We start from the raw sequence: 115,441 nt of genomic DNA on the forward strand, positions 1-115,441 counted from the left end.
AACAAACTCCCTCACGACGCCAGGTCAGCGGAGTCAATCACCACCTTCCGGAGATACCTGAAACCCCACCTCTTTAAGGAATACCTAGGATAGGATAAAGTAATCCTTCTAACCCCCCCCCCCTTAAAAGAGTTAGATGCACTATTGTAAAGTGGTTGTTCCACTGGATATCATAAGGTGAATGCACCAATTTGTAAGTCGCTCTGGATAAGAGCGTCTGCTAAATGACTTAAATGTAAATGTAAATGTAATCTAACAATTCCACAACAACTACCTAATACACACAAATCTAAATAAAGGGATGGAATAAGTACGTATGTACATATAAATATATGGAAGAGCAATGACTGAGCGGCATAGGCAAGATGCAACAGATGGTATAAAAGCAGTATTTACATATGGGATGAGTAATGCAAGATATGTAAACATCATAATTAAAATGGCATTAATAAAGTGACTAGTGATCCATTTGTTAGAGTGGCCAATGATTTCAGGTCTGTATGTATTCAGCAGCCTCTCTGTGTTAGTGATGGCAAACAGTCTGATGGCCTTGAAATAGGAGCTGTTTTTCAGTCTCTCGGTCCCAGCTTCGATCCACCTGTACTGACCTCGCCTTCTGGATTGCAGCGGGGTGAACAGGCAGCAGCTCCTGGTTGTTGTCCTTGATGATCTTTTTGGCCTTCTGTGACATCTGGTTCTGTAGGTGTCCTGGAGGGCAGGTAGTTTGCCACCGGTAGACTACCCTGCAGTTGTGGGCGGTGCAGTTGCCATACCAGGTGGTGATACAGCCTGACAAGATGCTCTCAATTGTGCATCTGTAAAAGTTTGTGAGGGTTTTAGGTGACAAGCCACATTTATTCAGCCTCCTAAGGTTGTATTAAAGTAGTCAAAAGTGTATTATTTGGTTCCATATGCCTAGCACACAATGATTAAATCAAGCTTGTGACTCTACAAAAACTTTCTGGATGCATTTGCAGTTTGTTTTGGTTGTGTTTCGGTTTGTTTTGACCAATTGGAACTGAATGGTGAATAATGTATTGTGTCATTTGAGTTACTTTTATTGTAAATAGGAATAGAAGATGTTTCTGAACACCTCTACATTAAATGTGGATGCTACCATGATTAGGGATAATCATGAATGAATCGTGAATAATGATGAGTGAGAAGCTTACAGAGGCGCAAAGATCATACCCCCAAAAACTGCACTTGAGCTAGACTCATTTCTTGCTAAATGGGGGTCCTCCCATAGGCATTGGGAATACTTTCTATAGGCTACTATTGCCTGGTGTTAATGTATCTGGTCTTTTTACTACACTGGCAAAATACATCTGGAAGGCACTCTATCTGTGCAGATACATGAATAAGATAGAAAATTATTATTCCTTTTTCCATTGTCGTTCCCACAGAGATGTGGTTGTTACAGATTGTGTTGGATTTCATTTTCCACTTAACATTCATTTAATCAAAAAGACTCATCCATCATGCTTCTTTTGAACTGTAAAGTGGCCTATTTTATATAGTTTAGTCCCACCCTACCTATCTAGCTGCAGCAGGCATGCTCACGTCATGTTGATATACACTAAATCTAAATATTATCTTTTGTGATCATCAATTTCTCATGACATAGGCTACACAGATTACCCAGGCCATAATGCAGGGTTAGGGTTGGGGTTTAAGACTGTGAAACATCACTGTGTCTGTTTGCATCATAGTCACTGGGACATGAGAGTGCCACCTGCAGCTGGATCATGCTTCTCTCAATTGCTATTACTCACAACCATGCTCAATGAGGGTATGTATAAAACCATGCAACTCCATACCAGGATGTCACTTTCCCCAAAATGTTTTATTGATACCAGTCTGTCTTTCCTAACTAGACATTTTTAATTAGCAGATTCCTAACCATTTTACATTGAATTCACACTTCTATATCCATTTCACACTGCATTTCCACTTCTTCATGGCTCATAAGAAATAATTTCAATACATCAGATTAGATCATAATGTGGGGACATACTGTTTGCTGTAAGTTTGAAAATGAGTGGTGAAGATGAAGATAGGCTACTTCGTCAATTCAAGGTTATGCATGACATGTAATGACACGTATTCACCAAACAGATGGCGTGGTCGAGTATCTAAAAGCCGCCTATGGTCTGCCCTATACTGAAGCTACTAAAACCAATAGCTTACATTTGACTTTGCATGAACTCACAAGCTGTTTCATAATTTGAGGTAAATTTTTATGTTAAAGTTAGTGTTTTTGCAATGCATATGTCACAGCCATTCAAATGCCTATAGTTGCCTGACCATTGTAATGTGGTGTAAATATACGTTTTTATTCTATCCTTAAAATAGATTTTACACTTGATAGACTTAGCCTAATCCTGATGAGACATCACGACCCAAACGAGAAACAGTTATAATGCGTAAAACAGATATGTCTGTCAGAATTTAGCAGTGGGGAGTGTTGGTAGCAGCACGTTGCACCAGACGCGCAATTATATAACATGCACTGGCGACCCACAACCCAACATACATCCTCTACACCGGACTGTTCTGAATGTACTGTATGCAGTGGGGACACTCGATAGGGGGGCGATAGCGCGGCTCCCAAACAAATCGCTCACATGGCACACAACAAATATGGAAAAGTTAGAGCACTTGTACTGACGTCACATTTAATCTCACCTTGAAGTCGTCATCAGCCAATGGGGATATTTGTTGACGCAGTCAGCGACCAACGAGGGCAGTCGTGAAGGGAGTTCCACTACCGTTCGCCACCAGCAAGGATATATAAACTGCCGATGGAGTTCGAAAAGGGGTTTGAAGCAAGTCAAGAATAGCGGTACTGAACAGACTCAGGCAGGGTCCTTGCTACTGAACACAGACTCAGAGAGCAGCGAGACCGAAGAGCTCTAAACGTTTTCGATTGCTTTCGGCTTTTATTTCTTATTTTGAAACACATTTTCCAGTGTGTCATGCAACTTTTCTAAATTCAGCTATTGATTATTTTTGTCTTCTAAAAAAATCACTTCTGTTGACATCCAGGCTTGATGTAAACAGACCTGGCACAGAGGTGCTTATACCTAGCAAAAAAAAGGTATATTCCGAAATTAAACGTATCTGCAGAACAAAGTGACCATGCCTTACGATCTAGCGGGTGTGTTTGACAACCGGGCGGATTATAAATCCGAGAAACAGTGCCAAAGAACCTCCTTTGCCTTCTACCAAGCAGTGCGGGACCTGCTACCAGTATGGGTACTCGAGGACATGCGGACAATGGAGGTGTTTCACTGGGAAGATGACGGGCGGGCGTGCGCTTTTACTCCATCCGAGGCTTTTCTGTATGCACTTGTGCACGATCATCAACAATACGCCAGATACCTGCTCAACAGATACTCTGTCGGCGCACTGGAGATGCCCAGTCGAAGCTTCTGCTGCTGCCAAGCATCTGCAACACCGCATCTCACAGTAGCTGTCCGCTATAACCGTATTACTATCCTGAAAATGATTCTGGACTCTCTGAAAGACTTCTCCGATAGCGAGCGCATGAGCTACTTTAACAGTCGTGGATGTTTTCACATGGAGGGAGGCAAAGGCGCATTGCATCTGGCGTGCGAACTGGTTCGCCCTGAGTGTTTGATTCTGTTACTAGGACACGGTGCATGTCCTTATGTCACAGATCGAGATGGGAACACCCCCTTGGACTGCCTCTTAAATCAGATACGCCGGGGTGAGCCTGACATGCGCCGGAAGCACGTCTGCCTTGGTTATCTCATTCTCTTCATGCCAAAATTCAATTTTCAAATGAAGGGAAAGTTGGAGAAGAATCCAGGGCTGTGGCATGGTCTTATTGGAGAGCAGGCGTTCCAGTGGCTATCAGGACTATCTCCCCCCTCTCTCTTTGTTCAGGCTATGCAGAAGATGACCCAGTCCATACCTGTTGAACAGCTGGACCCTCTGCCAGACTTTCTGAAACCACTGGACTTCAGGCTACACCAGTATGCCAGTTAAACATTCTCTCAGACCTCTCAGATAAAACTACTGTACTGACTTCTGGAATCAAATATTTATTTTTGGCTATGGTGTGAACACTTTGACAACAGTGTCAATAAAAGTGAATTAAATGCAGCATGTGGCTTTGTAAATAGCAACTCATAATGTTCTTTACATTTTGATGTTTAAAAACAATGCACTTTAGAATAAATGTTGACTTGTCATATTTGACACGAAAGAGTGAATTTAATGGTGTTAATGTTGCAATGTGTAAATAAAATACTATTATTGTCTATAAAATATATGAACCTGTTGTTTTCTTTTATCTATAATGTGCTTCACCTATAGGGCCATTATCTGGAGGTTGTGGGCTGAAGGGGTACAGAGAACATGTTAATACAATGTTACTACTACAGTAATTACACAGTTACTACACAGGCAATGGAACAACAATGCAGTTACAGAACTACAGAATAAACTATAGAATAGGTCCAAAACTATATGTCAGCATGAACATATGTTTTACATCATGGTATCACCCACCCATAAAATGGCACAATGGTTTGAATGAGCTCTTTACACACATTCATGGTTTTGTTTTCTCTGATCAAATGCTTAGCTCGTGGTCAGAAGGAGAACATTCTCAACTCCAGTCCCGGGCTCCCACATTTTTGTTCCAGCTCAGCACTGTGTTAGTGCTGGGCTAGAGCAAAAAATGTGCAGTCCTATAGAGTTGAGAAACGCTGCTTTATGGTGGTCATACAGTATCATCACGTAGAGTCAATAACTGTAAACATCTTTATTAAGGAAGTCATACTGAGGAGAGGCATGGATTCATACAGTGGACTTACAGTACTGTGCATCCCATGAAAGACGCACAGAGGGGCTACAGTACTTCAACTTGTTCAGTATATTCCAAAACATTGGTCATTTGACGACCCATCTGATTTTCTTTACATCTCAAATGGGACCCTATTCCCCTACAAAGTGCACTACTTCTGACCAGGGTGCAGGCTCTGGTCAAAGGTATTTACTACTTTTTATTAAGGATCCCCCACTGTTGAAACAATAAAGTAGTGCACTACATAGGGAATAATAGGTTGCCATTTGGGATGCACTCTTTGTCAAAGTGAATTGAACTGGCAAGCCCCTAATGACTAAGTAGCACTGATGTAGAGTACAGTATTCAGAAGCAGCATTATGATACCATGTAGTATGCCTAATGTCAGTGTGTAACCCTCGTTTCATTATGTTAATATTATAGCTAGATAATTCAGCATTGTACTACAGTACTAGTTAAGCCACAATAATAGCTTTTCACAAACACAACCAACTTATTCACAAAGCTATGAGATGTACTAGTCAGTGATTGAGTTATATTTCCAAAGCTGTTTAGCTGTTGTTAATACGTTTGATTAAAGTATCTGTCAACCATTAAATGCATGATTACCATATTTATACAGTAGCTGTACTAAGACTGGATAAATTAATTGGTTAGTTTCCCTTTCTGGTAGTTATACAAAATACACGTTAGAAATCTCCCAGCTCAAAATCCTGCAAAGTAATATCCCTTCCTTAGTGAGCACACAGCATTCCACAGTAAAAAAGGAAGCATCAATCAATCTGTGCAGAGTAAGCACATACAGAGATGAACTTAAGGTACCCTTGCAAGGTGACTAACGTAATCAATTTCTCCATTCAAGTACTTACATTCACATGTTACACCTGTGTTATTATATACAGTAAAAATAAATAATGGATCTCCTTCCTACTACCGTCGTAGTTCCCTTTAAAACAATATACAAATATAATTTCACAGACCATGGCCCTATCTACCTCCTGTGGCATTGAGTTGGGTGACAATGGATAAACTGGACTAAAGGTCTAACAGTTTGAAGTCTTTAATCGAAGGTACCCTATTGGAAGGCTCTTGAGTGTGCTGTGGTAAATACAGTATTCAACGGAATTGATCAATGTGTAAAAAACAACACCAGAGCTACAGTAAGTTCCTTTGGGTGAGGGTGTTTCCTAAGAAAACAAAAATAAACGGTCTCAGGGCAGCAAGTCTAGACTAGTGCTGTGTACTTGAGTGGGGTTACCTTCTCACTTACAACTAAAGTGCAGACTAACTAAAATGAATAAATATAACAAAATCGCCTTCCTACAATGTCATCAGATAAAAATAAATAATAAAATAACTAATATATCAATAAATTACTTCATTCAAATTCAATAGGTATTGGTTGGGTTAGGTTAAACGTAAACACTGGTCGGACACTTAATAATGCTTGAAAACAGCATAAGGAGGGCTGGGCTACACACCCCATTCCCTTGGTAACACAAAATCATCCCGTCCTGTCTGTCTACAGAGCCATTGTGCACTCAGTTCTGATTCATAACCATATAGCAGTTGCCATAAAATCTTAGATATTATGTACATAGGAGGTTAACATAAAAAATACACAGTAAGTAAAGTACAGGCTAATAAATGAAATGCAGCCCATTTCAGTAGTGAAAGAGAATAATAATAGTGGTTGTTTCGGTTGGGAAGAGACATGGCAAATGGCACCCTATTCCCTACATTGTGCACTTCTTTTGACCAGAGCCCTATGCGCCCTGTGGTTCCTAGTCAAAAGTAGTACACTATATAGGGAATACAATGCAAATTCTGTCTTCTTTAGATGACCTCCCACTCCTCCTCCAGGTCCTCTCCGCTCAGGGAGCCTGTGTTGACGTGGCACTTGACAACGGTGTGCACCATGGTCTTGGTGAGCCGGTGACTCAGACCTCCAGACAAACTCACAGCCCACAGTTCGTCCATGGGTGTCACTGTGGGACAATCAGCGGGTTGGAGGGGTCAGATTGAGCAAAGCAAGGCGCAGAATCGCTAATCTTGATCACTTAATGAGGACTTATTTGGGACGCAAGGTGATTTGTAGATCAGTGATTCTGGCTGTGGAGTCGATCTCAAAAATGCACAAAGGAACAGCAAGCCAAACATTAACAATGCCTGAGAGTGTATTAACTCTAAGCTACAGTAAGCCCCTGACCTGTGTACAAAACATGCTTGAATTGTGGGCCAAGATATGTGGGAATGAGGGGAAGCCATCACTTTGTTGTTGCTACTGTACTAGAACACAGTTGTGTTCTTACTGTATCATGTTCTTCTTATTTTTTATTTGTATATCTTGTTCTACCTTGTTATTGATTATTGTATTGTTGGGGTTAGAGCTAGCAAGAAAGGCATTTCACTGTACTTGTGCATTTGACATTAAAACTTGAAATGTGTTGTTCCACAACTGGAACACTCTCTCTCTCTCTCTCTCTCTCTCTCTTAGTCTCCATCTCATCACTCACCTGTTAGCCAGTTGAGCAAGCCTGGTATCTTCTTCCAGTAGTCCCCTGCTGGGTTCTTGTCAGTGATACCGTAGCGCCTCGCCACCTCCCCGTTGGGGCAACGCACCCAAACTGTCTTCACACTCAGCACCAGCTGACTGGCCTGAAGGCCTGGGAACACATTGGATATAGAACACTGAAGTTGATTGTCTCGTCTTTGGACGAAGGTTTTATGAATGGGTGTCTGATCTTCCGCTTATGGAAACGTGGTTGTCTAACTTAAACAAAGACACAATGGGTAAAAATCGAAAATGGATGACAGGTGTAGGGAACAAAAGGTGCTATATCATTGGGTGTCTGACTGACGGTCAATTGTCAGGTCATTTACCTGGAATGTGTTCCCAGTCTGTGCCGACAGGCATCTCGTCTGTGATTCCTGTGCGGACATGTACGTTCCCTCTGTTGTCCATGGCCCACAGCATGCGGTCGTTGGGACTGGTGTGGATCCTTATCAAGTGCACTCCTACTGGCTGATGGAGCAGGAAACCATGAATATAATGGGCTGAACAAGGGCCCCAGGACCAGCGGAGGCAAAATAGCCCCATAACTGAGATCCACCACCATATTTTACAGTAGGTATGGGTTTTTTCCCCTCATACATTCTCATTTTGACTCCAAATGCACCACTGGTGTGCGTGGCCAAAGAGCTTTATTTCATGTCATCCAACAAATGTGAACGTCTGGAGTTTGCTAAATGGCTTTGGCACTTGGATTCGAACCAGTGCTATGGTCAGATGACATGTTAATAGAGCTGTTTGGTCACACACACCAGTGGTGTGTTTGGCGTCGAAATGAGAATACATAAGTAGAAAAGAGACCCATGCCTACTGTAAAATATGGGGGTGGATCTTTGATGTTATGGGGCTATTTTGCTTCCACTGGTCCTGGGGCCCTAGTTATGGTCAACGGCATCATGAACTTTACCCAGTACCAGGACATTTTAGCCAAAAACTTGGTTGCCTCTGCCAGGAGGCTAAAACTTGGCTGCAAGTGGATCTTCCAGCAAGACAATAACCCAAGCACACATCAAAATCCACAATGAAATGGTTAAATGGCCACAAAACCAACATTTTGCAATGTCCATCTCAGTCTCCAGAAATGAAACCCATTGAAAACCTGTGGTTTGAATTGAAGAGGGTAGTCCATAAGTGCAGACGAAGGACATCAAGGATCTGGAAAGATTCTGTATGGAGGAATGGTCTAAGATCCCTCCCAAAGTGTTCTCCAACTCATAAAACCTTTTAGAAAAGGCTCAGTGCCGTTATCCTCGCAAGGTGAGGTATTGAAAACAGGGGTGTCCAATAATTATAACCCCTACCGTTGAGAAAAAAAAGTATTACTTGTCAAAAATATATATATCTTTCTCTTAGCAATTGTATTAGTATGAAATAATATAATTTCCCAATTTTTGGAGCATACAATATAGCTCAGTATTTTAATTCCTTATTTTACAGTCATTTTGCTCATCTTTATCAAGGGTGTCAATAGTTTCGGACTCCCAACATATAAGCAACTATCACTGTATCAATCAAATGGTATTCATAATCTAAGCAGATGCACTGTGTGGATTTACCTGCTCTGGTGGTTCAATGCAGATCCAGGCAGGAAGCATCATGCTGGGGTTGAGGGGTTGCGTGCCCACGCGGAAATAGACCATCCCATAGCCATCACACGCCCACACATTCTGACTGCCACATGATATGCTGATCAGCCTTACCTGACCTGCAAGACAAAGCAAACCAAACCAATGTCAGTTTTTCAGCTTCTGTGAAGTCTTTCTTCATGACACTGAAGAAACGATTGTGCAGGAACATTGGTTCAGACATATAGTCCTAATAATAGCAGAGATCTTTTACATAATATTGTAAGAGACTTTGATAATAGGCAAATTTTAACTGGGAGTATATGTATGTACGACTTTCTCTTACTATTGTTTAGTAAGAAAAACAGAAACCACAGCCATGGATATTGCTTTGTGCGGCACAATATAACACAGCACACTAGAGGCCCATGTGACAAAACACTATTATGTCACAGTAATCTCACACGTTATATAATCTGACTATTGGGCTGGCTGATCTCTAAACAAACAATGACCTCCAAATAAAGCAATCACATTCGCCCGCAATATTCTTGACTTTATGTTAATGACTTTGTAATTATTTGTATATCTGTCATCTGTTTCTTGTGGTGTTGTGTTTATTATCTAATCCAAATGACACAAAGGCAAGTTCGCTCAGGGAAAAACTAAGTCAATCTATTCTATTCTAATAAAGACTGCATACATATACGTCCACTTCAAATGTTCAGTGAGTGACGTATGCTTGGTCTCGTGCGTGCGTAAAAAACTGACACTGTAGAAGCTTGGTGTGTTATACCTTTCCCAAACTAAACCACAGGGCATGTGATATCAGGACAGAGAATACGGATGGACAACGACCATCGGGAGAGGATAAGTTTAAATGCCTGGATGTCCTCACAGACACATCAGGGAAAGGTGTTGATAAAGTGAACTGGTTTGTCCTGCTAACCTTGACGCTCCTCTATCCCATGATTGCATTTATGTGATGACAGTCCCTTTAATCTAAGCCAGATAAGGAAAAGCACATCGCCCAGAACAGGAGATGGCATGTTTAAATAAAAGGTTAAATGAAAATAAAATAAAAATGTTGATGATGCAAAGAGTTCTCTGAGCTTCTGTTTAACAAATGAATGAAGGCCAAGGGGTTGTAAGCCAATAAGGCAAAAAAGACAAGTTATTATTTCATGTGAAACATTACAACACTTACTGTGTTTTCAAAGGCTTCATCACTTAAAAACAAATACTTATTTCAGTCTTTAGAAGAGGTTTCCGCCTGAATGACGTGAATACTTTTATGAAATATGAGGACCGACACACTAAAACATAGCGTATTACTTAGTATTTTCTTGTCAAACGGTTAAAGATACAGTCTGGGATCTTAAGTACTTACAATTTCGTAACAGATTGTACAAATTGGATGTTTTTTTGTTGCAGGGTGTAACATATTATACGAAATGGATGGCGTAGTACACAATTGTGCAACATTTTCCAGGAACTGTTTTTTGCTCGTGAGCACTACTTTTAAAACTACTGGCTGAAATTATACAGGGACGCTTGGGAGCGTCCCTTTAATGGTCAACCCTTCCAAAATCATTGCTCTCTGCATTCATCACATCATCACTATTAGATTAAGCTATTGACATTCTGTAACAAACTTTGTGTGGGGAGAGACAGGGTCAGGGACAGTAAAACCTCCCTACTGTTGATAAGGTGGCTGTCATTGTAGCCTGGCGGGTAGGAGCACTGGGCCAGTCACCGAAAGGTTGCTGGATCGAATTCCCAAGCTGACAAGGTAAAAATCTGGAACATATCGACTTGATGAATTCCACCTATCCCTAGAAAATGAAAACCCGGACCTCTATATAAATAACCTATAATCTATAGGGATCGCTAAAGGGATCGGTTGCAATTCAAGATTATTCCTGGAGTTTCTGGTCAAGATACATTCTAAGAAAAGATTAGCCTAGTCCTAAATGTTGTCTGAGACTTGGGTGTGGAGCCCATAGACGCCATAGGGGTCTACAGCCATGTCTAGCCTAAACAAGTATTTGTATTTCTTTTTCTGAATAGTGTATATGGTACTACAGCCAACATGCCTTGGTGTTCAGAGACATTGGATATACTGTTTTAACCCTTTGACATCACCCTTTCACCTCTGACCTCACTGGGGAATCCTCTGGTGGTAAAAGTAGCCACCCTTTCCCTTGATGACAGCTTTCCACACTCTTGGCATTCGCTCAACCAGCTTCATGAGGAATGCTTTCCCAACAGTCTTGAAGGAGTTCCCACATATGCTGAGCTCTTGTTGGCTGCTTTTCCTTCACTCTGCGGTCCAACTCATCCCAAACCATCTCAATTGGGTTGAGGTCGGGTGATTGTCGAGGCCAGGTCATCTGATGCAGCACTCCATCACTCTCCTTCTTGGTCAAAAAGCCCTTACACAGCCTGGAGGTGTGTTGGATCATTGTCCTGTTGAAAAACAAATAATAGTTCCACTAAGCGCAAACAGAATGCTGTGGTAGCCATGCTGGTTAATTGTGCCTTGAATTCTAAATAGATCACAGACAGTGTCACCAGCAAAGAACCCCACACACCATCACACCTCCTCCTTCATGGTGGTAATCACACATGCAGAGATCATCCGTTCGCCTACTCTGCATCTCACAAAGACACGGCGGTTGGAACAAAAAAAATCTAATTTGGACTCATCAGACCAAAGGACAGATTTCCACCGGTCTAATGTCCATTGCTCGTGTTTCAAGCAAGTCACTTCTTCTTATTGGTGTCCTTTAGTAGTGGTTTCTTTGCAGCAATTTGACCATGAAGGCCTGATTCATGCAGTCTCCTCTGAACAGTTGATGTTGATATGTGTCTGCATTTATTTGAGCTGCAATTTCTGAGGCTGGTAACTCTAATGAACTTATTCTCTGCAGCAGAGGTAACTCTGGGTCTTCCTTTCTTGTGGTGGTCCTCATGAGAGCCAGTTTCAACATAACGCTTGATGGTTTTTGCGACTGCCCTTGAAGAAACGTTCAAAGTTTTTGACATTTTCTGGATTGTCTGAACTTCATGTTTTAAAGTAATGATGGACTGTCGTTTCTATTTGCTTATTTGAGCTGTTCTTGCTATAATATAGACTTGGTCTTTTACCAAATAGGACTATCTTCTGTATACCACCCCTACCTTGTCACAACACAACTGATTGGCTCAAACGCATTAAGAACGAAAGAAATTCCACAACTTTCAACAAGGCACACCTGTTAATTGAAATATATTCCAGGTGATTAGCTCATGAATATGGCTGAGAGAATGCCAAGAGTGTGCAAAGCTGTCATCAAGGCAAAGGGTGGCTACTTTGAAGAATCTCAAATCTAAAATATATTTTGATTTATTTAACACTTTTTTGGTTACTACGTGATTCCATATGTGTTATTTCATAGTTTTGATGTCTTCACTATTATTTTACGATGTAGAAAATAGTAAAAATAAAGAAAAACCCTTGAATGAGTAGGTGTGTCCAAACTTTTGACTGGTACTCTATATCAGGTGATCTATGAGCCAAACGATTTTCCTGGCAAGGTCAGGACGAATACACTAAAAGCCCTATTTAGGCCTACTCTAGGACCAACTCTAGGACCAAAGATGGTCACAGGGCAAGCAGTAAGACACGAGCACACATTACTAGTGTACTATGCCTTCAAGCAGCAACTGATGCTCACATGAAAGTGGAGAAGATACGTCTTCATACAGACAATTGACATTGGCTTACATAATCACATCAAATACTTATCATCAAACAGAAGGCCTACCTTACTTTTAAAACTCACCTCACTGTGATGATCAATTTGAAGAAAGAACTTCAACAGCAGGTTGAAACAGTGTAGTTAGTCTTTGTTTAAAAGACTAACACAACGAAATGGACATGCTTTCTAAGGTGATGATTCATTCAAAACTCCCATAAGCATATTAAAGCTTATGCACATTTTTTTTTAATTAATTCAATACATAGCCTACGGCATATTACGCATGGTAAAAAAACATAAAATAAAATATCTTTGGTACATAATTGGTCTAGCCTATACTCCAAAATTAAACAAATGTGAGTAATGGCCTTTGAGTGTGGACAGTATTATAATGCATACAGAATGTACTGGTTACCTTAAGCTACGCTCCAAAATGTCTATCCATGAGTCTGGGAGAGAACGCATAGCCCTAGCTGATGCTGTTGGTTCATTGATTGTGCAGGGTGGCTTACAGTTAGCTTACAATCAGTGCATTTGTATTTGAATAGCCTAGTAATAGTGATTGTTTTATATTTTCACAATTAATTGGGTTACTCATTACATTTAGCTATACAGAATATCTCACCACTATGCGTTTCCATCTCCTCTCTCTCCTTTATTCCTTTTTCGAGCGCGCAGACGGGCTGTCAACAGTTTAGTGAAATATGATTTGTTTTGCGAAAACATGTCACTATTGATGTTCCGGAACAGATTTCACTTGGTTTCCCAAATTAAACACTGGGTAGCTGGGACAGCCCATGGCATACAGTTTGGGCGGAATATCACCTGTTGGGTCAACGAGAGTATGCTCATCAAGCAGTGGTTGATGCTTGGAGTGAAATAAGTGTTGTTATATTTATTTCTCAGCTGCTCATATTAAGCGCGTGCTCCGATATAAACCCGAAGTAGCCTACAAAACGGACACGTGGAAAAGCGCGAGGCCTCCAATTCGCTATTTGAGTGCATACAGATGACATGTCTTTTTCTCCCCTCTTCCTGCCTATTTTCATATTAGTTAAGACAAGATTAAATTGAATATAGTGTGATGGGTGAAAATATTATCACTTGATGAGAGAACAGCTGTGCAGCCTGAGGCAAGCTTTTTTTTGCTACTTTCTCAAATCATCAATAGATAGCCTATAGTCGCACCATGCAGCCCATATACTGTATGTCTTGATTTCTAAGACATTCTAAGGTTGTATCATTCACAACTAAAGTTCCCAAATAACTCAAAAATCTAGTGTATAGGACCTGTTTCAAAATGTTCACTTTTACACTCAACATAGCTGAGTAAAATAGAAAGGATATGCAGTGGCTAAGTCCAATTATATTATTTTTACTATAAGATCATATAAAATAATACCACAGGACTATATGGTATTATTTTGTCAGCTAAATAAACAAGCCTACAGCCTATGGCACGGCGCATAGCCAGATAACATTGGCCTACAGTAGGCCAATTCATATTCTGTTCTTCTGAAATACATTTTCTTCATATAATAATGTTTCTTTAGACCTGACTAAAAAAAAATAATGGGTTTATTGTGATGGTGTACATTAAATTGATTTATTATACTTTTTTTAAAATTTCGATGTTCCAAAGTGGCACATCAGCGACTTGTATGTGTGGAGGCCTGGAGATGCTGACAACATTTCAGGCTGACAACATTTCATGACCGCCACAGCCCTAAGTTTACTAGTAGTTTTATCAGGGACAAGATGCCAATTGAGAAACAAATGATAAAACATTGTTAAATGTTTCTTTATGTCAAACATGGAGAACCCAACAAGGCAGACCAATGCTTTGTGATTTATTTCCCCAGTCTTGATTATTTCCCTTACAAAAATATCATTTTATTATATAGTAAATCAATCTTTTATAACAAATAATCTAAATGTTCGACACCCAATGAACGTCTTACATGAAATAAGTTTCACTTACAAATGTATTTTCATTATGCAATAACTTTTAAAACTTCCTTCATGAACTATAATGAACTGTGAAAGGTGTCAAACACTCTTGTCCCTGTCCTGATTCCTGTGCAGTGTTCTAGCACTTAGTGTCAATGACCACATGATCTAACAGAACATGGCTAAAAATGTGTGTACTCTCAGCTCCCTCCCCTCTCATGTTACATTGTGATGCACACATAGCCCAATATGGCCTGGCTACAGCTGTCTGCTGTCGTCACATGGCTGTCTATTTGTATCCAGCCACTTTCCAGCAGCAGAACATATACAACCTGAACCTCTTCAATAAACAAACACTAAAGCTTCTACCAAGACCCTGGTGCATCTATCGAAGGGTTGAAATCTATCTGCTGTTAGATAACTTACTTCCCATGAATTTTAAATGGCACTAACCTCTTGGAATGGAGGGTAGGGACTCATTGCCAAATGACGGTAATACATAGGCCTAATATCTCTTTAGAATCATGTGTTTTCTGCAGACATGTCAGCTTACTGCTTGAGACGTGGTACATCCCAAAAAAGTCTAAAAGGCAATGTAAACATTTCACCCAAAAAAATACAAGGATTTCTTTGGAGAACTTATCAGACACTCCTTCAGCATGGAGTATTGAAAGGTCTTGACTTGTAGTAGGAGGAACTGCTCTTATAATTTCCCTGCCTGGCATGAACTTTGACACCTTGCTCAAGGAGGACCTTATTACAAAAAAGTCTTATGTAAGTACCACCTGCCTATTCATAAGTTAAAAAAAACTCCCTAGTAAAACTGGGGAAGCGAGTGACGTCTGAGACTCCCAGCAGCCCCTGCCTGCTGAATCTGTGTCAGCAGCCAACTCAAGACAATGCCTCTAGATCCAGATCCTCTGTTTCAGGAGTGCTAGTTTATTGCTCTCTCTGTATTCCTGAGGGGCGTAACTAGGACTAGAAAGACAACCTCATATAGAGACATGAACTAGGTCAAAGTCAGACTGCAGTATGGAGGTGCGAGTACCATTGCCGACCACTGGGACACGAAACGTAAGCTGGTGGGGACACTACGATGGGCGTGTGAAAGTATGCAGCTATATGGTTCTGACACCAAAAGACAGGCTGACATTTGACAGACTAGACATACAACATGTGCTAGATACGTATGTCACACTGGGAATAAATGTTCAGCTCTGATCAGTTATGAAATGGCCATATCATTTTTAAGAATGCTTATATATATATAAAATGTTTCTTTAACATCTGCAAACAAAATGGCTTAGTTACTACAGTATAATGAAATGTGGAAAACATTTACACTGAACAAAAATATATATGCATAATGCAACAATTTCATACAGTTACAGTTCATATAAGGAAATCAGTCAAATTAAATAACTTAATTAGGCCCTAATCTATGGGTTTCACATGAATGGAATACAGATTTGCATCTGTTGGTCACAGAAAACTTTTTTTTTTTTAACTGTCGGAAAAACAATTCAGTATCTGGTGTGACCACCATTTGCATCATGCAGCGTGACACATCTCCTTTGCATAGAGTTGATCAGGCTGTTGATTGTGGCCTCTGGAATGTTGTCCCACTCCTCTTCAATGGCTGTGTGAAGTTGATGGATATTGGTGGGAAGTGAAAAACGCTGTCATAAACGTTGATCCAGAGCATCCCAAACATGCTCAATGGGTGTGTCTGGTGTGTATACAGACCATGCAAGAGCTGGGACATTTTTTGGCTTCCAGGAATTGTGTACAGATCCTTTGCATTATCATGCTGAGACATGAGGTGATGGCGGCGGATGAATGGCATGACAATTTTTTATTTTTTTTATTTTTTATTTTTTTCCCACCTTTATTTAACCAGGTAGGCTAGTTGAGAACAAGTTCTCATTTGCAACTGCGACCTGGCCAAGATAAAGCATAGCAGTGTGAACAGACAACACAGAGTTACACATGGAGTAAACAATAAACAAGTCAATAACATGGTAGAAAAAAAGAGAATCTATATACAATGTGTGCAAAAGGCATGAGGTAGGCAATAAATCGAATAATTACAATTTAGCAGATTAACACTGGAGTGATAAATCATCAGATGAACATGTGCAAGAAGAGATACTGGTGTGCAAAAGAGCAGAAAAGTAAATAAATAAAAGCAGTATGGGGGGTGAGGTAGGTAAATTGGGTGGGTAGTTTACAGATGGACTATGTACAGCTGCAGCGATCGGTTAGCTGCTCGGATAACAGATTTTTAAAGTTGTTGAGGGAGATAAAAGTCTCCAACTTCAGAGATTTTTGCAATTCGTTCCAGTCGCAGGCAGCAGAGAACTGGAAGGAAAGGCGTCCAAATGAGGTTTTAGCTTTAGGGATGATCAGTGAGATACACCTGCTGGAGCGCGTGCTGCGGGTGGGTGTAGCCATCGTGACCAGTGAACTGAGATAAGGCGGCACTTTACCTAGCATAGCCTTGTAGATGACCTGGAGCCAGTGGGTCTGACGACGAACATGTAGCGAGGGCCAGCCGACTAGGGCATACAGGTCGCAGTGGTGGGTCGTATAAGGTGCTTTAGTAACAAAACGAATGGCCTCTTGATCTCTGTGCATTAACATTGCCATCGATAAAATGCAATTGTGTTTGTTGTCTGTAGCTTATGTCTGCCCATACCATAACCCCACCATGGGGCACTCTGTTCACAACGCTGACATCAGCAAACCGCTAGCCCACAAGACACCATACACGGTCTGCCATCTGCCCAGTACAGTTGAAACCGGGATTCATCTGTGAATACCAAACTTTTCCAGCATGCTAGTGGCCATTGAAGGTGAACATTAACCCACTGATGTTGGTTACGATAACAAACTGCAATCAGGTCAAGAACCTAGTGAGGACGACGAGCATGCAGATGAGCTTCTCTGCGACGGTTTCTGACAGTTTGTACAGAAATTCTTTGTTTGTGCAAACCCACAGTTTCATCACCTGTACGGGTGGTTGGTCTCAGATGATCTCGCAGGTGAAGAAGCCGGATGTGGAGGTCCTGGCTGGCGTGGTTACACGTGATCTGCGGTTGTGAGGCCGGTTGGACGTACTGCCAAATTCTCAAAAACTACGTTTGAGGTGGCTTATAATAGACTAATTAAATCAAATCAAATTGTATTTGTCACATGCGCAGAATACAACATGTGTAAACCTTACAGTGAAATGCTTACTTACAAGCCCTTAACTTCTTATGGCTGGGTGCAGTATTGAGTAGCTTGATGAATAAGGTGCCCAGAGTAAACTGCCTGCTACTCAGTCCCAGAAGCTAAGATATGCATATAATTAGATTTGGATAGAAAACACTCTGAAGTTTCTAAAAGTTTTTGAATGATGTATGTGAGTATAACAGAACTCATATGGCAGGCAAAATCCTGAGGAAAAATCCAAACAGGAAGTTGGAAATCTGAGGTTTGTAGTTTTTCAACTCATCGCCTATCGAATATACAGTGGGATATTGGTCATATTGCACTCCCTAAGGCTTCCACTAGATGTCAACAGTCTTTAGAATCTTGTTTGATGCTTCTACTGTGAAGGAGGGGTGAATGAGTGCTCTTTGAGTCAGGGGTCTGGCAGAGTGCCATGAGCTGACCACGCGCGTTCACGTGAGAGTTAGCTTGCGTTAAATTGCATTTCTGGAGACAAAGGAATTCTCCGGTTGAAACATTATTGAAGATTTATGATAAAAACATCCTAAAGATTGATTCTATACATCGTTTGAAATGTTTCTACGGACTGTAACGGAACTTTAGGACTTTTAGTCTGCTCGCACCTCATGAATTTGGATTACTGGGCAAACAAAAAGGAGGTATTTGGACATAAATGATGTACTTCATCAAACATGTATTGTGGAACTGGGATTCCTGGGAGTGCATTCTGATGAAGATCATCAAAGGTAAGTGAATATTTATAATGCTATTTCTGACTTCTATTGACTCCAACATGGTTTTGTTGTCTGAGCGCTGTACTCAGATTAATGCATGGTTTGCTTTTTCCGTAAAGTTTTTTTGAAAACTGACACAGCGGTTGCATTAAGGAGAAGTATATCTCTAATTCGTTGCATAACACTTGTATCTTATATTAAAGTTTATGATGACTATTTCTGTAAATTGATTTGGCTCTCTGCAAAATCACCGGATGTTTTGGAAGCAAAACATTACTGAACGTAACGCGCCAATGTAAACTGAGATTTTTGGATATAAATATGCACTTTATCGAACAAAACATACATGTATTGTGAAACATGAAGTCCTATGAGTGTCATCTGATGAAGATCATCAAAGGTTAGTGATGAATTTTAGCTCTATTTCTGCTTTTTGTGACTCTTCTCTTTGGCTGGAAAAATGGCTGTGTTTTTCTGTGACTAGGTACTGACCTAACATAATCGTTTGGTGTGCTTTCGTCGTAAAGCCATTTTGAAATCGGACACTGTGGTGCGATTAACAACAAGTTTATCTTTAAAATGGTGTGAAATACTTGTATGTTTGAGGAATTTTAATTATGAGATTTCTGTTGTTTGAATTTGGCGCCCTGCACTTTCACTGGCTGTTGTCAAATCGATCCCGTTAACGGGATCTTAGCCGATCTCAGCCATAAGAGGTTTTAACAAACAATGCAGTTAAGAAAATACCCCCCAAAAAAGTAAGAGATAAGAATAACAAATGATTAAAGAGCAGCAGTGAATAACAATAGTGGGGCTATATACAGGGGGTACCGGTACAGAGTCAATGTGCAGGGGGGACAATGCAAATAGTCTGGGTAGCCATTTGATTAGCAGTTCAGGAGTCTTATGGCTTGGGGGTAGAAGCTATTTAGGAGCCTCTTGGACCGAGACTTAGCGCTCCGGTATTGCTTGCCATGCAGTAGCAGAGAGAACAGTCTATGACTAGGGTGGCTGGAGTCTTTGACAATTTTTAGGGCCTTCCTCTAACACTGCCTGGTATAGAGGTCCTGGATGGCAGGAAGCTTGGCTCCGGAGATGTACTGGGCCGTACACACTACCCTCTGTAGTGCCTTGCGGTCAGAGGCCAAGCAGTTGCCATACCAGGCAGTGATGCAACCCGTCAGGACACTCTCGAAGGTGCAGCTGTAAAACCTTTTGAGGATCTGCCATGCCAAATCTTTTCAATCTCCTGAGGGGGAATAGGTTTTGTCGTGCCCTCTTCACGACTGTCTTGGTGTGCTTGGACCATGTTAGTTTGTTGGTGATGTGGACGCCAAGGAACTTGAAGCTCTCAAACTGCTCCACTATAGTCCCATCAATGAGAATGGGGGCGTGCCCGGTCCTCCTTTTCCTGTAGTCCACAATCATCTCCTTAGTCTTGATCACATTGAGGGAGAGGTTGTTGTCCTCGCACCACACGGTCAGGTCTCTGACCTCCTCCCTATAGGCTGTCTCATCGTTGTCAGTGTCGTGCCTGGCCGTGCAGTCATAAGTGAACAGGGAGTACAGGAGGGAACTGAGCACGCACGCCTGAGGGGCCCCCGTGTTGAAAATTGGCGTGGCGGATGTTTTGTTACCTACCTTACTACCTGGGGGCGGCCCTTCTTGAAGTCCAGGATCCAGTTGCAGAGGGAGGTGTTTAGTCCCAGGGTCCTTAGCTTAGTGATGAGCTTTGAGAGCACTATGGTGTTGAACGCTGAGCTGTAGTCAATGAATAGCATTCTCACATAGGTGTACCTTTTGTCCAGGTGTGAAAGGGCAATGTGGAGTGCAATAGAGATTGCATCATCTGTGGATCTGTTGGTGCGGTATGCAAATTGGAGTGGGTCTAGAGTTTCTGGGATAATGGTGTTGATGTGAGCCATGACCAGCCTTTCAAAGCATTTCATGGCTACAGACGTGAGTGCTACGAGTCGGTAGTCATTTAGGCAGGTTACCTTAGTGTTCTTGGGCACAGGGACTATGGTGGTCTGCTTGAAACATGTTGGTATTACAGACTCAGACAGGGAGAGGTTGAAAATGTCAGTGAAGATACTTGCCAGTTGGTCAGCCCATGCTCGGAGTACACGTCCTGGTAATCCATCTGGCCCTGCGGCCTTGTGAATATTGACCTGTTTAAAGGTTAAAGGTCTTACTCACATCGGCTGCGGAGAGTGTGATCACACAGTCGTCCGGAACAGCTGATGCTCTCATGCATGTTTCAGTGTTACTTGCCTCGAAGCGAGCATAGAAGTTCTTTAGCACATCTGGTAGGCTTGTGTCACTGGGCAGCTCTCGGCTGTGCTTCCCTTTGTAGTCTGTAATAGTTTGCAGGACATGCCACATCCGACGAGCGTCGGAGCCGGTGTAGTACGATTCGATCTTAGTCCTGTATTGAAGCTTTGCCTGTTTGATGGTTTGTCGGAGGGCATAGTGGGATTTCTTATAAGCTTCTGGGTTAGAGTCCCGCTCCTTGAAAGTGGCAGCTCTAGCCTATAGCTCAGTGCAAATATTGCCTGTAATCCATGGCTTCTGGTTAGGGTATGTATGTACAGTCACTGTGGGGACGACGTCCTCGATGCACTTATTGATAGTGACTGATGTGGTGTACTCCTCAATGCCGTCGGAAGAATCCCTGAACATAGTCCAGTCTGTGCTAGCAAAACAGTCCTGTAGTTTAGCATCTGCTTCATCTGACCACTTTTTTTATAGACCCGAGTCACTGGTGCTTCCTGCTTAAATGTTTGCTTGTAAGCAGGAATCAGGAGGATAGAATTATGGTCAGATTTGCCAAATGGAGGGCGAGGGAGAGCTTTGTACGCGACTCGGTGTGTGGAGTAAAGGTGGTCTAGAATTTTTTCCCCTCTGGTTGCACATTTAACATGCTGATAGAAATGAGTTAAAACTGATTTAAGTTTCCCTGCATTAAAGTCCCCGGTCACTAAGAGCGCCGCCTCTGTATGAACATTCAAATCTCTGGCAAGAGCTCTGGTGGCCAGTCCTGCAGTCAGCATGCCAATTGCATGCTCCCTCAAAACTTGAGACATCTGTGGCATTGTGTTGTGTGACAAAATTGCACATTTTAGAGTGGCCTTTTATTGTCCACAGCACAAGGTGCACCTGTGTAATGATCATGCCGTTTAATCAGCTTCTTGATATGCCACACCTGTCAGGTGGATGGATTATCTTGGCAAAGGAGAAATGCTCACGGACAGGGATGTAAACAAATTTGTGCACAACATTTGAGAGAAATAAGCTTTTTGTGCATATGGAAAATTTCAGGGATCTATTAGTCCAGCTCATGAAACATGGGACCAACACTATACATGTTGCGTTTATATTTTTGTTCAGTATAGTTTTCATACAAAACAGAGAGGAAATACCACAAAACTACTGCAATCAATCTCCCCGTGAGGCCACTAAATCACCAATTTAGCAAACAAAATCACAAAGTTATTTTTGCATTTAGCATCTAGCCTAAACTTAGCTACCCTAGCTTGTGATCTGCCTGATGAGGCAACCAATGTTATTTCTATGTGTGAACAGTATGGTCTTACCGAGCTGGCTGAGGTCAAGCAGATTCCAGTGCATGCCAGTGGGGCAGCTGGTGGAGAGGGTGCGGATGTGGACACGGCCGTGATGGTCCAGTCCCCACAGGGCATCGCGGCAGGCAGTGAGCTGCACCATCTCTATGTCCTGGGGCAGCTGGACCGTGGTGGGGTGCATCTGACCATCCTGGTCCCAAACACAGAACAGGTCTTTCCTGCTCTGGCCCAGCCACAGGAAGCTCCCTGCAGAGACAGATAGATACAAACACAGCCACATGTTGGTGATGTAATACACAGAGAGACACAGATAACATGTAATGTAAATGTAATGTCAAAGGAGTAGTCTTCTCTATTTCTGTACATTTATTTGAGATGGGTTGTTGCCATAAGGTGGAGGGGTGGTAGTAATAATGTTATGTGTTCACAAAGAGTGGTCACCAATCTACCTTCTTTACTGAGTAAAGCCGAGGAGTAGACGAAGGCCCACTTCGTGGCAGAGACGGTTCCTCTGGGTACAACACCCTGCCAGAACGTGCCTGTGGGGTCACAAAACATCACTGTCACACTAAACACCCTGCAGTATTATCAAAAAAGTCACTGTCCATCACACTGCCTTAACACACTTTGACCTTTGAGAAGGTGTCAGTAAAGAAATGCAAATAGTTTTTGCCTTAAAGCCCGTTCAGATAGAACAGCCGACATAAGGAGAGAAAAAACGACATTTGTGTTGTATAACAGCTGACCAAAGACGGTGGAATTCAGATCAAAAATATAGGACGCACGGTTGAGACCGTTTCCACGGTAAAGGTGCCTCTTTACAAGGATGTGACGAAACTGAGAAAAAGTTGCCGCTTGTTGTAGCAAATTAATTTGTTCTTAATTAACTGACTTGCCTAGTTAAATAAAGGTTAAATAGAAAATGTATTTAAAAAACAGTGTTGAAGAAAATGGTGCTGTAGAAATGGTGCTGTAGGAACGGTGCTGTAGAAAACGAGTATTATGAAATATATGCACCAGAAACCAGGCACACTTTGCAACTTGTCAGAGAAATATCAGCAAGCTGGGGTATCTAACTGCAGCAAAATAGCTAGCTAGCCTGCTTGGCTAAACACAGAACATCAGCTCACTGTACATATATTTATGTTCATATTCTTATTCATTCCTTTACACTTGTGTGTGTAAGGTAGTTGTTGTGAAATTGTTAGATTACTTGTTAGATATTACTCCACGGTCAGAACTAGAAGCACAAGCATTTCGCTACACTCGCATTAACATCTGCTAACCATGTGTATGTGACCAATAACATTTTATTTTATTTCTCATTTAAACGGACCCGTCTCGTTTCAAGTATTTTGCTAAGATTTGACATGTTGAAAATTGAACATGAGACATTCTAAAATGAGACATGAGACATTCTAAAACGACACTTCTCAGATTTTTTAAAATTATTTTTTATATTTTTATTTTTATTTTTTATAAACGTTGTTCTAAAACTGCTTAAAACCATCTAGTCTCGTCTTGACTGGGTGTTGTATCTGAACTGGGCTGAAGGCATAGCTGATGAAGTTCTGTGTTTCTATGGAATGTGGTTATGTCACTCCATAAATTGCATTCCAATGCAGAAAACAACAATTAAAATGGCTCCTGACTGAACATCTGTGTTAACCCACCAAGCTTAAGCCTAGCCATTAGCTTGGTGAGCTAACAAAAAAGTATTGAGGTCTAATAACATACCGCTGAGGCTGCCCTTGGCGACATGGAAGTCGTTCCTGCCAGATGCAATCCAGACGCCAGTGGTGTTGGAAGAGACCAGGCTGGGCTGGCACTGGGACTGCTGGGAGAGGAAGGCCACACGGAGGCACTCTGCCACCCGCTCCACCGGGGCCTTGGTGGCCGTGGCCACGTTTTGAGTGGCCTGGATCAGAGTCTGGAACAGACTGCCCTGGTCAAAGACCACATAGTCTGTGATGCTCACCTGAGGGAGGGAACAAAAGGCCAGAAATATATAAGCATTAGAAGGTGTGCCAGTCATCTCAGGGTGAAGTCTGTAATGCAACCCCTTTGACTTAAAAATAGACATTCTTAAAAAACGATCGAAGTGCAAAATAGAGGACTGATGGAAATTATGGGTGTGAGTAGGGCTGTTGCGGTGACTGTATTACCGCCACACCGGCGGTCACGAGTCATGAAGGCAGTCAAATTCCACATGACCATTTAGTCGCGGTAATTAGGCTTCTCCAAGCTCTGATGCTGCTGCTGGTCATTAGTAGCCTACCAAACTTGCTAACTGCCTGGTATTCAGCACTTTATTGTCCCTCTAATCACTCTGACATCAATGCAAATGCATTTGATAATCTAACCAAACACACTTCATGAGAGCCCATGAGCTCATTTCAATAGGTTACGCAACTGTGCAAGAAAACAGGGTGATGGCCTCTACTAAAAATAGCAGGATCAGCTTTCTATAGGCTAGGCCTCCTATATTTATTTCTCAACTCTCCTAATATAAAGCACATTGCTTATATTTACAACAGGTGTGAAAATAAACCATGGGGAAAAGCATCCTCCATTCGCTATTTAAGTACATACATTTTTTACCGCTGCCCCTGTTTTGAGACAGGTACATGATAATGGTCCATTCTAAATCAAAATGTCAAACATACAGTTGAAGTCGGATGTTTATATACACCTTAGCCAAATACATTTAAACTCAGTTTTTCACAATTCCTGACATTTAATCCTAGTAAACATTCCCTGTCTTAGGTCAGTTAGGATAACCACTTTATTTTCAGAATGTGAAATGTCAGAATAATAGTAGAGAATAAATTATTTTAATATTTTATTTCTTTCATCACATTCCCAGTGGGTCAGAAGTTTACATACACTCAATTCGTATTTGGTAGCATTGCCTTTAAATTGTTTAACTTGGGTCAAACGTTTTGGGTAGCCTTCCACAAGCTTCCCACAATAAGTTGGGTGAATTTTGACCCATTCCTCCTGACAGAGCTGGTGTAACTGAGTCAGGTTTCTAGGCCTCCTTGCTCGCACACGCTTTTTCAGTTCTGCCCACAAATTTTCTATAGGCTGGAGGTCAGGGCTTTGTGATGGCCACTCCAATACCTTGACTTCGTTGTCCTTAAGCCATTTGCCACAACTTTGATATTATGCTTGGGGTCATTGTCTATTTGGAAGACCCATTTGCAACCAAGCTTTAACTTCCTGACTGATGTCTTGAGATGTTGCTTCAATATATCCACATAATTTTCTTTCCTCATGATGCCATCTATTTTGTGAAGTGCACCAGTCCCTCCTGCAGCAAAGCACCCCCACAACATGATGCTGCCACCCCCGTGCTTCACGGTTGGGATGGTGTTCAGCTTGGAAGCCTCCCCCTTTATCCTCCAAACATAACGATGGTCATTAAGGCCAAACGGTTCTATTTTTGTTTCATCAGACCAGAGGACATTTCTCCAAAAAGTACGATTTTTGTCCCCATGTGCAGTTGCAAACTGTAGTCTGGCTGTTTTATGGCGGTTTTGGAGCAGTGGCTTCTTCCTTGCTGAGTGGCCTTTCAGGTTATGTCGATATAGGACTCGTTTTACTGTGGATATAGATACTTTTGTACCCGTTTCCTCCAGCAACTTCACAAGGTCCTTTGCGGTTGTTCTGGGATTGATTTACACTTTTCGCACCAAAGTACGTTCATCTCTAGGAGACAGAACGCATCTCCTTCCTGAGCAGTATGATGGCTGCGTGGTCCCATGGTGTTTATACTTGCGTACTATTGTTTGTACAGATGAATGTGGTACCTTCAGGCGTTTGGAAATTGCTCCCAAGGATGAACCAGACTTGTGGAGGTCTACAATTCTTTTTCTGAGGTCTTGGCTGATTTCTTTTGATTTTTCCATGATGTCAAGCAAAGAGACACTGAGTTCGATGGTAGGTCTTGAAATACATACACAGGTACACCTCCAATTGACTCGAATTATGTCAATTAGCCTATCAGAAGCTTCTCAAGCCATGACATAATTTTCTGGAATTTTCCAAGCTGTTTAAAGGCACAGTAGATTGACATAGGCTAGTGCTTTTGCTGTTCGTTAGGCCTACTCATCTTGTTGGCTGATGAAAAGTAAATGTGGACAGTTCTTCCATTATCTTCAATATGCACCTCGGAATTGGATAAGGACGCGAGCAGTTGCATCCCCGATGTGTGTCTTCACTTGTAGCCTGTGAGAAAGACCCGATCACGCGACGGCGAGCCATGTGAGTGAGAGGCGCTTCTGATTGCGCAGCACACTCAGGGAGAACGGCACAACACAGCACTCCTGGCCGCAAAAGGCATGGATTTTTTTAGGGTGCATTACGGTCACAGGGGATGCCGCTGTGAAATTCGAGGCATTATCGAGTGCTTGTCAAATGGTGAATGAGAGACTTTTGGAGTGTGTACAGCCTGTGCAAAAAACAAAGCAGAGCTCATGCCTTTCAAGCAACTCAAATCATCCTTAGAGTCTCGTCACGCAGCCATACAATGTATTAAAAATCTAAACATATAGCCCAACATTTGTACATCAACTAAAGTTACATTAATAACTCTAAAGTAAGAATATTTCTTTGTTAACCGCTCAACACAGAATATCCGCATGTGAGAGTACTCCCTCAAATCGTTTGGGGAAAATATTTATATTTTATTCAGCTTTGTTCAATTGGATTCTTCATACTATAAAATAATGCCACGGAACTATAAGCAAATCTTGTCTGCTAAATAAACTAGTGAAGTCCACAGCCCTTTGGAATAGCCACATCATAAGGACAACTCAGAGTATGCTATTATTTTCTTCTGAAATAGACTACATGTTCTTCATATCATGCTTTTTTAGACCTGTCTACAATAAATCATGGATCTATTGTGAAGGTGTAGGCTATTTTACATGGATTTATTAGACTTTTAAAAAAATGCCTTGTAGGCTATGTGTGGAAGCCAGGAGATGCTAAATGTGTTTATGTTAATTAACGGTCAATTACCGTGAGACCGACAGTTATTTGTTTGACAATCACCGGCTGACAAAATTTTGTGACCGCCACAGCCCTAGCACCGTGTGAGTAACATTGAACACAATTCCAATAGTATACCAACCTGCCACCAGTGGTCATCGTCCCCCTGGGGCTTTTTGGCAGTGACTCCAGTCCTGAACCACAGACTTCCACCGGTGTCCAGAGCCCAGGCCGTGTTGTTCTCTCCCAGGGCTATACAGATGGGCTCCAGACCTTGACTCTCACTTTGGAAGGAGGAAAAACACACACACAAATACGTGATGATTAGCAAAGAAAGCATAGCCAACATTGCCTGAGTGAGTCCTGAAGACATGCATTAGCTCCCTTTAGCTAACACAGTCTTCTGGTGTGCAGGAGAGGTGGATTTTAACCCAGGTTGGTCATACTAACTTAACTTTCACTGTTACTAGACCTGTATGACACACATCTTCCTTCCTCTTTTCAAAAGAGGTGAAAGAGTCATTGTTGGATTACAATTCATTAGAACAAACACATGACAACCCGTATGAGTTTCACAAGAAGCAAGCATAGCTAACTCAACTATCACTGTTACTGGGGTCTATGACACACAGAAAAGGTTCTACCTGATTTTGTCATACTTCCACATTTCCCCCTCAGAGCAGTAGCTGCTGAGGCCTTCTCTGTAGAAGACGGCCCTGTGTTCACTGAGGGCCCACACCACCCCGCCCCGTGCTGCGATCTGGGTCATTGGGCACGGGCAGTCCACCTTCACAGCCCGCGCACATGGACGGTCCACACTCAACCCTGCAGGATGGGACCACGACCACAGTCAGGGATTAGTCTGTGAGTTAGTGCATTTGTTGTGTTTTTGTGAGTGAGTGAGTGAGTGAGTGCATGTCTGTATGTAAACAGAATGGTAATCATGCCATGTCTAGGCTATTATTTTTATTTTTTATTTTATTTAACCTATATTTAACTAGGCAAGTCAGTTAAGAACAAATTGTTATTTACAATGACAGCCTACCAAAAGGCAAAAGGCCTCATGCGGGGACGGGTGCTGGGATTAAAAATAAATATATATAAATATAGGACAAAACACACATAACGACAAGACAACACAACACTACATAAAGAGAGACCTAAGACAACAACATAGCAAGGCAGCAACACATGACAACACAGGATGGTAGCAACACAAAATGGTAGCAGCACAAAACATGGTACAAACAATATTTGGCACAGACAACAGCACAAAGGGCAAGAAGGTAGAGACAACAATACATCACGCAAAGCAGCCCACAACTGTCAGTAAGAGTGTCCATGATTGAGTCTTTGAATGAAGAGATTGAGATAAAACTGTCCAGTTTGAGTGTTTGTTGCAGCTCATTCCAGTCACTAGCTGCAGCGAACTGAAAAGACGAGCGACCCGGGGATGTGTGTTCTTGGGGGACCTTTAACAGAATGTGACTGGCAAAACGGGTGTTGTATGTAGAGGATGAGGTCTGCAGTAGATCTCAGATAGGGGGGAGTGAGGCCTAAGAGGGTTTTATAAATAAGCATCAACGAGTTGGTTTTGCTACAGGTATACAGAGATGACCAGTTTACAGAGAGTATAGAGTGCAGTGATGTGTCCTATAGGGAGCATTGGTGGCAAATCTGATGGCCGAATAGTAAAGAACATCTAGCCATATTATCAGTATAGCAGTCTCCCATTAGTTTCTTAGTTTATCATATCTAATTGAAATTAAATGTGCCACTGGAAATTACAAGCCTGCAGCTACACAATACCCACCAATCCCTAATCTTCAATTTTTTTGATGTCGGTCACCAAAGTGTATATTTATCTCATTGCCACCACCCAATTTCTGTGACAAATCCTGCCCATTTCAGAGGGTTTCTCTGAGGCTAGACAGAGGCAGACATACACAGCATGTAATTTCATGAACAGGCCTCTGTGTCTGTTGGCTCTGGATGTGTCAGAACAGCTGCTAGAGTCATGCTTCATGTACAACTGACATCCTTACACAACCAGGGAATTAATATTACTTGTCTTGACCAGCAAGGTTAGCGGTGTTGTTCACAAGCCATCATAATACAAGGGACAGATATTATTTTGTAATGTTTGGGATTTATTCGTCTTCATTATTCTCATCCCAAATATGGCATCTATAGAGCACTATGATTACTTCTAAACTAATTTAGCCAGTGACTGATGATACTATTTATTATGGAGCCTAAACAGCTCCATCTAATGGCCGATTGGTTAATTTCAGGAATTTATTTGCCGGCTTGAGACTGCCAATAAACAGGGTCATGATGTAATATTCTTAATGCCCTGAGGCCACCTGCTGCTGAAACCCTGAAGTCTTGTTTCAAATGGAGGAGTGAACTGAATAGTCCAAATAGCTTACATGAACAAATCTTACATTTAAAATAAAGTAAAATGGTTTGTCACAAAAAAACATATTATAGAAACTTCCTGTGAGCACCTTTTCTATGCAGCAATGAATTTGCTAAATGTAGTGGCAGATCTCTTCATCTCTACTCCATAGCGGAATGAGCAAGGGGGTGTCAGGTAGCACAGCGGTTAGAGAGGCAAGACAGCAAGCGGAGGGTTGCAAGTTCGAATCTCGGTTTCGATTGAAAAAGTCTGTTGGGAGTTGAGCTGGCAACTGAAGGGTTTCTGGTATCAAACCCTAGATGCCATTGCCTGCCGTTGTAACCCCCTGGGCGCCCAGCATGGTAGCTCCCCGCACCTCTCCAAAAACATGTATGTTTCTCTTTCGAAGGGCTTGGGTTAAAAGAGGAAGTCAAATTTCAGATGAACCCTGTAATGTGGTTTGACCAATAAAGTGATCTTATTCTTAAAGCAGATAGTAAAGAAGAACAAGACTCATGAGTATAGTCACAAACTCCTTCCCTGTGGTTAACTATCTCACCTGTCTGCAGGTAGAGGTCTCCGCTGGTATGGATGATCCAGGCTGTGTCTTCACTAAGCGCCACAAAGGCAGAATCCTCCAGGGCTTTGTACCAGTGCCTCTTGCCTTTGATGGTGACTTTACCACATGCATACGCTGTCATGGTCTTCTGTTCCACCTTCCATAGCAGGGACCCTGGAATGAAATCAGACTTCAATGTAACAGCCATGACAAACCACTAGTATTTACATCCAAAGGAGAAATCTTGGGTAATGAACTTACCAACTCCCAAAAGTACCAACACATTGAATGCTCATCTCAAATAGAGGCAACAACGATGTAGACCAGGTACCACAGTACCTTCTATCTATAACGCATAATAGACAGAGTTACTGTGAATAAAAGCGTCTGGTGCTAAATTATCATATTTTAAACATCCTCACCTGAAGGTGACAGTGCCACCTGCTGCACGTTCTCCTCAAACTTCTGCCAGCTCAGCCCCCCATCTGGGAGAGCACTGCAGTACAGGCCTCCTTTAAAGTCCAGGCACCAGATGTATCGGTCAGTCACCACCAAGTTCAGGATGCCACAGCCTGGCCCTGTGTAGCCCATCCAGCTCTCTGCTAACTACAGAGGAGACGAGAGGAGAGAGGGTTCAACCAGGGACAGAACTGTTGGTATTGGTGATGAATAACATTCTATGGTGAAAACTATCCAACCGTGTAACAACAATCAAATGAGTCAATGCTTCTATTTTGATGTGACACTACTAGTCATATAGTGTCAGAATGAAACTGCATGCAATGTACTGTAGCAGCACACACACTGAGGAAGGAAGCCGAAACATCACACATGTTGTGTGTTTTATTACTGTCTTGTCTTGGTCCTGCTGGCCGATGTTGGAGCCCTGGAGGTTGAGAGCGTTGAGGCCGTCTCCAAGGCTGACACTGGAGGCTGAGTACGGGACTCCCTGGGCAGCATAGATGTCCTCTTCGTCACTGGAGGGGCACTGCTCAGGCTCCCGGGAATAACACATCTGATCAGCACAGCTAGGAGGCTCCAGATGCTGCGGGTCGTCCTTGTCCTCAGAGTCATCCGGTCCAATGAGGGGGCTCAGGAAGTCATCCTCCTGCTCCTCAATGGGGCCCTGGTCCTCTGAGGTCTGCATGTAGGCAAAGGTGCACTCCAGTAGAAGGTCTACATCTGGGGTAGGGGCCTCTCCCTGTTTGTTCGTGGCCGAGGGGCCGTTGCCGTTCTCTGGGTAGGACTGACACTCCATGTCCTGGAAAGGCAGGGACGCGGGGCAGGAAGGAGGCTGAGTCCCAGGGGGTTGAGTCTGAGGGTCCTGTCCCTGGCCACCACCCTGGCTCTGAGCTCCAGAGGTATTTAGTTCTGGGGAACCTCCACTGATGGATCCCTCCTGGTCTGGGGATCCACTGCTCCTGCTCTGTAGGTCCAGACTGCTGTACATGAGACTGGTGTGGTCGGAGGCGGATGGGGGCTCACTCATAGGGGTGCTGGCCCCCCCGTCGCTGCCCCCTCCTCCATCCTGACTGCAAATGCTCTCGGACCAGCTGTTGTGCTGCTCACAGATGCGGTTTCCACTTTCTGTAGAGAGAAAAAGAGAGAGAGAACATAGCAGAATTTAAGTTTCAACATTAATGTATTGAATCCAGACTCATATGGAAAAGGTAAGTTATAAGACAAGCAATGAACTTTTTTAAAGATATTAAAACGCTACTTGGAGCCATTTTGGAACATTTTGTGATCAACCAGAGCAAAGAACACTAGACCTCAAAGTTTTCTTGGCCCTTTGTTGAAAATCAGAGCATTACCAAATTGGTCACTACTGCCACTCACCTTGTCTCCTCCTCTTTGCCTTCTTCTTGACTTTGATGGCCTTGACCACCAGCTCCTGCTGGAAATCCTCCTGGTTGATGGCACTGTAGCGGCTGGAGGAGAGGTCCGACTGCTCCGTGGTGGTGGGGGTGGAGAGCATCGTGCCCAGAACGCTATCCCAGGACGTGATGGAGCTGCTGCGGCTACGAGACTCACTGGTGCCCCCTACACTGGCCCCTCTCTGGTGGCTCAGTCGCTCCCCCACCTCAGGCCTCTCCACCAGGGCTACGGCCTCCCCCGCCTCGGGGTTGTCACTCAGCTGGTCCTGCTCTAGCACTTCCTCTACCTCTTCCACCTCCTCATCCACCAGCCTCTCCCCGTGCTCTGTGATGATGGCCATGGTCCTGATAGGCTGGGCTGTCTCCACGGAGCCGGTGGGCGGGAGCAGGATGGTGGGAGTGGTCAGGGGAGAGGTCAGACGGAGGGACAACTCAGAAACTGGACGGGAAGAAGGTTAAGAGAAGACTTTTCAGGGAATGACTATAGAGATAAAAGAAATTAAAGGACTAAAGAAAGTTATCTGTAGATCGTGATTGTCTCTCTTTCCACCATCTGGTTGGTTTGAACTGTAGTCCAAAGTGGTTTCAATGTATTCAAGCAAACAAAATACAATATGACATCTTACTGTTGGAAGCCAGGCCCTCGGGAGTATTGGAGATGCGAACGATGTCTCGATCTCCTTTCAAGATGAAGATCTCATTTTCAGTACATGATACAGAGACAATGTCCCCGCAGCTTTCCAGTGCACCGATGATCACCTTGAAAGTCAAAGACAAAATAACATTGACAGATCGACTTCCCGCAAGGACTCGAACACACCAATAGCGTTTGCCTGCCGAGAGTACTTGCGAACCGAGTGAAAAACTATTTTAAATGTAGAATCGCACGAAAATGTCAGCAGTCAGACGTCAACGGGAGATCCACATTCGATGTGTGCGACCTTTAGAAAGAAGAAACACTCTGACAGGACACAAAGATGGCTTCAATTACCGGTACCTGTATTCTCTAAGCTGATTCACTTATCTGACTATCTTTCATTATTCTCCATCAATATATAATTTGTAACACATGCAATTCACACTTGATTACCTTGTGGTTGAGGCAATCCAATTTAAGATGGCTTAAATTACTACATTCTTTGCAGTCTCAACTGATCCACTTCTAACCACCTCTCGCTATTACTCTCTCACAAAACATTGTAACAAGCGCTAAATAAAATACATGTATTATTAGTTTAGTATCCATTCCTGCCTGAGGACATCTTTACCTGGTTGAGGCAGTCCAACACGTAGACACTGTATTCGTTCCAGCTGAGGACCCAGCCCTCTCTGAGGAAGCAGCTCACCAGGCCCAGCTGCCTCTCCTGGGGCCGATAACCCCCTGTGGGGGCTGGCCTGGGGAACAGCTCAAACTGGGGCACCTGCTGGTTGAACAGAGGCTTCAGGACCCGCGTGTCCTCCACCAGTCCTCGCACGTCCGTCCGCCACAACCTAAGGCCAGGCCTCGCTGCATAGACCAGCAGGCCACTCTGCTTACACAGGCCTGGCTGGAAGCACGCACCAAACTTCCCATTGCTTTGAGGAAAAGAATAATGCAAGAGACATATATAAGATATACACATAGCTTCATAGCTTAGATTGTTGCACCATCTATTACTCTCTGGTTTAATACATCAGAAAAATATGAAGATGCTCAGCTGAGAAAATGTAAATGTCTCAATAAATTGTCTGAAGGGGACATACTTGATTTGTTGCTGACAAGTCACTGATGTAGAAGTTGTGGTACTTTTAATGAATAAGTACAACATGTAGGTTACCTCTTCCTAGGCTTGGTGCCCAGCTGCTGCAGGGCCTGCTCCTGGGTGTAGAAGAGCAAGGATCTCTGATGAGAGGAGATGAGCAAGACTTTCTGACTGTACTCCAGCTGGACTATGGCTGAGGGCTCCTCAAACAGCAGCACTGGGTTACACACACCCTAAGGATATGACCATACAACACAGGTCAAAGCTCCAACCACAATACTGGGTTACATACACCCTGAGTGTATAAGGGTACAACAAATATGTGAGAGAAGATGGTTAGAAAACAAACAGCACATAACTGAAAGAATTAAAGTTGCTATACCTGATCCAAATCAACAGCAGAGTACACAACCTTTCCTTTGTCATCACCAGAGAAAAGCTTCATTCCATTGGCACTCCAGGCCAAAGCAGTGACTGTGCTTTTATGCAAACCGACCACATCGAATCGCCTTAGCTACAGAAAAGAGAGAGACCTCAGTGTTTCGCTACACAAAGGGATACATTTACTAAGCACATAATATGATAAGATATACTTTAATCCATATGAGATGGAAATTTGTCTTGTGCTTTTTTCCCTCTCGAACCCCTCCGATATACACACAGACACACACACACACACTAAAGGCTGGAGCAGTGCATGTGCTAAGCTTGCACCTTTCCATTTTAAAAGGGAATAAAATACAACAACAAGAAAAAAGCTCAAAACATGACACTATTTTTACTCGTATCAACAGATCAGTTGATTGGTTGGTTGGCATACCTGTTTATTCCTGCCTGGAAGTTGAGACACCAGTTGAAAGAGTGCAACCCGACCAGACGCTGTGCCCACTGCCACCAAGTCATCAAAACAACTGAGCAGCTTCACTGTTGTGATAGCTTCGGATTTCCCCTGAGAAGATACAGTAACATGTTAACAGTTAAACATAATGACAAACTTACTTATTGGGGAGAAAAGAATGTGGTTCATAGAATCAATAATAAATGGATGTTTGTTATCAAATTTGGTTTTGGGTAAAAGTGCAAAATAATTTAATAAAATAAGCAATGCATGAGACAGTGGCATACTCACTTCTATGTTATACTTGTTCATCTGGCAGACCCGCCTGCAGTACAGGTAGAGCATCCCAATACTGCTCCCCACAGCAATGTAATCGCTGTTGGTGTCCAGGGCAGTCAGGTAGACCACTACAGAGCGGAAGCCTTTCTGAACCTTGGCAGGTATTGCATTGAGCAGGTAGTACAGGGGACAGAACTCCCTTAAGGCGCTCTGTGGAGGGGTTTGGGCTGCCATGGTGGACAGGCAATGTTCTGCTCTCTGTGGAATAGGAAAAGAAGGCATGGCAATCATAAACATGGGAACACATGAATGATAGACACCTTTTTCACCTTTATTTAACTAAGCAAGTCAGTTAAGAACAAATTCTTATTTTCAATGATGGCCTAGGAACAGTGGGTTAACTGCCTTGTTCAGGGGCAGAACGACAGATTTTTACCTTGTCAGCTCAGGTATTCGATCTTGCAACCTTTCGGTTACTAGTCCAACGCTCTAACCACTAGCTATCTGAGCATCTTACCAATCCCTGCAGCTGTAAATAGCCTATCCAACTACCTACCTCATCCACATATTGTTTTGATTTACTTTTTTGCACACCTGTATTTCTACTTGCACATCATCATCTGCACATCTATCACTTCAGTGTTAATTTGCTAAATTATAATTACTTCGCTACTATGGCCTATTTATTGCCTTACCTCCTTACTCCATTTGCACACACTGTATATAGATTTTTCTATTGTGTTATTGACTGTACTTTTGTTTATCTCATGTGTAACTCTGTGTTGTTGTTTTTTGTCGCACTGCTTTGATTCATCTTGGCCAGGTCGCAGTTGTAAATGAGAACCTGTTCTCAACTGGCCTACCTGGTTAAATAAATAAAATAATTAAAGAAATAGGCTACCTGCCGACATGTATGGCATACAATGATTATAGAATATTTGGCTACGGTAAATACAGTGTGGGACCAGGCAAGGTAGGTACCTAGCTAGTTGCTACTGTGAGGTTATCCTCAATGGTTATCCTCCAATTTTCACACCTTGCTTCTACTTCTAACTAGCACATACACAGTTAGCGCTAACTCCACATCAACTGAAACTAACCTTACCAAATATCTCTCCAAAGTGGCCCTAACTAGCTAGCTAACTATAGTAACTAGATACAGTGACATTACTTGGAGGTCCAAGATGAAATCGTATGAAATCGAACATATTGGGTAGCTAACGATCTTGGACTAAGGCACAACCAGGCCAACAGCAGTTTCAGAAATGTTGACGTTTCAGACATGACAAGCTAGCTAGCTAACGTTAGCTAGGCTAGCTAACGTTAGCTAGCTACAAAAAACAAAATACAAGACTTGTTTACACAGACTTACATTCGATTATGTCCCTATATCCTATTATCATATAGATGACAAATACGTTACGCTAAAATCATGTATAAAAGAGAGAGCTGACGACATTGCTGTCGCACACTTCTATGAATTATTATTCGAGAACATCTCTTATCATGCAGATGTTTCCGTCTCGAGCTATGGAGTATGAACGTCAACAAACCCCACCACACCACTTCCTTGTCTCGCGGGAAAACACAATTATGCATGACTGCTGCCTGCTGTGCCAGATGAGAAGTTTATTGACAGGTTTATCAATATTGTTTATTTTCTCTGTTGTTGTGTCAACGGCACCTTTATTATTACCAATATTTGTGTATTCATGGACACAGTCTGTGAACAGCATCCTATGTGTATGTGCAAGGGGAAATTGTTGAATTTCAATAGAATACGTGAAGCAAAGATGTGTTGGATCCATAGACTTAACGTTAGATACACATCGCCTTGTACGTTTACATGCACGCTAATAATTCGATATTAAACTGATTATGGCAGTAGTCATGGAAACATCTTACTCCGCTTATGTTAATCGGTGTAAGGTAAAAATCGAAGTAAGCATATGCTTGCTTTCGAATTTTTCGAATTATTAGGATTTGTACAGTTATAGCGGAGTATCTTCGCATGTTCTAGCACAAGCAGCGCGAGCTTCTTTCTTTTGCGCGAGTGAAGTGAGTTCGGAAAAACTGAACGTATGCGTTTGAAGTAAAAAAATAAATAAATCACATACAAGCGTTATATGTCCGAACTCAGAATGTTGGACATTTTATTTTGATTTACGATTTTCAGCATTTATCAAAGTCCCACAGGTAGCCTGATTTCAGATGTGTCCATGTAAACAGGGTTATTAGGGAAATCATTTTTCTTGCAAAGCATGTAAACGTTTAAATCTAACTATTATATTAATCTGACTATTCACAATTATCATATTATTTGTAGCTGTCCCATTATGGCGTCCGTGAGAGCATGGGCAGCGCCATTGTCGCCCATATCCATTTTTACGTGAGATTCCATAAAAACACACCACTTCTGTACAGTTATGACTTTTTCGTAACAGGTTAGGCGAATTCGGTTACGGTTAGTGAAAATTGTCTTCTATCGTGCAACGAAAAGGCACTTGTATTGAAGTGACGTGTTTTTAGGGATTCCCATTTTGAAGTAGTCAATTTTCTTCTTCTACTACTTCTATGAGTTGGCAAAATAACTGTAAGGGTGCACACTGCCTGTTTGTACAGGTATAAAGCCCGTGTTTGCGATTTACTGCCACTTGCAGTTGTGGAATGTATCCTCACGAAGAACATTTTAAAAATCCTCATGAGTATAATTAATTTGGTGATCCGTCCTTGTGACCTGGATGAAATTACGTGACGCTTCCTTAAACCATGTCCCACCCAGTTGACTACTTCAAAATGGTGAAAGTCCTCAATGACGCTGCCCATGCTAAAACTGGCTTTTGAGCACAAGCCTTCTATCTAGCTCTAAGGTTGGTGTCAATTCCTCTGGTTGCCCAGGTTTTTAGCTGTTAACTCATAATAAGTTGAAATCTATGCCTACAGTACACCACCTCTAGCATTGCTGAGCATATTTCAATGCATGAAATGCACTTATGAGTAGATTTTTGCAAACAAATACACAGAAATATCGAACGCCGTTTGGGTCTTTTCGTATCAAAAAGATACACATCAAATAACACTATTTGACGCGTCAAATAAGCTTGTTGACCAATCGGGACCTGATTATGACTGCACGTCACATAATAATTTAACATGTTCATACATTTTTACGTAGTTATTACAGATTGATTACACTGTCACTCGTATTTCACATGTCACCACGATTCACCGATACTTATGCTATGATGCTGGTCAAGTTTTGTTTCCCGCACCTGCCGCTGCCAGACGACTGCAGGAACACTTCCCGAGCTCTGGACAGCTGGTCATGAACAAGCTAGCTAGCTGATGGATGCAAACAATGTTCTTCCCCAAAAGCACAGCAAAACGATATAATCAGTTTCAGTAGCTATATTTAGCTAGCTAACTATCTAGCTGGGTGTCATCATCTAAAATACCCCTAATTTATAAAACAGTTCTTATTTGATAAATGGTGGTCGGACCCACCTATGCGAAGCTAGCCACAATAAGGATTAGCCATATTAGTGGAATTTGCGGTTCGCCTTTAAAATAAAAGTCTAAAAGAAAGTGATGCAAATTAATACAAAAAGTTGAATAATACCATAATGGAATAGATCATGCTAAACGAGGTTGGAATGTTCTTATATAAATCCAACAAAAGACAATAATTTGTTAAATCTGTTGAAATCCCACTGGAACTATTAAACTTTAAAATTGCATTGGGGGCATACTTATTTCACTGTACAGCCTTACCTATGGATTGTGGATCAATGACATGAGGTATCAGTCTACTTAGTGACACCCAGAGAAGATTAGCATCGTAGCTCTTATTGCAGGACTCTGAAACCATTGTGAATTGAGACACATTTATTGTACCAGTCAACCTACTATGTATATGGAACACTATTCCAGAGGAAAAACAATACAATGTGGATGTTTTGGAGCCTGATAACTCTTGAGGAGGACTTTGGGGAAAAAGCACTTGGGTACTGAGTAGGCTGATACCCCATTGCATTGATACCCAATCCTTAGGTCAGGCTGTACAGTGCAATATGAATGTCAATACGCACAATATGCTGACAGGGGAGGTGATTTCCCACAGTCAAAGTCCAGCAATAAGAGCTATGACGCTAATATTTGCGTAAACTCTTAACAATTGTGTTCTGTGGGTGTCACCGAGTAGACTGATACCCCAGTTCATAACTCCACATTCCAACACTCCAACCTTGTTTAACATTATTTAGTCTAAATATGGCATGATTCCACCAATTAACCGTCTGCATCACTTTCAAAGATGGACTTTTCTTTTGAAAGTGAAACGCAAATTCCACTATTGTGGAATTTAGGGTTAGTTTGGCAGCTCAGGTGAAAGAGGAGTTATTACGATAAGAGGAAACCAAGTCTAGATTTAACTTTAGCCTGCAGCTTTGATATGTGCTGAGAGAAGGACAGTGTTCCATTTAGCCATACTCACAAGTACTTGTATGAGGTGACTACTCCTACCTGTGGGGAGAGGGGCATTCTTCTTACCAAACCACATGACCTTTGTTTTGGAGGTGTTCAGAACAAGGTTAAGGGTAGAGATAGCTAGTTGGACACTAAGAAAGCTCTATTGTAGAGCATGTAACACAATCCGGGGAGGGGCCAGCTGAGTATAAGACTGTATCATCTGCATATAAATGGATGAGAGAGCTTCTTACTGCCTGAGCTATGTTGTTGATGTAAATTGAGAAGAGCGCGGGGCCTAGGATTGACCCTTGGGGTACTCTCTTGGTGACAGGCAGTGGCTGAGACAGCAGATTTTCTGACTTTATACACTGCACTCTTTGAGAAAGGTAGTTAGCAAACCAGGCCAAAGACCCCTCAGAGACACCAATACTCCTTAGCCGGCCCACAAGAATGGAATTGTCTACCGTATCAAAAGCTTTGGCCAAGTCAATAAAAATAGCAGCACAACATTTCCTAGAATCAAGGGCAATGGTGACGTCATTGAGGACCTTTAAGGTTGCAGTGACACATCCATAACCAGATCGGAAACCAGATTGCATACCAGAGAGAATACTACAGACATCAAGAAAGCCAGTCAGTTGATTATTGATCAGTTTTTCCAACACTTTTGATAAACAGGCCAAATAGTACCAGGCCTATAACAATTAGGATCAGCTTGATCTCCCCCTTTTAATAAAGGACTAACCGTGGCTGCCTTCCAAGCAATGGGAACCTCCCCAGAAAGGAGAGACAGGTTAAAAAGGTCGGAGATAGGCTTGGCGATGTAACGCTCGTCTGATGAAGAAGGAGTGGACCAAGGTGCAGCGTGGTACGTGTTCATGATAATTTATTAAACCTGAACACTGAAACAAAATAACAAAGTAGAACAAAACAGTTCTGTCTGGTGCAAACACAAAACAGAAAACAACTACCCACAAAAACCATGTGGGAAAAAGCTACCTAAGTATGGTTCTCAATCAGAGACAATGATAGACAGCTGCCTCTGATTGAGAACCACACCCGGCCAAACACAAAGAAATACAAAACATAGAAAATGAACATAGAATGCCCACCCAAATCACACCCTGACCAAACCAAAATAGAGACATAAAAAGCTCAGGCGATGATAGGGGCAGCAACCTTAAAGAAGAAAGGGTCTAAATTATCTGACCCAGATGTTTTTTTGCGGTCTAGTTTCAGGAGCTCCTTTAGCACCTCGGACTCAGTGACTGCCTGCAGGAATCAACTTTGTTTCGGGCAGGGGAAAAAGAGGGAGAAGCATCGGGGATAGTCGCATTAGAAGGAGAGGGAAATGAGGAAATGTTGGACGTGCAAGAAGGCATGGCTGAGTCAAATAGGAATCCTGACTTAATGAAGTGGTGATTAAAGAGGTCAGCCATGTGCTTCTTGTCAGTAACAACCACATCATCAACTTTAAGGGACATGGGCAGCTGTGAGGAGGAGGGTTTATTCTCCAGGTCTTTAACCGTTTTCCAGAACTTATTGGGGCTAGACCCACAGAGAGAGAACTGCTCCTTAAAGTAGTGCACTTGAGTGCACTTATTTCTAATTTGCCTGAATGAGAGCCAGTCAACCTGAGTATGCATGTGCCGAGCCTTTCACCAAATGCAATTCTTGAGATGGAGTAACTCTGGTAGATAACGGTCGAACCAGGGGCTGAACCTGTTTTTAATTCAAATTGTATTTTCTATAATAGAATTATCTTATTTAACGTATCTTTTTTGACACGCAAAGACCCAAACGGCGTTCCATAGACAAAGACCCAAACGGCGCTCCATACAGAAAAACCAAAGACAGTGCAGTATGAAGATGGGAAGAAACTGCTTCTCCAGATAACGCTTGTAGACAATGTCATGGCGACGTTGGCTAGCTAAGTGCATGCGCAGAATCACTCAATCTTGTCTCACGCACTCATTCGATAAAAAGTTTTTCTTGACAAAAATTCCAACGTGTCCGTTTATCACTTTTATGAGGTTAGAGTAATAACATTGCCTCGATTCTAGTTTGTGCTTTTAGATTTAGATAAAATAAATTCAGGAAGAATTTTCCACTTCTCTCATTGACTTTTCAAAACCCAAACCCCAGCCTGATCTGCTTGGTCTGTTTCGCATGCGTTCCCAGAAAATCTCGCGATGTTAAGCCTCTGAGTTTATAAACTTTGTGGAATGACCATAGAATCTATGGCATAGATGGTCTCCTAAAGTGACCAGATGTAGTTATTTGCTCTGACTCATGTGCAGTGTTGATGAGTCTGCTGTCCTTTAGCTCACGTAGCAGACAAGACCTGCTGTATGATGTACTACAAACCCATGGCAGAGTTAGACAGATGGGTATTCAGACAAGATTTACTTGGGTCCCAGCCCATGTGGGGGTGGAGGAGAACTAGGCAGCTGATGTACTGGCTAAACAAGCACTTAGTAGTGGGGATGTGGATGTTGTAGTTTCAATGAGCAAGGCAAATGCAAAAAGCCTGATATGGACAGTGATGGTGCAGACCACCCAATTTGCATATCGCCCCAACAGATCTACAGATGATGCAATCTCTATTGCACTCCACACTGCCCTTTCCCACCTGGACAAAAGGAACACCTATGTGAGAATGCTATTCATTGACTACAGCTCAGCGTTCAACACCATAGTGCCCTCAAAGCTCACCACTAAGCTAAGGACCCTGGGACTAAACACCTCGCTCTGCAACTGGATCCTGGACTTCCTGATGGGCCGCCCCCAGGTGGTAAGGGTAGGTAACAACACATCCGCCACGCTGATCCTCAACACGGGGGCCCCTCAGGGGTGTGTGCTCAGTCCCCTCCCTGTACTCCCTGTTCACTTATGACTGCACGGCCAGGCACGACTCCAACACCATCATTAATAAAGATTAAATAAATAAAAAAAGTTTGCTGATGACACAACAGTGGTAGGCCTGATCACCGACAACGATGAGACAGCTTATAGGGAGGAGGTCAGAGACCTGACCGTGTGGTGCAAGGACAACAACCACTCCCTCAACACGATCAAGACACAGGAGATGATTGTGAACTATAGGAAAATGAGGACCGAGCACGCCCCCATTCTCATTGACGGGGCTGTAGTGGAGCAGGTTGAGAGCTTCAAGTTCCTTGGTGTCTACATCACCAACAAACTAATATGGTCCAAGCACACCAAGACAGTCGTGAAGAGGGCACAACAAAAACTATTCCCCCTCAGGAGACTGAAAAGATTTGGCATGGGACCTCAGATCCTCAAAAGGTTTTACAGCTGCACCATCGAGAGTATCTTAACGGGTTGCATCACTGCCTGGAATGGCAGCTGCTCGGCCTCCGACCGCAAGGCACTACAGAGGGTAGTGCGTACGGCCCAGTACATCACCGGGGCCAAGCTTCCTGCCATCCAGGACCTCTATACCAGGCGGTGTCAGAGGAAGCACCGAAAATTTGTCAAAGACTCCAGCCACCCTAGTCATAGACTGTTCTCTCTGCTACCGCACGGCAAGCGGTACCGGAGCGCCAAGTCTAGGTCCAAGAGGCTTCTAAACAACTTCTATCCCCAAGCCATAAGACTCCTGAACATCTAATCAAATGGCTACCCAGACTATTTGCATTGCCCCCCCTCTTCTATGCTGCTGCTACTCTCTGTTATTATCTATGCATAGTCACTTGAATAACTCTAACATGTACATATTACCTCAATTACCTCGACACCGGTGCCCCCGCACATTGACTCTGTACCGGTACCCCCTGTATATAGCCCCGCTATTGTTATTTACTGCTGCTCTTTAATTATTTATTTTTAATTATTAATTATCTTACTTTTTTAGTGTATTTTTCTTTAAACTGGCATTGTTGGTTAAGGGCTTGTAAGTAAGCATTTCATGTGATAGGAAATCATCAGACAGGAAAGTGTGTTATTGCCAGGAAACAGAAACAGTGGAGCATGTACTGATACTGTGTGGGCAGTATGAGAGGGAAAGAGAGAGGCTGAGTTCCAGTATGAGGGAGAAGGGGATACAGGAAATGAATTTCAAAGCATACTGAGTTGAACGTCATTAGATACAGCCTCAAATATGTTGTTATCTTTTTTTAAGAGGTTGGCGGGTAGGATTTAGTTTGTCAGTCTCTGGCCCACACTCAACTACAGTAGGTGGCGGTAATGCACCACAACGTTGGATGCCAACTGCCGATAAACCCCACCGAAGAAGAAAATTACTGGCTACGGAAATGACACACGCTGGAGAGAAAAAATTCTAGCCAGCAGCCACTCTGCTCACGTCTGTCTTTGCCGTTAGCTACCTTCTGTAGCGTTTAATGATTGCATCGTTTCACAGTATCCTCAACATATATATTATTTTTTTTACAATTGCAGTAACCTTTGTGTCGTTTTTATTACAAACTCATTGGGTTATAATTTTTTTTATCGAAATTCAAGTTACCTAATCTATCGATTGTTTCGGGGATTGCACATGAATATCTAGCTAGCTAGCTAGCCTGCTAGCTACAACAGTCAAAATGGCGGACAACGAGGATGAGAGCGATGTGTCAAGTACAACAACAGGGGCAGATCATGGTACAATATATCAAGTTCAATGTGTTTCTGGATTGCCAGAAAATGAAACCTCTACAGAATTGGAAAATCAGAACCAAGTCGGCGAGAAATGTATTGAAGCGCAGGGCTTGACAGATTTTCTGCAAAGCTGCACAAAAGAGGAGACATTCGTTGCAAAGGACTCCCAAGTGGTTGTCAGCCAAACTGATGGAAATGAACAACAACCTGAACAAAACATAACGTCTATTGTTGAGACTTCAGGTATTGCAAATGGTGCAGAGTATTCTACAGTCAGTGCTGACTTTGTAAACGCTCTCGCACCTGGAACCACCATTATTTATGTGCAACCAGACGGTAGTTTTGTTGAGGGATCAGGTCTGACTGCAGAGGAGCAGCAACAGCTAGTGGAGCAGTTGGCCAAACAGCAGCTTGTCACAGTGACAGAGAGTGAGGCTGTTCGCCTGTTTGAACAAAATCAAGTAATCAAAACACTCCCTACTACTTCATCACAGACACAGTATACTATTCCAAGTACAGCACTGGCTCCCAATGAGCTGCAACAAGTGCTAGAGCAAGTGATCAAATCTCAGCAATCCATGGCCCAGACACCCAAGGAATCGGAGCAGGTTGTGACCACTCTGGACCCCACAACTGGCTTGTTCACGACTGTTGCAGCTTCAGAGATTACAGTAGGAAGCCCACATCCACTGGTCACTATGCAGAATGCATCACAGCAGCTGAAGAAGGTCGCGAAACAAGTGGCACTTCAGTCCCACAATGGTACGCGCCTGGTCCCGAAAAAGGTAACAACTTTTTGGATTAGTTTCTTCTATTAAATTATTGCACATGCAAATTTCACTGATATTTAATATGCTCAATTGTCTAATTCTGTGTTTGAAAAGCTAACATTTGATCATAGCACTTTAATCCGATGCTATGAAATCTACTATCCAGATGTTATTATTGTTTATATTTTACCAGCAGGAAACCATCAGAATCCAAGTCCAGATGCCTTCTGGAAAGCAGGAGGTGAAAGGACCTACGCAGGCTACCATTTCAATCCCCCAACAGAAGAACTTGGCTTTGATGAGTCAAGGCCAGCAGGTCAAAGTGTCTACAAATGGCAGTGTGAGCAGCAGTCCCCAGATCATCCACATCACACCCATGGTTGGACAGCAACAGTACTTCCTACAGCAGAACCCTGGAGACCCTCCCATTCAGCTGCTTCTGCAGAGCTCAACCCCCGTGGTTGGCAGCCTGGTTCCCATTGTGCACAAACTGCCCATACCTGTTCAGACCCCAGTCCAGCAGCCTTCTGGTAAGGCCCCGGTCAACGGCACAGCAGTTAAACCTGCCACCACGTCTGTCTCTGTCCCAGCCTCCACAGTGGAAAAAGTTAAAAGGGTCAAAGCCAGAGTGAAGAAGGCACCGAATATCAAAACCCGTTCCGGGAGGGTGTCCAGACCGCCCAAGTACAAGGTGAAGGACTATAAGTTCATCAAGACAGAGGATTTGGCCGAGGGCCATCAGTCAGATTCTGATGATTACTCTGAGATCAGTGTGGAGGAAGATGAGGATGGCGAGGATAGTAAAAAGGGAGCAGCATCTATGAGTTACAGTCACAAGCGGAAGGCCTTTCAATGTGAAACGTGCGATAAAGCTTACATAGGCCATGGAGGTCTGTCCAGACACTACAGGCTGAATCCCTCTCACGGTGAACTGAAGTCCCCTCCTGAAGGGACCCCTAAAACGGACAGCCCTGGTAAGAGAGCAGGCGCTGGGGCCGAACATAAGAAGCCGACTGAAGAGAGTAATGCCTACAGTGTTAAAAATACATCAGGTCCTGAGAAAAGTGATGCCACAGAGAAAACAGCTGCTGCAACGTCAACCACTCAACAAAAAGTAAGTCGCTAGAAAGTTACCTTGTGTATAATCAAATGTTGACAAACGAATACCATTGGAATGTTGACAACCTGCAGCTAATTTAGCCGAAAGCTAATATTATGGTGATGTCTGTCTGTTATAGTGCTGGTTTTCCAGACACAGATTAAACCTTGTCCGGGACAAAAAAATCAACCACAATGGAGAATCTCTGTTGAACTAGCTTTTTAGCCCATGACTAGGCTTAATCTGTGTCTGGGAAACCAGTCCATAATGTTTTTACGTATTGTACCTTCACAGGTGGATACCACGGCAGCCCAAGGAGTAGCAGCTTCTACCAGACAGGCAGTGGGCCAGGTAGTGGTCCAGGCTCGGGGACCAGGGAGGCCCAGAGGACGGGGCAGACCACCTACCAAAGGCCTGCCGACGGTGGCAGCACACCCAGCAGTGAGACGGGGGCGACGGGGCCGACCCCCAAAGCTAGGAGGGGGAGTAGCCAGTGTGGAGCAGCAGGCCCAGAGAAGGAAAGCACGACTGAAAGAGGTACATCAAATTAGGAGTCAGAACACTTTCAACAAACGGTTGCTGCTAGAAATGTTTCTACATGAAGTTAAAAACAAATACAAACAAAATGTAGTTGTTATAATGCAAAACACATGAGTATTTAGCAATGCTGTGAGTATAACATGAATCTCTGAACACCATAAGTTGTTTGACTGTTTATGTCACTTGTTCCCTTGCTAGGTGACACACGAGTGTGATAATGAAGAACTGATGGAGACTGTGCTCCCTCGTCTGGCTAAGGTCATGACTGTCTGGGAGTTCCTCTTGATGAAGGTAAGGTCACCACGCTAACCACCTGAACAAACGGTTGCACGCCAATTTACACAATATTGTTTTTGCTACACAATGTTTGAATGCACTTTATCATATATTTTTAGCAACAGGCACATATAGAATAAGACACAGTTGTAGTTTGTTGTTTACTGAATAATTGTATTCCATTAACCCTCAGGTGGAGAAAGGGCGGCAACCCAAAGCCCAGTTTTCGGATGTCTACCGGGAGTTTGAGCAGCTCCACAGCCAGGTGAAGAAGATGGCCCAGGACTATATCAGTAACCCTCAGCAGGGTGTCCACACGGCCTTGGAGGTCCACAATGTAGATGTAAGAAGTACAGCTATATTATTCAATTCAATAAAACTATACATTTGGGGGGAATTAATAACGTCATAGCCAGATTACAAATAAAGAACCTCCATGCATAAAATACTATTCAGACATCTCATTATTAGTATCACTACACTGGGAGTTGAAACGTATTCAAATGCATTGAACACATTTATTCTGTCTCGGAAACAAAATGTACAGAGTAAAATTGTTCATAATGTACATCCTGTTGCTTAGGTTGCCAAATCTCTTGGCATCGTCGATGAGGTGAACAGGTTGAAAGTCCTCAACCCTCCAACGCAGCAGAATGTCACCAACATGGCAACCAAGAATGTCCGCTACATGGAGGTAAGCACCATTTTAATTTAGACTGCACACTTCAACTCTACTCTTGCTGTTATGGAATTATATATTTTTTTCATAGTAATGAATTGTTATGAGATGGAAAAATGTAAAGGTAATTCTTAGGTTGATGAAAGTCTCTTTTTTCTTCTTCTTTTTTTCCCCAGAATTCTAAAATGTTACCTCCAACGAAGAGATTTAAAATGGAAAACCGGGTTGGTGTTCAAATCCATCAGAACGGCATTGAGACTTCCAAAATAGGTATGTTGTATATTTTACCTACTAACAACCTGTGGATAGATATTTGCTATATGTCCTAACCAAAACATAGAAAAATCAGGAAGATCACACATTTTTTTTCTGCTTTCATTTCCCTGTATACTCTCAGAATCCAGTGAGGCCAAAGTAGAGAACACTGCATCAACAAGCATGAAGAACAATTCACCACAAACTCAGGCGCCCACCAAGAGCCCCGCGGGCCCTCAAGCCACTCAGACTGCTATTGTCAAACCACAGGTTGTCTCATCTAACCCAGAGACGAATGTAACACCCATGGAACTGATCCAGGATCACTTATCCAACAGCATGACAGAGCCAATTGACTCAGCAGGAGGAGAGGAGACCATGGAGACAGGTCAGGGTGCGTCTGGTACGGAACCAACCGAGGTCCTGAGCACCTGTGACATGGGCCCTCAAGCCACTCAGACTGCTATTGTCAAACCACAGGTTGTCTCATCTAACCCAGAGACGAACGTAACACCCATGGAACTGATCCAGGATCACTTATCCAACAGCATGACAGAGACGGTTGACTCAGCGGGAGGAGAGGCCATGGAGACTTGTCAGGGTGTGTCTGGTACAGAACCAACTGAGGTCCTGAGCACCACTGACATAGCAGATCAGATGAAAGAGTTAGAGAAGGCCTTGGCCACAGACCCAGTCCCAGTAGATCAGCAGCCCAGGAGTAGTAGCACTCAGCCGCATCAGCCCAACCGTACCCTGGTCCAGGAGAGTGGCCTGACCCAGGCTGTCTCCAGCAGAGGCCAGGTAGTGGTTCAGGAGACCCAGGAAGGCCAAGAGATCTACATCCAGACCGAGGGGCTCACCATGCACCTAGCAGAGGGCCAGGAGGGCGACATGGCCTCTGAGCGCATCGTCATCGTCAATGGACCTGACGGCACCACCATGCACATCCGCGCCCCTGAAGGAGTCCCTCTGGAAGCAGTCCATGCCCTGCTTGGTATTGAGGCTGAGGGGAAAACACAGTAGTGATTTGTTGTTTCTCCATATTCGACCCCCTCAACTTCACCCATATTGATTTCTTACTTCTGGTGGATTTTATTGTATTCCAAGTGTTCTTTTTGAATTTGTAAACATTATTTTCGATGTGGTGTTTTCATATTTAGACAAATTAATAGCCCTTCCTTAAAAGTGTTTAGTTGTTTGTGATATGTTTATATGTAGATAAATATCAAAAGCAGTTTAAAAAAAGTTGCACTATTTTATTACTTTTTATATATTTGGGTGTAACATTTTCCAAACATAAAATAGGTTTGTAATACCATGGGACATTTATTCAATGGAGGGGAAACTTTAAAAGAAATTGTAAAAGTTGTGGTTTTATTCATTTCCATGTTTCATTTGTGATTCATTGTTGCAGTACAACCATTTCATATACTGTACAGTTTAGCTCATTTTCCTCTTAATAAAGGATGTGAGAACAAGTCATTATTTTATTTAACGGAGAGTTGAAACCAGCAGCATTGCTGTGCTTCATTCAGTGCATATGAGTTCCTTTGTAACATCCATACAGTATGGCTACTGTACTTACAAGTCCATACACAGAATATAATCCCATTCAAATATGAGTTTTATTTTTCAATTTATGTTTGTTAGATTGGTCAATGCCCTGTCTCTAAAAGAAGACCCTCTAACAGTAGCTTTGCACTGTTGTCTATGTACGGCTGATACAGCCTGCAGGAGAGGTGCACCATTGAGAGGTCTGTATTTGTTGTGTGAGCTAGTTCCTGAAGAATGGCCCGCTTCAGAGTCCGGTCATGCTTGTAGGCATCGTAGAGCATGGAGGAGACCTCAGCTGAAATTAAAATGGTGACATTTCACAAAACCTACTTGTCATGGAACATACCGTGCCTTCAGAAAGTATTCATACCCCTTGACTTATTCCACATTTTGTTGTGTTACAGCCTGAATTCAAAATAGATTAAAGTCAAGGGGTATGAATACTTTCTGAAGGCACTAGATGATTCATAATAAAAACACCTCAGGGATCGGTTTCCCGGAAAAAATGTAAGCCTACACCTGAACTAAAAAGCAATTGATGTTTTTTACTCCAGAATTATGTGTATTCTGGGTCCTACATGTATTTTCGAAGCACAAGCCATCTTAAACTGATGGAAAGTCTCACCGAACTGTGATGTAGGCCAGGTCTGAAACAAAGGAGTTTGTCTTCCTGTTCCATATTGGAATTTCTCCAGGTTGATGATCACCTTCTCAGATTAAACTAACTTCTCCATTTTTTTTATACTGACAGCACAATTGTATACTGGTCTCAGATCCGTTTTTGTTGTGACAATTAACATTAAGTTGGCAAGACAGTACGAACAGATCTGGAATCAGGCTACAATTGTTAGTGTTGCCAGAGAGAAAGGTGGAACAATCCTTAATCAAGATTTGGCTGATTGTTCCACAGTCTGATACTGTTCAATCATGGCACAAATTATGGATTCACCATTTTGTCCATGACACTTAGCAACTCCTCTTGTAGTTCACTACTGTTTCCAAATGCATTCTCTGAATTAGAGGTGTCCTGATCCTCCATCATGACTTCCATCTCTTTATGTAAACAGATTTTTTTTTAAGTGATGAGGAAGATTGCCGTTTAACATTAGCATGACTTTCCTCCCAATTCCATTTATTGTCAAGCAAGACATGGGTTTTTACTCTTTATTCAACCCTAGATTGACCATTTTATTTGCAATGGTGGATCCTTCATCATTCAGTCGGTCCCATTTCAGAATCAGATTGTGCCAGTCAGCTACATTGTCTTAAACTTTTCTTGCACTTCCAGTCACTGTAGACTTGAGACTTTCTACCAGGAGTGGTCATCTCAGATCCTTGTACTGGGGGAAATACATTTTTATGTTTGGCCAAAGAGTGTGCCTGCCTACTAGTATGCGTCTGGTGTGGCCAAATATATGGGAAGTGGTAGTTTATTAACAACCAGATAATGGATAGTAGATTAGTATTTTATATTAAGATAGATAAAAGATGCAATAAAACATAGCAAATTATTCACCAGCTGACATCATTTTGGTTCTATTGATGTATAGCCAGAGCCATATATTTAGAAATATATGGCTCTGGATGTAGCTAGCTACCTCTAGTCAATGATGTCATTTGAAGCTGGACCTGAGCTAGTAGCTAGTTTGCTAGCTCATCAGTAGCCTCATTGAGAACCAGGCATTCCTAAACGGGAAGTCCATGGCACAAAATATGCTAAAAAGGGGTAGGAACCCGGTGTAAATCAGTGACAACTCGCAGCACGTCAAACCAATCAAATGCCTTGCTTGGGGGGACTCACTAGATTAGTGTTGTAGGTGCAACAGAGTGTGAGGATGGCCATGAAACCGCTGATTAAAACCCCATCAAATTATGTTGATGTATGCCGTGTTTGTGGTGAACCGTACGACTAACAGCGGATGCGAGTTGAAGCTCGCATCCGCTACAAGACCATGGTGCTTGCCTACGGAGCTGTGAGGGGAACGGCACCTCAGTACCTTCAGGCTCTGATCAGGCCCTACACCCAAACAAGGGCTCTGCGTTCATCCACCTCTGGCCTGCTCGCCTCCCTACCACTGAGGAAGTACAGTTCCCGCTCAGCCCAGTCAAAACTGTTCGCTGCCCTGGCACCCCAATGGTGGAACAAACTCCCTCACGACGCCAGGACAGCGGAGTCAATCACCACCTTCCGGAGACACCTGAAACCCCACCTCTTCAAGGAATACCTAGGATAAAGCAATCCTTCTGCCCCCCCCCCCCCCTTAAAAGATTTAGATGCACTATTGTAAAGTGGCTGTTCCACTGGATGTCATTAGGTGAATGCACCAATTTGTAAGTCGCTCTGGATAAGAGCGTCTGCTAAATGACTTAAATGTAAATGTTAAATGTAACAGGGACAAACAACCTACAAGGTAAATTGCCTTCATTGCGACTGGACTACACACAGGCTTTAGAAGAAATAACGGAACCTGTCACGCTGAATGATGGGTTTTCAAATATAAAAGTGCCAATGACGTGGAAAGAATTGTCTGTTTTGTGAGGGAAAGAGCAAATTCTAGAGTTAGAACGGAAAGATGTACCAAAAGAGTGTCTGTTCAGGAAAGCACTGAGAGTCTGGCGAGACGAGGCCTATTCAGGGAGCCAGTCCCAGCAACAGATGACCAGCCGCCAGATATAGGAATTCAACTGCTACAAGCACCGGTTTATGGTGCATTTCTGGTGCTCACTATCGTGTGGCGATGCTGCTGGAGTCGGCATTGGCTGCCTGAGCCGGGGAGAGGGTTTCCCCAGCATCGCCACACGGTAGTGAGCCTATGTTGCAGATCAGACCCTATTCCTCACCGCCACCAGATCAACACCAGCTAGAGCTACTTGGCGAGCTGTCGCCAGCTACCCTGCCTGCCTCTGACTCCCTGCACTAGGGGACCCTCCAGCAGCACCGGACCTGTCTGCTGCTACCTCCGATGACCGGTCCAGCCCTGACATAGGCCCATGAATCCCTGGAAACTTCAAACTGTCTCACTCGTACAGGACATTTCTGATCCCCAGCTATATGGCCACCCCCACAATTGAAACACTTATTCCACTGAACCTACACACTCCTTTGTCCCATGCCCTCTTCTCACATGTTGGAATCTCCCTCCTACATACTGGTGCAAAATGACCATAAACTTGCCACCTGAAACTTGGCCAACAACTGCGTGGTCACTCATGACTCCAACACTCTCATTAGGTTTGCTGACGACACGATGTGGGACGCCTGATCACCGACAACGATGAGACAGCCTATAGGTATGAGGTCAGTGACCTGGCAGTGTGGTGCCATGACAACAACCTTTCCCTCAATGTCAGCAATACAAAGGAGCTGATCCTGGACTACAGGAAACGAAGGGCCGAGCACGCCCCCATCCACATCGACGTGGATGTAGCGGAGTGGGTCGAGAGCTTCAAGTTCCTCGGTGTCCACATCACTAAGGAATTAACATGGTCCACACACATCAGCACAGTCGTAAAGAAGGCACGACAAAGCCTCTTCCACCTCAAGAGGTTGAAAATATTTGCATTAGCCCTCAGATCCTCAAAAGGTTCTACAGCTGTACCATTGAGAGCATCTTGTTTGGCTGCATCACCGCTTGATATGGCAACTGCTTGGCATCCGACTGCAAGGCACTAAAGAGTAAGGCACTTAACCCTAATTTGCTCCAGGGGCGCCATACTACTATGGCTAACCCTGTCATTCATAGCTTAGCTAAGTGGTATAGTTGTTCGGGTTCGTTTGTAAATTCGCTCTGGCTATCTACTACGATTTCAGAGCACACTTGTCTGACTGTGCCAGAGGCAGAGCGCAGAATAAGGGATTCATTTACGAACGCTCAACACCCGTTGAATGTGGCCATTGTCAGTATACGTTAGCAGAAAAGCGTAATTAAATTGTTGACAGCAGCACAGTTAGTCACCAACACTCTGGATAACATGAAAACTGCCTAACTAGCTCTGCTAGGGTGAGTAAAATGGTCAGAGTGAGGTGTTCTCTCATTTGTGACTGGAAGTAGCTAGCAAGTTAGCTTAGGTGCTTGACTGCAGTTGTGAGGTCAGAACGTTCGGATCAAACCTATTCCTCAGCCAGAGCATACAGTGTGCACTCTGAACGCTCCAAGAGCGAAACGCACTCTGGCACTCCAGATTGAATTTAGCAACACACCCAAAGTCTAGCTAGTAATTTGTCATGCTAACAAGAGGTTGCATTGCAACAGCATCAACTTCTGTTTTTTTTTACCATCAACTTCCGGTAGACAGGTGAAGCGCTAGTACGCTCAACTGAAAGGATACCATTCGTTTACTAAAATGAACTAACAGTATATAGTCTGGGTATTCGAACACAGCTCAGGTCAAAATAAATTTAGAAATCTATGTTATTCAATTATTGCACCCACACTGCTCACGCGTGTAAAATATAAATCAGTTCTATTTCTGACGCAGATCGAGCTGCAAGTCCTGCCTCTCCTATCTCCTTATTGGTTTATAGAAGCAGGTACCCACGTGCCATCTCCTCATTGGTTATACCCACGTGGATGGCTGAAAGACGAACGAGGTCAGTGGCGGTAATGCATCTAATTTATGAAAGTTGCCAATCGCAATATAAAGTCAAGAGAAGAAAAAGCCTGGAAGTAAGAGAGATGACTAGAAACAATTCAGTTGACCGTTTTATGTGTGGATTAATTGACCGAGTAGAGGACCTTGTGCATTTCAGGTGAAATAACAACTCAATGTTTATATCCCAGGACAAATTAGCTAGCAACAGCAAGCTAGCTAAATAGGACAAATTAGCTAGCAAGTGCAAGCTAACTAGCTAAATTGCCATAAATGTTTAATGCTTTTAGACCTGTCCCCAAATTAATAGAATTGGTTCAAAGTTGGTTTGATATTTTAACCTGTGTGTCGTGATCGCGTTTGGTGTGGGGGGACAAAATAGATTTATGCACTACGACGGCGCACGCACGCAGCCGGTTTGGGTTCCGTGTTACACGATTTCTCAATGTATTTTGCAACGCTCGCGCACGCAACACAAGCGGTGTGGTCAGCCTGTAAGAGTTAAATTCTGATTTACGGGCCCTTCCCAACAATGCAGAGAGAGAGAAAATGTTGAATAATAGAAAAATACCACAAGGAATAAATAATACACAAGTAGCCTAACAGCAACTTGGCAATATACAGGGTACTGGCCAAAAATGTTACTCCCACTGGGCCAGAATCGTCGCTGGCATTTTCCTGATCATTGAGGTGAGGCTCGGAAGCCTTCACTTCACCTGTCGGCCCAGGTTCATCCTGTTCTGTTACGTTCAATTTCTGAAAGTTCACTATCCGTCGACTGCTGAGGATTGTCAGAAGAGGAACATCTAATTATCTCTCCTGTACTTTAACTCAATGTAAGTACTCGGCTTGTATTTCGTAGATGTCGGTTTACATTGTCAGTAACAAACACACAAATACATCATACAATTTTTTACTTTACTTTTTTTAAAATTCTATTATTTTCTCTATCAAAAAGAAGACATATAGTAACTCATGTTAAATTCAGAAATTAAGTTTTTCGTGACAGGCTAACGTACGCCAACCCCATTCCGTACAAATGTGTGTGTAACGGATGTGAAATGGCTAGCTAGTTAGCGGGTACGCGCTAATAGCATTTCAATCGGTTACATCACTTGCTCTGAGACCTGAAGTAGGGTTTCCCCTTGCTCTGCAAGGGCCGCGGCTTTTGTGGAGCAATGGGTAACGACGCTTCGGTTCGCGCCCGTGTCGGGGCGAGGGGACGTACTAAAGTTATACTGTTACATGTGCAACCGCGACATTCAAACGAGGCTGCAAAGAAAACAAATGGGACTGTTGACATCAAAATCTGGGGTGTGAACTACGTTTCTATTCAGGCATTGATTGACATAGTAATACGTTACATCGTGATGTGTCATGGCGTAACGTACAGCACGCATAAAGCAACTAATTCTGTTTTACAGCCTCTCTCCACCTGTTGTAGCACTTCTCTCGCCGTTTTAAAAACAAGAAAGGGACAGGGTAAGGGGGATACCTAGTCATTTTTTGCGCCATCACTGCAAGCTATCATGACTCTCAAAAGCTGCTGTTTACTTCTGAAGATCACTTTAGCACTGCCCTAAAAACCCGATTCAAATTCGATACAAACTTTCAAATAGGTATGTAATGACATATTATATAAACTCTTTAGTTTTTTATTTACATTTTAGAGGGATAAGCTGATAAATTGGACAGATCGAGTGAAAAAAGCAGCTTCCCCACCCGCCATTTTAAAAAAGACCCGACGGAGCTCATTGCCTTCTTGAATCATGCAGAGATGGGCATCATGAAGGGCTCGTCATTGATTTTTTTGGAAAGGGGAGAAATTGTGCTTTACATTGGTATTGATATTACAGTTGATCTGGAAGTATTACGTTTTTTTGAGCGCTAAAATAAGGTCAATTGTACAGACCAGCGCGATGTACAAAAGTGAGTGCATTTACGTTAATTGTTCAACAGATGGCAAAAGGAGGACCACGGAATAATAGAATGTATGAAATAGCTATCTGTAACGTAGACGATGGGAGTCGAGAAACAGGTGGTAAATTTAATATAACAAATAATGATACAACATAGGAGTAGTGTCTAGACATGAACAGAAACTCTGCCTGGGGAAGGAACCTAAGGGAATGCCAGATAAGGGGAGGTAATGAGTGAGGTAATGGAGGCCAGGTGTGCTTAATGATGAAGCGCAGGTGCGTGTAATGATGAAAGCCAGGTGCCGTAATGATGGTTCCCTGGACGGGTGATTAGTAAACCGGCGACGCCGAACGCGGAGTGAGGAGCGGAAGTAGACGTGACACTATCAATGTACCCTTGATAAAGATGAGCAAAAAAGACTGTATAAAATAAACCTGAAACGAATACTGAGCTATATTGCATCAAAAAAATGAAATGATATGTCTTCATACTAATACAATTACTCAGAGAAAGATTGTTTAACAAGTTTTTTTTAATCCCTCAAAAAGATAGGGCTCGAAATTATTAGCACCCCTGTTTTCCCCTTCCGAGGACAACGACACAGCCCTTCTAAATGTTTTATGAGATTGGAGAACATATTGGGAGGGATTGTAGACCATTCCTCCATATAGAATCTTTCCAGATCCTTGATATCCTAGGTATGTTTTTTTCTGCATATGCATCCTTCCTTCGATTATAAACCCACCACTGGTGCGAGGCCAAAGAGCTCTATTTTCATGTCACCTGACCATGGCACTGGTTTCAATCCAAGTGACATTGCCATTTAAAAAACTCCAAGCATTTACATTTGGTAGATGACATGAAAATAAACCTCTTTGGCCAGGCACACCAGTGGTAGGTTTGGTGTGGAATGAAGGATGCTTATACAGAAAAGAACCTCCATACCTACTGTAAAATATGGTGGTGGATCTTATGGGGATATTTAGCTTCCACTGGTCCTTGGCCCCTTGTTAAGGTCAACCCGGTACCAGGAAATCTTAGCCAAAAGCATGGTTGCCTCTGCAAGGAGGCTGAAACTTGGCCACTAGTGGATCTTCCAGCAATATAATAACCCCAAGTACACATCAAAATCCACAAAGAAATGGTTAATTGACCATTTTGCAATGGCCATCTCAGTCTCCAGACTTGAACCACGTTAAAAACCTGTGGTTTGAATTGAAGAGGGCTTTTTTGCTAATAATTTATCTAGGGTGCTAATATTTTCAGTCATGACTGTAAGTTTATCTCGGTCAAAGTCCCTTTGTGTAAGTAGGGGGCTGTGTGAGTTTGGCTGACTGTCGGTCCCAGAGTCTCCTTCAGTCGGTGCCTAGTGGTACAGAGTTTGTAGGCACTAAGTATTCATATCAGCATCCTCTGCCCCTTCACAGCAACTCTGCTAGATTTGGGGATAGTATAAATTCCATAATGTGCCCCTGCAATGGCCCCTGGCATGCAGGCGATGGTGTCTGTGCCTCCCCCCAAGGCCAGATTGTCCTCTCCAGGCCACCGTAGCGATTGGGCAGACCATCCCGGGGCTCCAGGCAGTGCAGCACACAGAACATGGCAGTGGGGACAGAGTGTAGGGCTGCAATGCTATTCCCTGAGTACAAACACAGTAAGAAGCCAATCTTTAGAGTTAACAAAAATTGGTAGTCTATCATACAAGTGATGAACTAGTAAATTATAGTAAATCATATTCCAAGACTAGAGAAGAGAAGTAAAACATCTTAGAGGGATAATGGCACCACTGAATATTGTCACGCCCTGATCTGTTTCACCTGTCCTTGTGCTTGTCTCCACCCCCCTCCAGGTGTCGTTCATCTTCCCCATTACACTTATACCTGTGTTCTCTGTTTGTCTGTTGCCAGTTCGTCTTGTTTGTCAAATCAACCAGTGGTTTGTATCAGCTCCTGCTTTTCCGTAGTCTCTCTTTCCCACCCTCCTGGTCTTGACCCTTGCATGTCCTGACTCTGAGCCCGCCTGCCTGACCACTCTGCCTGACGTCCTGTACCTTTGCCCCTACTCTTCCTGATCTAACCCTGAGCCTGCCTGCCGTTTTGTACCTTTGCCCCACTACTCTGGATTATCGACCCCTGCCGGCCTTGACCTGTCGTTTGCCTGCCCCTGTTGCTGTAATAAACATTGTTACTTCAACACAGTCTGCATTTGGGTCTTACCTGAAACGTGATAAATATAGTATGTATTTATGCCATGAGTCAATACTGACCTAGTTCAGATATGACCTCCTCAATACTGACGCTAATCCTTTCCATCACGCCCTTGACTCTGTGCAGACGATAACAGAATGGGAACTCTGGCTCGTTGAGGCTGGATGCAAAACAGAAAAGAAAGATGTTTGTTAAAACAAGAGGAAAGAAAAGTTGAGAACCAAAAACTCTCCTCCATGCATCAGTTATTTCTTCAAGCACCCTCAAAAAGGCACCCCCTTATGTTTGAATTTCTCATTCTCTAATTGCACATTAGTATTACATGTCAAATTCTCAGTCTCTAAACTAAAATTGTATGCTGAAGCCAAATCCCAATGATGTACTATCTGTGTAAGTATCATTGACGGCCAACCGTCGTACACGGTGAGGAGCCTCCTAAAGGTTCGACTGCGGGGCAGGGGATTCCAGTACCTGGTTGACTGGTAGGGTTATGGCCCGGAGGAGAGGTGCTGGGTCCCCGCTAGGGACATCCTGGACCCAGGCCTCATCGCTGAGTTCCAATGCCGGCACCCCAGTCAACCAGGTACTGGAATCCCCTGCCCCGCGGTCGAACCTTCAGGAGGCTCCTCACTGTGTACATCGGTTGGCCGTCAATGAGACAGGGGAGAGGGGTGGGCCTGGAAACAGGAGACAAAAGGGCTGTAAAGACATAGGTTTAATCCTAGACACATGAAAGGTGGGATGTATACAGAGGGTACGGTGCAACAGAAGACGAACAGCAGAGGGGCTAATGATCATCAGATGTCCAGGACCATGGTAGGCCACCAAAAGCGTTGCCGCACAGGTCAGGGTCCGATGGGAGCCCGGGTGGCAGGCAAGCCTGGAGGAGTGGGCCCACTACAGGACCGAGGAGCAGACAGCATCAGGCACAAACATACGGTTATCTGCCCCCCCCCCGGGGTTCGGTTGGGAACACTGCGCCTCACGGACCTGCTTCCCTATTCCCCAGCTGAGTGCCTTCGCCAGACACGAGGTGGAAAGGATGGTCTCGGGGTCCGAGGGTGTAGCCACGTGGCTATAGCGGCGTGACAGCGCATCTGGCTTGATATTCTTGGATCCTGGTTGGTAGGAGAGGGAGAAGTTAAACCAGGTGAAAAGCAGGTCCCACCTAGCTTGCCTGGAATTGAGACGCTTGGCGGTGCGGAGATACTCCAGGTTCTTGTGGTCTGTCCACACAATAAACGGATGTTCTGCCCCCTCCAACAGTGTCTCCACTCCTCCAACGCCATCTTCACCGCGATAAGCTCACGATTCCCCACATCGTAGTTCCTCTCCGTGGCGTTGAGGTGATGGGAGACGAAGGCACAGGGATGTAACTTGAGGTCCAGGGCAGAACGCTGGGACAGGACATCCCCCACTCCGACATTCCGAAGCATCAGCCTCCACTACGAACTGACTGAACGGGTCAGGATGAACCAATATGGGAGCAGTGGTGAAACAGTGCTTGAGGTCCCGGAACGCCCGATCAGCAGCTGGGGACCATGTGAACGGAATCTTGGGAGAGGTGAGTGCAGACAGGGGGGAAGCCAGGGTGCTGTAACCCCCGATAAAGCGGCAATAGAAGTTGGCAAATCCCAGGAAACATTGCAGCTGCACTCTGGATGTAGGCTGGGGCCAATCCACCACCGCTCTCACCTTCCTGGGATCCATCTGTATATTCCTGCAGCGATGATGTAACCAAGGAAGGGGATGGTGGAGCGATGGAATTAGCATTTCTCCCCGCTTTCACAAAAAGCTGGTTCTCCAGGAGGCGATCGAGGACCTGTCGGATGTGGAGCATGTGTTCTTGGGCTGAGTGGGAGAAAATGAGGATGTCATCGAGGTAGATGAAAACTAACCAGTTCAACATGTCGCGAAGAATGTCATTAACCAGGGCCTGGAACACAGCAGGGGTATTGGTGAATCCAAATGGCATGACCAGGTATTCGTAATGGCCGCATTGAAGGCAGTCTTCCACCCGTGCCCTTCCCTTACAGAGGTAGCAAAACTGTACTTCAAATCTATGATACTCCCCCACTTAACATACTGCTTGACTAGTTGGGCCCAAGCTTGCTATACAACATTAAAACCTATTCAGTCTGTCTACAAACAGGCTCTCAAAGTGCTTGATAGGAAGCCCAATAGCCATCATTACTGTTACATCCTCAGAAAGCATGAGCTCCTGTCACGGCATTCATCGGAAGAAGAAGAGGAATCGTCAGACCAAAATGCAGCGGGGTACGTGTTCATCTTTATTCGCTTAACTGACTGAACACAAAATAACAAAAAGAATAGCCGAAACAGTTCTGCAAGGTGCAACCAACACTAAACAGAAAATAACTACCCACAAAACACAGGTGGGATGAGGATAGAAATATACATAGAAATATAGAACAAAAACATAGAATGCCCACCCCAACTCACGCCCTGACCAAACCAAAATAGAGACATAACAAAGGAACTAAGGTCAGGGCGTGACAGCTCCTGAGTTGGGAAAATCTTGTGCAATACACCGATGCATGTCTTGTATTCAAGATCCTAAATGGCCTGGCTCCCCCTCCACGCATGGCTTTCGACCTTTGTCTCTCCCGAGCCCGTATGGGAGTTGTAGCAATGAGACAAGATAGTAACTACTAACAATTGGATACCACGAAAAAGGGGGTAAAATTCAACAACAAAAAAAAAATGCATGAAGACATGGCTAAAGGTCAATCAGATTTGTGAACATAATCCCTAGCTGTGTATTGCTGCTTTCCATGTTGTTTGTAGCTTGTGAGGTGTGGAAACACTGTTGCTTTTATGAATTTTGTCTATGTTGCTCTGTCTGTGTGCTACTTCTTGCTTGTCCTATGTTGCTCTGTCTGTATGCTATGTCTTGCTTGTCCTGTTGCTCTGCGTGTGCTCACTGCTCAATGATTGTCTATATTGTAATTGTTTTTAATAACCTGCCCAGGGACTGCGGTTGAAAATTAGCCGGCTGGCTAAAACCGGAACTTTTACTGAAACGTTGATTAATGTACACTGTCCCTGTAAAAATAAAATAAACTCAAACTCAAACTTGGAAAAAACAGTGGCCCCCTGGAGCGGCTCGAAGGCCGAGGCAATGAGTGGTAGTGGATAGCGGTTCTTCACCGTGAAGTCATTGAGGTCTCGGTAGTCAATGCATGGGCGTAGGGTTTTGTCCTTCTCCACAAAGAAGAACACTGCCCTGGTGGGGGAGGTAGAAGGACGGATACACCCGGCAGCTAGGGAGTCCTCAATGTAGGTCTCCATGGCCTTGGTCTCCGGACCCAACAAAGAGTACAGTCGTCCCCGGGGTGGTGTGGTTCCTGGGAGAAGGTCGATCACGCAGTCATAGGGTCAGTGCGGAGGAAGTGAAGTGACCTGGGCCTTACTGAAAACCTCCCGGAGGTCCTGGTACTCCGCGGGAATTTTTTTATTTTTTTATTTCACCTTTATTTAACCAGGTAGGCTAGTTGAGAACAAGTTCTCATTTGCAACTGCGACCTGGCCAAGATAAAGCATAGCAGTGTGAACAGACAACACAGAGTTACACATGGAGTAAACAATAAACAAGTCAATAACATGGTAGAAAAAAAAGAGAATCTATATACAATGTGTGCAAAAGGCATGAGGTAGGCAATAAATCGAATAATTACAATTTAGCAGATTAACACTGGAGTGATAAATCATCAGATGATCATGTGCATGGCAGAGAGGTCCGGGGCAACTTCCGAGCCCACAGGAAGACGTCCCGGGGCAGGCTGCACTGACTTCAGACAATGGGCGGGGCTCCAACCCATAATGGCACCAGCAGTCCAGTCTATGAGGGGATTGTGTCGCTGGAGCCAAGAGAATCCCAGTACCATGGCAACCTGAGGAGACTTAATCAGCATAAATTGGATTGCCTCGCTGTGGTTCCCTGACACTCGTAGGTTGATGGGGGTGGTATTGTAAGTGACCCGGCCTATAGAGCGGGGGCGAGGTGGGAATCGAGGGTGAACGAGGGCGACAGGGCACAGATTCCCTCTCCCTCCTACGTTATCGAAGACGCCAATAGATCCGGATGGTCAAGTCTATGAGGGAGTCAAGGTCCATGGGCAGCTCCCGGGCTGCGAGCTCAATAATCCATGAAGGAACATATCGAACAATGCGTCCGGGTTCCAGGCACTCTCAGCCGCCAACATGCGAAAAGCCACTGCGTGTCTACCACACTACAGGATTCTTGAGTTAGCTGGAGCAGTTTACGAGCAGCCTCTCTCCCGGACAACGGAGAATCAAACAGCATTGTGGAGCTGGTCTGAGTCTGCTGGGTCAGTCATGGCCAGTTCGTACCGTCAGAACTCAGGATAAGACCCAGATGCAGACAGCTAGAGTCACAGATGTTTATTGACCCAAACAGGGGGCAGGTAAAAGATAGGTCAAAGGCAGGCAGAGGTCCGTAATCCAGGGCAGAGTCAATAAGGTACAGAACATTAGGCAGGCTCAGTTCAGGACAGGCAGAGGTTTGTAAACGGGTCAGAGTCAAGCAGGTACAGAACGGCATGCAGGCTCGGGGTCAGGGCAGGCAGAATGGTCAGAACCGGGGTAACTAGGAAACATAACTTGAGAAAGCAGGGAGACGTGAAAACACGCTGGTAAGACCTGACAAGACGAACTGGCAACAGACAAACAGAGAACACAGGTATAAATACACTGGGGATAATGAGCAAGATGGCTGACACCTGGAGGAGGGTGGAGACAAGCACAAAGACAGGTGATACAGATCAGGGTGTGACAGTAAGTACTTACACTCTGGCGTCACTGAGCAGCATCTTCTCCTTCCACCTCCTCCATCTATAAATTGAGTTTGTTAATAAACTTATGTGGTAGTTCCAAAGCCCCTGTAAGCACAGGTGGACCGTGAGGGCCTGGAGTACTGCTCCATTGTAACACAGAGAACAAGAGTGGGTCAGCGTCGCACCAAGCCTGGAGTACTGGGAGCAGAAAGAGAGGGAGAGAAAGAGAGAGAGGATATACAGAAGTACAGCTGTACTTATTGAGCCGCTAACCTCATTGCACCACCATTCCCAAATGAGCCACGACCACTGAACTGAGCCAGCCCTGGCTGGAAGATCATTCAAGTATGGAGATGCAAGCTTCCTCAACACCTGGATTACACCTGCCCCGTACCCCTGCCCTGCAGAATGGCTGTATTACTTTGCAAACCTGCAGAGAAAAGCAATATTGTTTTTAAATATAATTTATAGATGCTTAATAGGTGCGTATGAACAGTACTGAAACTGTAATGCAGACAGACCCCTGTCTACTTTACCTGCTTGCCATGTCTTGCTCATCGAACCCTGCCCCGGTCAACAGAGACTGGACCAAACGGCGTCATGGAAGTGTCATCACGTACTGTAAAATTTACATTTACATTTAAGTCATTTAGCTGACGCTCTTATCCAGAGCGACTTACAAATTGGAAAGTTCATACATATTCATCCTGGTCCCCCCGTGGGGAATGAACCCACAACCCTGGCGTTGCAAGCGCCATGCTCTACCAACTGAGCCACACAAAATACCTGAGGGGAAACCACAACGACGATATGATGACGACATGAGAACATGTGGTGATGGGTGTGTAATATTGGGTTTAGGGGCACATTCACAGAAGACAGCTATAAATGTGTAGCCTTTTTCTATTCAATAAATTGCTTAATTTTGCTCTGAGCAATGCACATATTTGATAGGGCTTAGGGGGAGGTAGATGCATGGTGATAAATGTGAGTATTTGTACTGTAGACCTACACATTAGGGGGCTTTCACACCGAATTGGTTTGGAGCGTTTTTTCCAAACTCTGGTGCGTTTTCCCCCTTAGTTCGATTAGTTTGGACTGGTGTGAACACTGTCCGCACTGCGAAGTGCACTAAACGCACAGTGGTTCGCTCAAAAAGGGTGGTCTCGGTCAGATTCAATTTGTACCATGGTGCGTTCCCTGCAGGTGAGAATGCAGTCCGGACCAAACACAGGACAATAACCCGCTGGGCCAATAACCGAAAGGCTGCTGGTTCGAAAACCCTACCTGACAATGTGAAGAATCTGTCGATAGGCCCTTAGCAAGGCACTTAACCCTAATTTGCTCCAGGGGCACTGTACTACTATGCCTGACAATGTAAAACAACACATTTTACCGCACCTATCCGTTATGTAACAATAAAACATAATATAGGCTACTGAATATAGCCTATTCACGTCGCAGGAAGACAGGTTATTGCGCTGTTTCCACGAGCATGTTGTTGGAAGAACAAGAAAGTAATATGAAGATTGGGACACAGTGATACTTTGTGAAATCATAGATTTAACGTGAGCATTTTTTTTCAATAAACAAATGACTTGCATGGACACATGGCACATTGAAATTATCCGCCAACGCTGTCTCCCAGCACCGCAGCAACCAGTGCACCGCTGAACCAGGACAAAGAGGCTGGTCCTCCAGCTCCCACTGGCGCTTTTCAGACAACCAGCGGAGCGTAATATCGCCAAGTAGCCTTCCACACCAAGTACACAACGCCCCTCTAGTCAAAGCGGCTAGTGCCTCAACATTCTAAAGATCTAATTTAACAGCACAATATTAATATGTATACACTACCGGTCAAAAGCTTTAGAACACCTACTCATTCAAGGGTTTTTATTTATTTTTTACTATTATCTACATTGTAGAATAATAGTGAAGGCATCAAAACTATGAAATAACACATATGGAATCATGTAGTAACCAAAAAAAGTGTTAAACAAATCAAAATGTATTTTATATTTGAGATTCTTCCAATAGCCGCTCCTTGCCTTCATGACAGCTTTACACACTCTTGGCATTCTCTCAAACAGCTCCATAAGGTAGTCACCTGGAATGTATTTAAATTAACAGGTGTGTAACGACTGACGTTGGAGATGAGAAGCAGGTAACAGGACAAGAACAGCGTCAGAACACGGGTAAACAAAGACAAACAATTAATGCAGCAAATATAGGGAGGCAATAAACAGGTGATTGAGTTCAGGTGAGTCGAATAATAAGCTGATGCGCCAGACTAGGAAAGGCAGGTGTGCGTACTTATGGTGGCAGGAGTGTGTAATGCTAGGGAGCCTGGTGCCTTCGAGCGCCAGGGAGGGGAGCGGGAGCAGGCGTGACAGTACCCCCCGTAGGGGCACCACCCGGGTGAGCCTGACGGCCGGGCGAGGCACGGGCGCTGGACAAACCAGCTGGGCGCAAAATCCCGACGAACCGGCAGGGGTGTGGGACCCTGGCGAACCGGCTGAGGCGTGGGAGCCTGACGACCCGGTTGATGCGTGACAGCCTGTCAATCCCACTGAGGTGTGGGAGCCCGATGATCCGGCAGAGGCATAGCAGCCTGGTGAGCCGACTGGGCTTAAAACCCTGACGATCCGGCAGAGGCATAGCAGCCTGGTGAGCCGACTGGGCGTAAAACCCTGACGATCCGGCTGAGGCCGGATGTGGGATGGGCACCTTCTGAACCATCCGGGACAGAAACCTCTCGAGCCAGCTAGGGCGTGACAGCCCGACAAGCTGGCTTAGGCACCCCGGTTCCATCGGTGTCGGCCCCGGACCCGAGTCACCACCAACCGGAACGTCAGTACTCCCCGATGCTTTGTACGATGGCTGCTGCATTCTGTAACGACCGACACTGATGAGAAGCAGGTATGGGGAGTTGAACATTTAACGCGGAACAGACCGGTAACAAGACAGGAACAGCGTCAGCACACGGGTAAACAAAGACAAATTACAATTAATGCAGCAGCGGGGAACAGAGATGGGGAACTGACAAATATAAGGGAGGTAATAAACAGGTGATTGAGTCCAGGGGAGTCCAATAATACGCTGATGAGCGTGAAGGGGAAAGGCAGGTGTGCATACTGATGGTTGCAGGAGTGCGTAATGCTGGGGAGCCTGGCGTTCGAGGGGAGCGGGAGCAGGCGTGACAAGGTGTGCCTTCTTAATTTGTGGAATTTCTTGTCTTAATGCATTTGAGCCAGTCAGTTGTGTTGTGACAAGGTACGGGGGGTATACAGAAGATAGCCCTATTTGGTAAAATACCAAGTCCATATTATGGCAAGAACAGCTCAAATAAGCAAAGAGAAACGACAGTCCATCATTACCTTAAGACATGAAGGTCAGTCAATATGAAAAATGTCAAGAACTGTAAAAGTTTCTTCAAGTGCAGTCGCAAAACCCATCAACCGCTATGATGAAACTGGCTCTCATGAGGACCGCCACTGTAACGTCTGCTTCCAATTTACACTCTCAAACACGTAGATCCCCTGAATGCAACTCGCTCTCCAGATTCCAATCACCTGAATTCTGATCACCTGTTCACACACCTGTATGTCATTATTACATCCTATTTAGTTCAGTTATTTGCACCCCATCATTGTGAGGTATTGTTTGTTTTGTGACACACTTCTATTTGGAGTGCTGGGTTTCCTGTAATTTAATCCACCCGTGTTTGATAGTTTTTGCCTGCCTCACTAACGACGCATTTAGCCTATTCCCTGCCTATCGGATTTCCTGTTATCTACATATTGCCTGATCTCCCGGATGACGTTACTAGCCTTTTCCCTGCCTGTACTGTTTCCTTTTTGGACCCCCTGTGTATGACCTTGTGCCTGCCCCTGGACCCAGCTACCTGGCTCCTCCTGGGGTACTTTACAATTAAACACCTGTTGTGCCCTGCTCTTGAAACATCAGCTCTCTGTACCTCCAGCAGGCCACAAATGTGCATGTGTCCGCTCAAACGGTCAGAAACAGACTCCATGAGGGTGGTATGAGGGCCCGACGTCCACACGTGGGGGTTGTGCTTACAGCCCAACACCGTGCAGGACGTTTGGCATTTGCCAGAGAACACCAAGATTGGCAAATTCGCCATTGGCGCCCTGTGCTCTTCACAGATGAAAGCAGGTTCACACTGAGCACGTGACAGAGTCTGGAGACGCCGTGGAGAACGTTCTGCTGCCTGCAACACCCTCCAGCATGACCGGTTTGGCGGTGGGTCAGTCATGGTGTGGGGTGGCATTTCTTTGTGGGGCCGCACAGCCCTCCATGTGCTTGCCAGAGGTAGCCTGACTGCCATTAGGTACCGAGATGAGATCCTCAGACCCCTTGTGAGACCATATGCACATTTGTGGCCTGCTGGAGGTCATTTTGCAGGGCTCTAGCAGTGCTCCTCCTTGCACAAAGGCGGAGGTAGCGGTCCTGCTGCTGGGTTGTTGCCCTCCTACGGCCTCCTCCACGTCTCCTGATGTACTGGCCTGTCTCCTGGTAGCGCCTCCATGCTCTGGACACTACGCTGACAGACACAGCAAACCTTCTTGCCACAGCTCGCATTGATGTGCCATCCTGGATGAGCTGCACTACCTGAGCCACTTGTGTGGGTTGTAGACTCCGTCTCATGCTACCACTAGAGTGAAAGCACCGCCAGCATTCAAAAGTGACCAAAACATCAGCCAGGAAGCATAGGAACTGAGAAGTGGTCTGTGGTCACCACCTGCAGAACCACTCCTTTATTGGGGGTGTCTTGCTAATTGCCTATAATTTCCACCTTTTGTCTATTCCATTTGCACAACAGCATGTGAAATTTATTGTCAATCAGTGTTGCTTCCTAAGTGGACAGTTTGATTTCACAGAAGTGTGATTGACTTGGAGTTACATTGTGTTGTTTAAGTGTTCCCTTTATTTTTTTGAGCAGTGTATATATATATAAGAGCGAGAGAGACAGAGATCACAGCCAAATTACGTTGTTCCTCAAAAGAACAGACATGGAAACAACCACACATTCACAGCCCAGTAAGCTGTATGTATATGTATATGTATATTCAGGCAAAACGGCAAAAGAAGCACAATTGAAATTGTTTTTTTTTTAAAACAGATCACAGATGACAACTGGTTTGATGCAGATTGTAAAATTATAAGGAAAAAAACTTAACACTATCCAACCAAAAGCACAATAATGGTGAATAATGGTGAACTACACCTTCATTACTGTGAGACTTTAAAACTCTATAAACGTACACTCAGAACCAAAAAAGCACAGTAAAACAGCTGACACTAATTGAGGAGTTCATGAACACAAACAACTTCTGGCAAAATTGGAAAAAACTTTAAAAATCTAAGAGGAGTTAGCGATACAAAATGGTGACATATGGACAACCCATTTTAAAACACTCTACAACACCGTTCAAATTGACACAAATGCAGAACGCCAAATTCATGAGAAGTTGAATGGATTAGAAAAAGCTATAAAGGACAATCAAAATCCACTGGACTCCCCAATTACTGACCAGGAGCTCTATAAGAAACTTCAGGCTCTCAAATTTAAAAAGGCATGCGGACCTGATGGCATCCTAAATGAGATGCTCAAACTCACTAGTGCAAAATTTCAATTGGCTATATTAAAACGGTTTAATTTGATCCTGAGTGTAGGTTATTTCCCTGACATCTGGAATCAAGGACTCATAACCCCAATCTTTAAGAACGGAGACAAATTTGACCCTAACAATTACAGAGGCATTTGTGTGAACAGTAACCTGGGAAAGTTTTCTGTAGTATTATCAATGTAAGAGTTCTAAACTTCCTTAATAAGCACAATGTCTTGAGTAAAAGCCAAATTGGATTTATACCATAACATCGCACAACTGATCATATTTACACCCTACACACCCTGATAGATAAACATGTCAACCAAAATATACGCTTGCTTTATCAACTTCCAAAAAGCATTTGATTCTATTTGGCATACAGGACTGTTCTACAAAGTTATTGAAAGTGGTGTAGGGGGTAAAACATATGACATAATTAAATCTATGTATACTGGCAATACGTGCAGCATTAAAATTGGTAAGAAAAGAACAGAATTCTTTAACCAGGTGCGGGGCCTTCGCCAGGGTTGCAATCTGAGCCCTGCACTCTTCAATATGTACATTAACGAATTGGCCACTATTCTAGAAAAATCCTCAGCCCCTGGTGTTAGTCTCCACAATTCAGAAGTTAAATGTCTACTCTTCGCAGATGACCTATGCCTGCTGTCAGAGAGAGAGAGATCGAGAGAGAGAGAGAACTGCAGGTTAAGATGACACCGGATGAACACAAGGGGGCGTAGTGGGAGCAGATGTGACAACTTGGGTGTAATAGTGGACAACAAACTGAAAGGATAATTCTCTACAAGAAAGCCCAATCCAGACTGTACTTATTAAGGAAGCGTTGATCTTTTAGTGTATGTGACAAAATGCTTCGCATGTTCTATAGCAGTGTAGTGACGAGGTTAGTGACCTATGCCATTGTGTGTTGAAAGGGAAATTTAGCTAAGGAAGACTTAAACAAGCTTGACAAAATCATTAACAAAGCCAGTGCTACAATTGGCTGCAGCATGGATTCAATACTGGACATGTTCATAAAAAGGCTGGAAGTAAAAACACACACGATCATGGACAGTGACACACACACACACTCCACAGCACTCTAATGCAACACGGGAGCAGCTTCAGTAGCAGGTTCATCCTGCCCAGATGTTCCACAGAGAGGTTTAGACGGTCAATTTTACCCACAGCCATGAGGCTTTTTAATGAGTGTAATTAATTAACTGTGTTATAAGGTCATTATTGGAAAATGTTGTTGCCTGTTTTCCCCAGAGTAGGATAGAAAACAGCACTTGAATAAGACTATTATTTTATGGATACTATGGTTAGTGCGTGTGCCTTTGTCTTAATGTGTTATTTTATTTATTCATTTTCTTATTTCTATCATGTGTTGGTCATTGTTGCATGTTCTGTCATTCTAAGACATTGATGTTGCATGCTGTGATAAAACAATTCCCAAACTGGGATTAATAAAGTAATACTCTACTCTCACCTTGTGCTGGGGACAATAAAATGTGCAGTTTTGTCACACAACACAATGCCACAGATGTCTAAAGTTTTGAGGGAGAGAGCAATTGGCATGTTGACTGCAGGAATGTCCATCAGAGCTGTTGCTAGATAATTTCATGTTCTTTTCTCTACCATAAGCCGCCTCTAATGTTGTTTTAGAGAATTTGGTAATACATCCAACCGGCCACACAGCCGCAGACCATGTGTAACCACGCCAGCCCAGGACCTCCACTTCCAGATTCTTCACCTGTGGGATTGTCTGAGACCAGCCACCCGGATAGCTGATGAAACTGAAGAGTATTTCGGTATGTAATAAAGCCCTTTTGTGGGTAAAAACTCATTCTTATTGGCTGGTCCTGGCTCCCCAGTGGGTGGGCCTGGCTCCCCTATGAGTGGATATATATGCCCTCCCAGGCCCACCCATGGCTTCACCCCTGCCCAGTCATGTGAAATCCATAGATTAGGCCCTAATGAATTTATTTCAATTGAATGATTTCCTTCTATGAATTGTAACTCAGTAAAATCGTTGAAATGGTTACATGTTGTGTTTATATTTTTGTATGTTTTATGTGGACCCCAGGAAGAGTAGCTGCTGCATGTGCAGTAGCTAAGAACTCGCCAGCTTGTGGTCATAAAACCAGGAAATAAATGATCTCTGGTTCGTTCAGCCGTCCCTATGGGAAAAATGAATGTGGAAAGAATACAGTTTTGGAATAAACGCAGAAAATAAGATCTGATCATTTCACAGGCTTAGATCTTATACGGTTTGTTCTGTGAAATAGCTTTCAGTGTAACATGACTTTATGAAATATGAAGCCTTTATTTGATTTGTTTCTTATTACATATATTTTTTCAAAATTCACTAAAAGTTACGTTTGCTGATGAAGATTATCTCATAAAACAAAATGTATAAGCTCTCCTAAGCCTGTGTTTACCACAGACCTCATTGTCGATGTTTATCCAAAAGCCCTACAAAAACGACATACATTTTCCTCATAGGCTTTGTCCAATGAACAATGGAGGAGTTAGTGCCTACAAAAAGACACCATCACTATTTCTCTTTCCACAGATAGAACAATGAGACCGATATTTCACCGGATGTATAAATGTGAAGCATCCGCTTGGCATTTCCACTCACTATCAAATAAGCCAAGTGTCCGGCAGTGTGAGAAGATGGAACGAGATGGATTTTGGCCAACATTCTGCCAATTTTCTCATCGATGAAACATTTAATATTAATACAGTTTTCTGTTCCCAAAACTATGTTACGAACAGAGTGAACTAAGTTTTGTAGACTTTATCCTTTGCTAAAGTAAAAAAAAAAAAGTGCATTGTACAAAGGCGAATTGAGTTGTTGCACATGCGCACTTCACAGAGTAGGCGTTCCCTAACGGAAATATTCAAATGTATGCTGCAATGCACCAACAGGATCTCGCTAGCTCATGCTTGGCTCTGTCCTCCTTCTTGCTTGTTCTGCCACTATGACTTCATTTGTTCCCATTTGAAACGACAGGCTGTGGTCTTCCTTGGTTTAGTTATAAAAATCTTCGGTACCACAGTATGAATAATACCCATAAAACCCAGCGGTTAAACAGTGAAATGGTTCCAATCGTTTTTTCCATCATTCAATTTGCCCAATAGCGGATTTGAGAAACACTTAAAATAAGGTGTGTTTCGTGTAGTCTTACCCTGGCGTGACTTTGCAATAACCCTATAAATCTCTAGGACAAGGTGACTTATTGGAAGCAGTCTATCACAGTGCCATCCGTTTTGTCACCAAAGCCCCATATACTACCCACCACTGCGACCTGTACGGTTTCATTGGCTGGCCATCGCTTCATACTCGTCGCCAAACCCACTGGCTCCAGGTCATCTACAAGTCTCTGCTAGGTAAAGCCCCGCCTTATCTCAGCTCACCATAGCAGCACGCGCTCCAGCAGGTATATCTCACTGGTCACCCCCAAAGCCAATTCTTCCTTTGGCCGCCTCTCCTTCCAGTTCTCTGCTGCCAATGACTGGAACGAACTGCAAAAATCACTAAAGCTGGAGACTTACCTCTCTCACTAGCTTTAAGCACCAGCTGTCAGAGCAGCTCACAGATCACTGCACCTGTACATAGCTCATCTGTAAATAGCCAATCCAATCTACCTCATCCCCATACTGTATTTATCTTTCTCCTTTGCACCCCAGTATCTCTACTTGCACATTCATCTTCTGCACATTATACCATTTCAGTGTGTAATTGCTATATTGTAATTACTTCGCCATCATGGCCTATTCATTGCCTTACCTCTCTTATCCTACCTCATTCGCAATTGCTGTATATAGATTTTTCTACTGTACTATTGATTGTAATGAAACAGCGGGGAGCAGGTCTCAAAACCTCGACCTTCTAGCCCGAAGTCCGGCGCACTATCGACTGTGCCGCAAAAGCATGTTCGTGCGGCAGAGTCGATTTCCGCGCTTATAAACCCAGGGTCGTTACACTACTCCCTCCTTTCAACGAGCGCGTCCTCACGCTAGCTTGCGACTCTACGTCTTACAGGAACGTGCTCACCGGCCAAGCACACGCACTGTCGTGGATGCAAGGTCCGATCACTTCTGACACCAATGTAATGAAACAGCAGGGAGCGGGTCTCGAACCCTCGACCTTCTATCCCGAGGTCCGGAACGCTATCGACTGTGTCGCTATCGACTGTGCATGCTCGTGCGGCAGAGTCGATTTCTGCGCTTATAAACCCAGGGTCGTTACACTATGTTTGTTTATTCCATGTGTAACTCTGTTGTTGTATGTGTCGAACTGCTTTGCTTTATCTTGGCCAGGTCGCAGTTGCAAATGAGAACTTGTTCTCAACTAGCCTACCTGGTTAAATAAAAGGTGAAATAAAAATAAAATAAATTATTAATATTGTTATGAACGTTCTCAAGCCGCCCTCTACTGGCGGGGCCATACTAGCCGTGATAAACCCAGTCATTCTGGTCAGAGGCTAACTACTTATACTATATTGCCTGGAAATACGATGACATTGCTAAAGTAGTCAAATATTTAGTACGAAACAACTTTGCCAGCATTATCATGTCGTCAAAGTTACTTTAGACAGATGGCAATGTTGTCATTAGCTAGAAAGTGCATCAAAAATAGTTAGCAATGCTAATGTTAGCTAGCTAAAGTCCTGTGGCCTCCCCTCAATTTTAGCTGGGTAACGTATACTGCATCTAAAGTCAATCTGGCAACATCAAAATGATGACAAAAGATCTTCCTACTAATTATTTGCCTCCTTTTGAATATCATTTTATTTCCAAACCACTTTAAAACACAAATGTCGCTCTACAAATAACACTATCCATAATTTAAACATTGATGGTGTTATTACAGATGACCAAAAATGAATCGCTAACTACTGTAGCAATTTTTACAGGAAATTGTATTGATCTACCTACTCTCAGGAATCGACAGATATGTTTTTTGACTCACTGAATAATGTTCACTCTATCAGTGACATAGAATCTAAACAGTGTGATAAACCCATCAAAGTTGAAGAGATTATCGAGTCTATCAGACATCTAAAGAACAATAAATCATCAGGTGTCTAGTTAAATAAAGGGGAAAAAATGTAAAGTATTTCTCACGGCTGTTTGTGGAAACGGACCAAGGCGCAGCGGATGTTGAGTTCCACATAATTTATTAAACGTGAAACTTTAACCAAAACAAACTGTGACTACAGCGGTGCTACATACACTTACTCAAAATACAAAATTCAATATCCCACAAACACAGGTGGGAACAAACACTACTTAAATATGATCTCCAATTAGAGACAACGATTACCAGCTGCCTCTAATTGGGAAGCATACAAATCACCAACATAGAAAATTAAACCTAGAACCCCACATAGAAATAATAAACTAGAACACCCCCCAGTCACGCCCTGACCTACTCCACCATAGAAAATAAAAGCTCTCTATGGTCAGGACGTGACAGTATTGATGGGATTACGGCAGAATTGTACAAGTTATTTTCTTAAAAAGAAGCTCCCTTCCTACTTGAAGTATTTTTTAGAGAGTATTAAAAACAATGTTCTCCCTCTTACAATGAGTCGGGGTTAATAACATTGATACCTAAGCCTAAAAAAGAGGTGCTGCTCATCAATAACTGGCGTCCAACGCGTCTTCTTAATAATTACTATAAGATATTAGCCTTACTACTTGCAAAAATAATTAAAGAAGTCCTGGACGCAATCATTGATGAAACCCAGTCTGGCTTTATGAGGAACAGACATATTTCTAACAATATCAGACTAGTATTAGACATACTTGACTACTCAGACGTAACTGTGGATAGCTTCATATTATTTTTTAGATTTTTATAAAGCATTTGACACAGTGGAACATCAGTTCCTCCTCCACTCCTTTGATAAATTTGGCTTTGGGGATTTTTCTGTAAGGCTATTAAGACTATACGAATGGTAACAGCTCTATCAAACTGAAACATGGCACCTCACCTAGATTTGAGTTGAATAGAGGAATTAGGCAAGGTTGTCCTATCTCACCGTATCTGTTTTTATTAATTACCCAATTTCTTACAAATTATTTAAATAATAGTCCTGTACAAGGTATTTCCATAGCTGGTAAAGATATTATTATAAGCCAGCTGGCTGACGATACTACACTTTTTCTGAAAGACGCTAGTCAGATTCCCATATCGATCAATGTGATAGAATCCTTTTCCAAAGCATCTGGTCAATGTCTTAACATTAATAAATGTGAACTCATGGCTGTCAACGATTGTGTGACACCCTCATATTATGATTTTCCAGTGAAAGAAGAACTTACATATTTATGCATAACCATTACTAAGGATCAGAAGTCTAGAGGCTTACTAAATTTTAACCCTCATATTAAAAAACCCCAGAAGAAGCTAAATCAATGGCTACAGAGGGACTTATCTTTATAAGGAAGAATCCTAATAACCAAGGCTGAAGGTATCTCTAGACTAACATATGCCGCTCTATCTTTATATCTTGACGGTAAAATAAGCAAAGAGATAGACCAGGTGCTTTTCAACTTTCTGTGGAGAAACCGTACCCATTACATTAGGAAAACTGTTGTAATGAACACTTATGAGTATGGTGGGCTGTATTTTCTGGACTTTACTACCTTAAATAATACTTTTAAGATCAATTGGATAAAACAATTGCTAAGAAGACACACTTCTATGTGGAACTTTATTCCTCATCATGTCTTCTCTAATTTTGGTGGCCTTAACTTCATGTTGGTTTGCAATTATAATATTGCTAATTGTGAGGCTTATATGATCGAATATATATTTCGTAACGGTTAGGTTGTTACAAATGTACTGATATAAGTGGACATGTGCAATTTCGTCAACTTTACAAAAAACAACTTTATATCGGAGTTGTACCTGTTGTGATAGAGATAGACAGAGTACTCATCATGGATAAACCCTATTTTAGCATGGAAAGGGAGGAAATACCTAGTCAGTTGTCCAACTGAATGTATTCAACTGAAATGTGTCTTCCGCATTTAACCCAACCTCTCTGAATCAGAGGTGCGGAGACTGCCTTAATCGACATCCACATCTTCAGCGCCCGGGGAACAGTGGGTTAACTGCCTTGCTCAGGGGCAGAACGACAGATTTTTACCTTGTCAGCTCCGGGATTCAATCCACCCCCAATCCAACGCTCTTATGGACGTGGCCATTCGGGGCCTTCCCCATTTTAAAGTAGTCACTGGGTGGGGCAATCAGCCGATAAAGAAGGAGAAAATGTACTACTTTAAAATGGAGATAGCCACAATGACGCTGCTCATGCTGCCACAGACGGTATAATGCACAGATACAAAGTTGAGTCCTCTATATATCTCCATGGCCTGTTGGTCACGCCCCTATCTGCCATCTCATTGGCTAGAATGGTCCCACCTGATCTCTCCTCCTCCCTCCTGCTTTCCATATTTGATGACATGTTTTTCCATTGTTAGAGCAGTAACTCAAATATATTGTCAATATAATAGACAATCTTTGACAATGTCGAGTCTCCTTTACGTATTCTTCTTGACTATTTGATCTGTATGAAACGTTGAACGATGCAGTTAGAAATGAACGACATAGTACAACTGACACGCCTAAACCCCGGCCCTAGTGATGGATCGTTCGCGAACGGATATTTTAGGTGAACATCGGGACCGAATCGCATCGGCGAAAAAGCCGCTCATTTGTCTCCCTGATTTGCATAGTGCATCTACTGCTTTTTGAGCTTAAACGTTTTTCTGCAAATAAATTACAAAATCATTCTCTAAAGATGGCGAATCCTCACTGCAGAAAGTATAAACATTGAGGAGAGCACGTCAATCTGGTCCACAATTATTTCACAATCTGACATAATGGCAGCCTCTCTTTTGGGTTTTACACTGGATTTTTGAAAAATGTTCATGGTTTTATGTCAATTTTTAAGCATTTTGAACGAAGAGCCATTTGGGAGCCAAATGAGCCGGCTCTATTACGTCAACGGAGCCAAATGAGCCGGCTCACCGAAAATACTCGGAATGCCCATCACTACCCAGACCCACTGGGTTTGCCAATCTACTGTACATTTCTATCTGCAACGTTCAAACTAGAAGGGTACCGAACTAATCCAAATATGGGCGAGAGATTAGAATTGATCTTTACTAGGAAAACGTAATGAGGTGTCAACATTGGCTATCTACCTATAGAAAAGAGAACGAATTCAGATAATATGTACAATGTGTATATACTGATTTGTTACATTTAATGTATTGCGTTACTGAATCAAATTACCCACGAACACAGACAGAGTATGCGCCTATCTATGGAACTTTACGGTACAGCCATACCAGCAGAAAGGGATAGTTCGATGTGCATGCTATTTCCCATTGAAAAGCTAGCAGCTACTTAAACACAAATTAGAATGCCACCTCAATGACAATTATTTCATACACATTCTGCAAATCATATATTTTCATGCACATCGTGAAGTCGCTTTTGCACTGTCTTTAACAATAACATTGTGTGCAGTGCATCCTAGCTAGTTATCTAGCTAGCTAACGTTAGTTGCAAAAGAAACCCACCCCCCCTTCTGAGAAGAACAGCGCGCGACCAAAACATGGCGGAGTCAGAGGAGGCTAAACAGAAATCTCAGGTGAAAATATGTTTGCAAATAATGAAGGCATTATTATCTTATTAACTAGTTACCCATCTCTTTCTGCCCAGCCTTGTTGCAGCCAGCTTCATGGCTATCTTGCTAGATTTTCCTCAAGTGCATGACTATGTAGCTTAACGTTACAGTAGTTAGAGCTAGCCAGCCATGTAGCTAGGTTAGCTATTTTAAGCTAGCTAGCTAGTAGTGTTCGTAGAATAATCAACCCTCATATCAATAAGGGGCTCCAGTGAAAATAATATATCACAGTTCTGTCAAAGTATTATGAGTTTGCGTCCCTGTGTGAGTGTAACGGCTTATGTCATGAGGTCCGAAACGGTATGGCAGGCCTGGGTCGCTGGTTCAACCAAGGCCCATTGCGGCTGTTTGTGTAGTTACTACAGCACTGTCCAGAGGTCTGAGCCTTCATGGCACAGGCAAGAGTGTGTTTGCTCTGTATGAAATATGGTTTCTGGTTCAAATCCTAACCAGACGATTCCCCCTCTATTGCTGCACTAGTACGAATAATGTCATAGCTTTCTACGCTGCTTAAAATGTAATTATTAACTGGGTGGTTCGAGACCTAAATGCTGATTGACTAACAGCCGTGGTAAATCAGACCGTATACCACGGGTATGACAAAACATTTCTGTTTAGTGTTATAATTACGTTGGTAACCAATGTATAATAGCAATAAGGAACCTCGAGGGGGTGTGGTATATGGCCAAAATACCATGGCTAAGGGCTGTATCCAGGCACTCTGCGTTCAGTCGTGCTTAAGAACAGCCTTTAGCTGTAGTATATTGGCCATATACCACACCCCCTTGGGCCATATTGCTTGAATATATGCTATTTAGCAGAAACTTTTATCCAAAGTGACTGTCATACATGGATCATTTTTTTCCTTATGGGTGGTCCCAGGAATCGAACATGCTATCCTGGTGTTGCAAGCGCCATGCTCTACCAACTGGGCTAGAGAAGACCACACTTTTTATTTGTATTTTTTTATACCCTATTTTCTCCCCAATTTCGTGGTATCCAATTGGTAGTTAGTCTTGTCCCATCGCTGCAACTCCCGTACGGACTCGGGAGAGGCGAAGGTTGAGAGCCGTGCGTCCTCCGAAACACAACCCAGCCAAGCCGCACTGCGTCTTGACACAACGCCCCTTAACTTTGAAAGCCGGCCGCACCAATGTGTCGGAGGAAACACAGTACACCTGGGGAGCGTGCATTGCGCCCGGCCCGCCACAGGAGTCGCTATTGCGCGATGGGACAAGAACATCCCTGCCGGCCAAACCCTCCCCTAACACCTGGCGACGCTAGGCCAATTGTGCGCCGCCCCATGGGTCTCCTGGTCGTGGCCGGCTATGACAGAGCCTGGACTCGAACCAGGATCTCTAGTGGCACAGCTAGCATTACCTTAGACCACTGCGCCTCTCAGGAGGCCCCAAGACCACATTTTTTAACCAGTTGTCTCCTCCCACAGCATGAACTCCGGCTGTCCAAGGCTTTTGATGAGGCGGTGAAGCTCTCAGCCCCCACGGCTGGTGAGTCCCAGCGACAACACACTCCCCTGTCAACAAGATCTCTTTGGAGCAGCATCTCAACCGGACCAGTCTTTGGAGCACCAGAACCAGTCGGACGGCCTGACGTCGACCATGATTTTAGCAGTGACGATGAGGGGAATGTATTTCCTCACATCTCTCATCCTACCAGTACCACCTTCTCCCTGGCTGGTCTGGGGGTGGGCCAGCCAGAGGATGAGCTGGATGGGGTTCCTGTGTTTGGGGCAGATGAGGAGGAGGAGTGGGACATAGCCCTGCCCAAGGTGGCACTGGGTGATGTAGAGTCTGACAGAGAGTCAGGCGGACGGCCGGCTGGATCGCCTGACACACGACGTGCAGAGACTCAGGATGATCAAAATTCCACTGACAGATTCCTTGATGCAGTCTCACTTTCCAATATTAGAACAGGTTAGAATGAAAACATGATGCCTAGTCTGAGTTTGCCTGTGACGTTACTCCTCATGCATTTCTTACTTCTTATCACCAAGATAACTATTTCTTACTTACGTTTCTTACTACTTAAAGGAAAATTCCACTCAAAAACGTGGTATTTGTTTCATTAATCCACTGTTGATACATTCCCAGAATGTTTTATGCAAACTGTATCAACAGTGGACTAATGAAACAAATAACAAAAATATAGTTTTTTTTGTGGCATTTCCCTTGAACTTAGGCCTACTTCTTGTGCATTGCTTAACAACAGTCATTCTTTTGGCAGCTTCTGAGGTGGCTAGTCAAATGCAAGGAGAAAGCCATCTTTCAACTAACCTATCTCAGTCCCCTTCACCAGATAACAGCTTGGGTAAGACTGCAAGCAAACTTGTCCTGCTAGTTATAACTATAGTTTCAATAAAGAACATGATATGGGACATTTTTACACTTCATGCACATGGTATGCACATTATTAGAGCTGTGATGATTCCATTAAATGGCCTTTTCTCCATTTCTGTCAGATGGAGTAAGACAGAATCTGTCTATTGCTGGGGGATCCAGCCGTCAAGAGGTCTGTATAGTGTATGACTTTAGTATACCGGTAGTGTAAGTGGAGAGGGGCAGCAAGAAAGAACTGGCAGAGAGCGTGAGAGATTTCAGGATAATTCCCTTTTGCGGAATGCTGTTATGAACATTATTTATTTTTTGTGTCGCCTTCATTCATCTATTTCGTTCCTTTGCCCTGACCTCCAGAGGTCAGAGAGTGTGTTCCAGAACCCAGTGGTAGGGAACAGAGAACAGCCACCCATTTCTCCCCTCATGAACATCAAGGATGAGCCTATAGATGAAGGATATGACTGCGCCCTTCTACCCTCAACACGGAGTATCAAGGAGGAGCTGGACAACACAGCTCCTGAGGTCAGCAAAGGCTCCCATGCCCTGCCTTAATGTCCCCTTTTACAACATATGGATATGATGATTCTGTTATGCTATATTATTGCTGCTATATTATTATTATTATTATCATTATTAATTCTTTGTTCTTATTTGTTGTATGTTACAGGAGGTGCTGAGGATCAGTTCTGTTTTTTCTGTTGGTGGAGGAAATGCGTATGGCTCGCCCACTGCTGCTCCCCAGACCCCCACCTCCATATTTGGACCAGGAAGAAGTCTAGTTCCACAGGGGCCAACGATAACCCTCAGGAGCCTGGCTCCAGTGCCCCAGCCACCCCCTCCCCAGCCCCAGCCCCCTAGTGGCTCCAACCCAGCCAACGCAGTGCGTGTGTCCTGCTCAGGCTGCTCTAAGATCCTGCTGCGCGGTCAGACTGCCTTCCAACGGAAAGGATCCACCCAGCTCTTCTGCTCCACTGTCTGCCTCACTGGGTTCACCCTGCCTCCCATCAAACTGAGAACCTGCTACCAGTGCCTAAAGTGAGTCACTCGGCTACTGACTCACCTCAAATTCAATTTTCAATCGTTCTGCTATCATCCGATTCCCGGAGTTACTGTGGGGGTGCACCAAATAACTTCCCCCGTTGCTCATAGCTGTATTGATGTTTATAACTATTTAATCTGTCTATAACTCGTTTATAACATTTCATTTCTTCAGGGAGATCGAGGACCCCAAGGATGTAATCAGTGTGATTACAGACAATAACCTGAAGGATTTCTGTAGCCAGTTCTGCCTCTCTGTGTTCAACCGCAAGAGGAAACCAGGGACTATTTCCATGCCTTCTTTCCAAGAGCCCACCGCCCCGATGTGCAGTATGTGCAAGAAGAGCGACACGGTAAGGGAGAAAACAGACAACCACTGGTTTGACTAGTTCACTCTCATTTCTAAGTCAACCTCAGGTGAAGTTACATGAGGAAATGTTTGATTTGACTTGATCGTCCTGCCTGATTTGATAACCCCCCATCTCAGATTCAGCACGAAGTGACTCACCAGGGCTCCTTGCACAAACTGTGTAGCGATGAGTGTTTCATGCGCTTCCGCTCCTCCCACAACCTGGTCATAAATGTGTGTGAGAGCTGTGGCGAGTACTGCGCCAGTACTGACAGGAACTGCCGGTCGCTCCGAGTAGAGGGCGTCACCATGAAGTTCTGCAGTCTAACCTGCATTAGCACTTTTAAACGGGTAAGTATGCACAGTCAGGTAGTACACACACAGACAGTCCTCCATAGAAACTGGAGTCCACTTTTAAAAACGGTCTGGCCTTGATGGTCATATGTACTCTTAACTTCTATCAGGTATATTCAGTGGAGGATGGGCCTCCCCTCCGAGTCTTGTTTCTCTCAATGAGTTTCTATGAATACATTATTGATATTATTACACATTTGTCTCACTGAGTCCCCCTGTCCCACCTCCGCCATCATCAAATCTCTTCTTCTTATCAACTCTTTCCCATTGTTCCTGTATGATAGACGACCACCAAGGTGATGCCGTGCGGTCACTGTCGTAATCTGAGACTCATGTCTGACATGGTGGAGAGCACCGATATGGATGGCAAGGTGGAGCTCTTCTGCAATTCCATCTGTGTCAATAACAGCCGGCCACAGAACGACCTGTCAGGTAGCATTGACTTTACCATTGTATAAGCGGAAGTCTACAAATGTGTTTTCATTGATCAATATTGTAGGCCATATGTTGTCTGAAATATGTTTTTGACTGGTATAATTTTTTCTGGGATGCATCTGCATGTCGATTTAGTCCAATAATTATTACTCAGAGAGTGGAAAAAACCCTGCAGTGGATTCGGTCGGGATTTATTTTCCGCTAGCCAGCAAACAATTTCGTGTTTCAACCAATATTTTGCCATGAAATTGGTTTAACATTTTTATTTGCAGTGGTATTTAAAAAAAGTTGTCACACACAGGAACGGCGTTCCCTTGTACCTACTGCAAAGTGAAGGCTGTCTCTCAGTACCACCTGGCCATGGTAGACGGCAGCATCCGCAACTTCTGCTCTTACACCTGCGTCAAGACTTTCCGGGTATTCGTTGATTAATTGGCTAAATGGATCAAAACAGACTGTATGTTACGTATGATCTGTGCTTTCTGTGTGTGCATATTAGAGACTGTTCATTCTCAGTTAGGTAAATTTGAGAGGGATTTTGTGTTTTTCAGCATGCATTTAGGTTCAGGTTTATTTGACAATTGTACCAAACATAAAAAACGCAATGCATACAATACAGGTCAAATTGAAAAGATACCAATCAGCCTATATATAATGGATTGTACAGAATACATCATGTTTTTGAATGTGTTCTCCTTTGATGTAATGTGGTAGGAGGCTGAAGGCAGCCAGCTTCCCCCCCAACTGGGCCAGATGAACGGCTCCTCATCCACTGCTCCTCCCATGGTGTCTCCGTACCTCCACACCCCTCCAGCACCACCCCAGGGCTACTCCCATCCTTACCCCCCGTCCTGGGTCCACACCACTGGCCGCCCGTACCCACCAACCCAGACCTCTGCTGCACCTCTATCCTATCGAGCCGCCCCAGGCTTGGCTAGGGCCTACGGGGTGGGGCAGCATCAACCAGCGCCGCCCATGGCACCCTCCTCCTTTACCTCCGCCCCCAGTGGACCTGTGAAACTCTCCTGCCATCAGTGTCCTCAGCAGTTCCGCTGGAAACCTGAGCTCTATGAGTACAATGTAAGTACCTCTCTCTTGATCCTGTACCTTGTTTATTACATTTGAGGTGTTCTGGGAATGGTCGTTTTGTGATAGGTATTGTAGTTTTGTCTAATAATGCTTTTGCGATGTGGGTTGTAGTTTTATCTCTAATGCTGTTTGTCCTCCTGGGCTTGTGTTGTGTTCTTTCAGGGTCGCACCATGCAGTTCTGTTGTAAACTGTGCTGTGTTGAGTTTAAGAAACGGAGTAATATCAAAGTGAGGTGTGAATACTGCAAACTGGAGAAGGTGGTCAAAGAAGTCATCAGATATGACCTCATCGACCGGCCCTTCTGCAGTGAGAGTGAGTACCAAAGACCCTTTCTCTCTTTCTCTTAGTCCTTTTTGACAATTTATGCCATAAATATAACAATGATGTAATAATTTGTTTTGAGTATAATATTGTACATTAACCTGTCTGTGTGTGGGTGTTGTAACAGGCTGTAAGCTGCTCTTCAAGCACGACATGAAGGGGCCATGGCGGACGTGTGCCTATTGTGCCGACATCAGCCCCAAGATGATCCACAACCACTTTGGTGGCAGGATGCAAGAGTTCTGCAGGGACGCGTGCATGTCCAACTACACTGTTCTCTTCTATGAGGTCAGAGCCAGAATAATCTTTATGCATGTTGACCTCTGGGGCTGTATGTAGCAAGCATCTGAGTAGGAGTGCTGATTTGGGATACATTTTGCATTAAGACGACAATGAATAAGACTGCAGGGACCTGATTCCAGATTAGGACTCCTACTCTGAGTCGCTTTATGAATACATGCCCTGATCTCTCACTCTTGATTTGATTACCTTACAACCACTTCCTGGGACATATATATGTAGTTCACAAATGGCTGAAGCCCTTTGAATTGCTGAACTGTTTGTTGTCCTTCCCCTACCCAGATGGCTAAGTGTGAGTGCTGCAGACGTCAAGGGAAGATGAGAGAGCAACTGAAGTGTTTTGGGGCAATTAGGCACTTCTGTAACCTGGAGTGTGTTATTCAGTACTGCTATCAGACCTTCCAGCTGCACCCTCGGACTAGCAACGGCACCACTACTACACAGGGTACTACTAAATTATATACACGTTTCTCTTGAAAACGACTACCTGGTTGGATGACCTATCGCTGCATCTCAGTTTAATGACTGCCTTAGGCCTACTACTCAACATGTCTCCCCTTCTTTCTCCCCCTGTAGCTCCGTCCCAACCTCTGTTCTCCCTCTCCAAGCCAGCTCCTGTCATTGCTGATGTTGTCTCGTTGGCCACCTCTCCTGCTGGCCAGCCCCATGCTACGGCTGCCACTGCCCTGACAGGTAGCTAGTACACTCATTGAGAACACTGGCTAACACCGAGCACGGTTAAGACATTTGTGAAGAAGTGGTTGACTAATTTAAGCTTTTGTAGTTCAGACTGTTTTTTGTTTTGCTTATAGGTGCTCTTCCGACGTCTAACTCTCACGGCAAGAGCCTTGGCGATGCCAGCACTCAGACGGACGCCATGAGGATCTCAGCCCGCCGTCGGATCATGAAGAACAAGGCCATCATCTGTAAACCCCTCATGCTGGACCAGGAAACCAGCTGCCCGATTCAGATGCAGACAGCAGAGAAACCAATGGCACCCATGGGTAAAACAACAAACTGACATCCAAAACATCAGAAATGCTAACCTAGTCGCTGATGCAAACTCAGCGATTTCTATATCTTGATTCTTTAAATTATTTTTATATTTTTGGAACAAACTAGCTACTTTTTAAGATGTCCCGTCCATAAAGGTATTATTAATATCTTCATTATATTTCAATGGCCCCACCCTTCCACTGAATTTGTAAATCAGACCTTCCACTACATGTTCATAGTATGACCACTTGGTTTAAAGGGTTAGTAAGGATCTCTGATTGTAGGCCGTCATTGTAAATAAGAATTTGTTCTTAACTGACTTTAAATAAAGGTTAAATAATAGTCTCTCTCTCTCGTTGTTGTTGTAGGGTTCACAGAGACTGGGTTCACGTACACAGAGAACGGGGAGAAAGTACGGGTGGTTGTGATGCCCGTTCCTGTGCCAGTCTTCATCCCAGTGCCCATGAACCTGTACACCCAGTACACTCCTGTGCCCATGGGTATCCCCGTGCCTGTACGTTTGCTCTGCGTCCTCTTCTCATGCCTACATCCATTTTCTCTTTAAATGCCTTTAATAGATACTTTATTTACCACTTTTCAAAGGGAATTACCAGGAAGTACCCATCCCTGGTGGCCTAAACACTCACATGCCCCCCCACACACCCTCGTGTTTTGGATTGTTATTCTTCTGAGGACCCTACTAATACCCCCACCATGTTTCATTGTGTGTTCTTTTAATGGTTGGTTAACTTGGCTGGTTAAACCATGTTTTGTTCTCTGCCCTCTGTCCAGGTGCCAGTGCCCATGGTAATACCCCCCTCATTAAGCCGTTCAGAGCTCAAGGACAAGAAAGATGGTGTCGCATCTCAAACCATGGCCGAGCAGGAGGAAGAGGAGAAAGACAAACCTGTCTCCCATGGAGGTGAAGAGAAACGTTTGTACTCTGAGCTGCGGCTGTGTATGTATGAGAACGTGACTGTCTAACTTTGTTGCTTGGCACATCAGCTGACTGCTGCTTTCTTGAACGGGTCTCTCTTGCATTTATCTCAATATTTAGACTAACCTGTATTAATAGATAAACACTCTTTTAGAAAAGCAAACTTTTAAATGAAAATCACTCTGGTAGAGGATCTTACTGAAGGGATAGATAACATGGTGTCTGTCTGTGTGGTGTTTATCCACAGACCAAGGCAGCGCCTACAGTGGAGACCTGGAGTCTGAGGCTGTGTCCACCCCCCACAGCTGGGGTGGAGAGGATGAGTCCACATCCAACCCCCAGAGAGGGGCAGAGGGTCCTGTCGAGCCCCCCAGCACAACATCCTCCCCCAGCATGTTGGACCTAGAGGCTGACTACCCCCCTGGTGAGAAAGGCTCTGAGAATAACAACATAGCTACATTTATGTTCCAAAGTTTTTTATTAGGTGAAAAATATTTATTCATCCTTTATTTATCCAGTTAAGAATAAATTATAGTTGCACTAGCTAGGTTTCCATTCAATTTGCGACAGATTTTCATGCGAATATTCTAGAAACTGCTTATAGAAAATATGCACATTTTCCCACCAGTTGTATGTTTCTACCAAGTTTACTTGTTGTGGAAACAATTAGTGCATGATGACGTAGTACACACACAATGTATTTTTCGCTTAAGTTTTCATGCACCGAATAAAAATCAAAAGTTTGTGTTTTCATCCCATTTTCAACTCTACTGATAGTTTTGTCACAAGTTGTTGCGTTAAATAGCAAATATGTCTACTCTGGTCTTGGCACCTGCTCTCTAGCTAACATCTCTCAGATACAGTGCGGGTAGGCAGTGCGGGTTGTCTAGTCTACATGAGATTATTATGGATAAACTGCAGTCAAGCATCGATCATCATGTCACCAGAATATAACCCTCAATATATATTGGAAAGCGGCGTCAACCTCATCACCGTGTACGTTCACCACCCTGTGAAGTTCATCATAACTTATTTCATCTATAGCCTAACTGCATGGTTTCCCGAGTCGTAGTGGGAGGACTCCACACCATATCATGGGCGTGACTCCCAAGTTTACTTCGATATGATGGTTATTTTATCAATATTTGCGCATAATGGCGTTTCCACCAACATTCCCCGGCAATTAATTTAACAGACACAAAAAGATCCCACCGTGTCGAACGAACAAATTATGTCGCCATTTGTAAAATTACACCGACACTTCCTGTTTCCATCACAGCTGTCGTGATTTATTTTTATACGATACTCGCATAAAAATTGTAGATGGAAACGTGGTTAATGATGAACTTGCCAATTCCCACAGATCACATTTGTATCCCCTGTGTAACTGTGTATTCAATGCTGTTTCAGAGTCGTTTGATCGTGCTGCAGTGAAGGTACAGAGGCTGACTGTACAGGCCACAAGACACAAGAGACCCAAAGATGGCTTCCCTCCCAGAAAACGGGTATGTCTATACTGTAGTGTGCGTCCCAAACGGTACCCTATTTATTTTATAGTGGGGTTACTGGTCTAACGCTATAGGTAACATAACTAGTTAGGTCACATCAGCACCATTATTACTATTGCCTGCAATAGGATTTCATTATTAGATAATGATATCAGAGATATTATACAGTAAAAGCAAGTCGTTTCTCCTTCCACTACGTTGTTGGTCCAAACCTTTTCCCCTTTCCCTTTCTGTATTGCAGAGTCGTAAGCAAAGTGGGACTATGGACATGGTGGAGCAAACTGTTTCACTCCCTCCTGCCAGATCAAAACTCCACCACGAGTACGGGGTGAAAGCCTGGAAGAATTGGGTCCTGCAGAGGAACAAGCGGTTTGACTGTGAATTTGCCAAAGATCCCTGTGAGTCAATTCTAACTGCACATGCAATTTTTAGGTCTTTGCTTGTCATGTAGATTGATTGATTTGAATTGATTTGTTAATTAAAGTGCCTTGCAACATCTCAGATGCCATGCCCAGATGAGTTTAAAATATGCTAGCGGTATTTATGTATAGTACCTCTGGTGTTCAGTGGCCATCTTTCTCGCTATGGCAGCTAAATCCATGGTTCTCTCATCTGGTTTTCTGTGCCCTTGTCTCTCCTACGGCAGCTAAGTCCATGGTTTTGAAGGAGGACGTGTTGCAGTGTAACTCCTCTGAGCTTAGTTATGGCCTCTGTCGCTTCATCAGTGAGGTCCGTCGCCCCAACGGTCAGGCCTACCCTGCTGACAGCATCTTCTACCTCTGTCTGGGCATACAGCAGGTATTGAACCTCCATGTTTATCTTATTCCGTACTATGTTATTCACTGTGGTACCACCTTTTCTGTCTGTCAGTGGCCATACTTAAAATACGGTTCAGTCTAAAGCCCCAGTTATACTGATGTGATGGCAGCTAATACTGTTTGCAGACTATTACCATCAATATTATCTGGACTTTTCCTATAGCAACTTCCCCAGGGGCAGCAACATCAAATTGTACTTGCCCCTCTGCCAAATATGATATACAGTGCCTAATGCCTCTCTCCCTCACCATCTCTCATTTGGCTCACCAGTATCTATTTGAGAATGGAAGGATAGAGAATATCTTCACTGATGTGCTCTACCACAAGTTCACCATGGAGATTACTATGATGCTACATTTCTGGAGACCTACCCTGCTGCCTAGCGGTAAGAATTTTTCTAGTCTTCTATAAGTTTCTTCTTCTACGCCTGTCGTATCCCTTTAAAACTTCTTAGGAATAGGCGTCCCGTCAACGTGGCAGTTGTAAATCATGCAGCGCCATGTGTCACAATCGCAGATTTTAGAGAAACAACAAATGTCGGTACATATGTGTCTTATATCGGCTGAAAGCTTAAATTCTTGTTAATATAACTGCACTGTCCAATTTACAGTAGATATTACTGCGAAAAAATGCCATGCTATTGTTTGAGGAGAGCTCCTAACAACTAAACACTTTTTTCACCGCGAAAGGTTTGATAAATTCACCTCTGAAGGTGAAATGTGTACTTACATTCTGAAATCTTGCTCTGATTTGTCATCCAAAGAGTCCCAGAGATAACATGAAGTGTCGTTTTGTTTGATGAAATCCTTTTTAAAATCCTAAAAAGGTCCATATAGCATGCACGATCGATTTTGTATTTCCACTTGTTCAATTTGCATAGAAAGGAATTTTGTGAAAATCTAACCCTAAACTTTGTTTCAACCAGTCAAATCACGTTCGTATTTATTCCTCAAATTCCAGATAACCAGACTTCACAATAACCAGACTTCACTATATCATTAGGAGTGTAGTATATCCTTTAGGACACCAGATTTGGTCAGAGAGCGACGCCTTCATGGCGCGCTGATGACGTGGGCGGTCTTCACTTGATTGACTGTACCTTTGTCAAATAAGTACCAATCGGGGTCAAACAAAGCTAGCTAGATAGCCAATAAGCTGGACGGAAACCCTGTATCTGGCGCAAAATGTTGCTGTTAACTTTAACCTAAGCCTTTTCCTTTTGGACAAAAATTACAAGAATATGGAGTGTTATGAAAACTGGGTGTTTTGCAAATGTTGAACTTATAATATGGCTACTAATACTAGAAAAGCTAAATCAAAGTCCAAGTATACAGATTTGACAATACTCTTGCAGAAAAATGTCATGTAAATGTCTCCTTCACGATTTGCCCAAATGTACCTGGGTGACTTCACACTAAATGTCATGTAGTTTGCTCATACTTCAAGTTATCCGTCTGAAACTTTGCACATACACTACTGCTATCTTGTGAACACCATTGGAATTACAACCAGAGTGATATCTAGATTTGGGACCTTTCTGTTGCATTTCAAAGATGGTGGTAAAAAACTGTTGTTTTTTTTCTTTGTATTTTCTTCTACCAGATCTATTATGTTATATTCTCCTACATTCAATTCACATTTCCACAAACTTCAAAGTCTTTCATTTCAAATGGTACAAAGAATATGCATATCCTTGCTATAGGCAGTTAGATTTGGGTATGTCATTTTAGGTGAAAATTGGGGGGAAAAGGGGGCCATCCCTACGTTTCTTTTTATACGCCTGTCGTATCCCTTTAATATCGCTGGGACATTTGAAATGCATAAAAAATGATGACCCATACCTCTGACCCTCCCTCCACTGTCTGTCTCTAGGCTACCTGCATTCCCGTGTGGAGGAGGAATACCTGTGGGACTGTAAGCAGCTGGGGGCCCACTCCCCCTTCGTGCTGCTCAACACCTTGCTCTTCTTTGGAACCAAGCTGTTCCAGTTCAAGACCCAGAGCCAACACAGACGTTTGTCCTTCGCCAACTTCACCCACTGTACCAGGGTCACTAAGAACGGCAAGAGCGCCTTCCTGAGGTTTAGGCCTTGTCAGGACACCGCCGGTGAGTTCCAACCTCAATGGTGTTGAAGGCTATCACATTATATTATACTTTATTTATCCCATTAGTAGCAATTAAGAAATGCATTGCCATATCCCAAGCAATAACATCCTCCACAAGCTCCATAATGCGCTAGGTTGTAGGTTGATTTGTTTCTCTTTGTATGTGTATCCAGAGCTGCTAGCTTTGCCTGCCAAGAGGAAGCTGGATGAACAGGATGGTGACATGGAGATGCCTGAGAACACTGAGAACCCACTACGCTGCCCTGTCAGACTCTACGAGTTCTACATCTCCAAATGGTGAGATTACATAAAACATGTTTATTCCTGTTATATTTCACTCTGTTACTGTACATATGACTTGTTTTAGATATTGACAACATTTTAATGCCTCAATGTTTTGCAGTCTAGAAAGAGAATGTTTCTGTAATGGCTGCCTATCGATTCATTATATAATCCTCTTTTTTTCTCCAGCTCAGAGTCTGTGAAGAATAGGCCAGGCCTGTTCTACTTGCAGCCAGAGCTTTCATGCCTCTCCAACAGCTCGCTGTGGTACTCTGGCCAGCAACTAGAAGGCGCTGCACTGGAGAGCATGCTAACACGCATCCTGGCTGTACGGGAGGTCCATCTGGATGAGCCTCCACTGCATCATCACTCTACTGAAGCTTCATCAGCCTCCACAGACGACAACGATGATAGCTCGTAGTGGATATAACAGACTCATGGAATGGCACCCTATTCCCTATATAGTGCAGTGCACTACTTTTGAACAGGGCCCATAGGGCTTTGGTCAAAAGTAGTGCACTATATAGGGGATAGGGTGCCATTTCAGACCAACATGGACATGTTGCAAAAACATCCACAATCATGTAAAGACACTACGATAAGATACTTTTCTGACACTTCATTTAGTCTTTCATAATGTCTTTGTTTCTAGATTCTAGTTTTAGAGGATGAATGGAATCATTGTTAACGAAACATAAAAATACTGTTAATGTTACATTAGTGTCCGTTTGTTTTTCTACGTTGTTGCTATAGCTATACTAATCTGCCTTTTATTCTAAGGGCCCACACAACTAATTCCATAGTCTCGATCATCCACACTACCAACTAAACCAAGGTGATCGTGTAATATTGTACATCGTTTTTTTTTGTTGTATGGATCCCTCTGTTATGGACTTGAATAAGCAACATGATTATGCAAAGGACACTTCTGTCTGCTCTGCTGTTTGTTCTCTGAAGGGATAAAAAAAAAAACTCTGACTCTGAGAATAAAACTCAGAAACCGATTGAAAATGTTCCTTCACTGTGAAAGTCATCAGCATTTAGATTTGAATAATGATATGGTAAATTGCACCTGGTCCTGTATGCAAAATGAGTGGAGCTGAAGAGTCACTTTCATCTGCCTCAGTGTATGATTTACTGACTGATGGTTCAAGGTGGGGTTATGTATCTGTGTTGTGATGCTCCTGCTTTAGCAGTGCAGAGTCATGTTGTAGTACAGTACATGATGTATTGATGAACAAATAGAAAAGATAGTCAGACCATGTTCTCGTTGCATGAGTGGGAGGAAAGGGGACTGTACTGAGAGAAGTGGTACTGAGGGATTGAGTGTTGAGCGAAGAAGAGTTTGTGTGGGAGAGGAGGCAGATGGATAAAAGATCAAACTGCAGGCTGAATTTTTATCCTCCTGCATCTCTCAGCCAAGCACATTGAAACTGGTTGTATAACGACGTGTTTTGTTTTCTATACCATTTTCTGATTTGTTTCAAATTATGTAATTTCAAGGATATCATTGTCACATAAGATGAAGATCGCAAAGCTGTGACTGTCCTTTTCACCTCTTTAGAAACGTCTGATTTTCCCCTGCTGATTTATGTCTGGAGAGGAAATCAAAGCCCATGGTGGTCAAACCTAAATGGAGAGAATAGGGGACAGAGAGAAGAGGCAAAGTTAGTCTTTAACAGCTCCAAACCTCTTAAGCCCTGAAGCAGCCTTAGAAACATGGGGGAGGGGAATCTGTGTGTGAGAGATGGAGAGCGTGAGAGAGAGGAGGGGGGCGGTTTGCGTTGGTGTTGAAATATTTGTCAAATAATCAGTGCCTGTGAGCAGACAAGGATGATTTACATGGTTTCCTAAACCTGAATTTCTTCATTTCAGAAATGCTTTATTCAGGAGCGCAAGCAAGAAAGGGGATGTATTGATCAGCTGCTATGGCAATAACAAGTGTTTGGCATCTGAGTTCTTTATTGATGGGCACAATGGAAGTAGATGACAGCAGAGACAAGTATGAGGAGAAACCAATGCAGAGATAGACGAGAAATGCTTTGGGGGTTCTGAATGGACCAGCACAGAGAGAGCAGTGAGTTACCCGGCATCATGTTGTTGAAGTCGTGTTATTTTTTGAAGCTGCAACTATTAAATTCCTCTGTTTTTGTGTAGTTGGCTGCAGTCAGAGGAAGCGAGCAAAATTGTTCTTTAATATTCCTGTATGTATGACTAAAAATAAATTCCCAAGCTCCTCTACTGTTATTATTGAGAGGAGACTGTGTTGACAGATTTTACAGATGGCACTCCTCAATCTGAATATTTCTCATATTTACAGTTGACTATTGCATGATCAAAAGGAATGAGCTGACGTACATCTTAGACATTTTAAGTTGTCTCCCTGCACCTCTCGTGTATCTAGTATATTTTAATTACGATCTCTTTTTGGACTATTAAGAAAAAAAACTAGATTTTTGCTGGTAGTGGAAAGAACACTATGGGGAAGCCTCTTAGTCGACCGGGTTGCTGCAGGCAGAGCTCCTGCTGCCTGGAGAAGAGTGTAGACGGGGATGGCTATAATGAGGACGGTTACATCCCCCAGCGCTCCATCTACGACACAATGTGTATCAATGAACATATTGACCATGGCTCTGCTCAGAACACAATAACCTCCAGGGGAGGACAAGACAACAACTTCTCCAGCAATGGCAACCTAGGGGTGGGAGCAGGTGCCTGCGTGGACATGATCACATTCGAGGCACGATCACGATCCACGACTCCCATACCTTCTGTAGGTAGAAGGCTGGATGAAAGGGTGATCTTTGACCAGCTAAAGCTGGTTGAAGCTGGCCAGAGCAGCCGGTCCCCAGGGGGGTTTGGGGGCAGGTCAGTGTCCCCCAGTGTCTCCATGATGTCAGCCCCTGAGGGAACTTCCTCTTCCAGTGGCAAGAGACATCAACACCAGCATGATAGCAGCAAGAGAGGGGACAACTGCCGGCAGTCCTGGAAAGTCCTGACACCCCCCAAGAATCTTGAGCATCTAGAACTATCATCTGGTGACGTAATGGAGAAGAATTTCTTAAATCCTCTCTACCTACAACACAGCATGACCTCCCCTCTCATCTCACCCTTCTCTGGGTCACCCCTCTCCTCAGGCTGTCACACCCCTGTGTTCTTATCCCCAGCCAAACCCCTGCCGTTTCAGCAGCATAGCTTCATCTTCGAAGAATCACCCCCCTCTCAGCCTCGTCACCCGCCTCCCAAACCCCCTCTCTCCCAGCTCTCTGTGACAGCCCTCCAATGTGTTCAAGAGGATCTCAGAAGGATAGGAGAAAGAGATCGAGAAAGAAAGAAAGAGAAAGGCGTAGAGATTGAGAAAAAAAGGGAGGTGTCCCACTCAGTGGGCTCAATGTCTCAAGAGGAGAATGTTGGGGTTTTTGGGTTTACGCCCAGGACCAAGGCACTGGACTCAGCCATTGACAATGATTCTCCCTTCTCCCCAGAGCCAACCCGTGACACTACCCCCCTCATGCTCGATCAGATTTCCCCAGGACCTGCTCCTGCTCGTGCTGTGAGCCCCCAGCCTATGGAATCCACCTGGCCTCGCAGGCTGATTGTAAGGAAGAGAACTGTTAGACAAGGCGGTGCAATCCATAACCTCCCTATCCTTCCCCCTCTGCCCTCCCTGGTGGTTCTCAGTGCCATGGAGAGAAAAAATCTTCCTCGCCTCACCCCTTTTTCTGAGCACCAGGGTAAATTGGTAGGTAGGGTGGGTTACTCCTTGAAGGAGCAAAACCTGGAAAATTGGAGGGTCTACTCTGCAAAAAAAACTCTCCAGAAACCAGAGAAGGAAGGGGAAGAAGGAGAGGAGCCAGAATGTAAAAGCAGCGATGGTGCTGAGTCAAGTGTGAAGGAGGGAGATCCAGAAAGCGAGGAGGGTGGAGCAGGATGTGGTGGTGCAGAGGGGGAGGAGGTGGAGGAGTGGGACGTAGTGCTCGGTATGGTGAACACACTGTGGGATGAAGGCTGGGGGGACACAGAGTCTTACACTGGCTCTCTGAGGCACTGGCCTCTGCTCAAACCCCCTTCTGGGTTTGGAGGATCTCACCCACCCTCTAGTGCTGCTTCTGAACTCTCCCTCCTGGAGCTGGAGAGAAGGGCCAAGGAAGTAGAGAGTGAACTTGTGGCACAACAATGTCTGACAGATTCTCTGAGAAAGAAAGCTTCACAGATCACAGCAGAGCAATCTGATGTTTCTGTAAGGGTCTCTGAACCTAAGCAGATCAGTACCCAGCCCAGCCTGGAACTCCTTGCCATGGGGTGTTCAACAGGGACGACAAAAAATCTCAAGGAAGACGGTTCGCCTGATTCCAACCTGACCTTGGAGTCAGACTCAAGTGGAGTCTTCATGTCGAACCCCAGTCAGACCAGCCAGGAGGACAACGCCTCAGATGGTAGTGACAGACCCTTGACTGAGTCAGACTTGGGGAGCAACACATCTTTGGACCAGGATAAAGACGAGGTGGCATTTAAAGACTGGGGGAGGGAGGAGAGCACAGAGCTCCAGTGGTGCTACCCATCACTCTTAAAGAGCTCCTCTCACTGTGAGGGGGATGGGTTTGAGGAAGAATCACCTTTGATGAAAGAAACTGAAATGGGTGAGTTGCAGTCCACCAGCAATGAAGGGCCTGATAATCCAGATCTATATGATGGTTCCACCCTTGAAAATCAGGCAGAATTGACACCGAGCAACAAGAGTGTTCAAATAATTTCTGGCATTGACTCCCCACTCCCCTTATCCCCCTCCAGACATGAGATACCACAGAATAAATCAGGCCTGGACAGCAGTGACCTGGATCCGTTTGTTACTACAGATAGTTTTGTATACCTGGCTGTGTCTGTGCCCCCTGCTGTCTCATCAGCACAGGAGGAGCGCCCCTCTCTCCCTTCTCTGACTGAGTCTACACCCCCAACCTCCCTCTCCAAACACCTCTGCCCCAACGTTGAGGAAAGTGACTTCCTCTCAACAGATAGCTTTGTTTACCTAGCAGGTCCTGAGTGTCACCGGCTCGCAACAGAAGGCCACTCTTCTTTCCTTGGTAGTTCCAAGGAGTCTAACTCCTCTGATGACAGCGGGTCCGGAGTGGACTTTGTACTCGGCTCCATGGTTGGAGACAGTGACTGGGATTCTGATGAGTCCGAGTCTGGTCCTAAGGCTAAATCTAAACCAATCAAACAACCAACATGGGATCTGTGGAAGGAGCTAGAGCAGGAGGTGTTGTCTTATCTATTCTGTGAGGAAGTGAAGCCAGTGACCGAGCCAGTGACAGAGGAAGTTCCAGTCCCTGTAACCGAGCAACCGAGGAAGGTTACCTGGCAGTTCAGGGCTGCCGAAGGTTCCACTCGTCAGACAAGTAAAAAAGACACGTTATCCTCTTCATCTTCCTCTTCATCCTCTTCACACTCCTCAACCCACACAGAGGTGTGAGAGGAGAGACACTGTCTGCATCTCAAATGGCGCCCTATTCCCCATATAGTGCACTACTTTAGACCAGGGCCCATATGGAATAGGGTGCCATTTGGGATACACCCAGAGGGAGTCTGCCTCATAGTTGTTGATCTCACATTGATTATGACAGCCTTTGCTTTGATTAAATTACAAATTAGTTTTTAGGTTAACACAATTACCAATTTCTGTCATATACTATGGTATCCATGCTTAATTTCAGTAAAGATAGTCCCAGTAAATGCTACCTTAATTACAGCTTAATTCATCGATTTATATTAGCATATGAGCAACATGTAAGAATTCTCCTTCTACAGTTTCTTTATTTAATGTATTTTTTGTTGCATCAAATAAGTTACATATATATACTTTGTCAAGTTGATTGATATGGAAATTCTGTTGGATTTTCATCTACAGTATTTGTTTCTTCTGATTGTTAGAATGAAAGGTTCTGAATTTAAGCGACACATTTGTTATATATTTCATTTATGAAAAGTGTTGATTGGTTGTTGTATGAAAATGATGAGTGAATGTGGGATATTTGATCATTGCCAAATAATAACGTGCTCTGAAATTAATTTAGCATTGTAAAGCTATGAAATCCTGAAGATGTCTTGATGAAATTAACTATTGATCTACAGTAGCCTACCTTGCTTGGTTTTTGATGGTGAATAATACTAAGTGATGCGTATGGAGGGATCTATTGTAAAGCTTTTGTGTGCAATTATGAGGACTTGTTGTTGAAATGCATAAATGTGAAAATAAATATTTTAACTTGGTGATTCTGTGTCACCTGCATTTTGTCTATTGGGAAAAGTAAGCCCCACAATATTTTCCCCCCAACATTTTTATTTTACTACTGTAAGTGTTGGCCATCATCCCCTTACAGTAGATTTTCAGCAGTTTCAATTTTTACTTGTGTTCTTCATCTGTCTCATATTTTTATTTTCCTATCAAATAGAAACTGTGACTTCTGTGTATTACATCGTAGATACATCCAAGGCCGAACTGTTTTTGCAGAAATGTAGGGCTCAGTCTATTTCTGTACAAATTAATTAGATCATTGTGAACAAGGCCAGAGAGGTGGCAGTAGGTGTGTGTGTGGTGGGGGGCTGTCATAATTGATAGCTAAATTGTCAGCTATATTTCACATGAGAATCAATACACACATTATCTGAGGAGGCTGACAGACGAACTGTTGTGTTTGTGTCTGAGCATGATAGCACAAACAGACTAGTACCCAGGTTAGTAGTACATCAGTGGTCTTTCATCATCACCACAGTGTGTCTGGGTGACTAATCTCCCAATACCATTACTGTGTCACTCACTATATGCGCCACAGTTTTTTGTTGTTGTTGCAGAAAGAAACATTTTCGCTGCTTACCCTAACCCAAGTAAGTGTCACAGTTGATATGGAGCTCTGGAGCATTGAATGACACAGATGACATCTACCTTTAGTTTTAGCGGCTGGTTCATGCTATGACGATCTTGCAGAGGCATGCAGATTGTTTCTTCGGGGTACTTCAAACACACCAGTCGAGGTTATTGCATAATTGATTGATTCCGCTGAAGATTATTATTGTGAATATTAATTATATATTAGCCTGGTCCCAGATCTGTTTGTGCTCTTGCCAACTCCATTGCCCCCACAAGGGTGCGCACTCAGCACTATCCTGTACTCCCTGTTCACCCATGACTGCATGGCCCCGCACATCTCCAACTCAATCATCAAGTTTGCCCGCCCTCCAGGACATCTACAGAGCCCGGTGTCACAGGAAGGCCAAGACGATCATCAAGGACCTCAGCCACCCGAGCCATGGTCTGTTCACCCGCTACCATCTTGAAGATCATCAAGGACCTCAGCCACCCGAGCCACGTCCTGTTCACCCCGCTACCATCTAGAAGATCATCAAGGACCTCAGCCACCCGAGCCACGGCCTGTTCACCCCGCTACCATCTAGAAGGCGGAAACCGTACAGGTGCATCAAAGCCTGGATAGAGAGACCGATAAACAGCTTCTATCGCCAGGCCATCAGACTGTGAAACAGTCACCACTAGCTGGCTTTCGCCCAGTACCCTGCCCTGAACTTAGTCACTGTTACTAGTCGGCTACCACCCGGTACTCTACCCTGCTGCCCTATGTACCTAGTCATTGAACACTTTGATATGTTTACATTCTGTTTTACCCACTTCATATGTATACAGTGCATTCGGAAAGTATTCAGACCCCTTGACTTTTTCCACATGTTGTTACGTTACAGCCTTATTCTAAAATAGATGAAATTGTTGACAAAGCAAAAACATGTTTTTTTGCAAATGTATTAAAAATAAAGTATTCAGACCCTTTACTTAATTTGTTGGAGCACCTTTGGCAGCGGTTACAGCCTCGAGTCTTCTTGGGTATGACGCTACAAATTTGGCACACCTGTATTTGGGAAGTTTCTCACATTCTTCTCTGCAGATCCTCTCAAGCTCTGTCAGGTTGGATGGGGAGAGTTGCTGCACAGCTATTTTCAGGTCTCTCCAGAGATGTTAGATCGGGTTCAAGTCCAGGCTCTGGCTGGGCCACTCAAGGACATTCAGAGACTTGTCCCGAAGCCACTCCTGTGTTGTCTTGGCTGTGTGCTTAGCGTTGTCTTGTTGGAAGGTGAACCTTTGCCCCAGTCTGAGGTCCTGAGCACTATGGAGCAGGTTTTTATTAAGGATCTCTCTGTATTTGCTCCATTCATCTTTTCCTCGATCCTGACTAGTCTCCCAGTCCCTGCCGCTGAAAAAGATTCCCTCAGCATGATGCTGCCACTACCATACTTCACTGTAGGGATGGTATCAGGTTTCCTCCAGACGTGACGCTTGGTATTCAGGCCAAAGAGTTCAATCTTGGTTTCATTAGACCAGATAATCTTGTTTCTCATGGTCTGAGAGTCTTTAAGTGTCTTTGGCAAACTCCAAGCGGGCTGTCATGTGCCTTTCACTGAGGAGTAGCTTTCGTCTGGCCACGCTACTTTAAAGGCCTGATTGGTGGAGTGCTGCAGAGATGGTTGTCCTTCTGGAAGGTTCTCTCATCTCCACAGAGGAACTCTAGAGCTCTGTCAGAGTGACCATCGGGTTTTTGGTCACCTCCCTGACCAAGGACCTTCTCCCCTGATTGCTCAGTTTGGCCGGACGGCCAGCTCAAGGAAGAGTCTTGGTGGTTCCAAACTTCTTTCATTTAAGATTGATGGAGGCCACTGTGTTATTAGGGACCTTCAATGCTGCAGACATTTTTTGGTACCCTTCCCCAGATCTGTGCCTTGACACAATCCTGTCTCGGAGCTCTACGGACAATTCCTTCGACCTCATGGCTTGGTTTTTGCTCTGATAAGCACTGTCAACTGTGGGACCTTATATAGACAGGTGTGTGTCTTTCCAAATGTCCAATCAATTGAATTTACCACAGGTGGACTGCGATCAAGTTGTAGAAACATCTCAAGGATGATCAACGGAAACAGGATGCACCTGAGCTCAATTATGAGTCTCATAACAAAGAGTCTGAATACTTATGTAAATAAGGTATTTCTGTTCTGTTTTTGCTTTGTCATTGTGGGGTATTGTGTGTAGATTGCTGAGGGAAAAAATACATGTTATCCATCTTAGAATAAGGCTGTAGTGTAACAAAATGTGGAAAAAGTCAAGCGGTCTGTATGCTGTATTCAAGTCAAGGCTCATCCTATATAACTTATGCTGTACACACTTTTCCTATTCATATACTAGCCATACTGTCTATACACACGATTATATACATATACAGTATATTTATATTCTGAACTTTGACATTGCTCGTTCTGATATTTCAAAGTTTCTTTCTTAAATTTTTTTGGGGGATTTGTGTGTATTGTTTTGTATTGTTAGGCACACTACTAGATGGCCAAAAGTATGCTCGTTGAACATCTCATTCCAAATTCATGGGCATTAATATGGAGTTGGTCGCCCCTCCACTCTTCTGGGAGGCTTTCCACTAGATGTTGGAACATTGCTGTGGGGACTTGCTTCCATTCAGCCACAAGAGCATAAGTGAGGTCGGGCACTGATGTTGTGCGATTAGCCCTGGCTCGCAGTCGGCGTTCCAATTCATCCCAAAGGTGTTCGATGGGGTTGAGGTCAGGGCTCTGTGCAGGCCAGTCAAGTTCTTCCACGCCGATCTCGATAAGCCATTTCTGTATGGACCTCGCTTTGTGCACGGGGGCATTGTCATGCTGAAACAAGAAAGGGCCTTCCACAAAATGTTGCCACATAGTTGGAAGCACAGAATCATCTAGAATGTATGTATGCTGTAGTGTTAAGATTTCCCTTCACTGGAACTAAAGGGCCAAGCCCAAACCAAGAAAAACAGTCGTTTCCACTTCACAATAACAGCACTTACAGTTGACCGGGGCAGCTCTAGTAGGGCAGAAATTTGACAAACGGACTTGTTGGATAGGTGACATCCTATGACTGTGTATTGTTGAAAGTCACTGAGCTCTTCAGTAAGGCCATTTTAATGCCAATGTTTGTCTATGGGGATTGCATGGCTGTGTGCTCAATTGTATGCAACTGTCAGCAACAGGTGTGGCTGAAATAGCAGAATCGTCTAATTTGAAGGGGTGTCCACATACTTTTGTATATACAGTTGAAGTCGGAAGTTTACATACACATTAGCCAAATACATTTAAACTCAGTTTTTCACAATTCCTGACATTTAATCCTAGTAAAAATGTCCTGTCTTAGATCAGTTAGGATCACCACTTTATTTTAAGAATGTGAAATGTCAGAATAATAGTAGAGAGAATGACTTAATTCAGCTTTTATTTCTTTCATCACATTCCCAGTGGGTCAGAAGTTTACATACACTCAATTAGTATTTTGGTAGCATTGCCTTTAAATTGTTGAACTTGAGTCAAACGTCTCGGGTAGGCTTCCACAAGCTTCCCACAATCAGTTGTGTGAATTTTGGCCCATTCCTCCTGACAGAGCTGGTGTAACTGAGTCAGGTTTGTAGGCCTCCTCGGTCGCACACGCTTTTTCAGTTCTGCCCACAAATTTTCTATAGGATTGAGGTCAGAGCTTTGTGATGGCCATTCCAATACCTTGACTTTGTTGTCCTTAAGACATTTTGCCACAACTTTGGATGTAGGCTTGGGGTCATTGTCCATTTGGAAGACCCATTTGCGACCAAGCTTTAACTTCCTGACTGATGTCTTGAGATGTTGCTTCAATATATCCACATCATTTTCTTTCCTCATGATGCCATCTATTTTGTGAAGTGCACCAGTCCCTCCTGCAGCAAAGCACCCCAACAACATGATGCTGCCACGCCCATGGTTCACGGTTGGGATGGTGTTCTTTGGCTTTCTCCAAACATAACAATGGTCATTATGGCCAAACAGTTCTATTTTTGTTTCAGCAGACCAGAGGACATTTCTCCAAAAAGTACAAACTTTGTCCCCATGTGCAGTTGCAAACTGTAGTCTGGCTTTTTTATGGCGGTTTTGGAGCAGTGGCTTCTTCCTTGCGGAGCGGCCTTTCAGGTTATGTCGACATAGGACTGGTTTTACTGTGGATATAGATACTTTTGTACCTGTTTCCTCCAGCATCTTCACTAGGTCTTTTGCTGTTGTTCTGGGATCGATTTGCACTTTTCGCACCAAAGTACGTTCATCTCTAGGAGACAGAACACGTCTCCTTCCTGAGCGGTATGATGGCTGTGTGGTCCCATGGTGTTTATACTTGCATACTATTGTTTGTACAGATGAACGTGGTACCTTCAGGCATTTGGAAATTGCTCCCAAGGATGAACCAGACTTGTGGAGGTCTACAATTGTTTTCTGAGGTCTTGGCTGATTTCTTTTGATTTTCCCATGATGTCAAGCAAAGAGGCAGTGAGTTTGAAGGTAGGCCTTGAAATACATCCACAGGTACACCTACAATTGACTCAAATGATGTCAATTAGCCTATCAGAAGCTTCTAAAGCCATTAAATCATTTTCGGGAATTTTCCAAGCTGTTTAAAGGCACAGTCAACTTAGTGTATGTAAACTTCTGACCCACTGGAATTGTAATACAGTGAGTTATAAGTGAAATAATCTGTCTAACAATTGTTGTAAAAATTACTTGTGTCATGCACAAAGTAGATGTCCTAACCTACTTGTCAAAACTATAGTTTGTTAACAAGAAATTTGTGGAGTGGTTGAAAAACGAGTTTTAATGACTCCAACCTACGTGTATGTAAACTTCCGACTTCAACTGTATAGTGTATACTACACTGTTGGAGCTACAAACATAAGTATTTCACTGCACCTGCGATTACATCTGTAAAATATGTGTACCCGACCAATACAATTTGATTTGCTGTCATTGTCAAGCCAAACATGTTTGGCATGACAGTGATTGACAGGGAGTTTGCATTTTAGCACAAACAAAATGACACTCACTACATCTATGTATCATCATCGTTATTATCATTGGAGAATACAGATATGAACATGTTTCAGACTAAACATATTTATCTTTTCTGTAGATTTTGGTAAAAAAAAATATGTGGTTCTGCATTGTTTGACAGGGGAGTGTGTGGGAGTGCATGCTGTCTGTGTTCTTGATTGTACTGTATGTATGTGTGAAATGTAGCCAGCTAGGACGCTGCATGCGTGGGTGTAGCTGAGTGGGTGAATCATGCAGCAGAATATCTGCCATTGCTTGCTGGTCAGATTGACTGAGATGAAAAGCAAAAAAACGCTGATATTATGCTACATCTGACATCCTCGCTCTTACTTATCAGCTGCTGTCAATTGATGTTTGAATAACAGAAAGATTCCCCGATAAATGAATGAGGGACAATAAGCTGTGTAAGTCATGGCAACGAGAAAGCACAAGAGGAAAGTGTTATTGTGGTTAGATGACAAAGGGAAGAACAGAACTCGAGAGTGAGGGAGAGGGTCTGAGGATAATGGATAGGTAGAATGGTAGGAGGGAAGTACAAGGAAAAGTTCAAGAGGTGTCGCTTATGTAACGTTATGTAAATGCTAATGTTCTGGGCAGGCGGGCACTGTGCTGCGGATGGAGTGTGCTATTTTAAAAGATGCTTTATCTGAGAGAGAGAGAGAGAGAGAGAGAGAGAGAGAGAGAGAGAGAGAGAGAGAGAGAGAGAGAGAGAGAGAGAGAGAGAGAGAGAGAGAGAGAGAGAGAGAGAGAGAGAGAGAGAGAAACAGAAGCCGTGTGGAATGTGGCTTCAGAACCTGCAAGAGAGCGAGAGTAAAAAGACGTTTTCAGAAAAAGTAGAGCTTTTGAATGTATATTTCTAACGATTGTTGTTGTAACCTTTGAATCGTGTAAAAATGGTGATAGCTTTGTGAATTGTATAAAGGTGGTTGTCTTTGAATCATGTACGCATGCAGTAGGAAAAGTAGTAATGAGTTGTTTGTGGTGGCAATGCAAATACTGTTTGGTTGAAGAGTTAGAAGTGAATATATATATTTTCAATCTTTAAAAATACAGTAATTTATTTCACGTATACAGACTTTTACTTGCCGAAATACAAGATCTATAAGTGATCTGTAAAGAATTGAAACAAAAGACAAATTCACACGGTTCTTGAATATTAAACATTTATAAAACATTACTGTGCAAAAAGTCTGTATTTTTTGCCATTTTACTATAAACCCTTAAATCTCTGGACGTTAAATATTGGGAAAGCTATTTAAAATGTACGTTGATGTTCTGTAATATAATTCTATCTTGACTAGGTTGGGGATTTGAAATACTCTTCAAGTCAATGAAATGGCTAAAACAAAAAATATGAATAGGACATAATATCATATAAGTACTACATAATTAGTGCTACAGTGCTGAAACATAAAAAATAGATGAACAATTGTAAGCTATGTAAACAAACGGCAACAGAAGTAAACAAAAAATACAACGAACCACAAGCAGACACACACCACAGTTATCTGTACATGTAGGAGTCCATTTATAAAGCTTCTTATTCCTTTGTAAGGTACTTCTGTTCTTCATGATTCTTGCATAGTCCCAATATGCACCAAAATCATACAGATCAGGGCTACAGGCCTGTGGCAGCAGCCTCCTCTGCCTTCTTCTGTCTGTTGATGTTCTGCTGGCTCCCAATAGTTGGATCTACCCTGATGTACGATGACCTCGGCAGAGCGATGTTGGTGACCTTATTGTGCTCAGCAAAGAGCAGTCTCTCGTTGTCCTGCCATACTTTGAGCACCTTCTGTAAGCGCATACCCACCAGATAGAACATCTCCAGTATGCACATGAAGACGCAGAGGGCTGAGGAGACCACCATGAAGATGGTGAAGATCTTCTTCTCTGTAGGCCTGGAGATGTAGCAGTCCACTGTGTTGGGGCAAGGCTCCAGGGCACACTTGTAGAGACGTGGCATGTCATACCCGTGGTAGATATAGTAGAGAATGTAGAGGAAGGCTACATCAAACCCGGCCTTGAAGATCAGGCTGACCAGGTAGGTCCACCACAGGCCTCCACGTTTCTTCCCTGGGTTGGCGTACAGGTGAGAGCCCTGGTGTTGGGCAGTATACTTTGAATCCTTCCCCTCGCGGTACTTGACGTGCGCCACCACCATGAGAGAGGGACAGGTGACGAAAATGAGCTGTAGGGCCCACAGGCGGATGTGTGAGATGGGGAAGATGCTGTCGTAGCAGACGTTGGTGCAGCCGGGCTGCCTGGTGTTGCACACAAAGTCCTTGTTCTCGTCTCCCCACACGGGCTGGGCGGCCACCACGAACACCATGACACGAAACACAAATACCATGGACAGCCACACACGGCCGAACACTGTGGAGTACTTGTTGACCCCGCTAAGGAGGCTCTCTAGTTCTGACCAGTTCATCCCTGCGGACTGTCAACACAGGCACCATGAACACAGAGAGAGTTAGAAGTCAGTCACAAGGCAAAATGGTCACACACAGGGTTACAATCCGTCTGTCATCAATTAAATAAATAGACTTAACCTGGCCACAAAGACACTGACACAGCCAATCGTCCATCCTTTTCAGTGCTGTAAAATAGACTATGATGGCATTGGTGATGGCATTAGCTCTCGCTTGCTACTTTGTGAGTCTTCCACAAAGCAGTCCAGGAAACAAGGTTACTAAATGAAGAAACCACACCCCATTTGCAATACAGGAAGTATATTTATTCAAAAACTCTTGATGAAAAGAAATGAGAGAATTGTATTCTTGACACATAATTTCATCCATCATGAATTGGAAGCCTAAATAAAACTAGATCTAAATGGGATATGGTATGTGTATCAGTTTTTGTGTTACATCATGTATAATTAGTCCATGGAGATTAAACTAATCTACCTTCTGATAGGATTTATCAGCTCTAAATGCTTTTAGCGCTCCGAAGCACAGCAATCAATTTTGAAACTAAAGGCCTTAGAGAAATGTAAAATGGAACGCCTACTTTTCCATAATGTCAGTAATGATGTAAAACTATTCCACTGTATTGTATGCCTCCAACATCCACTCAAACTATTAACTGTTAGAGAGCATTTGACAAGTATTCAGTATTCCAGATCATGATTATATTTGATTGAATGATTTATTATTACTGAAGTCTTTCCAACAACAGTACTTGCCAGTAAATTGTAATTTAAATGTGTACAGAGGTATTGCTATGTTTTGTAGAAAGCAAAAGTATGTTCTCTCTACATTCACAACACATCACCGGGCTCTAATCAACATTAGTCTAAACAAGCAACATTCACTGAACAAACAGACGGTGTAAAGATGTTTTAAAATAAAAGTATGACAAAGCAGTTCATCTCATTGAAAAAAGCCAATGGAGATGTACACATTTGATAGGAGTAACAATAGAACAAATGGCAAATTTTATTACAAGGTGTTGAAGTTACTGCTCCGACCATAGTTATTGTAGCATCTTTACTCTTGTAAGACATGTATTAGTCAGACATTCTGTCCCTCATCCGTTTTAAAACAGGTTCTAAAACAATACTTTTGTGACAGTAAGTGTTAACGAGTGTTAAACCGTATTACTTTAAATTACACTATCGATTGATGCATTTGATTTTATGTACTGCTAAAGGATGGTATCCTTGAGTGTCCTGAAACACGTCTGTCAAATAAAATGTATTATTATTATTAAAGACATGTTAAGCACCTTGTGTATAGAACACCTAATGTGTAGAGATTATAAACATACTTGGGAGACAGGTTTGGAAACAGGAGTGGTTATATTGTACAGAGCGTATACTGTGGTAGGCCTAACTCCAGTTCTGAATTTTAAAGCTTATTTACCCCCATTTCCCTAAGATAATATAGTTAAGGCATGTGTTTCTTAAAGTAGACTCAAAATGACCTTACCTGGAATATGAATATGGAAATATTACTGCAGAACAAACACAGCAGGAAGCTTCTATCAAGTAGCTTCCTGTTCCACTTCAGAAATCCCGTCAAACCTGATCAAAGGCTTAGCCTGTTGCCACCTGGAAAACTACAGAGTGCAAACAGCCTAGCCTACCTGCCCCAGGTGTGTGAGGAGTGAGTGATGAGGAGTGTATGCTATTGCCAGTGGTGTCGTTTTTCTACCTGTTGATCAGAGGGTGTGGGTGTGTGTTTATCTATTCATGAGGAAACCACACAAGACCAGACATGTTGTTACAAGCCCACCCAACCTCAACGAGAGAGTATGGCTGTGTGCTGTAGGCTTACTGTAAGAAGTAAGAGTAATAATAGCATTTCACACCTGGTATCCATGTTAATGAAACTGCAATTACTTTATGTAGGCCTAACATATAACACTGAATGAGGACTGAATAACCTCTATGGCAATTCATGCGTCTACTAGGTTTCTTGTCAAGGTAAAATGTTTTTTTTAAATGGGTGTCTGCCGTTAGAATTGGGCAAACATTCAATATCATGTTTCATCACCAATGTCTATCATTGAAATAACATGAAATAATAAAAGAAACGATGTATTTTCCCCAAAAATCAATGTTACTAAACTGTGGGTCAATGACTCCCTCTAGTGTTGAGAATATGAATGAAAATGTTCACTGTATTGTTTTTCAAGCGCAAACATTGACGTCACGTTAGTCACGTGGTATACACCAAGCCGCTAGAAGCTAAAACTGTGTAGCACCGCTGTCAACAAACGGATACGTTGCTTTTGTCAACATGTCTTTCACCGAATTGTCATTGCTATACTTTATTCAACAGCTTTTTGAAAATAACTAGCTAGATTTTCTGCGTTTCTAACGTGTTAGCTTGACTCCCAAATACTAGCTTATAGCTAGATAATTATGGTGGTTAAATGCAAGTGCTTCTGCAATAGTTAGTTACGTATATCAATATTATTGCATAAACTGTATTGTACTATTTATGCTAGTACAGACGGGGAGACTTGATGGAGAGACAAAGAGTAGGTATAATTTGTGGATCGTTCCAACAGGAATCTGTTCCAAAAACTTCGAAAATAACAAGGTTGCCAACAAACAACGCATAACGTTACAAAGTTGTATAGCGGCCGAATAAGATACCGGGTAGGAAGTGTGCTATTTCAAAGTGTTTCACTCACCACGTTTATTCCGAAAAATGTCTGTCCTCACTCTGGTAGCCTATGGACAGACATTAAGAATAAGCTACGTGGTGAGTTGATGCCTTTTCTGCAGCTAGTTAGCTAGGTGAATTGATCGTGCTACTTGTATGCGTTTGGCAACGTTGCACTTGGCGAAGTTTTTGGAGCAGATTCCTGTTGGAACGTTCCACAAACAATACCCACTCAGAGACAGACTGATAGTGATAAAGAGCTGTAATGTTTGTACACTGAACTAAAATATAAACGCAACATGTAAAGTGTTGGTTTTGTGAACTGTAAAAAAAAAAAAAAAAAAGTACCAGAAATGTTCCATATGCACAGAAAGCTTTTCTCTCATGTTTTGTGCACACATTCATTTTCATCCCTGTTAGTGAGCATTTCTCTTTTGCCCAGATAAACAATACACCTGACAGGTGTGGCATAATCAAGAAACTGATTAAACCACATGATCATTACACAGGTGTGCCTTGTGCTGCGGACAATAAAGGGCCACTCTAAAATGTGCAGTTTTGTCACACAATGCCACAAGTTTTGACGGAGTGTGCAATTGTCATGTTGACTGCAGGAATGTCCACCAGAGCTGTTGCCAGAGAATTGAATGTCCATAAGCCGCCTCCAATGACATTTTAGAGAATTTGGTAGTACGTCCAACCGGCCTAACAACCGCAGACCACGTGTAACCACGGCATCCGGCTTCTTCATCTGCAGGATCGTCTGAAACCAGCCACCCGGACAGCTGATGAAACTGGGTTTGCACAATCAAAGAATTTCTGCATAAATTGTGAAAAACCATCTCAGGGAAGCTCATCTGCGTACTCGTCATCGTAACCAGGGTCTTGATCTGACTGCAGTTTGGCATCGTAACCGACTTAAGTGGGAAATGTTTTCCTTCGATGGCCACTGGCACGCTGGAGAAGTTTGCCCTTCACGGATTAATTCTGGTTTCAACTGTACCTGGCAGATGGCAGACAGTGTGTATGGTGTTGTGTGGGCGAGCGGTTTGCTGATGTCAACGTTGTGAACAGAGTGCCCCATGGTGGCGGTGGGGTTATGGTATGGGCAGGCATAACCTACGGACAATGAACACAATTGCAATTTATCTATGGAAATTTGAATGAGCAGAGATACCGTGAAGAGATCCTGAGACCCATTGTCGTGCCATTCTTCCGCCGCCATCACCTCATGTTTCAGCATGATAGTTCACGGTACATGTCGCAAGGATCTGTACACAATTCCTGGAAGCTAAAAATATCCCAGTTCTTTCATGGCCTGCATCCTCACCAGACATGTCAGACATTGAGCATGTTTGGGATGCTCTGGATCGACGTGTACGACAGCATGTTCCAGTTCCCGTCAATATCCAGGAACTTCGCACAGCCATTGAAGAGGAGTGGGACAACATTCCACAGGCCATAGTCAACAGCCTGATCAACTCTATGCGAAGGAGATGTGTTGTGCTGCATGAGGCAAATGGTGGTCACACCAGATACTGACTGGTTTTCTGATCCACGCCCCTACCTTTTTTTAAAGGTGTCTGTGACCAACAGATGCATATCTGTATTCCCAGTCATGTGAAATTCGTAGATTAGGGCCAAATTAATTTATATCAATTGACTGATTTCGTTGCATGTTGTGTTTTTTCTTCTTCAGTGTAAATAAATTGTATTGTACCTCTTCTATGAGCTGAATGAAACATTCATGGAATGTACAATTTATTATATTCTTACTAGGCTAACGTTACACAGCATTTTTCCTTAACTGGTCTTTTTTAAGCTATGTTTTAGCCAGGTCAGGAGCCCTTTGTGAGCAGCAGGAGCCCTAGGCTGAGCCACTGTAGAGAAAAGAATCAATGGTGTGCAGAGTTGTCACACCGCCTTGTGCACACTGGATGAACTCAACGTTACTCAGCACACAACGGTTGGTTTGTTTGACTCATAGATTTTCTCATCGTTTTTTTTTTTTACCATGTAGGCCTATTTTATTGTTGCAAATTAATGTTACATGACACATGTAATACAACGTGACACACACGACCTCTGTTGGACTTATATAGCCTGAATTGCTTGAGCTGTATTCTATCTGATTTAGTTCTACAGCTAGTCTATATGTTTTACTTGGGCTGTGTTGCTGCTAAAGCCATGTCTCCCTGTGACTGTTATCTTCCTGTGATCAATGTGTTTTCTAGGCTGCACATTTATGGCGTTTGTGAGGGTGAGGAACTGTGGAGACTTCTGCCAGGCACAGCACCAGCACCTGGTCATTGTGGACAAGTAAGCTGCCTTTAGCCAAACATATGAATAAATACCCCACCTGAAGTCGACCAGTACTCCTGGAGAGAGAGAGAGAGAGAGGCTGATATTTCTCCAAGTATATGGCTTCGATTGAGTTAATCCAGCCGTTTAGCAACCAATAAACCATTTCTGAATGTTTTGTTTCCTTTTCATATTCCACTTTTTATTTACTTCCACCCGTTCTCCATAGCCTATATCTTCCAATAACCACCTTTTATACCCAATCTATCACAGATTTTGGAGTATTTTTCTCTACTGCTGGACTGTTCACCCTCTCCTGGAAGACTGCCTTCTCCAACTGTCTGTCAAGATGAATCGCCCCGCCCCTGTTGAGTTCACCTATGGGTGTATGAAGTTTCTGATCACCCACAACCCCACCAACTCCCAGCTGGTGAAATTTATAGAGGTACAGTATTAACTCCTATAATACATTATTTGAGTTTATAGCGTTTTCTTTTGTCAAGCCAGATTGGAATGTACTGAAAAACAGACAATATCTTGATTACTAACCTAAAACACTTCATTTCATTTATAATCAGGACCTCAATGCTTTTGGTGTGCAGACACTAGTTAGAGTATGTAATGCCACTTACGACCAAACCCCTGTGGAGCAGGAAGGCATCACTGTTGTGGTAAGACAACTTTTGTTCTCTTCTGCCATGATGTTAACCCATCAGAGACCTTCAGATTTGTTTGGAGCTTCAGGCATTCTGGTTCCAATTGTCCACTGTATCTACATGACATCTAGGTCTATCTTTTTCCTAATGATGGAGGTTGCATGAAAGCGTTAGGCCTATCAATTACGCTACCTAATAAATTGATCCATTAATGGAGCCTAAATCCAACCATATGTTTTCCTCAAACAGGATTGGCCCTTTGACGATGGTTCTTCCCCCACTTGAACATGTCGTTGATGACTGGTTCAACCTCCTCAAGTGTAAATTCCGAGACGAACCCGGTTGTTGCATTGCAGTGCATTGTGTGGCGGGGTTGGGTCGGTGAGTTGTCTGCCTACATGTTCAATCTATTTGCCTATTGTATCTTCTTCCTTAGAATGTCTGCTAGCCACCAACACATTGGGACTCATAGCAAAAGCAGTGTGTACGGAATAGTTCATGAATAATGATAATTTAATTGTCAAATGTGTTGTGTTTTATATTACACATCAACTTTCCCATCTCTACAGTACACGTTATATAATTGATATCATTTCTCTCCAGAGCCCCAGTCCTGGTAGTGTTGGCGTTGATTGAGTGTGGGATGGAATATGAAGATGCTGTTCACTTTATAATCAGTAAGTTCTCTCCATTGATCATATTGTGAAATTTCAACCATTGTCATCACTACTTTAGATCAAATCTTCTTGCTAGTGTGCTTTAAAAATGAAGATGGTATAAGTTATGATGAGCTGATTCCAGAATAGTCTTTCAATATGACATTCAAAGTGCCGTCAGAAAGCCAAATCATTCAAATACATAATGATTGCCATCAAAATGCCATCCTTTTTTCTTCTCTCAGAAAGAGACGTAGCTACAAACCCAAGATGTGTCTCCACTTATAGATGCTAATGGGCAAAATTGCTGCATCCAGTAAGAAGATGAGCGGTATTGTCAAGATTTACTCAAAAAGGAAACGGATTGCTATAAGAACAGTTATTGGTTATACTCAAAGCAACAAAAAATACTCAAGAAAACAGTCTAAATAGTCAAATTGAATTTGATTAAAGTAAATATTCTGATATTTTCCTCAACTACTGTAGTTGTGAATCATTAAAGAAACATTTTTAAATTGTTACTAGTTGTTGGTGGTAGGGTCATGTGTAAGTTTTGCAAAGGCTAAAATAAGTGTATTTAATAAGTCTAACAGCCTTTATTGTTATTCAAAACATTATCATGAAGGCATGAGCACAAATACTGTATTTCCCACATACCTTCTATGAAATTGTGTATTCTATTTTCTGGTAAATATTTCAAAAAGTAAATTATCTCAACATATTTGGGTAACTGCCTGGTACCAAATGGTGCCTGGTCGGGATAATTTGAATGAATCCTGAATCAAATGTAATTTAGGCCTATAGTTATTATCACGATATTACCATTTTACTATGTGATTTCAGAGTAAATACTGTAACGATCCTTGGTTTATGAGCTTGGTTATTGACTGCCATATGAGCATGCTTTTGTGGCATAGTCGATGGCGCACAGGGCTACGGGTTAGAAGGTTGAGGACTTGAGCGCACTCTCTGCCTGTTTCATTACATTGTAGTAGACCAAGCAACCTGGAAAAAGTGCTTGCTTTTTTTTTTGCTTGTTGAAGGCTGTCATCCATGCTAGATCAAACAATGATGGGATGATACACAAAGGTAAGCCTGATGACATGTTACATTTGGATTTTTAAGGCAATTTTCAAGGGTTAAAGGTCAAATCTGGTGAAAAAGGGCATAATGAAAATAGTAATTTTTATTGTACAGTGAGTCCATGCAACTTATTTGACTTGTTACGTACATTTTTTACTTCTTGAACATATTTTGGAATGCCATAACAAAGGGATCTTGTTTCTCATGGTCTGAGAGTCTAGGTGCCTTTTGGCAAACTCCAAGTGGACTGTCATGTTCCTTTTACTGAGGAGTGGCTTCCGTCTGGCCACTCTACCATAAATGCCTGATTGGTGGAGCACTGCAGAGATGAGAACCTTCCAGAAGGACAACCATCTCCACAGAGGAACTCTGGAGCTCTGTCATTATGGGATATTGCTTGTAGATTGCTGAGAATAAAAAAAAAGTAATCCATTTTAGAAAAGGCTGTAATGTAACAATGTGGAAAAAGTTAAGGGGTCTGAATAATTTCTGATGGCACTGTATATATAATTTCATGGAAGCTCTTAAAATTGTCACTTGCTTTGTTGTTTCTAATGACCTCTTTTGTATCTTTATCTTTTTAAATTATAACTGGCAGTAGCATGTATTTGTTTTGTGAGTGCTGTGAGATATTTGACAGGTTTATTTGCCATTAAGTCGTAAACTTTATTTGAGTTTAACCTGTAGTTTTTGGTTCTCTTCAAAAGTAAAAGATTGTATTCCTGCTTAAGTTTCTTTACCTTGTAGAGATTGTTGTGGAAATTACCACCAGCGGTCACAGTCAAACTTAGATGCATAAAGTACTGGTCTGAAGTGAGCTCCACCTGGGCAGTCCTGCTAGTTCTCTTATATACCGTTTACACAGACAAGTTACATTTAGCTTATTCATAATGAATTAATCACTAACATTTGGTTCACGCATGAGACAGACCATTACCTCATGAAGCTTCTTCTCTCCAAGCTAAGACCTTGAAACTGAGATATCCCTTTCCGTTCTCAAATCAATGTTCTGGGTGTACTGCCAAATTGAAGATACTGATCATGAGGATCCCTCCCTGGCACGATCAATCAGTCACTTGCATGAACCCATTAAAATTGGTTATTATAAAAGCACAAACATAAAATGTTCCTTCACATTCCCTCTTATCACTTCTGTGATAATAATCGTTACATTTTAAGGTAAGCATTAGATTATAGCTTATTTTTTTCCAGCTCACCACTCATTACAATGGCTGGGAATGGGAATATAAAAGGAATACCTCCCAGATTGCAGTTCCTAGGGCTTCCACTAGATGTCAACAGTCTTTAGAAAGAGTTCAAGCTTGTTTTTTGAAAAATGAGCTAGAATTTGTAGTTTTAGTAAGTGGCTCCCATTTTGGCTGTAGTGTTTGTTGTGCGTTCCGGTGAGGGCACGTACTTCGTTATTTATCTCCGCTAATGGTCTCCGGTATTCTCCATCTTAAATTTGATTGTTTATTTACATATTAGGGTACCTGAGGATTGATTAGTGGAAGGCCCTTGATAATATCCCGATTTCAATATCTGGGTAATAATCAGATTTTCCCAAGCAGACGAATTGCTCACCTGTCATTTACGGTCCATTATGTCTTTGTCCATTTTCTTACTAGTACACCAGCAGCATGAGAGAAGTTTGGACGGGATCTCTCCATGCTCACTCCACGTGGACTCATGTCGCACTCCTGAGAGAAAAGGCATGAGAGAAAAGGCAGTAGATAGCTTCGACTGGATGCTGTGTACAGGTTGCTGTCTCGGACTCAGGTGAAGGACCATAGTGAACACCATTGTCGCCATTACTTCAGCCGGTTAGAGGGGGTGAGGCTCACACTGTTCTCGGTCGAATGATCCCTTCCCCATTACTTCTAGATACCATCTGTGGTCACCTTCGCCATAACCTCGAGAGAGGACAGACCAGAACAACAGTTTAGTTTAGTGCATTTCTGATTCAACAAATCCAGACAAATTATTCACTGTATGATAAACAACATTCTTAATACAGATTTCTAAGACAAATGTCAAAGAGAATAACACAGTTGACACCATTTTTTCCTTCAAATTTGCTTGTACTCCCCTATAATCTTGGCATGCTCACCGCAGGGTTACAGGGTCAGGGAGATGGAGGGCTAATCCTTAGGGAGAAATCCAGACCATCCAGCAGACCGAATCTGGTGAGATTTGTATTGAAGAAAGACAAAAACAAAACAACAACAATACACTTCTTCCCTTTTGACACAACTCACATGCGTAAAAAACAACACTGCCAGTTAAATTAAAATAACAAAGAAAATGTGAATTACAACCATTGATAACTCCATTTTAAGATAATTGTATCCCATAAGTTAATTAAAGGAATGGTAAAGAGAGTCTTTAGGTGCCGTTTGGCAAACTCCAAGCGGGCTGTCATGTGCCTTTTACTGAGGAGTGTCTTCCGTCTGGCCACTGTACCATAAAGGCCTGATTGGTGGAGTGCTGCAGAGATGGTTGACCTTCTGGAAGGTTCTCCCATCCCCACAGAGGAACTCTGTCAGAGTGACCATCGCGTTCTTGGTCACCTCCCAGACCAAGGCCCTTCTCCTTAGAATGATGGAGGCCACTGTGTTCTTGGGGACCTTCAATGCTGCAAAAATGTTTTGGTACCCTTCCCAGATCTGTGCCTCGACACAATCCTGTCTCAGAGCTCTACGGACAATTCCTTTGACCTAATGGCTTGGCTTTTGCTCTAACATGCATTATCAACTGTGGGACCTTAAATAGACAGGTGTGTTCCTTTCCAAATCCAATCAAGTTGTAAAAACATCTCAAGGATGATCAATGGAAACAGGATGCACCTGAGCTCAATTTTGAGTCTCATATAATTATGTAAATAAGATATTTCTGTTTTGAATTTTGTATAAATTAGCAAACATTTCTAAAAACCTGTTTTTACTTTGCCATTCTGGGGTATGGTGTGTAGATTGATGAGGATTTTGTTTTATTTAATCCATTTTAGAATAAGGCTGTAACGTAACAAAATGTGGAAAAAGTCAAGGGGTCTGAATACTTTCCAAAGGCACTGTATAGTGTATTTCCTTCCTTAGATCAAACCATTGGCAGAAACTTTAACAGAAAGCTCACATCAATTCAATCCGACCTCAGTAGATGGACTAATATCCCAGTTGCTTTAACCGGCAGAATATCTATTGTCAAAATAGGCAATGTAGTTTAATGCTTCCCATGTCTTTCCCTTTTGGCTATTGGGATAAAATGCCTGCTGCGGCTTAAAAATGTATATGCCAAGGTAAGCGATCTCCGATACAATTAAAAAACTTACAAAGAGGGAAATATGTAGGAGGACTATTTGTATCAAACTTTAAATTGTATTTTCAGGCTCTAGCATTTCGCCCCATCCTAAATTGGTTTAGACATGATTCTTCCGCCCCCTGGCTGAGAACAGAGATATATGGTGTCTCCAATTGCCCTGGAAGAGGTGGTCTTCACTGAATGTCCCTTAAACAATAATAACTATGCTTTCGTCCTATTACTGCTCACACAATTTCTATTTTGGCGCAAAATTGAAAAACGATGTAATTGGAAATCATAATAGCATGCCCATACTCCATTATTTCACAATAATGCCTTGCGATCTGGAGGGCGGCCATTTGCATCCTCCCAATTGTACAAATGTGCAATCCGTACCCTTGCCGATATCATGGACAGTAATGGTGTGAGAACATTCCAAGATTTGAAAGACACATGCACATTACCAGGCAA

The 115,441-nt window shown here is 43.2% G+C and overlaps 5 protein-coding genes, 1 long non-coding RNA gene and 2 pseudogenes across 10 annotated transcripts; 4 read left to right on the plus strand and 4 right to left on the minus strand.

Moving 5' to 3' along the window:
• The first annotated feature begins 2,568 nt into the window (after nt 1–2,568).
• Nucleotides 2,569–4,296, plus strand: ankrd9 (ankyrin repeat domain 9). Its single transcript, XM_071365584.1, has one exon. The coding sequence runs from the start codon at nt 3,142–3,144 to the stop codon at nt 4,012–4,014; it is 873 nt and encodes a 290-aa protein (XP_071221685.1). The 5' UTR covers nt 2,569–3,141; the 3' UTR covers nt 4,015–4,296.
• Nucleotides 4,297–4,780: 484 nt separating this feature from the next.
• Nucleotides 4,781–38,269, minus strand: tecpr2 (tectonin beta-propeller repeat containing 2). Of its 4 annotated transcripts, none has more exons than XM_071365580.1 (20): nt 38,165–38,269; nt 34,905–35,150; nt 34,596–34,724; nt 34,158–34,289; nt 33,851–34,008; nt 33,302–33,608; nt 32,660–32,792; nt 31,996–32,472; nt 31,007–31,743; nt 30,579–30,762; nt 30,157–30,330; nt 27,841–28,021; nt 27,339–27,480; nt 23,939–24,179; nt 22,651–22,740; nt 22,214–22,447; nt 8,966–9,114; nt 7,721–7,862; nt 7,354–7,503; nt 4,781–6,825 (listed from the first exon to the last, which is right to left on the minus strand). In XM_071365580.1, the coding sequence occupies exons 2-20, from the start codon at nt 35,124–35,126 to the stop codon at nt 6,674–6,676; spliced, it is 4,134 nt and encodes a 1,377-aa protein (XP_071221681.1). In that variant the 5' UTR covers nt 35,127–35,150; nt 38,165–38,269; the 3' UTR covers nt 4,781–6,673. The 4 variants fall into 4 exon arrangements, with proteins under 4 accessions (XP_071221681.1, XP_071221680.1, XP_071221682.1 ...); XM_071365579.1 differs by lacking the exon at nt 38,165–38,269 and adding an exon at nt 36,265–36,438; XM_071365581.1 differs by lacking the exons at nt 4,781–6,825; nt 7,354–7,503; nt 7,721–7,862; nt 38,165–38,269 and adding exons at nt 7,969–8,706; nt 36,265–36,439.
• A 5,357-nt stretch (nt 38,270–43,626) lies between these two features.
• Nucleotides 43,627–49,076, plus strand: LOC139553350 (uncharacterized). 2 transcript variants are annotated; one of them, XM_071365586.1, is made up of 8 exons: nt 43,627–44,764; nt 44,946–45,863; nt 46,143–46,385; nt 46,587–46,679; nt 46,858–47,007; nt 47,248–47,358; nt 47,520–47,613; nt 47,741–49,076. In XM_071365586.1, exons 1-8 carry the CDS (start codon nt 43,925–43,927, stop codon nt 48,619–48,621), a joined length of 3,330 nt encoding a protein of 1,109 aa, XP_071221687.1. In that variant the 5' UTR covers nt 43,627–43,924; the 3' UTR covers nt 48,622–49,076. The 2 variants fall into 2 exon arrangements, with proteins under 2 accessions (XP_071221687.1, XP_071221686.1); XM_071365585.1 differs by having other exon boundaries at nt 43,774–44,764; nt 44,943–45,863.
• Nucleotides 49,077–49,253: 177 nt separating this feature from the next.
• LOC139553032 (cyclin-dependent kinase 2-interacting protein-like) lies at nt 49,254–51,945 on the minus strand (annotated as a pseudogene).
• A 3,963-nt stretch (nt 51,946–55,908) lies between these two features.
• Nucleotides 55,909–65,623, minus strand: LOC139553033 (ADP-ribosylhydrolase ARH3-like; annotated as a pseudogene).
• A 10,768-nt stretch (nt 65,624–76,391) lies between these two features.
• Nucleotides 76,392–90,638, plus strand: LOC139553351 (zinc finger MYM-type protein 4-like). The gene is made up of 26 exons (XM_071365587.1): nt 76,392–77,000; nt 78,484–78,970; nt 79,281–79,364; nt 79,516–79,565; nt 79,748–79,912; nt 80,058–80,425; nt 80,604–80,781; nt 80,916–81,128; nt 81,416–81,563; nt 81,868–81,983; nt 82,281–82,646; nt 82,818–82,968; nt 83,105–83,265; nt 83,560–83,722; nt 83,854–83,970; nt 84,090–84,281; nt 84,642–84,787; nt 85,066–85,195; nt 85,458–85,634; nt 86,621–86,715; nt 86,960–87,116; nt 87,365–87,516; nt 87,807–87,921; nt 89,409–89,642; nt 89,815–89,938; nt 90,113–90,638. Exons 1-26 carry the CDS (start codon nt 76,965–76,967, stop codon nt 90,342–90,344), a joined length of 4,557 nt encoding a protein of 1,518 aa, XP_071221688.1. The 5' UTR covers nt 76,392–76,964; the 3' UTR covers nt 90,345–90,638.
• A 12,256-nt stretch (nt 90,639–102,894) lies between these two features.
• Nucleotides 102,895–105,989, minus strand: LOC139553352 (gap junction beta-4 protein-like). The gene is made up of 2 exons (XM_071365588.1): nt 105,793–105,989; nt 102,895–104,300 (listed from the first exon to the last, which is right to left on the minus strand). The coding sequence occupies exon 2, from the start codon at nt 104,289–104,291 to the stop codon at nt 103,482–103,484; it is 810 nt and encodes a 269-aa protein (XP_071221689.1). The 5' UTR covers nt 104,292–104,300; nt 105,793–105,989; the 3' UTR covers nt 102,895–103,481.
• A 381-nt stretch (nt 105,990–106,370) lies between these two features.
• LOC139553353 (uncharacterized) lies at nt 106,371–112,391 on the plus strand. The gene is made up of 6 exons (XR_011670636.1): nt 106,371–108,943; nt 109,212–109,296; nt 109,552–109,949; nt 110,184–110,315; nt 110,538–110,611; nt 110,836–112,391. It is a non-coding gene; the product is annotated as an uncharacterized lncRNA (long non-coding RNA).
• Nucleotides 112,392–115,441: the final 3,050 nt, after the last annotated feature.

This window comes from Salvelinus alpinus, chromosome 25, assembly GCF_045679555.1.
Source record: "Salvelinus alpinus chromosome 25, SLU_Salpinus.1, whole genome shotgun sequence".
NCBI classification, from domain to species: domain Eukaryota; kingdom Metazoa; phylum Chordata; class Actinopteri; order Salmoniformes; family Salmonidae; genus Salvelinus; species Salvelinus alpinus.

What these genes read in the sequence shown, in the direction of transcription:
- ankrd9 (XM_071365584.1), top strand. Translation starts at nt 3,142, where the DNA reads ATGCCTTACGATCTAGCGGGTGTGTTTGACAACCGGGCGGATTATAAA.
- tecpr2 (XM_071365580.1), bottom strand. Translation starts at nt 35,126, where the DNA reads ATGGCAGCCCAAACCCCTCCACAGAGCGCCTTAAGGGAGTTCTGTCCC. An exon ending in TGTTGGACTGCCTCAACCAG is followed by an intron (nt 32,793 to 33,301) that starts GTAAAGATGTCC and finishes TTGACTTTCAAG; the next exon opens with GTGATCATCGGTGCACTGGA. An exon ending in GCATTGAACCACCAGAGCAG is followed by an intron (nt 7,863 to 8,965) that starts GTAAATCCACAC and finishes CTGCTCCATCAG; the next exon opens with CCAGTAGGAGTGCACTTGAT.
- LOC139553350 (XM_071365585.1), top strand. Translation starts at nt 43,925, where the DNA reads ATGGCGGACAACGAGGATGAGAGCGATGTGTCAAGTACAACAACAGGG. An exon ending in TGGAGGTCCACAATGTAGAT is followed by an intron (nt 47,008 to 47,247) that starts GTAAGAAGTACA and finishes CCTGTTGCTTAG; the next exon opens with GTTGCCAAATCTCTTGGCAT. An exon ending in CATTGAGACTTCCAAAATAG is followed by an intron (nt 47,614 to 47,740) that starts GTATGTTGTATA and finishes GTATACTCTCAG; the next exon opens with AATCCAGTGAGGCCAAAGTA.
- LOC139553351 (XM_071365587.1), top strand. Translation starts at nt 76,965, where the DNA reads ATGGCGGAGTCAGAGGAGGCTAAACAGAAATCTCAG. An exon ending in ACACTGTTCTCTTCTATGAG is followed by an intron (nt 83,266 to 83,559) that starts GTCAGAGCCAGA and finishes TCCCCTACCCAG; the next exon opens with ATGGCTAAGTGTGAGTGCTG. An exon ending in GCCTTGTCAGGACACCGCCG is followed by an intron (nt 89,643 to 89,814) that starts GTGAGTTCCAAC and finishes ATGTGTATCCAG; the next exon opens with AGCTGCTAGCTTTGCCTGCC.
- LOC139553352 (XM_071365588.1), bottom strand. Translation starts at nt 104,291, where the DNA reads ATGAACTGGTCAGAACTAGAGAGCCTCCTTAGCGGGGTCAACAAGTAC.